The following is a 116,308-nucleotide window of genomic DNA, read 5'->3' on the forward strand; positions in this document are numbered from 1 at the left end:
CTCATGAAAAAAACACTCTCTAGAGCCAGTGTTTGGTTTGTCCCTTCTGGTAATGAAAACACAGCAATACATATTTTCAGGTGATTATACACTAATGGAAATATGATTCTGAATATTATATTTATTTCTGCCAATAGATCCTTCTAAATCCTACACACTGGACCTTTAAGTGTCAATTTTGAACCCACTTCTGAAAACACTGAATGGTCCAGCATTAATATTCCTTTGACTTTAAACTAAAATTAGCAATTAACAGTGAAAGGAGCAACAACTTTTGCAGACAGCAGAACCAGCTGTAAACACGACATTAGCATATCATCGCCCTCTAATTTGAAGTGGCGAACATGTTAGCAAACAGTTGCCTGATTACATATCTAGAGCAGAGTGTTCGTTTTCATTTGGAGTTCTGTTTGGCCACCAAAACACTCAAAAGCAAGGTAAGTCAAATATTTACTCTCATAATAGCTCCGGTTTGGTTTCCACCAACTCCTGAGAGACATATCTGTCTCTTTAGCTGTTTAATGCTCCACTATATTCCCCAGCTGGACACTCACTGGGTCTGTCTGCTGATACTGTACTACCGGCTGTGAAACCCAAACAATGAGCTGAACGATGCCGGATGAGAATTGCAGCGTCATTTTCTGTGGATTTGTGACAACAAGCATTTACATTAGTAATCACACAATGTTTAATGGCACAAGTTGAGTAAGTATGTTAAAGGGAGCCTGATATCAGGACAGCCTGCCAAAACTTGATACTACTAATAATTATTTTTTTCTGAATCATCTTCAAGGAAAATTCAGTTGTTTTAGAACTTGGGTCTTCTTTTCAGCACCAATTCCACCGTTCATTGGTTCCGATTACATTTTAAACTGCAACCTCAATGAAAGTGGAAAAAAAAAAAAAGCAAATTGTAAATAAACTAAATATTCCTTTAATATTCTGTTTCACAGAAAAACACACACAAACACTACAGACAATACAAAGCATGTAGGCAACACGTGTTCAAGGAAAAAGTAATCTAGTAGTCAGCTCAGTGATGTTTCCTCTTACTTGCCCCACGTCTGTCAACCCCTCCTTTTGGACTCTCTACTACTTGATCTTTTGTCTTGTGCAACTCTCAGACCATGTGACCTTAGTGCTTTTTGGGGACAAATGGAAATTGTCAACTTCCATAAGCTCAGCAGTAAACCAGTCACACACATACAGTGCTCTTCAAAGGCAAATTCTGTGGAGTAAAAGTGAAACTAAAAGACTGTGAATATCCTGTGTGACACAGTGATGACGTTCACGACAAAGATGTGGAGAATATTTGGGCCCTGTTTATAATCCAGGGGGGGAATCGCAAAGCTACCTCAAGGCCAACAACAATCTTCCAAAAACACTGACACTCCATGCATGTAGCAACCATTTAACACTGAAACAACAGAAACCACTTCTCACTTCAACATCTAACCTGCCTTAACTGTGACAGGACACACCACAAGGGGACATACTTAAGCTTTGATGACACCAGGTAGTCAGAGATTGTGAGCCTCCTAAGCTTTGTCACAGGAAACACTAACCATTTTAAGCATTAACAGAAAGGTGTTCTTACTTACGCAGCTAAGCCGTTCGGACTCTTTATAACGTAAGAAAAAAGCAGCCTCTTATTGATGAAGCAGGAATGATCCTATATTTTCCATTGTCAACAAATCCAGTGAAAAGACAATGCACATCAAAATTCACGAATGAGCTTGACAGTGCCACTTTTTGATACGACCAGGCCGTTAGTAGAGTGAAGTGATTGCTGGTTTATACCTCTTATTAAAATGTTAATAGGGACAATGGACAATACACTTATTGCACTGGATATATGAAGGCTAGCATGGATCTGTAGCTGTGGCCTTTTCATGGGATTTGTTGACACTTAGAATATAGAATATCGTCAAAGTCCCCTTTACCTTTATTTGCTGGTGACTACATCAAACTTTGGACTTCTGTTATTAACGGTGTACACAAAGCGGTGCTGTAACTGAGTCCCTCTTTTGTATACTATGAACCACCACATTTCAAAATATCTAGTGATAAAACATTGCTGACAACTCTTACTATTTCATATGGCAGTGACACCAATCAACCCACTGCAAACAACAGACACGAACATCTGGATTAAACGCTGAATGATGAGGAAAGCACAACTATCCACATGCTTAGTAGAGCACTTTGAAGTACTTGCAGTTGAAGCAGCCTGCAAGATTCATCTCATCCAGTATCCTCCATCCATGCTCACAGGCTTGTTTCAGGACTGGTGCCCATGTCATCCTTTTCTTGAGGCTCCTTTAAGAACCTTTCCACTTCCTGTGAGTCCACTGTTATACTCTCTGGCCTGACCTCTACTTTCTCTTTGTCCGTCACCTCCTTCAACTCCTTTATCACTGCCTTGAGTGTCGCCTTCTCTTGCTCCTCCCTTGCTCCTTTCTCCTCCTCGTCATTCATCTCTGCAGGTTCGCTGCACACCTCTGTCTTGGCGTCGTCTGTCACTGTGATTTTCTCGAGCTTGTCTGCTGGTGTTGAGGACTTTCTTCTGATAAACAGGAAATTACAAGTAGCCAAAACCACAGCTGAGAGGACCACCTCGCTCCCTGCCAGCAGGAAGACATACATGTAGTTCTTGGTAGCATCAAGAAGCCGGCCTGAGACAGAGGAAGGAGAAACAGGGCCACAGATGAGAGGATAAAATGGGAGAACCACACAGCTGACCGAACTGTACCTAATAATTATTTGAATAACAGGGGAGAGGAACATACAGCTAGTTACATGGATTTTTGTGAAGCGTCAGACTTTTGTTGTAGAGCAATCCAATACTGTAGATAGAGAGACATCTTTTGAAAATGTTAGTTTAGCCCATCTACAGGAAATATAACTGCCTTTGGTTAAAAATGAAAACATGCTTCTCCATCTGCATGTACGTGAATGTAGTTGGGTGTCATTCAGAGGATGTTGGCATGGCTGCTGTCTTTTATACTTGTTTGAATTTGGACTAAAACATAACATGTCAGCTTCAAAACTTCCTCCTGAAATGAAGTCAGATCAACCAGTATGCCAAAATCAGACATTACTAATCATTGTCTTACACAAAAGATGGAGTCCATGAGGCATTCAGCGTGGTGTGGGGCTGTGCTAAAAGTTTTGCATTGAGCTGATGGTCATTCACCATACAGCAATACATGCTAAAGACCATGCACGCAAAAACATTGTCACTGTCACGTGGTTGTCATTGTCCTATTAGTTGGTTGGAATACATCCAGACGGTGGGGCTTAACTTATATAAGCCTATCAGAGTCAGATACAGACTGAGAAGGAGGTAGAAAACACCTATACGATAAAGCTGGAAAACTGCGCAGTAGTGAGAAACTCCTTTTGTCAAGACTGTGATGGACAATGAATGATAACCCTCATCTCTGAACGATTTTGGTTTAGTTTCTGTCTACACTCATATCTTCTAAATGATATGTTGTGGCCTGTTAGTAGCTGGTATAGCCATTAGACTTAGTGTTAATGAAGCCTCTTAGACGTAACAACAAAAAAATTCTCCAGCAGTTTTTGTGACTACTGACCTGCACCAGGTGGCCCCACCAGCACAGCAATGGCCTCCAAGAGCAGGACCAGGCCAATGGCACTGGAGAACCTCTCAGTGCCAACTATTGCCATGAGAACCTCAAACTGCAGCGCACCCACCATGCCGTAGGAGAGGCCAAAGAAGATGCAGAAGACCACCAGCGATGCATAATCCGTGGCCTGAGGGCAAATATGAAATGCATTGTGAAGGATGTTTACGTTTTTACATCAGTGGTCTAAGCTTTTTCTTTCCAGTTCATAATGAGCAAACATTCACCTACCTGTGATCCAATCAGGTCAGTGGTTCCATTGAAGATCAAAGCAAAGCTGAAGAGGTAGACGCAACGAGGGCGCACCCATTTCAGTCCGGCAATCACACCACACGTGGGCCGGGCAAAAATGTCAACGAAGCCCAGGATAGTGAGCAGCAGAGCCGATTTGGTGTCCTCATTCCCAAGCTCCTTAGCATAGCTCACAAAAAAGACCGGAGGCACAAACAGCCCCAACACCATGATGGATGCCGCCAACGTGTAGATGAGAAACCCACAGTCACGGAACACAGAGAAATCCAGCAGTTTGGGTTTGGGCTTCTTCTTCTCTGCCCCCTCTGTTCCTTCCTTGCTGTCCTGTTCCAAGTCTGTAGCCTTGAGCGTCTTGGGGGCGACCAGAGGCTTCATTAGGGCCGCGCACACACAACAGTTGAGTAGCAGACCTGCCAAGATGAGGAAGCCCCCCCTCCATCCATAGTGGTACTGGAGGACCTGGCCCAGTGGAGAGAGGCAGCACAGGGCCACGGGGCTTCCAGCAGCTGATAGCCCATTGGCCAGAGGACGCTTCTCACTGAAGTAGCGGTTGAGCATAATTAGAGATGGTTGGAAGTTCAGGGCCAACCCCAAGCCTGCAGCAAAGGAAAGAAAGAAAACTTTCTAATCATGCATTTAACCATCTGACACCAAATTGAGTGTTTCGGCAGAGTCTGACCTGTAATGACTCCAGTAGAGAGGTAGATGTGGATGATGCTGGTGGAGAAGGAGGCCAGGATCATTCCCAGAGAGGCAAAGAGGCCACCCACCATCATCACTGGACGACAGCCGAAGCAGTTCACCAGCACACTGCACAGAGGACCTGGACAAAGTGTCACACACTCAGTCTGGCTGTGTGTGTGTGAGGGTGGTCGGGTGTTTCTATTAGTGTGAGATGCAGCACATAAATAAGACAGCTTGTGAGGTTTGAGAAGCTGATGATGAAGCTGATATTTATCTTTTTGTCTGGATGCGGGTAAGGCAGCAAACTACAAAATTTCAACTGCTGCTCCTTTAAGTCTGTTGAAATTTCCTTGATAATGCGATGAGAATAAAGGTGACTTAATGTAATGTTATGAAGTTGGTGTAGGAAATTTTTTTACTTCAAAATTATATTATTGTTTTTGATATACTCAATAGGATTTGGCTGTACAGAAACATACAATAGTACAATAATGTTTGTGATATTAAATGTTTCTTAGACAATAAAACCTATGATAACTCCAACTATGAAGCTGATGAAGACAATGAGGTGCAGTTTGAAGCTTTGGGAAAAGCTAATTATTAATGTTATTTTAAAATATATCATTTGGATCAAATGAGTTTAATTTTAGTTTTGTTTTCATATTTTATTACACTTAATTTTAATCATTTTTGATTTATTTTATTGATTCTTTTAGAAATTCATATTATACAAACCATAAATATCAATCAAGTGGAATGATTTCACTAAAGGATTTAGCTGTTTGCAGTCTTTGTGCTAACCCAAGCTAACCGGCTGCACCCATCCTCAGCTGAAAAACAGCCATACCAGTGATCGTTTGGGGATTCATGGACAATCAACCTATTCAGTCGTTTAGGTATGAGGACGTGTTCAGCTCTCTGTAAGACAGTGAAGCAGTATATTTCCAAAAATGTCGAATTATTCCTTTAATATTGACAGGGCTGATTCACTGCAGACCATACATTTCCTGGAGTCCTCTTGTCTGAAACTGTTTTTTGATTTGCTGTTTGGGTCATCCACACACTTGGTAAAATAGTTAAAGCTGACATTAAAATAAGAAACGTGAATCAATACAGTCCGAAGACAGATACAGACCATGCACAAAACAAGCAATGTGCTGTAGTTCATGGTAGTGTTGTGTAGCAGTGCATAACTTTATAAGATGTTCATGTTGTTCACATAAACACATTCTCAGCTTCATGAAGGTAGCGTTTATTGCAGGGTTGCGTGGTACTGTGCTGTATGTGTCGTACAAGCAGCAGCCTACCTGTGCCATAGAGCATGGCCAGCAGTATGGAGGAGATCCAGGCAGTGTCGCTGTATCCCACCCCAAACTCCCTGATCAGCTCTTTATAAAAGACACTGACCGCTTTAGGAAAAGCATAGGAGAAGCCTGTGATGACAAAACAGCCTGCCAGCACCGCCCAGCCCCACCCTCCATCTGGAGCCTTCACCCCTCCTGCACCCGTGTCCACTACCACACCTCCCATGGTGCTCTAGGGCTGTGTTTTAATGGAGGCAGACAGAGAAGCTAGAGGAAAAATGACATTGACAAAAAGCAGTTGGATAGAGTTTCTATGTAAGTACATCTAATTTAGTTCTGCATGATGAATACAGGCAACCAGCAATTAGACTGCTCCCAAGATTTAATATATTCAGCTAAAGTGGATACATGTGGCAATCTATCTAAATAATAAATAATAAATTTTTAAATCGTCTGTGATACAATTATCATTAAGTGGAATTTCCAGAAACTCTTAAAGCTTTAGCTCCAAATGGAAAAGCCCCTTCAGTGTTGATTGGAACATTTCTGACTACGGAAGCCTTAATTTGAAATATCAACAAGCCAAAAACATGACTCAGCACGGATGCATGTTTGTCTGTGTGTCGGGATGCAGAGAAGTGACTGTTAACAGTGGCTCACACAGGTTCTGACGTGGTCCCCTCAGAAATCCTCACAGTCACGCATGATTGGAGTAGCCCTGCCCTCAAATGTTGCTGATTGGCTGAGCAGGAGAGGGAGATTTTCTGGAGCGCTGAGATTGGACCAACAGGCACTAAAACAAAACGAGTAGAAAGCAGCAATCTTAGTCACTTTTTAATTTAAAATGAAATGACCACATTTGATGGTATTTGAGGGTGTTGACAGTCTTGCTTACTCCACATAGTCTTTTAATTTTAGGACAATGCAGTGGGACAATGATACTAAACAGACGTTTTAAGGCTACACAGTAAAACGCTCTTTACTGTCTGACCTCAATGTAACCTATCAAGTGTTTTACTGCTAAAGACCAGGCTGACGGCAGCCCCCCCCCCCACACACACACACACCGCCCTCCCTGATTCAAGTAGGGAGTGGCCTGACTGAACCTTAGCTGCTGTGTATCACAGACTTCAGGCAGTCAGACACTGAAAAGGATAAAAAATATGACAATTTAAGCTCCTTTTCATTTGTCAAATAAACACTGTTCTCCTAAAATTAGCAGACTGTAAACATCCTTAAATCAAACAGTCACTGTTTCTTTACAAATCTAATGAGTTCTGAGCCAAGAAAACCATAAATGTGGACTCATCCTAATACCTGGACTGTACTGTAAACTTTTCAAACACCAATTAAAAAAAACAAACTACTAACAATGAGGCATGAGATCAAAATTTAGGTCAAATTCAGAGATATTATCTAATGCCAGCACTCAGCCCTTAGCAGTTGAAGCAAAATGCTGATTCTAACATTTTCCTTCATCACCTCAAACCAGTCTGTATTCACAAGACAGCAATAACCAGCCAAGTGTGAATTATTAATGAACTGTTCGATTCATAGTTTCACTGGGTCCACCATGACCGCACATTAGCATCTCACCCGAGAACAGACAGATGCAGGTTCAAGTGTATGTGTGTATGTGTGTATGAGTCCAAATCATGCCAAGGATAAAGACCATTATCTACTGCTTGGACAATGAGGAAGTGGACAGTGATTCCATCAGCTAATTTACGTGTCGAAGAGCTCAGTTAACAACTCGTGCGGGTAGAAATGCCGGCTGGGCTCAGGCCAGAGCAGCTAGCCATCCAGTGTCTCCAGGAAACACGATCATTTCAAGCCTGTGTGACGTGACCAGCCTAAAAAAAAACTATGGAAAACCAGAAGCTGTGTATTTCAGTCAGTCCCCAGGGAAATATGCTGCATTATTACACAGTCATACGCAGCTCTGAAAACATATCCCGAAGTCACTGCTGGGAATATTGTTTTGGACTGTAATATCTGCGTTCGTGGAAAACGTCCTCTGAGTCTCCTTCGATGTCAGAGAAAGTCTTGAAGTTACAATCTTTGCCAAAAACCTGATAGATGCTGCTTTGTGCATCAGCAAACATCTCAGGTACACGCTCAGTCCCAGCTCAGTGTTGACAATCTAAAACATTTCATTGGTGAATGGTAAAACATCATCAGTGTGCTGGATATTAGGGGACACTACTGAGTGTTTTGACAGAATCAGAGAAAGTATCTTTAGACCTTGGGGGGGTCATCATGGTCCACTGGAAGATTCAACATACTCATAACGTGTAACATTCAAATGTCTTCAATGTTTAAACTGACAGAAAACCATTATTTTATTCAAGGTAATGTTGCATTTCATTTAGTCCGCTGTCAATGGCTTCATGTCCCCTGTACGCCCCCTCTAGTTGCTATAACTTCCAGGGAAACACGGGAAACACCACATAATCCTGCAGGGAGTGAGGAAGGAAGTGGGCGAACTTGCTAAGTGGCCAATCTATTGTTTACTAATGCTCACTGGCGATGGAGGACGATTATTCATTTTCACACACTGCTTTACACGCTGCATGAAGTCGACTCTGGCCTCCAGATGTTAGTCATTCAAGAGAAAAGCAAAACCAAAAATCAGGGGCAGAATTTCAGAAAGGTAGAAATGTCTTATGTAGCACAGGCATGAATCATTATTAAAGCTGCACTGATCAATATTTTTGTACTAACACTGGTTTAAATGACTGTGTAGTGTGAAAGGGGTCACTCAAAGAGGTGAACCCACACAGCTATCGCTCGAGTTCTCCTCAGCGTTTTGCAGCTTTTTACATTCTTTTCCCTCACTGTTTTAGTATTTTGGCCTGCAACCTGAATTTAAATAGCAACACAAGGAAAAAACAAACAAACAAACAAAAATAAGTTAACACACATTTAACGCGTCTTAGAGAGGAAAATAAGTCACCCAGAGGTCTGCAGCAGTACATCTCATTTCTTTCAAATAGATTTGGACTTATAATCTTTTTTTTTTTCTTTTTTTTGTGTCCGTAAAATTCAAATGTTGACAGAATAGGAGTACATTTTGTAGATCACATTCAGACGCCTCGTCACTCTTCTTCTATACTTCAGTGTTGCCCGCGTGAGGTCTAATGTTGTTTCTGCTGGATGTGTGAATAAGCAGCAGTGCGCTAACACATTTGCTATTAATGACTTTATAAGGCAATAATACGTCAGTTGTTCTGCTGCCCCCATGTGGACAAAAAAACAATGAATCCAGCTTTAAAGGCTTACTGCAAAAACAGCTTCACAAAGCTAACAAGACACCTTTATGGAAAACAATTTAAAGTATTTAGACATAAGTGGGACTCAGGTTAGTTAAAATTGGCCTTAATGATCTTTCAGTATAAAAGCTGTGAAAGTTTAGGGAGATGTTTAAAGCCATGTGAGAGGTCTAGAGTCTATTTTAGCAAGGAAATGAAACATTTGAGCAATTACATCTAACAAAAATATTACTCATTTGAGAAAAGGTCTTTAATAATTACACTGATGTCAAATCCAGTTTCCTTCACAGCACTGGTCAGTGCCATCACTCCCCTCACATGAAGATGTTTTCAACTTTCTTCTACTTTGATTTTTACCGTTAGACTATTGACGAATGTATTTTCAAAATAAAAGCTTTCAAGCCTAAAACAGCCAATTCTGACTTGTTCTGGGGGAAATGAACATAACTCCACATAACACACTTCTTCCATCATGAAGAGCGTGTGCTACCTCACCTGGTCTGTCTGCATGCCGCTGTCCTCCCGATGCCACAACTCATGTCACGACACGGACGGCTGGCATCATGCGACAAAACGTGCATCATAAAACGACATATCACGCCATATGACGGACATTACTGCTCCCAGCAAACACACTGTGGCTATTAATATTAACGTGCCCCTCTGGCTGTGACAGATGCCCTCCTGTTTCACTCACCAGCTCCATCCTTGTATTTGCATTTAACAGGGGAGATTTGATGTTATCAGCGGTGATGTCAGCGGCACATAACACACGCAGAAACAAACTGTTGAGTCTCTTACCGGCAGATGCTGCTCAGAGTCGTCCCTCCTCCAGCCTCCTGCCTCCTGCTTCAGCACCGGAGCCGCGTTTGTCCCCGCACGTCTGCCTGCAGACCATCGACCGGGCAGAGAGGGGCCGCTGGGTCCTAAAGCCTCCGGATCACTGTCCTCACCACACGTACTCCATGGTCCTCCGCTATTTTTAGCCTTTTGTTTTATTAACAGTGATGAGCAGAGCGGGACTGGTTGGCATCCTCTTTATCTTTTGGATTTCTCCAAAGAAGCGTCATCTCTAATCAGACTTGGAATGATCTGCACTGCTTTGCAATGCATAATCACATAAAAAAAGAAATTTAAAACTGTAGTAAATACTATCTTTGTTTGTTTCATCTCAGCCTACTGCAGTAATTTAATTTTGCAGTCCACTTAAACAGAGTGGTCAAAAGTCCGATTTGAAGTCCCTGCCAGTGCCATGGGTCCTAGTCCAAAAACTACATGGATCCTACACTTCCCATAATGCAACTTGACAGTGTCTTTGATTATAGCATCCCTGCCTGGTGAATGCTCATATATTTCAAACTCCTGTGCACTAATAGTCTTGACTCCAAGCTGGGTGACACCATGACATGTCAAAGCTTAACTTGCCACATAGAGCCACAGAGTACATTACAGTAATGCAGTACAGGCTGAATACTACTCCTCAAGGCTCCTAAACTGAGCTTGATGAGGAAAACTGGCAAGTTGTCCCTTTAAAGTCTCTAGAAAGTGTTTCTATAATGAGCCTGGTGATTGATTTCCGAAGGAAAGCGCCACAGACTGTGTATATACAGTATTTCTCAAGTGCAGCCTATGACATTAGCAGTTTTCTCTTAATACTGACAGTAGAACTTTTTATGGCTGTGGGATTTTTAAATTGCATTTAGCATTTTTATATTCTGTACAAACGTACATACGTAGTTCTTTTTCTATTCTGTATCCTGTACACTTTTTTTCATCTTGACCTTTTTGATCCAGGATGCCTGCGTAGCTACTTTTCAACACACATCTACACCTACTATTAAAAAAAATTTAAAAAAAAATGCATATGAGGAGCAGCAGTGGATGCAAGGTTGGCTCCATCCAGCTATCTCAAGTTAATCCTCTCATTATTTCTGAATGACAAAGCAGTTTGGTGTGATAACAGGTTCACTGTTTTGCTCTCTTGCAAGGTAGTTTAAAAACTTCTTTTTTTGAGGGATAATGAAGTCGCTACCATGTGAAAGTGGCACGCAGGTTTCTTATGGTAAGAACGCTGCCCTGCCTTTCAGTTTGTGATCTCGAGATAAAGGCATTAAAAAGTAATGGCTGTAACCAAAGCCGCTGTGGGCTCTCATGTAACTTGTCTGCTGTTGTGCACAGGCAGGCAGTGAACAGCGGCTTTATCAGAGCTTTCCACTGAAAACAGCTGCCTACTGTTAAGTCTGAAAATCAGGTAGATGACAGCAGTGAGACTGAACCATAACTGAGCAACAGTGGATCATAAAACCAAAGCTATGAGCTGAGAGGTGCTCAAGCGCTCTGCACAGCTGAGGGACTCTGTTAGGTTTGGTGATAAATCTTGATGCACCGTTGATGTGTTTGCACTGATCAGAAGCTGCGCTGCACCTGGAGGTGTGTTGCTGTGCTCTAGCTCTTTCCTGTGATGCTCTGACTGACAGCATTAATAATGAGGGAATAAATAAAGTACTGTGCTGTTGCTGTGGGCCAGACTGTGGTTTGCTGACGTCAACACTCCCCCTGCCCCACTTCACCTCTGGACAGGCAGCATGTGTGTTTGTGTGCGTTATGTCCTTTACTCACACGCTCAGCTCACCCCTGGGGAATATCCCCCTGGAATAACACTCCAGATGCCTTGTGTAAAAATAGATGCTCTCGTTTTATTCTATTAGAAACACACCCAGAGATGTTTGCAACATAGAGCACCGTCCACCTGTTTTTCCCACTTTGCTTTGCATCCTGTTGGTGGCTTTTCACTGAGGACGTTGTTCCCATCCTGAGCACAGTTGTCTCTGCACGTCCTGCAGGGAGGAGGCAGTGACCTGTTGTATAACAGTCCCAGCAGCTTGTCCCACAGCGCCACTCAGTGCTTGGACTATGTCATTGCTGTAAGAAGCAGCTTTATTCCACTCACTGGACCCACTAAAACTTTGCATTGTGTGGGATTGGTACTAGATACCAAAGAGCACTGGGGAAGACCTTATGTGAAAACACACACACAAAAGTCAGTAACAGACTAATAGAAAATCATAGAAAATAATTTAGTGCATATCTCAGGGTTGTTTTCCACAGCAGTTGTAAAAAAAGATGGAGTTATGATTTAAGTGTAGTGAGCGTCATGTATATTAATTACTGCCACTCCCTTTTGTACGGAGAAACCAGCCTAATCCACATTCACAAAGTGGTTTACAACTGTCCGTGTTAATAATTAAATAACTAAATAAAGGATGCTGATGCAAGCCAGTCGGTGTTGGAAGTCAAATGTTTTTCATATTTACTGGCGATCATGGCCCTAAATTAACCAGAAGAGCGCTTTAAATTACAAGTAAGCAGGGGATGTGTCTTATTACCACCCTGCCCCTGTAATATTAATCCTATCTGAACAAGGATGTGAGGCTCACAGCAACACTAACATGCTGATGTTTGCCATGTTCAGCATCTCCAGTTCGCACGTAAACAGTTTTTAATTAGCACCAAAACAAAGACAAGCTGGGGCTGATGGAAATGTCAGCAGGTTCAGCTGTCCAGAGCATAAATTGTGCGTGATTATAAAGCACTCCATACATGAACTAAGTGCTTTAACTGTGTTGTTTTCTTGCATATTTATTGTTTTAACTATGGAAGGAGTGGGATTTATATAAAGGTTGAATGGATGAATGCAAAGTATTGAACAACTTTAAATTGGTGCTACATGAAAAGTTAAAGGATAACCAAAGTGATAACAGCTATGCTCCGAATTTACTGCCTCTACTACCACCCTCAGAAGAAACTGAAGATGCAGACCCACCCCCACATTCTCATTTACAATCAGCGTTTCCATTTCAGTCCAATCAATAAACAGCCACACATACAAGTACTTATTAATTTATTTACACAATTTTAAAATACACAAATACAGTGGCATTACAAATGAGGAGCAAAAGTCTTAAGGTGGGAGCGGAAAGAACGATTTCCCATGAATCCACAGTAAGAGATGCATTGTGGGACATGAGCAACCATCTCCGCTGCACAGTTAAAAGCAAAATTGGACAGGAGGTGATGAAATAATCACTGAGAGAAGCAGACATGACAGACTGAAAGAAACAACTCTCCCATGTAAAGTGTACTAGCATTTATCATAGCCATCGTCAGTGAGACAAACAAGATACTCCATCACTTTTTTGTTTGTTTTTCCAAGCCCACAGGTGAAGTATATTAAAAAAAAAAAAAAAAGAACCCGCCTTAGCAGGACCTCTAATGGAGTGAGGCATTCCCAGTCCCTCCATACACTGTCGTCATCGCCCCACGCCGTCGAGCGGCTCGTGAGGACGTGGTAGACAGAGTAGGCGCATCCTATACACGACAACAGAACAAACATGTACAAATTACCACTACAGCCCCGTCCCCCTTTAACTACAGAAAATGGCCTACAATACTTTGCAACCAGTCTACCACAGAGAATTTTCTACTTGACGATCTGCAGGATTCACCGGTCAGCTCGGCTGACCGCTCAGAACAAGCCTCCTCTTGATGGAAGGACACGAGCCAGCGTGGAGAGCCACGTGAGGCTCGTGGCTCCAGTGCTGTCAGGACTCAGCTGTGATCTCCGTTCTTACGACGACACTTAGTCCATAGCTCCCCCAAACCTCCTCGTGTCCATTTAGCCTGATGTTTAAGCACACCGGTCCATTTTCCTGCCTGGACTCTGACATTGCTTGTCTGACCTTCTGGTGGGGATGTCCCAAGGAGCTGATCAAGACATGCTTTAAATGAACTGTGCTGATTACATTCAGCCTGATGATTTTTTTTTTTTTTGAATTATGAACACTAACAATTTAGCACTGTACTTCCATAAATGGCAGAAAGACAGACTAAGAGTCAAAATTGAGGAACCAGAGGCTAACATGCAGTCTGATCCAGCGTATCTGGATGGGGCTCCAAAAACTCTGGATCCTGTATTTCCCATAATGCAAGAGTCTTTGTTTTTTCAAGCTTTTGCAGAGCTACAGTAGATGTTCTTCATCTTTTGACAGGCTGAGCAATGCTCTCCACGATAAACTGATCTTGATGTGGTGGAGAGCGCTTTAACTCCTGTTAATATCGAGCACATCTCATTTAAACTAACTGGCTTTAGTAAAGGTCACACAGTTTAGTTGTACACTGTGCGATCATGTAGTGAAGTACTGTGTAATGGCACGTTCTCATTATGAAATGATTTGGATCGGGGTAAAGCTAGAAGCAATGGATTGGGACCAGCCTCGTTACAGAGCCATCTGTCATGCTTACTGGGGTGCATTTCTCCATTACAATCCCGAAAATATAACCAATACTATGCCTCCATCATAGAGTTTTGATGCAGTCTTGGCCATGGATTTACCGGCTCAGCTTACCAGCTGACTGAAACTGAGAAGAAGTGCAATGTAAATGGTGAAAACTGAACTCCAACAAGTCTGAGTACTCTGGACATGACAGTATTTAAGCGCCTGTGAGGTTGATTTTTGTGTTGGGATAGTACTGGAGAGGCACATCCAGACAGGCACGCTACAACGACCTGACATTTTGGTCAACGTCTGTCGGTCGGCAGATAATGAAGGAGGTCAGGGTAGAAAATGGCTTTGAGGTGTGCTTGAAAACAAGCAAACTGCTATTTGACTCAAAACGGCAGCAGAACATTTAATGGTCTCGAGAGTGAGGTTTAGGAGGCAAAGGAGTTGAAAACTTAAAAAAAAAACAAAAACAAAACATCCCCACCCATTTGAGCTCGTACAAGCCTACAACAGAGCCACATAAACACACATACACACACGCACGCACGCGCACGCACACACACAAAACCACATCACTATGCACCAGGTTAAAAACAACATCTCATCCATTCAGTGTGGACAGATCGACCTCCCGACTGGTTCACTGTTCCATTCACAGCTTTCCCAAGCAGCACACTGCAGTCACAGCCTGAAGACAGAAACAACGTGTGCAGTGTGTTTTTGGATTTACTACAACATCCTGGTTCCAACACACCTGAGAAGGACCAAAAACAAAAAAACAAAAAACAAACCTCATACTATGGGATCATCTTTGAAAATAGAACATTAAAAAGCCTTTCGTCCCATTCTTTAAACAAGGAGGTTATCCTCCTATCTATGTTGCATTGAAACCTAAAACACCTACAAAAAGGGACTTTTCCAGGACACAAAATAGAGTTTAGGCACTGTCCTGTAACACTGCCATGATGGATCGCGTGTCGTCCTGCCTTCACAATTAAAAAAAAGTCCCACACACTATTCTCAACAGCTAACAGACTCATCGTTCTCCATTCTCAAACCCTTGTGAAGTCTGACCAGTGGAGCTGGTGTAAGAGAAGTTTTAATGCTAAAAACCAAAAAATAAGTAAAATCAAAGTAAAAAAAAAAAAAAGATGCCAGAGAAAAGTGAATCCATGGCTTCATCAACAGTAAGGAGGAGGGGAGTGTTTCCACATTTTCCATGTGAGAAGAAGGGAGGCTGCTACTTTGCCAAGGTGGTTAAGACAACCAAACTGTGCTCCACCCGCCCGTCTCCCCCACAACAAACACACACACACTCTTGGTTGTGCACCTCTTCCTCCGTCAAGCGAACAAGAGCGCAGCCAGACTCTTGTGCAATGGTTGGTAGTCCTCTGTGTCAATTAAGAGTCCTGTGTGTATGTATGTGTTTGAGTGTGTGTGTGTGTTTGAGTGTGAGTGTGTGTGTTTGAGTGTGACTGTGTGTGCGTGTGTGTGTGTGCGTGCTGCAAGTGGTGCATGTTGAGGCCTCCATGGTGCACAGGGGGGATGGGAGGGTTTCACCGAGGAGCTGCAGACTGGAGGCCGCTGGGTGTGACCCGGGACAGAGCCTGCAGGAGACAGGTGAGAAACATCATGTCGTTTCTATGGCGACCTCATCAACAACAGCCATGCCAAGGACATTATGAGGGGTGGAGGTGATGACAAAGGCCCGTGAATTGAAAAAAAGGGGGGTTAAAGCGGATGTGAAATGAAAGATGGAGTGATAAACTGTCATGTGATTTGACGACTTCAAAGCCCATTGGATTAAAACAGTCGTGATGTGATGAAATGTAAGTGAGCAGAACAAATAAAGTAATAAATTGCCACTTGATTTGAAAAACCTGATTGACATTTCATCTTTCTTCAATTATTTTTTTGTTACGCCCACCGCTCATTGTACACCATCAACCAACCGGAGGTGTGAAGTCGAGTCAGATGAGCTGGACTCGAGACTTGGGGTCAGAGTGTGTGTGGAAAAACACGTGAAGTCACGTTATGTAACTGCGGGGGTGAGTCTGGGTTTGAGTGTGCTTTCCAAATATGTGAAGGGCGTGTTCGAGCGAGTCTATCTCACTATTCCATCAAACAGCAAACAAAGGAAAACATAAAATGAAATGAAGACACAACCACTTATCCTCAGGAACCAGGACGACGCTTTTGAGCACCCCAATGCTGCCAACACCACAAACTAATCTGATATATTTTAGCTTTGCTTTAACGCACTGTAAACTGAGCCTGGAACACAAAATGAACGCACTGCTTTAAAGGACAAGCGGGGCCCTCAGAAACAAACTGGCAAGTTGTTTCATATGCAGATTCAAGAAACTGTTAGACATGCATATTAATACATGCAAATGATTTCAATTATTCAAGAGGATTTAGGTTTTTAATGAGCTACTCTTTAACCACGAGAGTACAGCAGCAGTGATCATACGGACAAAACAAGGTTCACTGTGGACTCAGGACAGTCATTGACTAGCTGGATTACTATCACAGACAATTCCTCCAAGATTTTGGATTTTTCCATCATCAGCACAGCTGATTTTGCAGATTTTGCAAATGGAAAATGGGAAAATTGTTTCAATGTACTTCTGCTTAAAAACACACAGAAACATAAGGTATTGGAATGTGTGTGTATTGTCCTATTAGGACGACCCCTTCAATCACATCTTAGGATAAGCAGACACACACCACAAATACTACTCATCTTTAAAAGGAATAAAAGGGGTTTGGATTCCAACTCCAGAGCAGCACAGAGAAATGACATCTGTCTATCTGAACAGGTTTCATATTTAGCAATCACCTAAAAAGCCTGTTCAGGTTAGAGCATGAAATTATTCAGGATGACTGAAAACACGTTTGAGACAAATTTGGTGAACTTCTTCCAGCTAAAGTGCTTAATAGAACCCATTTTTCGACTTTGTCTGGCAGTTACACTCTTGGACCTCCAGGGGGAGCACCAGGTCCACAGGACAGAAAAGAACAAAGGACCTAATGAAGCCTTTAAACAGCGGGGGTGCTCTGCTCAGATCCACACCGCCAGCAGGAAGGTAGGAGACGCTCGAAAACTACATCCAAAAGAAGACAACGCTTATTTCCCCTCATATCTCGACTGCTCTCATCAGTCTGCGTCATTAAATTATTCTGCCAAACGCAATTCTGCTGCTGCTGCTCGGCTTCATGTCATGTGATTCATTTTCAATGTAACATGCAAAAAAGGGGAACAAACTAGCATATAGGTACACATGCAAAGGGAAGTGCTTTGTCCTTTAGCACTGCCTGAACAGATGTGTACATGCTGATCTGTACAGTGTGTTAGCTTGTGATGGTTCTGCTTTTTTAGATGTGTCAGTATTTGTTGAGCAATTGAGCACCAATGATTTCATCTGATAATATTTACAGCCATGCAATGTTAAGTCCCAGCTGAGGATTTAAGCACAGTTTGTGTCTTTGCGTGTGTTACCTGTGAGGTGGACATGCGGGAAGTGTCCTGGCGTCCCGTCAGGTCTGAGGAGGAGATGTTGACAGGTGCTCCACGGTGAAGACGCATGCTCACCTTCCTCTCTTTCTCCAATCCTGAAAGACAGAAAAGGTACAGAAGTCAAATCACTGCGATCAGCGGAGGGAAAAGGCAGCAGAGCTGTGGGTGCACAGCCACAGAGAGCTCTGCATGTATAAATTAAACCAAGCACACTGAAATGAGCAGAAAAAACAGATCAATAAAAATGATCAGTTATTTTAAAAGAAAGTCTTGTCTGGTGGCAAACAGAATCATTCATAATGACATCTTACTGCTGAGTCTTTACTTTTTGTCTTCACCATCCAACAAACTACACATCAAACTACAGGAAATGAAATCAACACCTGCACTGGATCAAAAAACTAATGACTTTTCAACTGGTTGACTCCAGCTTTCATTTTTCCTGTTCTGTGTGTGCTGACCTGTGTGTGAGGCGGGGTTAAGTGGGGAGGGGGCTGCGACATCCTGAGCTGCCCTGGCTCGTCCTGAGGCCGAGGCCATGCCCCTGGCCCCGGGGTTCCTGCTGTGCCTCAGCCTCTCCTCCCGCTCTCGACGCTCCCTCTCGGCGTCCTCAGCGGCCCTGTTGGCACCCTAACATGTACACACACACACACACACACACACACATAAACAAATGAACTGCTGCCTTAAAAGAAGGGGAACATGCAGTTTGGAATAAAGCTAGTTGCTGGTTGGATTAGTCAGACTGAAGGTAAAGTTAAGGTTTGCTATCCTTGAATAAAAAGGGCGTGTGCACGTTTGGCTCCTTCTATGTTCAGACCTTGTGACACTTCCAATGAAAATGACATGAAAAAGAAGAGGCAGTGAGGTACATGATATAGACTCGTAATCATAGATTAAATATGCGTTTCAGTGAGCAGTATTGGATCTGTTTACCACATCTCATGTGGTTGAAAGCTCATAAAAAGCTAGTCACTGGACCTTTGAGTTGAGATTATTTTGTCACTCAAGTTCACAGTTATGTTGACGTCAACAAGAATGCTGCTCTTCCAGTTGCAGAGTAAAAGTTTGCGTCCTCAAGCTCGGTGAAATCACGCGGAACGCGAGTTGAATGCGTCCAATCAATTTGTAATCAACCGTGGAAGCTGAAATCATGCACTGACTGGCTGAGATGACAAAGACTGAAGTGAATCTGTCGGCGTGACAAAACAACTTACAAATTTGAGCATGTTCCAGTCGAAGACATAGTCGTAGGAGAAGCCCTGTCGGTGGAAAAGGTTCCTGAAGAGCTGGCGGAGGTACGAGTAGTCGGGCTTGTCGTCGAATCGCAGAGAACGGCAGAAGTTCAGGTAGGTGGCAAACTCCGCTGTGGGGGAAGGAAAAGGTCATGAACACATACTCTACACCGCAGCTTTGTGACAATCACTTCAACAAAGACAGTCAAAGGAGCAAGGAGGGTGGTCCAACACTTGACTCTTTTCAGCGAACCAATCAGAGGGAGGGAGCGGTGAAACGTACATGGGTAGCCTTTGCAGAGGACCTCGATGGGAGTGGACATTTTCTTTTCACTGATGCGTTCGTACTTCTGCCTTTTGGTGGCAGCTTTGAGGCCCTGCCAGGGCAGAGAACCCAGGTTGAAGTACATGAGGACGTAGCCCAGCGACTCCAAGTCGTCCCGTCTGGACTGTTCTGTAGACGCAGAGAGGACAGAGTCAGACCAGCAGCCAGGAGAGGTCCATCCATTCATGATCTTAATCGCCTTCACCGATCAGTTGTTACATAAGGCAGGATTTTGGGGATGCTACAAGGTCGCGTCTTACCGATGCCCAGATGTGTGTTAATGGAGGCGTAGCGGGCGGTGCCGGTCAGGTTCTTGTTCTCGCGGTAGGGGATGTGCTGGTGCGTGCGGGCGTCACGGTATTTCTTGGCCAGGCCGAAGTCGATGATGTAGACCAAGTTGCCCTTCTTGCCCAGCCCCATCAGGAAGTTGTCTGGCTTCACGTCTCTGTGGATGAAGTTCTTGGAGTGGATGTATTCAATGCGGCTGATCTGGAGGGCAGACGGTGAGAAGACCTGATGTCAGCGTTAACCGGCACACGGATAAGAAAGGCAAGGAGATAGATACAGGTGCCAGAGAGAACTGGGATCAGACACATTCAATCAGTGCATTTAAAATGTAGTTAGGCCCCAGTGACTGTGGACTGAAGTTAGATCAGACTTTGGGATTTAGCTTAGCTTAGCATAAAGACTGGAAACAGTGGGAAACTGCTAGCCTGGCTTTGTGTGAACAAACAGAATTTGCCTTCCTGCATTTCTAAGGTTGGAGGAACAAACACAGAAGTGGCTTACAGAAAGCTTGAGGGTCATTTTTGGTTCTCAGCAGAACTTGACGATCCTGTTTTTTTTAATTACGACACATTGCCCAACAGCCTCTCTTCTTATCTAACAGCTCGTGGGACCATGTCCGAAAACCATAAAAACGTCATGCAGAGATTAACAGGAACAAAACTACACAGACGCTGTGGCTAGTGCACAGCCACCCTTTCCCCTTCCCCGTCGTGTCCCCTCCTCTCTGGCTCTCACCATCTGGTCCGCCAGCAGCAGGACTGTCTTGAGGCTGAACTTGCGAGAGCAGAAGTTGAACAGATCCTCCAGACTGGGCCCCAGCAGCTCCATCACCATCACATTGTAGTCGCCCTCGGCTCCGCACCATTTTATCGTCGGAATACCCACTGCAGGAGAGGAGGGGGCAAAAAGACGAGCAAAGGTTTCATTTAGTGCTTATTCCATTGTACCTTTATTGTTATCCATGTGAATCCTTGGTCATGAAACAAATAGAAAACCTATGCAAAGGGGCACTGAAGCTGTTCTGGAGGCTTGTGGTGGTCCAGGTGTGGTAAGGACTACAGCCAAATCTACCCACAATGCCCTCCCTCAAGCACTAAACCAGCTAACAGCAGGCCTCAAGAGCTGCATCGCATCAATGATCACAAATTCACACACTACAGCTGCAGTGACTGGCAGATTAACTGGATAGTCTATTGAAAGAACATTAATAGGCAACTGTTTTCATGACCGCTTGAATGTTTCAGTCATTTTTCCAGCACACATGCCAAAAAAATTGGCTGGTTTCAGCTTCTCCAATGTGGGAATTTGCCAATTTTCTCTGCTTTGTTTTCCAATAGAGCCAAATGTTTTTTGGTTTTGGACTGCGGCTCGGACAAAACAAGATGTCACGTTTGACTCCAGCATTAATCGAGAAAATAATGGACAGATTACTTCATAATGAAATAACCCTCAGTTGCAACCCTAATGCACACGGTGTCTTTTTTTTTAGTTTCTGCATTTTGTCATTTTTATATTTAGTTGTTCACTGTCATTCTAACTCACTGGAACTTCCTGTATTTTACAGCTCAGCTAATACATATTGCTGTTCTTATGACTGATATGAATGTGTTTAATGTGAGCATTATTTCTGCTGCTTACAAGCGAATGAGTGCATTCAAAGCCTGCTTCAGTTCTTTTACTTCTATTTTACTACACTAGCAGATTGTTTAAAAGCTGTGTGGTGCAGGCCAGTCGAATGCTACCACAGAGAACAGAAATGGCTAAAATTTGAAACGCCTGAAGAGGCACACAGTGTCTATGCACTGACACACAGGAGGAGTGTTAAAGCAGAGGGCCAGCTGGTTTAGTAGTAGCTGGTAATTGGCTGACGTTGCCAAGGCGAAGAGGCCATCTGGCATTTCCTTCTACAGGCAGACCGCAACAAAATGCTGCTACTCAGCACCTCAGCGCGCACACACACACACATAGGCTCTGCATCAGCTATTTATATACATACAAACGCAAATACATCCCACAGTCTGGGTCAGCTACCGTGCCCCAATAAATCCCACCACGCTGGAACAAAAATACAAATGCATGTGTGTGCAGAGTTCGAGACAAACTGACTCCTGTACGCGCTCCGTCCACTTGACTGTTTGCTATGAAGACAGAACAAAGCTTGCGAGGACAGAATAAACTATGCAGCTAGTGAAGGAAAACTAGTTTGAGAACTAAGTTGAAGCACGCCACAGTGGTTTCACCAGCCACCACCGCACAGGCTTCAGGCTGCCAACATGAAAAGCTCCGGTGATGAGTGTGATAAGAGAATGCAGCTGTTGGTTTTTTCTACAACATGTTGCGCAGACTACTGAGCTGGCAGAACATTTAAAGCTACACTCCCTGCTTTTTTTTTTTTTTTTTGTGCCAAACAGCACAGAAACATTCCCGTTCACACACACACACACACTCAGTGACAGGTTCTTTCTTGCTTCTCCCCTGCCTCAAGTTTGTGTGTATATTTAGAGTTGAGCACAAAATTCACACTCTCAGCTCTGATTGGGAAGTTCATGTTGTACAGACATTCATGGGCCCCAGAGGACGAAGGCTGCTAACTTTGCTGATGTTCTGACTTTTCCTTCCTCTACCATGAGGGTGACGTTTGTGGTTTTGAGTGAAATATCTCAATTCGATGGAAAGCCGTGAAATTTGCCGCACACTCGTGGAACGAACTGTATCAACTTCAGTGAATCCTTACTTCTGTTATCACTTCAGTTTTTCTCTGGTACCATCATCATGTCAAAACATTATGTTGTACAATACTTTGCTTTAGGGCACCGTTTAGCGCTAATTAGCACGTGTTAGCACACCAGCATGCTCAGCTAAGATGGTGAACATGGCAATTATTATACCTGCTTAGCTTTACCATTGTCACTGAAAGGATTTTAGCACACTGACAACCACCTGTTCCTCTATTTTGAGCATTTCTGTATTAAGTGAAACGGCAAAGAGCTGTGCTTCTGTCATTCACTGCCTCCAGGTTGTTGCTCCATGCAGAGGACATTTGCACAAAGCAGAACCGTTCTCAGCTTCTCCACACCGCGCTGCTCGGGACCTTCGAAGTCGTAAGTCATGGAGGGCGACACCAGCATGTTCTAGAGGTCCAGTTAACAATGAATGGCATTCTGCCGTATCTTCAGTGTATGTGTGAAGAAAGGGGCCAAGCCAGTTCTGCCAGCTCACCATTCACAGCTGACATTAACATACACAGTGGGAAAAATCACATGCTGAATATATGAAACCCTCATGGTGTGTTTGAGTATACGGTACCTCCTCCCTGCATCATCTTGTAGATTTTGCTCTCTATGTGGAGCTGTGGGTGTTTGGTCTTCACACATTCCAACTTGATGGCCACCTCCTCTCCAACTGAGATATCGGTGCCTAGACAGATGGACAGAGACAGAGAGGTCAGCGGCATGGAAACACATTATATCATTCTGCTTTAAGAATGTAGCATAGTATCCAGATGCTTCACAGAGTAAATCTCACATGGCATTGATTAATCAACAGTATCCAATCTGCAGCATGGACTACGGAAAAGTCAAGTATCAGGTCAAAGTCCAAAGCATATCACGTTTATATAAAACCATCAATTCTATTAAGTAGACAATAAATAATTTGCCCTGTCAACAAGTTGTATTGTGAACACATTAACTGCTGGTGACAGAAAAACACATAAATCAGTGGTTGGTGATTAAAGTGCAGAGGGCCTGCTTGGGTACACAAGGACATATCAGTGGTTGTTAACACAGGAAAGCCGGCCAAAAGGGAAGCGAAACCAACAGTGTGCACTGTATGTACCCTGGCCTTCATGTATCTTCCTGCATGTGTAGTCCAAATTCCACATAGCTATCATTACATTTCCATGGAACTCTTTTACCAGACAAGAGGATTTAGTGAACTCTCTATCAGAGAGCACTCTCTGCCACTCTCTGCTCTGACAAACCAGTGCTACAGCTGCTTTCTTCCTAAATATGGTTATGGTGTCCAGCTCCCTCCAGATAAACACAGCAACTGGACACCGGGTTACGTAATCCCATTTCACACACACACACACAGGCATACACACACACGATCTCATATGGGCAGCAGTTAAATCGTGTAGGCTAACAGCAGCACCAATGGAGTATCATTGATTCCTTTGGATGATGTCATCTGGGCGGGCTGAGCAGCACCCACCGGGGTGAGGCGCACAATTAGGGCCATGACTCAGTTTAAAGCAGATATGTTGTATAATTTATACACAGGAGCTGTTCAAATAATGCTGAGGGAAAGCCTGTGTGTGTGTGTGGCTGTGCAGCGTCGCAGGCATGACGAGCTGTCAAGTTTTGCGATGATGCAGAAAAACAACAAGGCAGTTGTGCTGCGGATCATCTGCGCAGCGAAACTTAATGGCATTGATCTGCCTCTGACTGGCCGCCCAAATCCATACCCACATCAGTCTAGTGAGTGACTTTAAAGGGTCAGTTCACCCAAACCACAAACACAAAAATTCCATTCAATGTGTTCGTATCTGGGAGGACATGTTTCTCCACAGAAGTGAACTTTTTACCAACACATGGAGCATACACGATGTCCCACTGCTGATTAGTGGATTACTCAGATCGCCATTAAAGGGTGTTAAATAGGAGTCACTGATTACTGTGTTAAATGGAAAAAACTGGGCTCATATCTGAGCCCCATTGTCAGTACTAATATTTTTTTTTTTTTTCCATTTTCTTCCACTCCATATATTTATTTATTCATTTTACAATTAAGACTACATATTACTTTAAGAAGAAAACATAAACAAATAATGCAAATAACTGTTAAAACCCTAAAATTAAAGTGAGAGCTTTGTAAATTATATTTAAAGTATGCTGTTCGGACAGAGATTCAGACTCTAACACTTTGAAACATGCACAAAGACATTCAACTCACAACGATTTGTTGTTCTAGTTTGCGTTTGGCCAATCAATCAATCAATCAATGAGCAACAACAGTGAAAATGGCTGCAAAGGCTCTTCACAGTCTCAACAGCGCATTTCATTGAGCTGTATCCTTTCTTGCATAAGAATGTGCCTGGGCATATTTTTCTGGGAATGCAGCCCCCTGCTGATCTTCTCAAAGAGGGGAGGTTGTGAGTGTGTATATGTGTGTGTTATGTCATGAGAAAGTGTGTGTACAAGTGTGGTATGTTTGTTTTTTTCCTGAGCGGTGCTGTAGGAAAAACGTGTTCAGACACATCCCTTTGCACTGGTTCACAAACGGCATCAGAGGTAAACAACTAAGAGTCACTTCCAACATTCTGGGCAGGCCAAACCTGACTGAAACCTGACGGAGGGGGTCAGTGGTCCAAACGCTTCAAAGGTGTAAATCCACCCATCCTTCTAAGCTGCATACATAATCCTAACTATGTTAAGGACAGCTGAAATGACAATGAAACTAGCTGCTGTTCTCCGTCTCAACTAAGCAACCAGGAAAAACATTAAGTTCTGAAAATAAGATCAAATACAAGGATCGCTGAGCTGTGGTCGTGTTTGTCTGACCTCTGATCAGTTCCAACCACTCAATGGTCAATGTGGGTGAAGGAGCGTCACAAGTTCAAGCCGTGAAGACACCAACTGTCATCTCTGATAGTTCAAAAATACAATTTACACTAGCTTATTGATAGTTGTTAGCAAATGCAAGCTACACTGTTATAGTGCTATAGTGCAGCTGCTATAAGTTTTTCTTGCATATTTGGCAGTAACCAAAAAGCTTCGGGTACACTGCCACCTCCTTCTGGACTGGAGAATGGCCAACCCACATCTGTATGGAGCCCAGAAAACCAAGACGGATCAAAATCACATTCGTGATCTGGCTAACATCTGGGTATGACACGCTTGCATTAGCAGGTGTACATTAGGCCTTAGTGGCAAATCTTAAATATGCTAATATTTGACATTTATGTGACATTTACCAAGATACAAAAGCACCTCATGTAGCATTACGTAATGAATAAAGAGCGAAAATGTTTTCCTGCTTATAATCAAATACTATTTGAGGGCACTGAGGCATTCCAGCATTTGCATATTAACCATCACAGTAGAAACTTGCAGACGGAAGCTGAGATCTAATTTAACTCATTCTGAAGAGTCACTTCACAGCACAGACACGCGAAACACAGTCAAATGATATGATTCCAGACGAGTAAGACCAGCCACAGAATGCTAACAACCCCCCTTCCTAAAAACCGGAGCGGCATACTGTGGGAGGTGTGAGCAAACAGATGAGACACGCTGCACAGAGGACGCCAAAGTTTGCAGTGTAAGCTCATCCTCTTGTGGGGGGCTGTGGCTCAAACCCAGCCTGTTACCATATGATGTGATAATGCAGCATTCCTAGGATCTAACTAACTTAGATATGTATACTTGCTTGCTACTGCATTTAAACTGTATTGAAAGGGACCTTTGTTTTGCAACTGCTAAAAAACAAGAACAGAAAAAAAAAAAAAAAAAAAAACCTCAGACAAGATTTCCAAACTTCGAAGCTTCAGAGAAGCCGTCTGACGTGATGTTATTATAACCGGTGCGGTGGCCACAACTTTTCACACAATCAAACCACAAAGCAGAAAGGCAGCAGCCAAACGCGTCATCAGTCTCAAGACTGAGTCAACATCGGCATTCGGTCCAAGCATGTCTTTGGTTCTCTGTTACTGAAGCAGCTCTAAGACAACCTCACTGTTAGCTTTGCTTACATAAGCGGGCCCATCCCTTTTTAGTGTACACTGCTGGAACCGTTTCAGTTTACCAAGATATCACAAGCTAAGTATCTGTTACCTAAGTCTCCGTCAAACAGGTAATAGACGAATGAAGCAGCGCTGTATCAGGTCACTTGCACAACAGTTTTTAAGACAGTGAGGTGAGATTTTACCCTACACTCATCAATTTTATCCTCCGTCTCGACAAAAAACAAAATTAATTAATGTCAAAAAGTAATCAGTAATCTAGCGACAGTGTGCCCTTGGCTTGCACACTCTCGACTGACCAGTATGGTGTGTGGTTGGATGATGTTGCATTAGGCTGACAGGTTCAGCTATTTTTCAGTTATTTTTGCCAGAGCCGTGTACATTGGCGCCCTAGCCGGGCCAACGCAGGAGTCTCATTAATCTGAATGGAGGGCAGGGCGCAGTAAATGGTCTTGCACATAACCCGTAAAACCACAACCTGACATTTTACAGATTAAACAAACAGGACATAATGTGTTAGCTGGTGATCTTTAGAGGAGTATTTTGTAACCTCAGTCTACTGCATGTATGAGTGTGGTGTCCTCTCATGACACGCCCATTAAGAAAGTGAACAGGTGTATTTTCCCAAAATTGCTTCAATGATTAAGTTAGCTTACACGGTGTCAAAACACAAGAAGATGTACAAGAAAGCTGTCTTTTTTTTAAGTCAATTCAAGGATTATCTGATCAAAGAATTAACAAACAAGATCAGAAATCAAACCAGACATTTGGTTCCAGTTTTCTGTGCGAAACAGTTTTTCATAAATTGATGCTACAGACACATTTTGGTCAGTAAACAAGTACTGAGGGTAGCCCTAATGAGGGGGCTGCGGTTTTTTTCAAGCAGTGCCATTGTATGTCTGAACACAGCCCTAGTCACCATCCGAATTCAGAGAATATACATACTGAGCCAAAACCAAGTGAATGCCTCTAAAGAGAAACTCAGCCGTGTGTGTTTGTTGTACACAAGTGCTGAGAAAAAGCCAGTTCAGGGAGTTTATTCGATGACAAACGCAGAGACCGGATTTCTGCAGCTTGTTTCAACATGAACCAAATATGCACATCACCAAGTATGTTACACAACAGGGGACTCAACAGGAAACCTTTGTGGAACTACAACTTGACTCAGCCACTAGACTGTCTTACGCACGCTTTTACGAGTGACATTTTGTTACGCCAGTCAAAGATTACACTTAAAGCAGCTCGGAATATTCGACGGTCCAGCGCATTGAATACACGGCCTCATACCAAGAGATGACCTCATCTCCTCCTGCTGCCAATAACAAACAGCCTCTCACACTCATACAAGCAGAAACCACCACCCAGACATCCCCGGCACACCAGGCTGCTCGCACATTGTCAGCGTTATTGAAGCGTTCACACACTGTGTGGGAGCATTAATGTGGGACTTACTGTGAAACAGACTTACAACTAATATCAGATATGTCAAACTTTGGTATGTGTTCTTTTTTGGTAGGTTAAAAGAAAAAAAAGAAATATGATCTACTATGAGCACAAAGCGCCATTACACTTAAAAAAAACTCGAACCCCTGAAGGGTAGGTCAGGCACTTTGATTCAAAAGAACCACGCTCTGTTCTGGCTGATTAACAATGTTACGTCACATTAGTCAGCAGCCACTGTGAGGGGAGGGTGAGGAGCGAATATGTAAGCAGCTGGCAGCTCTCTCCAATCAACAGCTCATGGAAAACAGACTGGATCTGACTAACGCATTAATGCATGAAACACCGCGTTTAAAAGAATAATCAGAGGATCGGCCGCATGCCATCTTACTCAGAGAACAATATGCGTTTCACCTCTGCGGCCAGCGCGGGGTATTTATCCACGCTAACCTCAGCCTGTACAGTAGACTTAGTCTGATTTCTCCATACAGATTTATATGGCAATACAGCTGAATATGAACCTTGTGGTTCAGCTCAGCCAAGTAGACCATCTACTATTGTATTACTCTTCAAAACTCAAGGTTCACCAGGTCTTAAACTGAATATTTTTAGAAATACTATTTTGTATTTCTCTCAGTGTCAATGTGTTTCCTTAAGAGACCTCACAAAAAACATCCACCTACAAAACTGCGTACAGAACAATCTGTGGGCAACGGCTTGTCTCCACCAAAAAACAGGAAGCAAAACCATTCCTAACACTTCTTTTAATATTATACGGGAAACTATATAAGATTCAGGTCTATTATACATTTTCATAACACACAAGAATTGATGGAAACCGATGAATGCCTGCAATGGTACAGAAAATGCATTGATCATTATTCTACAGTACAGCAGTGCTGTGATGTTTTCTGCACTACAGACACTATCCAGCTGTATTTTCATCTTGCTTTCATATTGGTTAACAGCCAAATACAGCTATACTGAATATCAATAACATTACGTTTAATTGCACTTAAACCATATTGTGAGAGAGTAACAGCCAACAGCTAGACTCTGGCATTCTTCTCTCAGTGTTGATTAGATATCAGTGATGAAGCGATCAGTCCACAGCCAGTAAAAAACACGCCATGAATTAACAATGTCTCCTCTCTATTGTTGTTCAGATGACTAAGTCTTAAGCTTAGAAATGTGATCAGCTGTTCTCAACCCCTGTTGCCAAGAGCAGTGGACCTCCAATATGGCCACCACAGGATGTGTTTCAATAAAAGGTGGCAGAACCCAGTGTCAGAAAGTCACCATTTAAAACATGCTGTGTATATTCAAATGAGATCGCTCAGAAATTTTTGCATAGCCATGTTTTATATTGTCTATGGTTTGCCTACATTTATACCTTAAATGCACAGGTCACTAAAGATGCACTTCCCACTTGCACTGTGAACTCACCAGGTCCAACCATTAATGATTACAGCATCACTGCTACTGGCCAATCTAAAGCCCCTATGCTTTTATAATGAATAACCTTTAAGCGGCACATCTAATGTATATCTCTTCAACCCTTTACTTTCAAAAGAGGTAACACATCCAATCAACCATTGGAGAAACTCCCCAATCAATAGGCCTCAGCCCTTGGCCCTTTGTAAATGAAACCCAGTAATATATGAATATGTCCCCTTAGGCACTAAACAAGCAGCAGGATTTATGAACCATTTTCATGGCAAAGACACTTAAGCTGATACTCACTAGGCCACAGAGCCTCATTTGATCAATTTAAAAAACTCAAGGACCCTAATTAAATACAACAGACATTCTCCTACAATTAACATCCAGACGACTTTCACAGGGAATTCAAATTATTGCGAAATTAAGCTCTGGAAACATCTCAAGGTGGTATTTCTTTTCAATAAGCACTGATGTAGCTAGCGTTAGCTTCCTGGTTAATCTCTTCAGAGGAGCAGAGGAGGAAACTGAACGGGCCTGTTGGGTTTAGAGGTGGATGTTCAGCACCAGTGAGTTAAATGTCATTTACCAGTTCAGGGACTTAACAGTAAAGTCGGCTATTAATGTCCCCGAATTACTGCTGATTCCAGGTGAGTAAAGCCAGAGAGTGAACTCAAATATTAGCTTGGTTAGCTATTTTTTTGATGAAGGGGTTAGCTACACTGCAGTCATCAATTTCCATTCTTGCGGTCCATTATTTTACACGATAACAGACGTCTCACGGCTAGCTGCTGTGCTAAACAGACTGCTAGCTTAGCAGCCAATTTCGCTAACACTCAACACTGAACAGCTGATCGACTAACAGCTCGCAATGGAAACCCCGGAAAGCCAACGAGCTGACAAACTCTTCCAGCTTCATGTACCAGGTAGAGGTAAACGGAAACAAATGGGGGGGAAAAAAGACAGCAACTTTCTTTGACTATCACTTACCCAGATAGATGTCTCCAAATGATCCACTTCCAATTTTCCTGCCCAGTCTATATCGGTTTCCCACTCTCAACTCCATGATAAGCAATCTGTGGTCGGCTAGCAAGCACGCTCGCTAGCTCCAAAATATTCAAAAAATGCTCAGGTGTTAAGGCCAAGTCTGTCTAAAAGCAGAACAGACAAAAAATCCAACACAGTAATATCTGTTCGAGCGACGAATTGTGTCTTGGGTATGTCGTCTCCGGATGAAGTCGGCTCTCACAATCTTTCACCGCTTGTTTTAAAATACCACTAACCTCATATTGCGATAATACGCTGCTTGATGGAAAGCTTTAAACGCGTACTTTATGCTCTCGTTGTTTTTGATAAGAATCCGTTTGAAATCTCCACGGATGAAGATGGATTTTTGAGGAGGTTACGTTTGGTATTAAGCTCGGATCCTCTTCCTCTCGCTGTGTCCGCTCTGTTCAGATCCTGTTCAGCGATCTGCTGATCGTGTCTGACATCACTTCCCTGCTGGGTGACGAGGAGGACACTGACAGAGAGCGTTTCAGCGAAGAGCTGCCAACAGATAGCACTATCGGTAACAGCCACGGTACGAGTTTCCTACCATATAAGTGACATCACTGCAATATTATTATTGATGCATCAATATGTATACAGCATTTAATGTTTGATGCCTTGTTGGCTAGTGTAACCTCTAAAAATCCAGCATATTTTATTTGGTTATCCTGTATTTTATATGTTAATCTCAACCTGAAAAACAGAACTGTGTTTCCGGTAATTAGCAACAACAAAAACAGACTTGTGTATATATATTTAAATTGTTATATTCTTATGCTCTTACTTTGATAGATGTGTCATGCACCAATTTCACCAGAAAAAATTCCTAGTATGTGTAAAAGCGTACATGGCAATAAAGCTTTTTCTGATTTCTGATTCTGATTCTGACCTGCAAAGTAACCAAAGTAACTAAATCAGTCAATCCTCCACACACCACAACTCCTTTCAGTGCTGATGCTTCAAGTGACACTTCAAACCTTGACAGTGGTTCAACAACTTTCTTTTTACATCTCACAAATAAAATGTTCAATTTTAAGATGATTTCGACCATTTTATATTGTTTCATTTGAAATGTTTGAGAAAATTTTATCTAAATCTATCTAAATCTAAAATGTAAATCTATTTCTTCATAGTTCAGCTTTGTACCTTACCATATGTTTTATGTGTATGATATTATTCTAGTTGCAACATTTACATGTAAACCTCACTTGGCTGGATGGGGGCCTGACTATATAATTGAAACTTCTACGGTGTCTGGTAATTTGTAAACCTCAAGAAAGCCTGTGTTCAGTTTGTTTGTTTTGTTCAGACTGTACATATCACAAATCCAGCGCTGCTGCCTACGCATAGACGTGCTATTCGCAGCCGCCATCTTTGCCTTCCTGCCTTGGTGTTGTTGTTCCTGTGTTTACTGCTCGGAACTCATCTCTTCCGAGTAAAAGCATCTGGTCCTGCACAATAACAAGAGACGGGTTCCTTTGTCCATCTGGCCTCAGTCCACCTTCTCATTGACACTTAACTACGTGGATTGCGGTAAAATAAACAATGAAAATAAACAATGTAGAGAATTGCATTTAAAATTTTCTTCATTTATCTCTATAATGTTTCACCTCTGAAATGTAACGTGGTAAAACTCAACTTCCATCCATAGCAGCATCTTTAAAAAAGGAGCATAATTCGTTACAAATGTAAGCTGTAATTATTGTAATACGACATTTTGCGTAAAGTAACAACGTATCTGACATGCAAACTAAAAACTTGAGCTACTTTAGTTTTTTTTTTTTTTTTTTTTGTCCTTTTAATTTCTGGAAATGGTGCTTTTATTCTGAAGGACTGGCGTCGGAAGTGTTTTTCTGTCGTTTCTGGTAGAGCAAACATTTCTGTTTCCTCATTCTTCATAGTTTGTTTCTTGAGTGGTTTTTCACTTAATTTCAATGAAATGGCGTTGACTGTGGATGGAAACAAACCTCCCCTGCGAAGGAGACGAGAGGACGGAGAGAACAGTGATAATGTCGCCGTGAAGAGGGACAAACCTGAAGCCAGTCGGTACTTGAACTCCAGTTTACAGTAACACGGTGGCAACTACACTTATTTAAAGATTTGAAAATGTTGACCTAGCCCAGGTCCTTGTAAGGGGTCGGTAGTTAGTGAATCAACTTGCTGTTAACTGTGACTGGCTAAAGGTTAAAAACGAATAGGCGACCAGCTTCGTGTTGTTTAAAGCTTAATGATTACTCTCCAAGGTGAACTGAAGGGATCTGTCACAAGCAAGTAACCTGAGAGTTTGAAGTAACTCACCTGTAGAGCAATAATAAAGAATTTGTTAAAGTCAAATGGTACACACCATATTATTTTATGATTAATACCATAATTCCTGTATGAATGGGACATATGTATTTCTTATTAATTTATGACACATTAAAACAAGAGTCAAAACGTTTCCCCATTGTTGGCAGAGTCCCAAAAAACTCTGCATTTCCCATAAAGCATCTGGATCGTATCTGCCTGATAAGGACCCACATTTGACATCATCAATGTCATCTCACACTTGACAAGCTTCCACCTTGTACTTTCACCAGGCTGGAGTCTTGTTTGGATCAGCCAATGGATTCAGGCAGTGTCCATGAAGTCATCAAGTACACGCCCTCTCCGCTGTCAGGTAGTTTTTTTTTTAGCAGTAGCTCACCTGAAGTAACCTGAGCTGCAGTTGATGTTGAGGAATCGCAGCACAAGAACCTTCTCTTGCTCCTTTAAACATCATGTTTCACGTTCTCTCCCTCTCAGCCAAACATTACGATGCCGACACCACTGAACCAATCAGCTGTGGCCTTCAAACTCTGGAGGAGCTATTGTCGTGGAAACGAAGCGAGGCAAACCCCTTTAATGTAGCAGTGGTCCCCCTGGCAGCTCGGGAGCCCCCCCTGGCCAACTGTCTCCGTCGGACATTGGTGTCTCATGACATGATGGGCGGCTATCTAGATGACAGGTGTGGATGCAGATTTAGGGCTAAATTCTCTTGGAGATAACAGTTTTCTTGTCGTTGTGTTTATCTTGTACCTGCCCTCACATCCATGTACCATAATAACATGTCCTGCTTTCTTCTGTCGACAAGGTTCGCCCAGGGGACAAATGCAGAGGCCCCATATGCCTTCTACCACTGGCAGTACATCGACATTTTTAACTACTTCACACACAAACTGGTGACTATTCCTCCTGCTGTGTGGACCAATGCTGCACATAAACATGGAGTCATTGTTCTCGGTGAGAGAAAACGCTAAATATAACAGAATTTCAAATTTTAGTGCGCAGCAGGTGCTCAGTTCTGTCTTAATCAGGCTTCCCGCCTTAAGGTCTACCCTCAAGCATACATCCTCCTGCTGTGTTTGGCCTGCTTTCCAGGGACTTTCATCACAGAGTGGACGGATGGAGCCACCATGTGCGAGGCCTTCCTGAAAGATGAGGAGTCGTACCGGGCAGTGGCTGATAAACTAGTCCAGATCAGCCACTGTTATGGCTTCGATGGCTGGCTCATTAACATAGAGAATGTCCTCAGTGTGAGTAATACTTTCATACTGGCCGTCACCACGACACTCATTGCTTACCGTGCCGTCATCAGGTCGAAATTATAGTTTGTCAAATACTTGACCTAATGCTTGCAAATCCCTTTGTTTATTTTACTGATGACCATCAAATGTTAGAACGCTAACATGCTAAACTGAGATGGTGAACACGGTAAACCTTACACCTGTTTAACACAAGCATGTTAGCTCTGTCACTCCCAGCACACAGTGCGTGCGGGCTCACAGAGCTGCTCGCGTGGCTGTAGACTCATATTTCCTGCTATGTTTGATTATTCCAATCAGTTTTAATCTGTCGGTTAATAGGTCGCCATGTCACAGTTTAGTAGTCAACATTTTGACCTTTATGAGGATGACAATGGTGTTTGTGTAACATCCTGTTATATAACCAGATTGTGTGTGCTGTCCTCTGCCTGCAGGAGGTTGCGGTGAAGAACACACCTTTATTCCTGCGCTACCTGACGGACCAGATGCACGAGCGAGTGTCCGGCAGCCTGGTGCTGTGGTATGACAGCGTGATCGACAGCGGACAGCTGCAGTGGCAAAATGAACTCAACCAGTCCAACAGGTTTGACAACTTCAAAGGCAGTAACAGAGCTCAGTGTGAGGAAGTTGATCAGCCATTGGAATGTGTCCATTTAGACAACCAAGTTGATTAGAACCACTCACCCATTTGACACTTAATCCTTGTCTCTCCGTAACAGGATGTTTTTCGATGCTTGCGATGGTTTATTCACCAACTACAACTGGACTGAGCAGAGCCTGGAGTGGATGAACGACTACAGCGGAGTCCAAGGCCGCCAGGCTGACATCTACATCGGCGTGGATGTGTTTGCCCGGGGCAAGGTGGTGGGAGGAATGTTTGAAACAAATAAGGTACACACACTGTGGAGCGTGCGTGTGTGCGTATGGGTAAGTGGTAATCATCACCTGAGCGGTGACAGTAAGCAGCTTCTTCTTTTTCTTGTCTACAGGCGCTGGAAATCATTCGGAGGCACAACTTCTCGACCGCCATCTTCGCTCCGGGCTGGGTGTACGAGACCCACCATGACAAGACGGAATTCCGCAAGAATCAGGACAAGTGAGATCAACACAGTGTTAACACTGATGTAAATACACATGTTCACCATTAACTCAGAGAGCAGAAGAAAGGATCAGTGCATGTTAGTCAGTGGAGGTAGAAGATGGTTTCAAACAGAGCCCGTCCTGTCTGCAGGTTCTGGGCTCTTCTGTCAGACTTCCTGTACGTCCACCGGTCAGCCTTGTCCCTCCCCTTCATCTCCTCCTTCTGCCAGGGCTTTGGGAAGACTTTCTACTCCAAAGGACAGGTACTGAAGTCGTCTGTATGATAATAGATTCATAATATGATCCCAATCCTACTACATCTCATGTTGCACATGGTCACATCCTACTGTAATTTATGACACTTCAGTGTTTTCACTGCAATGCATTTGTGGACTAAAACATGAAACGCCACTTTTGAAAACAAAAGGAAAGTGTGGATTCATTCGACATGTCCTCCGTAAGCATCAGAATACCTGCCTATAACAGACCAGTCTGATGTGTGTGTGGTTATACTGCAGCAGTGAGGGGTCATTTGCATGTGAGCTCATGAATGTCAACACAGATGATTGTCGTGCACTGCTGCCTTCAGATGTCTGCAGGGGTGCAGTGAGGCGAAGGACAAGCTTTTCCGACAGTATAAACACCTGATACTGTGATAATCACTTGTATTCATGTTTAGATCAGTGCAGGCTGATTTGTAAATGTCCCTGCTTGAATCAAATACAACTTTCATCCATGGGTCCAAGAGTGCTTGATTATTTGGATTTCAAGCATTAATCTGGGTTGCTGCACACTTACTCTTGTTGATAAAATCATCAGATTTGTGACAGATTGAGAGAAACAGACTGTTCTGAGACATCTATTCTCAGCTCCGTGTGTTCCACCAAAACGCCAACCAGCTGAATGAGCCTCCCACCTGTTTGTTCCTGTGCGCCGTGTGCTCTGAGCACCAAAAATACTAGAGAGGATTTCAAGGTCAGGAAAACACCAAGCTGTCAAACTGTGATGGTTGTTGCACCGCCATGAAAATAGGACCGAGGGGGTCTTCATTTACCCAGAATACACAGTAAATGAGTCCTACGTAAAACAAAGTTGCTGGATGTGTCATGACTTAAGTGAAGTACATAAATGAAGTAGTTGTTGGTTTTTGCTGGATGACTGCAGTCTTATTGTGTGTGTATCTGTGTATGTGTGTGTGTGTTCAGCGTGAGACGAGCAGGGGCTGGTTCAACCTGACCGCCCAGGAGATCCAGCCTTTGTACTACCATATGGAGCTGGAGGGCCAGGGTTGGCTGAGGAGCCGCGGCTGCCCAGAGGACGCCTGGAACGGAGGCTGCTCACTGCTGCTGGATGGACTCATCCCTGCCACACACACGTCCCCCATTTGTGCCAAGTGTGTGTGTTCGCTCTTCAGCCTTGCTTTATTATCAAGTGGGAGAAACCCACTCCTCACAGCTCATGCACAGCGTGCCTGTTGTTTCTCTGTGTTCTTGTCTCTCAGGATCTTCTCCCTCAATGTACCTCTGGCATCCAAGACTCTGGTGACCCTCATCTACAAGCCAAGTGCTGGGATCTCAGTGTCCCTGGATCTGAAGACTGCAGACGCCAATCTTTGCACACACATCAACGTCCAGGATGTCAAACGTGAGTTTCTTTTTTTTCTACCTTTGATTTTTACAAGCAGGTCAGGATTGATTGGGGTTGTTTTTGCAAGTGATTTAAGAGAACTTGTCACATTCTCAGTGTTTTTCTCATGGTTACAGTAGGTGCAAATGAAATTCGTGAGTGGTCTGGGGCCCGGTTTCCACCAAGAGTGCTCCTACGAGCGCTCTTTATTTTTAACACACGTTTCCTAAAGCGGCACCTAAGAGCCAGTGCACACCCACAGTGTTCCAAGCTTCTTAACACGTGCTTTCTGTGGTACTGAAGAGAATGCCTTTTATGATTCATGTGACTGGGCGGGGTCAGTGTGAGAGAGTAAACTCTGACCACGTTAGCTGCTGCTTGAATCACACGTTTACTGAAGTTAACTTGAAATCAAGCTTCATGAATATGCACAACATCAGCTGTGAATCTCACTCTGCAGCCAGTGCTGATTGGTTGTAAATGTGTTTTTTATGTTGATGTCCAGGGTTCGATGTTAACTGAGCATGAGCTGTATGTGTTCCTGCAGTTACCAGTGTGTCTCCTGTCGTACTGGATGAGGGGGACCAGCTGGTGAGCCGGTTCTCTGAGCTGTGTGGCGACATGAATCCAGATGGTTGGACTGTCAGGTGAGACACTCTCATGGCTACGTTATTGGATTTCTCTAGAAAGTCGTCTAAGTCCCCGTTTTTCTTTCTCTTTCCACGCCTTCATGTCACTGTGTGCAGATGCTCGCAGTTGGAGCTTCATGGCTGTGCTCTCAGAGAAGTTTGTTTCCGCATCCAGCGGGATGGAGAGCCTCAGGACACACCGTTCAGCTGCAGGGTGGGAGAAATAATGGTGAGACAGCGGCTGCCAGTGGTGTTCAGTGTGGTGTCTGTACTGTTCATTGTGAGATACCCAGATAAAAGCATGATCACAGCTGTTCAACCTCAACAACTTCCTGTGTTCATACACATGCATTTTAACTCCTTTCAGCACTTCATTTCACACTTCATTTCAGCTGATTCTCCAGCGTCACTCCTCACTTACATTTAAAGGGACGCCTCTGCTTCATTCAGAGTGTGCACTTAAGTGGACTCCGAGCTTTCTTCAGCAATCCCATGTTAACGGCAGTTTCAACTGCTTTCAGTATTTTTATGTCATCGTTTGAACTATTTTGACAGTTCTAACTGCAAATTTTCAGCTACAAGTTAAACACAAGTGCATGAGAATACCTCTCTTTTTGCCTCTCCCTCCTAAAGCTCCTGGATGTAGCCAGTCTGCAGGTTCCCCCTGAGAAGGTTCAGGGCTTGTGCATTTATGACGTGGTGTGGCTGCGTGGTGCTGGTGCCTCTCCGGAGTCCACCTCCACCGGCCTGCTCCTCAACGCCACTCTGCGCTGGGACTACCCGACCGAGCTCGTCCGCTACTTCAGGGTGTACTGGCGACGGCTGAGAGGACCCGATCCCCGAATCCCCCCAGGTCAGCTGGTCGTGGTGGGCCGAGCGTATTCTAATCTTTTTAGAGTAACGGAGCTGACGGTGCAGGAACCACCGGGCCTGCTGGAGCTGGTTGTGGAGCCAGTGATCAGGAAGGGCTTCCCTGTCCCAGAGAGCCACTGGGGAAGAAGAAGCCTCAGCTACACAGAGGACGTCACACGATGACCTCACTTGATGACCTCATCAGGCTGCTTCTCCTCGACTCTTTAATAAATGCTGCTGCAATCATGACTCTGATTTACAGTTCAACATTTCCAGTTTGGAGCACTGCAACTTGTTTTAGGCTCAGAAGGCGTAAAGAGTCTAAGAAAGCGAAGTGTTGACCAAACAGCGTGATGAACATGATGCTAAATTATCCTGATTTATTTTGTCTTGCTTTGTTTCGCCTACTTTAACCAATTGAACCAATTACTTGCTTTTTCTTGAGCATTCACTCATTTCATATGTTTACGAGACAATAGATACATCTAGTTAATGCTTATATACAGCATTTCATTGTACTGTATAAGGTGGGTCTCCTGCTGCGTGCAGGGCTTCAATTGTTGTGCTCTTGTTTTAATGTTATTTTATGTGCTGCACTATATTTGGGGCTATTTGCATTCTACTTGAACAAATATTATATGTCTCTGTTTGGGATGTTTTCATGTCTGAGGACAAGGACAGACCTCTTTGGTCACTCCATGTTTGGTAACGTTACATTACGAAAATGATCCAACTCTGAAGTATCAGATAGATTAATGTTTGACTAGCACTTAAGCTGTCAGATGAAGTGTATCCAGGGCTACCATGTGTTCGTACTGAGCATGAGATTTGCACAGTGGACTCAGATCAGATGCACTCATATTACAGCTCAACTTTCTCAATCATGCAATGGAGCCTCCCATGTATCGTCCATCTTTGCGCTGAGGTAGCAGTCTGCTGTGTCATCTGTCGCTGAATGCACTTTCCCTTTGCTTGTATTTATGCATGGTTCATCCGTGCACGAGAGAGGCTGAAACATCAGTCATGTATCAGGAGGCAGAGGAATACAATCCTGATGGCTGATCATGTGTTTAAGCAGAGCAGATTTCTATTGATGTAGCAGTGACTTATGTATCAAAATGTGATGAAACTGTACCTAATATGCATACTTTCTTGTATTCTAATTCAAATCAGCGTATGTGGATTTGGTTTATCTGTCACGTACTATTAACCTTTAAGAATCGCAAATATGCTTTATTTACTGTATGTTAAGCAATATGTATTCAACGCAAATGAGATGACGTCACATTTTCCACAATCCTCATGTTTATTACCACAGTACATTTTGGTCTTTGTTGATTGAAGGAGAAAGAAAACGGTGCAACTGAAGGATAATAGTTCTCAAAGTGATTTGGAGTTTGAGATGTGATGAGCTCAGCTACCACTTCATCAGAATACAATAAACTAACTGAACACTTACTACATGTTTATATTTGTATTTGGATCAATTTTGTCTGCATTTGTTTTACTGTTTCTATGAAATGAATCAACCCAAAAGGTGCAATGGTGAATGCAATAAGACTGTCAGTGTTGCTCCGATGACATGAACTTCATTCTATGTGGATGACCTCTCCAGAGACAGTTCAGTGCCCGATATGACTCCAGCTACATCTGACGCATTGCTTGAGGGATGATGATGTCAGTTGGACCTCCATTTTGGTCCTGGCTGAAAAAACAACCCATAGATTGTCTGCCAAAGAGGACTTCCAGTCTCATCATGAGGTTCACAGTTAGTTTTAAGTACAATGTTTCATAGTACTGGTATTTAAAGTCCCCTCAGGATGAATCCTGTGGACTTTGGTGATCTGCTGACTTCATCTAGCATCACTAATTCACTGTAATGTCCTGATATCTACCAAGTGGACAAGCACAACATTTGGTACATAAACTCAACTTCATCACAGGATGAGTTGTATCTAGACTACAAGTCAGCTGCCTCTCTAGCAGCTCTGCAAAGCTCACAATGCCTCTGACTCAGAGTTTCTAGTGCAGCTGTAGACTCTTAGTCTAGTGTCAAGCTCAACTCCAGCATGCCATAAAGGTAATTCATTTAGTGATATAACAAGTCATCAAATGAATTACCTTTGTACCACGTCATAAATGCAACATTCACCCACACGGTACTAAAGATTTGGCTTCTAGACAACTTTCATTTAAGAGCTTATTTGGAAGTGGAGAAAGCTCACTCACAGTTCATGCAGCACATATTATGTATGAAGAACAACAACAAGCATCTCTGAAGTGTTTGATAGTGAACCAGAGAAGAAGCCAGGACAGCATTTACAAAAAAGAAAAAAAGTCTTTATTGTTGTTCTGGCTGAAATTGAGTCAAGTCATTGCTGTAATAGAAGAGAACCAAGATTCTTGATTTGGTTTAGCAGGAATATAAAAAGGTCATGTGATCACTGTGATTGTCGGAGCCATTCCAGCTGCTATCAGAGCGGGTGCGTCAGTCCTGCTGGGTGATCATCTTCAGCATCTGCAAGGCCATAGGTCCCTGGTCTGAGGGAATCTGACAACAGACAGAAAGACATTGTTATGCTGAAATTCAACTTTGTTTTGTGATTTCATTTCATGCTTTCAGTGGAGTGCCAGCTGTTCAGTGCCAGGAACAAACTTTGCTCTGAGACGCACTGCTTTCAGTGGGCCAGCAAAGCTGACTAAGTTAGCTTAAGGTGGTGATGTAACACCTCCCAAAAGGGTTTTGTTTTCTGATTTAAATTGTGCTTGTTAGCCATAATGGTCTAAATCATGGTCACTCATGGCTAATTAGCATTTGGAGACAATATTTTTTCCCCAATCATCAGTATGAAATTAACCTTTAACAGGTCCAGTGTGTAGGATTTAATGGCACCTAGTGGTGGGGTTGCAGACTGCAACCAGCTGAACAGCCCTCGCCTCACCCTCCCTTTCCAAACATGTAAGAGAACCTCCAGTGGCCTTGAAACTTGCATAAAATGCAGAAGGGCCTCTCAGCCAGTGTTTGGTTTGTCTCCTCTGGGCTACTGTAGGAACATGGCCTTGCAGTATGGCAGGCTCATGGAAGAGGACCTGCTCCCTCTGTAGATATAAAGAGCTCCTTCTAAGGTAAAGAAAACATGCTTATTTTCAGGTGAGTATACACAGATGAAAACACACTCAGAATCTGTATTGTATTCCATTTCTGCCAGTAGATCCCCCTGAATCCTACACACTGGACCTTAAAAAACAAAGTGACTCATTGTGAAGAGAGCGGGAGGATGAACAGTCCTCTCTCTTCAAATATTCAAGGTGTTGTATCTGTTACCACTCTGGAGTGTGTGTGCAGGTTTCTTAAACACGAGTAAACCCACTAAAAATAGGCAACTGTCTTCTTTCCCATTGCCAGTAGACGAGTTTGTCTTTCTGTATTTTTCTGGGGTGCCATGTTCAATGTCACGACTGCGCCGGAAAACAGGGCGCAGTAGAAAGCAGCATGTAGGCCAGAGACAGTGGTACAGTGTTTACTTTGGATCTGTTACTTCAGTCTATTCAAATTTAACGGAGGCTGAATGATTCCCCTCCAATCAGGAGAGCCTCTCTCACCTCGCTGCCTTGCCAGTTTTGCATTTTGCACGATATGAAGGACAAATTTGCTGTTGCACGCTGTTCCCATAGACTGCAAAATCAATAAATAACCTTCCTGGCTATTCATGTGCCACTATCCAGAGGTTCAACACGAGCACATTGGTCTGAAAAGGGCAAAATGAGCATGTCCATCTGAGTATGTTTCCATCACTTCCAGTTAGAGCTGGACTCAATACATCCCCATGACTATTGCTGAGTCATCTGACCCAGGAATGAATGCTGATTGTCCCCAAAAGCTAAGGCTCATAGTCCAGCCTTAAAGAGGTATGTGATTCTACATTGCAGCATTTTTACAAACTCCATCAGTCAATGTCTTACCATGTGACCGGCTTTGAGGATCCAATAGAAGGCAAAGTTCTTATAAGTCTTGCAGAAAGCGCCAGTGACTCCCGGGGAGGTGGGGTCATCCAGTGCGGTCCACCTGAGCTTGTTAAATCCAGATAGTCCCTCCCACTTCAGCCGCTTCACCCACAGCTCCTGACCTGAGACAGGAAGTAGAGATGAGTATGGCACGGCTCTTTTCCATGGGATTCACCCTGTGACCATGCTGCTACGGCTGAACACACGGTTATACACTGAGCACGTTACCCATGGTGTCCACTATGAGGTCCAGCTGGCCGTTGTACACAGTGACATTGACTCCAGCGGTCAGCAGCTGGTCGACTATATCCACCACCGGCCTCATGAAGTCCCCGGCCATGGAGATGAACACTTCCTCTGCCTGGCCTGGACAGACAGGAGGGGAAAACAGACATGAAGGAGGAGAAAAAAGAATGGGACATTTGCACAAAAGATAGGAAATACAGTCAAACTAAAATCAAAACAAACGGACACAGAGTCCACTATCGATGCGGTACCTCCCCAGGTGACATTCTGAGGGATGATGCCCAGTTTCTTTCTGATAGGTCCATTCATCAGCTCGCTCAGTGATTGGCTGTGGAGGGGACGAATGTGGCGACGTGTCTGCAGAGCTGGTGGGAAAGAAAAAACGAGAGCAGACCTTTTGAAATGATTTGGGCTCTTTTTAAAAAAGGCAGAGAGCGTGTGATCACAGAGTCTTACAGATGAAGTCCTCTCCTGCCGACAGGCGGAGTTTCTCATCCGGGTCCTGGGTGAGGATGTTGTAGAAGTTGACTCCATTGGTGTTCTGACATGTAAACCAAAACAAGACTGCATCAAACCGCATGATCCCTGCATGCAAATGAGGTTGTAATGATGGAAATCAAAAAAAGTAAAATGAGAAAAAGGGATCGTTTTTGCCAAGTATTAGCTGAGAAGACTGTTACCACTATCATGGCTGTGAATACGCAGCTGGAGCCAACTATTCCCTGATATGGTCTATAAATGGCTCCCTTTATATAAAAAGTGGAGCCTCAAACAGTGAAGTGCAGAGATTCGTCCCCCCGTGGTGCACCAACCTGCTCCACCACGGTCTCGGCCACAGACCACAGCTCTGTGGCTTTCTGGAACTGCTGCTGCTCAACAGCTTTCTTCACCGCCTCCGCTGCACTGCTGACGTCTGCCAGGCCGTAATCATCCAGCAGCGACTGCACGGCGAAGGAGCCTCAGTCAGGTGGAAATTCAACAGAGGAGGTGGAGTACAGAATCTGATTTTCATCTGCTGTTTATTACTTACGGTCGTGTAGAGGTACGGTCCCCAGGTCATGACGGAGTCTGCGGATGAAGCAGAAGTCTTACAGTGAGCAGTTGGTTGAAAGATAAACCCCGCTGTGTCTGTTATAGAGGTACGTAACCATGTCCCTGTTGATCTGTGATTGGCTGTTCGAGGTATTAACTTAAATGCACTCCTGTTGAGAAATTCACTGAGCTGCCTTCAAAAATGTGGCGCTTTAATTTTCTTTTGCTCACAGCAAATACCGCTCGCCTTACTGAGCGTGGTTGATAACGTTCATTATAGTTAGAATTGTCCCGGAAATTCGGCATGAATATGATCCATCAAGCTCACAGCATTTCAGAAAACATGCAGCTTTAACATGGAATTCCTCATGTTTGGACTGCAGCAAACAGCAGCAAGTATTTACCTTCCTGAGGTAAATGTCTCTCTCACGCAGACTTCTTGTCTTAATTTGACTGTCACAACATGTTTTTCAGACTCCTTTAAAATGAGAAGTGTGACGCAAGTACGCAGAGCTTACTTCCCATTCCTCGTGCACAAGCAGCAGTTATTTTCCTACATGGACAAATCCACTGAATAAGTAAGTGGTTTAGTAGGAGGGGACGGAGATCTACAGTAACTTTAACTTGTGCTGATGCTTTGAAGACATTTAATTGCTAAAAATCCATCTTTGAAGGAGTTCCATCATGCAGACGTGCAGCGTTTCAGTGGGGTTGCACAAACGTTGTGGTCTAGATGGAAAAAGTGATTGATACTGACCCAGTGGGGAAATCCAGGAGTCCCCAAGTGCCACACCAGCAAAGTTGCATTTCACTGTCCCTTGGGCTATGGCCTGGACAGACAAGTGACACAAATCACCAAAGAAACACGTCATTAAATTAAAAAAAAAAAAAGCCAGCATTAGAGGTCTTTGTTCTATTTAATTTCTTCTGAAATATTTCAGTTGGAACAATGAACACCCACTCCACATTAAAACAGAGCCCCTGGTGTAGTGACTGTCATTGACTGGCTATAATAAATGGCTGGCTTCTGCAGCTTTACCATGCATGCACACTGTAGATCAAGCTCAGATCAGCCTCTGTTGACCGTAACTACACGAGTAAGTACATCCCTCCTTCTGTTAAGATGCAACTGAAAATGATTATCTCTATAACCCACAACAAAAGTTTATTACTTCTGCTTCTTGAGAAAAACCCGCTGACTTGCAAGCAAACCATTAAACTGTCATGTCTATTTGCCTACTCATCCATCATATGACACTTCTTTGGCATGGGGACTTTCTCATATCAGAGAGCTCACGTGGACATGAAGGGACGTAACATTCAGCCATCAGACTCCAGAAGCAGTCCACTCACCTTGGTGAGTTCCAAAGAAATGGCAGCTGCCATCTTCCCTCCATACGACTCAGAGAAGATGTAGAAGGGGATGCTCTGCAGAGAATAAAGCAACCATCACTTCATATTGATACAAACACTGTACAATAAAGAATTCACTTTTTAAAAATACATCTGTTATTAGTCCTCACATAAGAAGACTACATCTGTCTAACTTACTGCTGTTATTGTTCTCAGTTTGTCCTGTCCTGTTTATACTGTGAGCTGCTGGAAAATATTTTTAAACAGGCTCCTAATGCTTTCCATTGCTCAGGTATTTCAGTGTGACAAATAATTAAATAAAACGAAAAAAAAAAATGTAAATCTAGTTAGCAACAGTCAGGCAGCCTCTCCAGGATGCTGTTTGCCTGAGCCAATCTTCTGGACTCCTGTTTCTTTGTACAGTAAGATAATATCAAGCTTCAGTGAAGCGAACTGGACCGCTGTGATACCTGGAACTCAGCCTTCTCTGTAAAGAAGTGCTGGAGCAGCACCAGCATGTCTGAGGCCACCGTGGCCACGTTGGTAGCATATCCGTCTGGCCTGTCAGTGTAGCTGAAGCCAGTGCCCACAGGGTTGTCGACAAATAACACACTGGCTGCCTGGACCTGAAAGAGCCAACACACACACACACACACACACACACACACACACACACACACACACACACACACACACACACACACACACACCAGCATGTTACAAAACACACAGCGCACCGATTTCAAGACTCAACGCAGGAAATGACTCAACCACAGTGAATCAGAGTCTTTTTCTGATCACTAAACAGCTTGTTGAACAAACGGTCAATCACTTTAAAAACCTTGAACTTACCCAGCTCGTATTTCTGGGCTGTAGGTCTGTTTTCAAAGGTCCAATCTCCTCAAAGTTTCCAAAGCCACTTCCTGATCCACCTGGTCCCCCCTGAGGACACGTGGACAAACATCCTCATCGTGTTCCAGCATTAAGAGCAGAAAGCCACGTATGTATTTAATCAGATATTTCTACAGAGATGACGTGTCTGCTATCCAGTTTATAAAGACAAACTGCATGTTGTGGAGAACTAATGTAAGATTATAGTCAGTAATATAGCTGTTCTTTTCCTGAGATGGCTGGTTCTATTTTAAACTCTTGCAGGTTTTGTTCCATCAGTTAACAAACAGTCAGTTCCTCCTCTACAGTTGAAAATAGAAGCAGCACCGCTGTTACTAATTCAGTCACGCCACCAAATGCCTTTCTTTAGTTATCTGGGGTTTGAACCAGCCACCTTCCAACTGTCCACAGCTTATTTAAAGAGACCGTGTCAATGTTTGAGAGTGTTTTAGCTTCAATTTACTGCAACCACTGTGTGACTCACCGCTTATGCCACAATGTTTCTCACTTTTCCAACCTTTGTGGCAGACATTGATTTTGGTATTTCTTTCATATTTGTATGATATGAAAATCGGGTTACAGAGAGTGAACACCTGCTTCAGTTAGCAGTTGGGGGATTTTGTGACAGATTAAAAAGAGGAATAATGACAATGCAGACAGCAGAAAGTGAGATATGAGAGATCATTTTACAAGCACCAGAAAAACAAAATTCATGCCCCAGATCAGTAACAAAGGCTTTGTTATAAGCGCCCTAAACCCAAGCTGAGATACCCCTGATGGTGTCACTAAGGTTATTCTCAACCACACTATAGTGTTTTCAGTGGCTGCCAGTGTACCGTGACTATTATTAACTGACATTATTAACTGATCTTCATGGGTGAAAATCAGGGCAGTGTCCTCTTTAAGATGCATTGCCACACAGCAACAATGCAGCGTTAACACTACAGACAGTGATGGGGTTCAGTGCTGAGAATGACCTGTAATACGTCACAGGGGTCAGTCTCTGTAAATTGATATGTCTAATGCATGGAAACCTGGGTTGTGCTGGAAATCAGGCAAAAACATTCAGAAACAGACAAAGAGATACTAAAGGATGCTTTGGGAAATTAGCCCACGTATGCATGAGCTGCTCAACCATGCAGGAACTCTGGTGTGGACCTCTGAGCTTTGAGGGGTCAGTAGAGGCCAGTGGATCTGTCCTACCTGCAGCCACATGACAAGAGGCAGGTCCTTGTACTCTGCAGACGGGCTGTCAGCGTAGTACAGCCACCAGAACATGTGGGCTCCATCTCTCACTTCCACATAGTTCCAGGCTTCTTTAGCTGCCAGAGGACTGGGGAGCCCTGCACAGGGTTCAAGTCACATCCGTTGTTTTCATTCAGTTCACGTCATACACACAAACCACTTCTATTAAACACAATGTTAAACCACTTCTGGTGCATGAAGCTGGTGAACAGTGAATCACCGCTACTTTCGCTTTGCAGTCAGCAGACAGGAAACCAGTATTTGTTTGCTCGTTATGTCTGAGTGGTTGGCTAGAGAATACATTCAAGCGATGGTAAAAGCGCTACATAAAAACCACGAATCATACCTTTATTCACGATGATGGCGAGGATAAACAACAAACTGCTGGCTGCTGCTGTCCGGCCCATTGTTGAGGCGTGAGTACATGGACGGCGCGGCTCTGTATGGCTTTAACGCTGCAAGATCACATGACCACACTCGGGGTCAGCTGACCGACCCAGTGGTTTGGTTTTTTTTTTTTTTTTTTTTTTTGAAGTTTAGCTTCAGATTTTACTTTGTAGTGTGATATGTAAGCTTAAAAAATCTAGCGAATACATAGATAATAAAAGATTAATTTTACAATTGCGATTTTACAAGCTTCCGGATTTGCTGTGTGGTAATCTGTGCAATTAATTTAGGACAGGGGCTTCATTCCCATTCAGATTGGGGGACACACATGTCCCTTGACCTCTGGAGTCAATGTAAGTGTCGTAATTCAAGTTTTCAGAAACAACATTTTTTAAGGGAGAGACGGAAAAGTCTGCTCAGCAAATCAGTTAGCGCACCAGTTTTTAGTGTTGCCAGATGATATCTGACATTTTTTCCTCAAGATAGCAACCGAAAATAGATTTTAACGATTGAAGTCAGGTGTGACACTCATCATGTTGTTGTTTTACTCTTTGCTCCTTCGTTACTTGGGTCGGCCTGAGAAACGGACCCTGCTGTGAGGAGCGATTCAGTATTAGCTTGTAATAACCGCCTCCACGCCAACAGAGGTCAGTGTTGTGAGGGAGTTGGCCCCAATCACACGTCAAACTTCCTGTTAAACATCGGCCCTTCAAACTAATGGCCCGAAAGAACAAAATACAGACTACATTTTTTTTTTGAGTTATCAGAAACATTGACCGCAAATTAATAACGTCCTCTAAGACCCTTCAGTCATACTTCACGACATGGTATTTCAAGAACTGGAATCTTAATATGGGGCATTCCAGTGAATTAATATGTTTTTATATACGTATAATGAACAATCCTGATGGATTCTCTGTTATCATAAGTTGTAACTATGCTTTACGATTGTTGATAAATGGTTTTCGAAAAGTACGTCATCATAAATAAAATCCCTTTAGCTGATATTCATCCTCTCTATTTGTAAAAATGCAGTTTAAAATGTTACTTATGTTCTTACTTTCTCATAAGCCATCAAGTTGTGTCAGTAATGTCAAGAAGACCTTAATAAACCGCTTTTGTTTGATATTCTCCACAGCCCTTTTGATGATCTCTGATGAATGGCGGATGGATTTTGACACTCTTATCTTGAAATCTCCGACCGGAAACATTATTCATGTTGCCGGCGGAACGCGAGCTTCGTGTTTTGGCGCAGCTGTCATGGCTGCTCACAGTAACAACTTCATCCGCGTGCGCTTGTACTTTGACTACCCGCCGCCAGCTGTCATTGACTGCCGCATGTGCTGGCTGCTCGTGGACCTGAACACGTGCCGCGTGGTGGCGGATTTGGAGAGTATCATCCGAGAGAAGTTTGAATTCAGCCGCCGAAGCATCCTCAACCTCTTCATAGAGGACTGCTACCTGCCGCACACAGAGAGCATCTACGTGGTGCGCGACAACGATAGCGTCAGGTGCGCGTGCTCTTATTTCTCGTCGTGCTGTACCTCGCGAGCTTTCCCGGCTACACTTTGATGAGTTCATGGGTGTATGTGGAGCTGTAGATTTAGGGCCCTCATTCAAAGACAATCATGCAGTTTTGTGACTCTCTGTCCTGTGGATATTGTGACAAAATAATTCTAAACTTAAGATTCACTTACTACCCTTTCCCAGGGCTTTCAGTTACTTTTTGTGGTCTTCCTCAGCACATGGAGTTTGCTCAGTTTTCAAGGATTTAGCTCAGTTAGTCAGTGACTTGAAGCTGCCTCTGGACAAGAAGACAAAAAATGTGTATTCCTGAAAATGTGACTCTTCTTTTAAAGATGTGTTTGCAAATGCTCCAAAGTTGTTCATGTTCATTCTTGATTTGCCAGGGTGAAGGTGGACTGTCTGGCTCAGGTGAATGGAAACAGCAGCTGTCCAGACATACCTGCAGCAAGTGAGAAGAGCAGAAAGAGACAGAGACCCACAGAAGACGATGAGCCAGGAGAAAATGGAGTGAGTGTGGAGTGGAAGAAGAAAAAGAGGAAAAAAGGGAGCGAGAAGAGCATCGAGAGGGATGCCAAGCAGGCTTCAGGTGATGAAAGGAATAAGAAGTCCCACGAGAAGCACAAAGAGAAGAAGAAGAACAGAAAGAAGGCAAAGGAGAATGGCCCTGCTGTCACCCCCAGACCCCCTGCCTCGAGCAAAAAAACCCCAGCCAAGGTCGACCAGCCAGTTCAAAGCATCAAGAAGCCCCCAGTGGCACAAGCTAAAACAAAGGATGCCTCCTCCTCCTCCTCTTCCTCAGATTCCAGCAGCAGCAGTAGTGAGGAAGACGCAGCACCCAAAAGAACACCTGCTCAAAATCCTGCACCCAAAACACCCTCCTCCACACCTGCTGCTTCCAAGGCACCTCCAGCCACCAAACTGAGCCAGGGGAAACCACACCCTCCTTCATCATCCTCTTCAGAAAGCGCCTCCTCTTCAGATGAGGCCATCAGTGTGAAAATCCCACCAAAAAACAAACCTGTAACACCCAAAACCCCTAACGCGCTAGTAAGTGATCACTCAAAACCTCAGCAGCCTCCTCCTGCCCTGCAGCCCACAAACTGTGCACAGAAGCAGGCTGCGAGCGCAGCCGTGCCTCCTCAGGACACAGTGGCGGAGCCTGGTACCTCAAGCAGCGAGGAGGAGATCGAGCTGGTTATCCGACGGCCAGCGCAGCATCTGGGCCGCGCTGTGGGCGGTCAGGCGACTTGGAGAGGCCGCGGCCGAGGAAGGCCCAGGCGCGGTGGCCCTGGAGAGAGGGGAAGGGGTGAAGGTAGAGGGGGCATCAGAGGGCACAATGGCAGCTTTGAGTTCAGCTATAATGGAGCAGAGGAGCCGTCCTACCAGACTGACTCACTGACCAACCTGTCAGTCGTCCTCCAGGTCTGTCCACATGTGTCTGCACCTGTGTGTCATCACTAGAAATGAGTGTAGTTACAGCAGGATACTATAATTTAGATTTCAGAAGCAATTCTTAGTTCAGTGTTTAAAGTTGCATCTGTTGTGTAAATGTAAACATGGTATTAAATACTACCCGCCTGTCCTGAAATACTGTGCATGGAGAGACATTCATTCTTGTCTACATCTCTGTATGTAGAGCCGAGCAGAAAGTGCTCCTAAACAGGACTACAGCTCTATGCCCCTGCTGGCGGCCCCTCCACAGGTGGGCCAGAGGATCGCCTTCAAGGTGAGCCTCGTCTGGTGTCATTAGCTACTGTGTGTCTGCTCTGCATGCCCACTTGATAACATATTTAGCTTTGAAGCCCCGATCGTTCTAACTCCAGTCCTGTTTGTGTGTGTTCACAGTTGCTGGAGCTGACTGAGAACTATACACCAGAGGTATCAGAATACAAGGTAAGTGCAGCTTTGATTATTGATCTCATGATACTGGCTGGACCCCTCATGAAGTCGTAACTGCTCATTCATACTGGGGTCACCACACCACTCATCACCCATGTTGCTGTGCATTTTAGGAGGGAAGGATTGTGAGCTTTGACCACACCACTCAGCAGATTGAGCTGGAACTACATAATGTTTCTCGGGGTAAGGATCGTATCACCACAGAGGCAGACTGTATGAATCACATTTTAAAATGCCTAGTTCAGAGTTGAGCTTTTAAGACTGTTTTTCCTTCCAAAACTGGGCTGGAAATTATCTTTGGAGAGTCAATGAGCTCACCACCTAGCCAAATAACAACATGGGAGTGATGGAATCACTGATACTGATAAATAAAACATCACTTTTGTGCAGCATTGTCCTTATTATAGTTAAAGGAGAAAAACCTTTCTCTCTACTTGAGTTTTAAATGTGACGTACTTAAGCAGATTATACAATATTTTCCAATGTTTTCCACACGTCCCTGCCTCTTCCTCAGCTCCTGTAGAGCCTGGCAAGTTTGACCTGGTCTATCAGAACCCGGATGGCTCGGAGAGAGTGGAGTACGCGGTGTCCAGAGGCTCTCGGGTAAGCCTTTGCTTATTATCATTTTATGAATAATTTCCTAAACAGCACTGCTTAAAGGCTGTGCGCTGTCCACAGTTTTATAATACGCCTCCTAGTGGAAGTTATGTATTGGATCCACAGTTTGGTCGATTTTGGTATTGCATGGGCACAATAGCATCGCTTGGCAACCTCACTATGACGACCAGACTACAAGAAGCTGTGCACAGGTGCAGTGCTGCTGTTTGCTAAAAAATGGCTGTAAAACTGACTTTCAGTGGAATGATAATATGATCATATAATGCAGATGGTTTTGTACATTTATCCTCTCCAAATTAATGATTTAGTTGAAATTCTAACTAAAAACAAATTCGTTTTCTGTGTTACAGTTAAAAACCATCCGCTAACAAATGAGCAAACTTCATCAAACGTTTGTTTGAGTTTTTGTTGTTGTTGTTCCCACATAAAATCCCTGGGATTAAGTCTTATTAAAAGTCCCAGGGCTCTCCAAAAAATGATGATTCCAGGGACCACATGGTAACTGAGCGCACTCTTCATTATGGGGGCCAGAAATGATGGCATGTGCAGAAAGTGGCAGTTGTTGCCATTTGAGTGGTGTCTGTGGTATTGTTTCCTGTAATATCCATACTGACCTTGTTTTAATCTTGGTGTAGTCACGGTTAAAGTAACATCTTCGCCTACCTCCCACAGGTGACAGAACGCTGGGACTCCCTGCTGGAGCCAAGGCTGATCATTTAAATCTGCAAACACAGTGAATTTGAACAAGCCCTCAGTTTGGCAAGATGGATTTCCCTTTTCTTGCTGTGCTTCATGACAAGTCATCATTTTGCACACAACAGCGAGTGCATAACAAAGGACAGGTGTCAGTATGAAATGAAATGCTAGTTTTTTTATATGTCAGTGTTTTTAGTGATTGTTTCCAGGACCGGAACATAATGGTTTTATGTTTTGTACAGTGATGTGACTGTGGATATCAGTCTTGTATAAACTGTTTTTCTAATAAAAACTACATCTCCTGCTCTGATGTCAGCTGTATTATTCCAATGTGGGAATGTTCTGTTTTATGGAGGCACATGTCTGCCAGGAACAGAAAAAGTGTTAATGTTTCAATGCAAGAAATATAAAATTGTGACAGTAGGTCAGAATTATGAGATGAAGTGTTTCAATTCCCTTTGTCAAAGTTATGAGACGTTGATTCACATTTTTATCCTTTTTAGTCAAAATTCTGACACTAAGTTTGAGATTATTGAATCAGAATTATGAGAACTCAAAATGTAGAATTGTGCATCAAAATTATGCAAGATTAAAAGTCACTTGCTGTGTCCAAAATCTATATCTACATGGTAACTGTATTGTTTTTAGTGTTAGTTTACAAGAAATAAACATACTTGATATGTACCATGCAGGTTAGAATATGTAAGAATTAACACAAAAGCTAAATGGTTATTCAGAATTTCTTTTTTGTTTCTTATTTTTAAGATCTTTCTCAAACTGTTTGACCACCATAATCTTTTTTTTTTTTTTTTTTTTTTTTTGCATATGGGAGAAAGATGTACACTCAGAAATCAAGTGTTAGTATGCCTGCTACCATTTTGAGTAAACTTAAATATGATCATTTTCACACTGTAAATACTCAAACCCGTTTACAATTATTATGTATAGAATCGAGACACAGCTACTATCTATTATAATTTAGTTCTAGTAAGACAAAATTTAAGTAAGTTTGCAAACTGACTGTCAGTTTGAGGGAAATATCTATTTCAACAATGCCAACATTAGCTAACTTTAACTCACTGGTCACACCAGACCAAGCGAGGCTGAAGTGACAAAACCCCTCTGTGCTTTAAAGTGAGTCAAAGTGTGTTTTATTGCTGATGAATGCAGCCTTTCATTTATATGACAAAGAATATATCTTCTCAGAAGTTGTATTCCTTTGCTTTAAGTCATCATTTTGATTTACCATCTCATAACCTTCCTCATAAGTCTTTTTATTGTTGTCATTTCTAGCATGTCATCCATGGGCTTCCACCCTGTTATACACGTTTCTGACGCTGCATGGCCTTCAGTGGAGCTGGAGAGGAGAGACAGCTTTAACAGAACCACCGAGAGGGTATTTCAGGTCAATATTCCCTTTTACTGTGGCAGGAGGCGGGCGGCAACACACCTGGATTATTAATCAGCAGCTGCCTTGTGACGCATTGCCTCGTGCCCATGTCGTAAATCATCGGCTTTTTCCGTTACTCGCGCCTCTTCAACAAGCGATGCTATGTCACAGCAGCAGCGCCAGTCGGTCCGGCGGAGCTGACGACGGGAACGATGATGGCGACCGTCAAGCCGAATCTTTAACAGCCCGTTTGTCCGGGAGAAAGAAACCTTCCGCCGACGAAACCGGCTCTGCGATGGAAGGACATGCGTTTCCCGACCAAGAGCAGCTCTTGCAGTTTCTGAGGAGGCTCAAGGAGGTCTTCGACGTGTGTGACGAGGATGCTGACGGCTTCATCCGGGTGGAGCACTTGGTGGACCTCGGTCTTCAGTTCGGTCAAGGAGACGAGGTGAGCGGCTGAGGAGGACCGAGTAGCTGTGGATAGAGTGTGTAACAAGCTGTGGTCGCTCGACCGGCATTTTGATAGGGATATTTAGTAACAAGTGGTGAGTGGTCGACCTCAGCAGCGCCTGACAACAGCAGACAGACAACCTGTCCTACGCGTTAAATGTCACAGGTGTGCTAGAGGTGTTAGCATGTAGCGACTCATTACCTGGACGTGAGCTAGCAGCGTCTTTGCTGGGCTGGTGGACTTCTGTGTGACAGACACGACAGACGACTGCAACCGAGCTGTCGTCTTAATTCTGTCTGTCTCCATGATAGGAGTCAGGTGTTCTCCAGGTTATGCTGTTTAACACTAGAAAACCATGCATGGAGTTTAACAGATGGCCATCAAGCTGACAGCTATAGGAAATGTTTTTTGAGTGAACTTTGGACTAATAACACTGGTATTCATTTCCCATATTCATCTTCTAAAAGCCTAACTCTGGCCTTGCAGTGTTTAAAGGTTAAGTCTGTACTAACACACTTTTACTTAAAAGTGCTTTTGGGCTTTTGCCAGTCTGCACCCATCCGGTGTATTTTTCTTTATCTGTCACAGACCAAATGTGTTTTGATATCAAACTGTGTTTCTAGTACTTCTACAGTACAGTTTAAGAGCAGAAAATGTCACAGTGACCTGAAACAGCAGTGGTAAATATGAGGTTTTTGGTGTTGAATCATCATAACCTACAATGAAGAGACTCTCTTTGGTGCTGCTGATTCTGCCACTAATGTTCAACAACCATACAAGGGTACAGTCAGTAAACAAGACTGCTTTATGGCAGTATTTGGTTTTGCATGTATAATTTGAAGAGGTATTCTTAATTCGTCAGGTGTTTAATTAACTGGAAAGAAACATTCCAATAAACAGTTCCTTTATTGATTTTCCTGAAACAGACAATGAAGCGTTGCGGCAAGAGTGATGTGGAGGCCATCAACTGAGATCTCATTGGCTTGTTGTAGTTGGATCAGATCACATGCAATGAGGTGAAGAGACTTCAGAGGTCTGTCTGGATGAACTCTGTTAGTTAGTTAGCAGTGCTGAAAAAGTGTGTAGCCCTCGTACTTATTCATTTAGGGCAGTGGTTCTCAACATTGTTTTACATTATTTGTGTGAACACCTAACATGAAGCAACTTCCCCTTGTTGCAAAGAGTGATTTTCTTGTCGCGGATTAGTTCATTTGGATCATTTTAGAGGTCTGATGAGGGAAAACGTACAATCTTCTAATCTATTCAGTGTTTCACCAAAGACGAAACCTCAATTTGGTTTTATATGTCCTATCTGGGTCATATTCTTGTGGGGTTGCCAGATAAATCTAAGGGTGTTTTAGATTTATCTGGCACTCCCATGTGGGGTTTGGGACCCCTGATGATTTTGGTATTATTGATTTGAAGTGTATGTCACAAGATGTGCATTTCTGCCCACACCATGTGACTCTGTGCCCATGCTGGTGCAGCCAGCCAAGCTACTTATATTTCCATGTCGCTATGTTCACTTTTTTTTAGCTTCAGCACCAGCAGCACAAATGCCACGTTACTAAACCAGGGGCACAGGATCATTTTAGATTCTTAATCCTAAACACACAGTTGATAAAGTCAAATGTGCACAAGGTTTATGTTGTGTGCAGGTGCAGTGAGGTGGGAGTGCTTCAGAAGCTGCAGAGATTAGCTCCAAAGGGACTCCAGTTATGTAAATGTTGTATCTAGTTTTGCCTCTTGCGGTCTGACAGTCCTGGCAGGGGTGTGGCAGCCAGTGGCAGCCTTAGGTTCAGCACCATGGAGAGCGCTCTGCCAGTCCCAGGTTTAGCAGTGTGAGGGCTGTCCCTATGGCACTGAACCTGGAGCTAGCAGGGTTGCCACTAACTCTTGATTAATCATTTGCCTACCCCATGATTCTGCAGCGTACTATTCTATTACATTATCATATCTTAAGATCCGGAGTGAAATACAGTGTCTGTCCTCATTAGTTTAAAGGTTTTGGCTGGCTAGTGAGTTTGGAGCGATGGTTGGAGAGAGCTGCTTCCAAACAGTGCTGCACACTGTCTCTGCCCAGTTTATCAGTCTGTTAAAGCCCGTGGATTGTTTACAGAGTGAAAGTCTCTTTGTAATGGAATGTAGATACATATGTAGGATTAAACTGTGAGTGGTGAGTGTGTTTGCCAAAACTGTGTCCAGATTTCATTAATTTCAATATGCTATGAAACTCATTCTGCAGTGATGTGGTTAGAAGAAGTAATTCCGTACAGTAACAATACAATGCAATTATATGAGTTTGAGAAAATTCTTTCTGCCACTCATTTTTTTTTATCCTCCATGTCACTGACATCTGACAGTAGGGATATGTAACCTTAATCCCTGACTATTCTTAACTCATGAATTGCTTTTTAAATGGTATAGTTATTAATATAAGAAAAACATACATGCCATGGTGGCAGGTGACCTGAGATGTTTATCTGCCACAGCCAACATTTACGTTGTTTTGGAAGATGGTGAGCATGAATGTAAAGACTATGTTGTAGCACCACTTCTCCTCTTGGCTATAACATGCAATTCCCTGAAAGACATGTTTTCAGGTGAAGGATGGACTGGCCTCCTTCACGGTCAAGAAGACTACCACTCAGTTCCTCGGGTATTCGGTATACCTGCGTTTAGAATAACTCCTGTTTAGTCACACCAGGGTATTTGGAGACTGCCGTGTAAAACACGATCTAGGAAGAGAAAGAAAGTGAACCCAGTGGAGGAATGGGGATCAGAAGCAGAGGATGCGGATTAAATCCTGGATGAACTAAGTATCACAGACAAATGATATCTTACAGTGAGAGTAGATTTTTCTTTAAGCTGTCATGGCGGCTGAGCGCCCTGAACACATGACTAAAAATAACTCAGTCGTACTCAGAGGAAGCTACTTCTTCATCTTCCTCCTCCCCTCTCATGGCTCCTCTTATCTCTGTGTTCTTTGTCACCATGGTGACGAGAGCTCCACGAGGAGCGGATTGGTCGGTTGTTGAGTAATGAAGCGATCCGCCTAGCAGCAGAAAACAGCCTGTGAGATGGTGCTCACCGCAGCAGGCGTGTATTTACATTTGTTTTATTTGGAAAAGAACGTCCTCTTCTCCGACACATCCAGAAACATCTGTTTCTGTATTGTTCAGTTCACTGCAGTGAGCATCAGATCACCACATACAGCATGAAATAGCATCTTTATTCCTCATGTTTTAACCACACTGCTGCTGCTGGACTGCACTCAGGCACACATACAATATTTATCAGAGCACACAGAATGGATTCGATGCAAGTCTTTGTTATTCCTGTATTTGTTCAGTATTATTTGTACCAGGAAACATTGTTTTCTTGTGCCCTAAAACATCATTTGAGTCTTGCTTTCCTCAAATGGCCAAACCATGTTATGCTCATTTTATCCCTGCAAGTAGTCTTTTCTGATACTTAACGATTACTCTTACACATTTATTCCCTCACAACATTTTCCAAAGAATACAACATTGTTGCAGAGTTTCATGTGTTTCTTTTAACTTTCAGGCAGTCATTGCTTTCCATTCATTTCAGTATGACAAAAAATCTGTTTGCAGATGTTTGAAATTTCCTTGAGATAAGCACTCCACCACAGTGAATATTATTGCTTTCCTTTTGCCAGAATGACCTTATCATCATGTAGTGATGCAGTTCAAGTTGTACTTACAGTTAAAGTCTACTGCTGATGTGTACTGTTTTCATTATGTTAACAACAGAGTTCTTCAGAGTCTGAGATATGAGTTTGCAGCCAAACAGAACTGCATTGAGAGCTTTGCAGTGGGAAGATCAAATACAGCTCAATTACTGGCCATAGTCACCACCAGCCACCCCACTGGCCACCAGTGTTATTAGTCATCGCTATTATTTCCTATTACAGGTGTATTTTGATATAATTTACCCAAGTTTTGGCTGCAAGCAAATCCTCCATAACCTTCACTGAATTCTCTAAAACACAGGCTGCTGCCATCCTATATACCAATACAGACAAAATGTAAAACAAATCATACGTGATTCCTAACGATGTTCCTGTAGCTTTGGGTCTCACATAGCGGTCACTGTTGCCTGAGTGAGTCAATGAAAGTACGTGACCTGAAATATTGACTGTTAAGCTTACAAAAAAAAACAAAAAAAACAAACAAACAAACAAACAAGATATTTCTGCACCACACCAAAATGATTTCTGGTCTGAGCCTGGTCTGGTCTGATTTTATAGAGCGAACAATGAATTGATTAATTGAGAAAATGATAGGCAGATTAATTGATAATGAAAATAATCATTAGCTGCAGCCGTATACAAAGCATGTGGGGTATTGCTCACACTCAGTGGGATTTTCAAACGTCTCTGAAGTGCTGCGGTTGGCTGAAAACTGTATTTGAACTTGACTATTTGATTGTTGGGGCATTTGAAGAGAGGCTGTCCCAATCCAGTCTGAACGTCCTGTGACCACAGAACCACAGTGACACTCCGCTCTTCACTGACATTAAACAAAATATTAGAACAAATAAGAAATATTCAAGGAATGCTGTAATGTGGGATGCACATCTGTAGATGCAGAAGCATCTAAAACAGACTTTTTATTTTATTACATGTATGCATTAGGCATATGTACCTTAATTAGAACCTGTGGTAGTAGAACAATGTTTTTGTCTAGTTTTATATAAGAATTACTGATAAAAAGTGGTGCCCTCTGTGTCAGAGCTTCAGCTGTATAATAATGTAATTAGAGATTAGCTGACACTGGTTACTGCCTGTCTGGCTTTAAAGAGTCTGTAGGACTTTGATGTTAAATGGATGACACAGAACAGCATTAGATTTCGGCACAGCATGTTGACATCTGCATTTAAGCCTGTGTGATGATGTGACACTGAGCTCTGGGATGTGTGGCTGTGTGTGTAAGAGATAATAGTTGTCAGACAGTATGTGTATTCCAGTGTATTTCTACAGTATGCACTGTGCTCTCAGTGGGTCATATTGATGTATTCATCCAGACTCACAAACCCTCTCCCATCAAAGCTAACTTCAACATCAAAGCCTGTATCCAATTGGTATTCAGAATACCTGCTGAGTGTAACTGTAAAGTTATTTCAACCAAAGGAAATGTTTCATCCACTGCGTGTTTGAAGAGTAGCTGATGAAGGGGCAGAAATAAGCTGAGTCGAGGGGAGGCTGAACGGGCCGTCAGCAGTGCTCAGTGCCCTGACGCCATGTCGGCAAACACATCAAACTTTATGACACAACTGGATGTTAACAAGTAAAACAAAATACCTGACAGTTGACCTTGTCTTGGTTGAAAAGCTCAGGACTAAGCTCGTAAATGGAGTTACAGCTGCTGTAATCAATATGAGCATTGGTACAAATGATGAGCTCTGTGGTATATTCTACTGTATATGACCTTATGAAGTCAATGATGTGTTTACAGCTTGTTCTGCGGGCCCCAAGTGACCAAAACAATCAAATACTGATTTAAGAGTATTATCAAACAGTGTTTCCCACAGGAGTTTGTGAGGCTATCATGAGTGGACCTCAGACCTTCGAGGGGGGTCCAGGGTCATGTGTTCCAGAGGGAAATTCTGTTAATTTTAAGGTTAAATGCATCATCAGTGCTCATGTCACAACTGAATATGGTGTATATAGTACCCCATCACATAAAGTGTCACGTTATAGTTAAGTCATGATAAGTCTTAAATCAAACAATATTGAATTTTGCTGTTCATACTTATCAGATAATTAGAGTGCGTGTTAAACCTGTTGACTGACACGCACTGCTCACAGGCTTCTTTCCACTCTCCTCCTCTGGATCTTTCATTTTTTCACACCTCCATCATGCTTCTCTCTATCTTTATCGCCATCTGTCATGTTTATTTTTTGCTTCTCTCTGGTCCTCCTCTTCTTTCACACTTTAAAACCTGTTAGATTTAATCAAACACATTTCCCTGATACATAGACGCTTCGTGAAACAGCATTGAAGACAGTCTTTGACCTTCATCACATCTTTACCCATCCTGTAGAAGGGAATCCCGACATGGTGTTTTCAGGCCCCCTTCATTTACTCTCTAAATGAGGAGAACTCACAGTTGAAAGAGAAAATCTCTGTGGAAAGAGTTTCTGTGATGACATTCACATATCACTGCAGACATGCAGGATGGATACATGTTTGGATTTAAGTGTCCTCTGTGACTATAGCACAGAAGCAGACCTACAAGAAATTCTATTTTGAGCAGAAGCTCTGGCTGTGATGATTTGCGTTTAGCTACAAAAAAAAACTGGAATCCTCATGAATTATAATTTTAGTTATATAACAGATGCATCTTAAATAGAGGCATCTTGAACGGGCTCCTGCTCTTTGCTGCAGGACCAGCACCCTCACCAACATGGACACTGACCACCTTCCTGACAAAGTACTAGGTTTCCATTTTCTTATTAGATATTTGTATGTCATTTAAAAGCATATCACTGAATGAAGAAATGTGAAATTTCCCTGCTGAAATGCAGCATTTCTTTCACTCTCCAAGGTCCTGTGATAAGATCGTCACATCAAGTGACATCAACAGCAACAAGGTTATGCATCATCGTAGCTAATGAGGTCTCTCAGCAGCTGGTACTCTTTGATAAAGTCCATAAAAATGACATTAAGTTGGCACTGCAGACCCAGTAAGCAGTAAAAGCAGTCTTTATTATTAGCGGTCTTTATTGTCCCACAGTGCATATGTGGCTTGAATTAGTCCATCAATGTGCACAGTTGCTGTGAAGTGGATGCACCATTGCACACAATAACCTGTGTGACAGTGCCAGTAGTAGCCTGTAACAGTAGTTGTCACCTGCATGAAAACAGCTTGCCACAGCCTTGGTCTCTATGATGTTGTGATTTAAGACTTGATTTTTCTGAACAGTCTAGGGCTACAGAGCATGTGAAAGTAAGTCTGTGAGGTGTCTTCTCTGTCCTCTCCTACCTTAATCAACATGCCATTAAGGGCACAGACGATACCAGAGGAGCTCTTCTGAAATGTGGGGCTCACATCACCAAGATACACTCAGACTGGATCACTGTTTACTTCTAGTTTTGTAGAAGTAAATTTGAATTCTGATGTAGTTGCTCTTCGTGATGCACTTTATGTAAAGAGCCTTTAACCAAAAATATACATACAAAAGGAGGCAATGTCTGCAAGCCAGCAGAAAATACAGGGTAAAACACTGCTGTCATAGAGAGGAGCAGGATGCTATGAATTGTTTAAATATGTTGATAACAGTGGACTCCTTGGGAAAGTATTTCCTGGAAGACATTCGTACTGTTGAATGTGTTCAAACCCTGCTTACTTTCTGACCTCTGCAGTGGCCAATCATGCGTGCAGTGGTGTGAATGTCTGGTTTGTCATTTTTCAAAGTTCCAGGAATTGTTGGATGTATCTTCCCCCAAATTCAACTTTGGAAAGCTGTGGAGGGTCTTAGGATAGAGGGAGCAATATTGTGTCCATATTGTAAAGATCATTGAGGCAAATTTGACTGACTTCTGTCTCCCGCAGGTGAAGAAGTTAACCAGGTACCTGGATCCTAACGCCCATGGCAAGATCAACTTCAAAGACTTTTGTCACGGAGTGTTTGCCATCAAAGGTAGGAAATGTGCCGTAGATGTCAATGATGTATGAAAGAGGTAAAGCAGAGAGTTAACTAAATACTGCAGCTGAATATTGTTGGCTTTGGACAGAGCCATGCTAACTCTTTCCACATTTCCATTCTTTATGCTGAGCTAAGCTAACTGGTTGCTGGTTATTGCGTCATATTTACATTGTTGACCCGACTGACATTGAGTGGTGTCAATATTCTTATTCTCTGCAAAAAAGCAAAAATGTCTTTCTTTTTTTCTTTCTTTCTTTCTTTCTTTCTTTCTTTCTTTCTTTCTTTCTTTCTTTCTTTTTCCTGCCTTCCTGCCTGCCTGTCTTCCTGCTCTCCTCCTGCCAGGTTGTGAGGAGATATTGAAGATGGCTGTGGGTCCTCGCAGTGTTACCTCCAACCAGCCGTCTGTTACTGACAACGGTTATGTTTACCAGGTACAGACTTTTCACACTTTGATGGTGAAGCTTTGAGTCTGTTTTCTGGCTTTAAAGTGGATACATACTCAATAAGAACATACGTGTTTCACAAATTGTGTCCTCCATTTTAAAAAAGCTAAGTTGCAGTGCATTTTTAAGGGAGTTGAGACCGATCCGATCCAGCATCAGGACTGCGTGCCAATACTGATGTAATTCACTCACCAGTCTACTTGCTAGTAGTAGTTGTGCACTGTGTGCTTGGGTAACATGGAGCTGAAGAGCTGGAGAGTCAAAAGTTTGACTTTCTCTTTATTTGTCTTGTTTCAGATTTTGGCCATATCTTCAGTATTTGTTCATTTTTGTCATTCCTACCATTACATCATACCAGCATATTTATTTTTCAGTGAGTTATGCTATATATCATAAACTGCTGTGAGTACTGTGTGTTGGAGTGCATAATAGATTATGTTACCACCAGAGATCAGTCCAGCTGAACAGTTGCCTAGCAACAGGAGAGAGAGAGAGAGAGAGAGAGAGAGAGAGAGAGAGAGAGAGAGAGAGAGAGAGAGAGAGAAATGGAGGTGTGGCTTTGTCTCGGCTAAAGCATCAGTTTGTTTTCAAATGAGAATGACTGAGCTGCAGTGATACATGTGTGTAAGGGATGCCTGTGTTCAAGCTTTGAACACGCTGAGCCTTCAAGATTCAGGAATACACTGGACCTCCATGATAAAGGATAATATATGTTTCACATTTGGATGACACACTCACACATACACACACACAGTGGTGTGACTGGTGGATGGGGACTGGAGAGGAGACACGTGGCATGCACACTTGATTGGTAAGGTGTGTGTGGGTGTGCATGTGTGTGTCAGATTGAGAGGATTTTTTCACAGAGATCATTTGTTCTTGCTTTTAGATTGGTATAGTCCAGGAAGTAAAATGGTTATGAATTTTGAAGAATTTTAGTGATTGAACTGCTGAAGTCTGTGTCTGCTCCTGGTTCACATGCACAGGTGTTTTCATTTAGTTTGGCTAATTAGACCTCTTCTCAGGACTTTGAGTGTACCAACTGAACTTGAGTGACATTTCCTCACTCTGTAGTCAGTTATGTTGCACCTGTTGGGGCGGGACAGCTTCCACCTCTGTTGTTCTTATTGGTACATGCAGTTTGGTGTAGGGTGTTGTAGATTCACACAGGTGTTTTCAGTAATTGTCCTAATTAAAAGACCTCTGCCGAGGGGGATGTTGTGAGGGAAGCTATGCTGAGAAATGTTTGGTCACAAACTTACCTCCTAACAAAGCTTTGTTTAAGGACAAAAGCTACAATTCACAGCATTGTGATGTTACAATGCAATGGCAAGAAAAAAATCCTGGAAGTATACAAACACATGTTCCTAACCAGCACAAAGTCTACTTATGTGTCTTTCAATGGGGCTTTCCAAATATGTTGTTTTAATCACAGCTCAGGGTGAACATTGGAACTCAGCCATAAAGGTGGAAGTTGTTGTGCCTGTCAATGCTGGAGGTGCACAGCAAAATGCTGTTATTTTCCCATAAATGTCACCCACTTCAGATATGTTTCATTGTGAGGTCAGCATTAGAGCACACATCCCTGGAGGAAGATCTTACCTTCAAGTCATTTTGAATACCTCATTTAGTCTCCTCTTTGTCCTAGATCAAAATATTTTCTAATTCATGTTAGACAAAAACATGTGTATAATTGATGAATGAAAGCTACACAGCGTTCCCTCAGAGACAATACCATGTCTGCTTGACAGTGTGGAAGTATATGTGTGTGTGTGTGTGTGCATGCATGTGTCTACACCAAAGGAAAACAAAGCAAAGTCTTTAGAATAAAGGTATGAAATCACCTGTTTTGTCATTGCAGATGAAAATGTGTGTGTCTGTATGTGAGAGAAAGAGACAGGGTGTGTACCTTGCCCTGCACCTCAGTTGGTAGGAGCCAGACAGGCATGTGCATAATTAATAACACACAGATCTGGTGCATGCTATATCCCACTTTTCTGGCAAACCAACCCAGGAGGCCGTCTCCAGGTCAAGTGCTAGACGTGTCCTGTCCTATCACAAGGTGTCTGCAAGTTGAACTTAACTCTATTCAAGACACATTTCACTCCAGGCCAACTAATGAACTGCACTGGGGTTTAAGTGTGAAGCAAAATCAGAGGCAACTATCGGAAATGAGTTGTTACAAACATAACATAAACTTGCTCTGTATTTAACTTAGCAGGGCTTCAAGTTTTAAGTGTTGAAAAGAACAAAATCAGATGGTCTCTTAAACCGCACCGCTGTGTCTCCAGGAGCTGTGGTTTGAACTGCACCCATGCTTTAAGCAGTTTCTGTGTCCTGTAGAAATGTCATGATCTTATTTGAGGTGTAAGTTAGAGCTGCTTCACAGCTGTTTTAATGTAGGTTTAAGGTTGGAGAGTTCTCTGTAAGGGCAGATTTCTTAATGCTTTGTACTAACATTTAAAAGGTGTCTCAGGCTTCAGAAATAGGCTTAATGACAAACTGAAGAGATGCTTGAACTGTTGGCTCAACTGGGACCACAGTATGAGTCTCAGAAAATACAGATATAATCTAAGAAGTCGGTGAGGAAAAACATTAGCGTGATGTGTAGCAAAATGTGCCAGTACATCTTGGATTTCCCTGCCAGTTGCCCTGTGATTGTGCAGTCATTACAGAGGCCTCAGAATGTGCTGTCTTTGTCCTAAATGGTGCACACAGTACCCTGTACACAGAACAGCACAGTGGGTAGACTGCAGATTTATTTAATGTTGCTACCTGCTTTTGAGCATACTTTAATTTAACATTTGTTGACATGCTGCTTACCTTTTGTATGTGTAGAACGGCGAGGCCAAGTTGGGCCCTCCCATTATCATGTGTACGCGGTCCTACCCAGAATGCAGTGTGTATGGTGAGAGCTGTGGGGCTGATGGGGAGTGTGAGATGGACAGCAGCGCTGAAAACGCCAGCAGCTCTGACTCTTTGGATCCAACACGACAAGACAGGTCAGTCACAGCAACATCTGAGAACTAGTGACTGTGAGTCAGTGTCAGGAGCTGTATGATGAAAAATGTGAATCACTGTCATCTTGTTGTCCAAAAAGAAATGAAAATGACAAGTGGAAGAAAAGAAGTGACTTTAAATGCATTCGTCTGATTATTGATTTTCATTAGTATTCAGGGGATTGTTGTTGTTGTTGTTCTTTTTTTTGTTGGATTAACCACTCTTCCTGTACTCCCTGCTATTCAACTCTAGCCGCCTGATTGGCTCTGCGTCTGCGTCCGTCATCTCTGGGGAGGAGCAGTTTGAGGACTATGGTGAGGGAGAGGATGTGGACTTTACTCCCAGCAGTCCTTGCCCTGAAGATGACACCCGGACAAATGGCTTCTCAGACCTGGGATCCTCCCTTCCCTCCAGGTTGGTGGTTGGATTAGAAGCACACGCCCTCAGTCACATTCTCTCATGTCTTAAGCATATCTTTCAAGAAGTGTCAGGAGGAGTCACTCTGTGTTGGCCTTTGTCATGGAAGACATTACAAACAGCGCTGGTATAAATTCTAAAATGAGCGATGGCTTGAATTCAGTTTCAGGATCCTGACATTATACATGTTGACTCACTGTCACACTGTCGTGACTTACGGGGACACTTGAACCGCCCTCGTTCATCTTATGATCTTATGAGTAACACCTGAGCTTCCTCTACCATGACAAGTCACAATAGGCTTGTATGAGATGAACTGGGCCTGGGCAGAATTAATCACCAGCAGCAATGGTGGATTTTGATACTTAGACCTTTTTTTTTATGTTCGAAGTGACAAATTAAAATGTCTGAAGTGAAAAGAGCCAATGGATGCCTCGGTCCAAGCATCACTGCAGTGCAAGCTCTTTATAGTGTGTTGTACTTTGGCCAGACAATTAAAAAAAGGAACAAAAAGATCTTCCTGAACCAGCATAGCTCTTGTCATTCCTTGGTCACACATTTGATAATCAACTTTATTTAATATCCTATCAATCAATATTTTTAGCATGGTTATACATTTCACTTCAACATATTGATGTTTGTAATTGCAGTGCTGGGCAGACTCCGCAGAAGATGAGGCAGCTGTATAACAGCGAGCTGCTGGACGTCTACTGTTCTCAGTGCTGCAAGAAAGTGAATCTACTAAATGACCTGGAGGCTCGGCTTCGAAACCTCAAAGCCAACAGGTACAGCACAATCACACACGCACACGAAAACACACAACACATGAAGACAGCAGAATGAACACAAACGCTTAGTGGGACCAAACAGTGGTGGATGGGAGGTGACAAGGAGAGGGGAGAGAAGCTGCTGCCTCAGCATCACCCTGATTTAACAATGCTCATACGCAGAAGCCTTCCACCCAAATCCCACCCTCTTATGCATTCTTGGCACCAGACGCTGCACCCACATCAAAGGGTGAGCCTGAGCTGTTGCTATAGCAACCGTATCCCAGTCTGGTTGGGCGGTTGGCTGCAAGTTTTTGTGTCTCTGTGTGTGAGACGCAGTGCAACTGAACAACAAAGAACAGTTTGGCAAAAAAAAAAAAGCACATGGCACATCAGTGAGTACCAGTTGTAGTAGACTCAGAGGCAAACGGCTTGATGTTCTTTGTTTGATGTATCTATTATTATTTATGTTTCTCCTCATTCAATATTTGATGCTTGAATTGTGACCAGAGCTTGCAGAAGCAGCAGTGTAGTAGCAGTAGCTAGTTTTAATAATTGTTATAGCAGTAAGCAGTGGTTAGAGCAGTCTTAAAAACTGTGTTACTGTCTGTGTGTCTCTTTTTTCAGCCCTAATAGAAAGATTTCCAGCACAGCATTTGGACGGTAAGTGACCTGACCTTCCTACTAATGACCCTTTAAACGAAAATGCTGCAGTGAATCTGCGGGGGGGGGGGGGCAGCCAGTCACTTGTAACGGATCACAGTGAGCGGTTCAGCAGTTAGCTATTGGGTGATAAACAGAGTCGTATAAAGGCAGAGCAGGTTCAGGAGCTGGCACGTTCAGTGTATGATCATCATCATGTATAATGGGTAATAATGTCCTCTGTCCGTGCTGCTGGTTTCCAATGTGTCCTCTTCTCCCTGCAGTCAGCTGTTTCAGGCCAACCACAGTGTGTTTGGGTCCAGTCAGGGCAGCAGCACTGAGGATCTGTTCACAGACAGCATCGACTCCTGCGACCTCGACATCACAGAGAAAGTACTAACGCACACAAAAATGCAGGCGGTTATTGTACTTTTTTTTCGATGAAAGTCAGTGAAAACTATTAGCCCCGTTATAATGACCTGTTTGTCTCAAATCCAAACCTACTTTATGAGGTTCACCTGCCAAGAAGAAGCAGTGGTAGTAGTGGACAGGGGACTCAATAATCACATAGGCCAATACTTCATTTCATCATAGCTCCTTCACATATGTGAGTTTTAATATTACGTGTTCCTCAGTGGTTTTTATTGATCTTAAAATGATTTTAACTATAATAATGCAAACTAAAACAAAAAGCATTCAATTCATGTAGATTATTTTAGCAACCAAGGACTACAAAAACAAATAAGGGAATTACACCGTTCTACAGGGTGTGTGTTGTGTTGCAGGCTCTTTTTAATGTGGCTTTGCAGAGACAGATAAAAAGTGATGACCTTGTCTCCTCAGCCTCTGAGGGGAAACGCTGACATGCTGCACAGTACACATGTGTGCTGTCATGTTTAAGCCCATGGAATAAAAGCAGGAGACTAGCTGACAGCTAAGTGAACCTCTTGACCTTGTGTGCATTGAGTTGGAGCTCCATGACTTCCAGTTAGGAGGAGCTGACAGTTTGAGTACAGATGTATCTAACGAAAGACATTAGAAATATCTATGATTCAAAGTATGCAAAACACCAGGTGCTCATTTTCACCACAGGCGTCATACATGTGTGGTAGGTTAAAAGCCTGGTTGTCTGCCTCAGGTCAGTTATCTGGAGAAGAAGGTGACAGAGTTGGAAAGCGACAGCCTGGCCAACGGTGACCTCAAGTCTAAACTCAAACAGGAGAACACACATCTTGTACACAGGTAGGAGAACACACACACTGAATCCTTGATTTATTCTTTTTTTATGTTGGCCTTAAATTAGTCCTGTTTACTCTTACAAAAATAACACATGCCATTCATGTTTTCACACACATTTCAAGTGAGAAATGTTTGAAAACCACATTCTGCTTATATTTGAATACATCACAGTGAAATGCTGCAGCATGAACCACGTGTGCCTGTATGTGAATTCATCACATAGATACAGTTTCACTTGTGATTTTTCTTAGGAATTTGACGTTTTTCACAGGTGATGTGAACATTCAGTGTGTCTTTATGATGTGAGTTTGTCGTCTAACGTGAAATCTGTTCCTCACATAGTAAATTCACATACAGATACATTAACATGTCTAATAGTTTGATCTGTTGGTGATACAACCTCATCTGGAAATCCTTCAGTTTCATCTAACCCAACCTGATGCCAGTGTTTTGCCACTGTGTCAAACACTGCATGTTTTCACTGCAAGTTATGTTGTTTTTTTCCTCACACTGTCTTTGTTTGCACCCCAGGGTCCATGAGCTGGAGGAGCAGGTGAAGGATGCAGAGGCCAAGGCAGATCAGAGTCTGGAGGAGGAGATGAAGAGGCACCGGGAGGTTTACAGCAAAATGGAGCGGGACAGAAACCTGGAGATAGACCTGCTCTGTAACAGGTAAACTCCTGAACGATACGCCATGAAGTGAAATTTCCACCATAAAACCAAACCTCACAGATGCTGCTGCTGGCTTTGTTTCTGACTGTGGGTCTTAAACTTACTTATTGCTTATGTAAATAAGGCTGTAAGTAACGTTACTCTCAAAAGTTAAACTGTCCAAACTGTACAATGCTGCCACAGACCACCACAGACTGATGAGGCACACAATGCTGGGTCTTGCTTCTAAAACTCTTGGGAAATAGCTTTGTTCCTCACCCTTACAATTTTTGTTATTTGTCATGTTGTTTTGTTTTTCATTTCAGAAATGACCACAAGTCGCTTATTTCATAGAGACCAACAAATTATGTTAAAGATTCAAGTTTGTTTAAAATTCCAGAATCTATGAATTATTTTTCACTTCCAAAGTTTAACTGCTCACACAAGATTTCTCCTACTTCGCTGAAATATCCATTCTCAATGTTTGCACACTGGAGGCTTCAAGTTTCCACATCACACTTGTGTAAGTTGAATATTGGACCAGAACTGGTTTCCAAACTAGTTGTGATGTGACAAATCATGCTCTTATGAGCTTGGCAGATACAAATAAGGCCATACTGGGGCCACGGCAACGTTGGCAACCTTTGTTGTATGTCATGCTCCACTTTCTTTCTGCCATATCATGTCAGCCTCTGCTGTACAGTGAAAGCAAAAAATAAATAAATGTTAGCTAAATGGGTTTCTTTGTTGACTGTCTGAAAAAGGAAAGTAGTTCCCCTGGAAAAGCTTCAGCTATGTTCAGCTACTGTTAAAGCATCTTTTGGTGGGATTTTGAGCATTAACAGAGCATCTGTGTGTGTGTGTGTGTGTGTGTGTGTGTGTGTGTGTGTGTGTGTGTGTGTGTGTGTGTGTCTCTACAGGGTGCAACAACTAGAAGATGAGAATGGAGAGATGAAGTTAAATGTTTGCAGACTCAAGTCACAGACTGAGAAGCTAGACCAGGTGAGTGTGATTTACTAAAAGGATTATGCAGTTTATTGGAACTTGGGTGTCATTTTTTTGTAGTTTTGGCCATCATTCCTGTAACTAATGTTAACATTGAACACCAAGTTCATTTACTGAGATCTGGGAATGCAGCAATACCGACATAGACTGACTTATTGTCACTGTGTGCTCGGAATTCAGCAATGACAATGGCGACAGTTTTATTGCAACTAATAGAATTGTTGTGCAAAACTAAAAAGAAATTGATCCCAAACTGGAATAAAGCAGAATTATCCTTTAACTCTTTGATTTTGGTTGTGTCCCTCTTTCCTCTCCAGGAGAAGCAGAGGATGACAGACAAGCTGGAGGACACTAGTCTGAGACTGAAAGATGAGATGGACCTCTACAGGAAGATAATGGACAAGCTGTGGCATAACCGCCATGAGTTTCAGAAGGAAAAAGAGGCCATGCAGGAGGTGAGGCGCTCGAGAGAGCAGGAACAGAACATGGGGAATGTTCAGGAGTTCCATCTAATCGGAGCTTTTCTCTGCAGTTGATAGATGATCTCCGTCGGGAGCTGGAGTATCTGCAGTGTTTTAAGTTGGAGCTGGAGCATCCAGGACAGGGTAAAGGGCTGTCTGAGTACAACGCCAGGACCATCGAAATGGAGCATGAAGTCAAGAGGCTGAAACAGGTTTACACACACAGCACGCACTCGTTCTTCTATCCTGATGGCACTTGTTCTGTTTTCTACACGTATTCCCTAACATAGAAACTTGAACCTGTTAGATTCTGGCCAGTAGATTGACAAGGATGTTATTGGCCAGTACTGTCTTATCATAGATACACCATTTCGAAAACACACCGCAACTGCAGAAAATATAACCAAATACAGAAGCTGCAAATATACAAAATGACAATTGAAGCGTTTCCAGGGGACAGTAAAAAGTGGTGAACACAGCTTGGGTGTGCTTGTTGTTGCCACGGATTGTATATCATCCATTTACGTTTATGTTTTTTTGTGGGTTTCTGACTTCCGCTACTGCTCGACTGCTTCGACGACCACGGCCACAGGATGCCGCTGTGCAACCTGAGCATGTCAAATCAAAGAGCTTTATAGTCTCCTCTCATATTTTCAGTCCAAACTCCCACGCTGAAAGACAACATCTTCTTTGTAGACAGTAATATCCTCCCATCCCCCCAGCAATCCCCTCCCAACAAAATAATGATAAATACATTAATAATCCATAATGATAATTAGAATTAAATAAACGAAGTGGATACAAATAGCAAAGTAATTGTATCTATGTACTCACAGTTATAGTATATGCCCCCCTCCACCTTTTCTCTGGAGCAATCCATAATCTTGACATCCAATCATACTTGCAGCACTCTAGTCCATTGGGATAGATTGCATTGTTTGGAAGTGAGAGACAAGAGGCTGCCGGTGTTTGTAAAATTTCTCACACAGACAGCAAATTTGATCTTTTCCAATTTCAGAAATGGCAGGACGTATTTGAGGGGGCTGAACGATTTTTCCATAAGAGCAGAATTCGACGACATGCAGTTAAAGAGGCAGAGGAAATTACATTAGTTTGTTTAGCAGACATTCTAACACCCTCGGCAGGGACACCAAAGACAGCAAAGCAACCTGAGGCGATGGGTCCAGAGTCAATTCCAGTATCTCTGTTATGAGATCAAAGACAGACTGTGGATAGATCTTTGATAATCTAGTTTTGCTAAGATGGATCCTATGAAGTACTTTGAACTGAATGAGGTTAAAGCCTCGCACGGGAGGGTGGGTTTATTGCATCTAATGCAACGATGCACCATTCATTGGACAAAGCGATACCCAGTTCGGTCTCCCTATCTGTCTCAATCTTATGCAGAGCAGGGGGGGTCAGTGCTGACCGATGATCGTATGTAAGAGAAATAACAGTAACAAGAAGATGGTCAATGCACGAGTCCACCAGAGGCTGCAGAAATGCTCGGATGTTGCATTTAGAAATGTTGCAAATCTGGAGACATCTCAACAAATTAGTGCTGAAGGTTAGTTAAAAGTGTTTTTAGGTCATGTGAGGGACCAAACTGGCAGGCATGAGGAATCGCAGGTCAATTAATAACAAAACAACACAGGTTTTATTTACTCAAAAATGAAATGAACAGTCTTCAAAACATACAGTAAAGTTCTGGGCCCAAAAAAGAAGTCAACTAACGCAGGCTATGCTAACTGCGCTCAACTGAAAAGAATTGAACAGACTAAACTGACGAAACAAAGACGAAACAGACCTCAAAGGGGAGCACATGTAACGGACGATCAGACCATTTCTGAAACAAAGGCAAGAAAGCAAATAAGCATAGTTCTGAAAATGTCCCCTCTGAAGGTAACCGTTATCTCTTTTCTTCCTTAGGAGAACCATAAGCTGCGGGATCAGAACGACGACCTGAACGCTCAGATTCTCAGTCTGAGTTTGTACGAGGCGAAGAACCTGTTTGCCTGTCAGACCAAGGCTCAGTGCCTGGCAGCTGAGATTGACAACGCATCCAGGGACGAGGTTAGTCTGCTGTTGGTGGATGGTTGGAATGCTGGTGTTTTGATTTGACCGCTCCTCTGATGCAATCCTCGCTCTCTGTCTCTCTCAGCTGGTCGACGCTCTGAAGGAGCAGGAGGAGATCAACCTGCGTCTGAGGCAGTACATGGACAAAATCATTCTGGCCATTCTCGACCATAACCCCTCCATCCTGGAGATCAAGAGTTAAACGCCAAACACACACACATCCTTGTAATACTGTAGTTGTGGAGATCTTCCATTACCTGGCTATTAGCTTGTTCCTTAAAGTATAATCCTTAAGATTTCAGCCCTGGTTGAGACACATGGGTACAGAGGAAACAGCAGTTTAGATGCAGTTTACCATTGAGAAGGTCCCAGAATTCTGGGCCAGCAGGCACTCTTTGAGAGCTGTGCAATATGGTCAGAAATACAACAGGAGCGCTAACAGGAGCGGTGACATCTTCACAGCAACATTAGGAAACGTTGGGTTAGCATTAGCAGTAAGTTAACACAGCTGTGATATGGCATAAGAGTCAGCAGTAAACACTGAGGCTGATAGCAGTGATAGTTGTTTCCTTTGAATCCCTCATGTGTGAAGGCAGTTTGAATCCAGCACTTGAATGGCGGACTCGCCACCAACAGCAACAACAACTGTATAGAAAGCTCATTACATAATGTAAATACATGAAACAACTAATGCAGAAAATATTTGACCATAAATAGAATAAAAACCAGTTTGATTTCATGCAGATCTTAAGGATTATAACTTTAAATTTGAGCCTAAATTATGAATGTCCTAAATGTTGTCACTCCTTATGACTGAAACTGTTGCTCACAAATGTAGTTACTCGGGTGCGCACACACACACACACACACACACACACACACACACACACACACACACACACACACACACACACACGAATGTATATCTAATGATTTTCGTATATCACTAGAACCAAACATTTATTGAGGCAATCTGTGAATCACTGTAGAACTACTGTGCCATGTTTAATCTGTCCACCAGTGTTTTATAATTGTACATTTGAAACTACTGAAACGCAGTACAGACACGGACACAGTACACAGTACTAATAGTTCAATACAGAACTCTAGAATTATTGATCATACCTGGGCTGTCACTCATTGGGGGTCCAGACTAAATCAGAGGCTAGATTTAAGGAGTGGGAGTAGGACATAAAGGACTGTGTCAGTGTTTTTGCATGTTTCCTACAAACCATTTTCCAAAGCAGTCCATAATGTTTAACGTTTTGAAAGTGTTTTTAACCATCTTCCAGGCAGCTGTTTCCTTTGTAAAACTTGTAGAGACTTGACATCTGCTTGAGTTCAGTACTCATGTGAACATCGTGTTTATTTAATCACTGAAAGTCATATTATGTGGTGGTGCTGAGCGGATTTTTCAAACCAGTCTGCCATTATATACAAGCATTTTCACACTGTATGGGAATAAATGGAAACCAGTGGAAGCATCAGAGGAGAAGAAACGCTCAAAAGAATAGTACAAAATTTTGGAAGTAATGCTTAGAGATTAGATGAGAAAATAAGCATCAGTCTCATGGCTTTGTGTTCGTACAGACCTGGAGTCAGGACATGGTTAGCTTAGCGTAGCATAAAGACTGAAAGCAGGGGGAAGAGCTAGCCTAGCTCTGAAATACTTCTCTAAAGCACACTAATTCACTATGTGTATCTCTATTTCTGAACGCATAACAGTCCTTCTGCCCGGCTCCTCTGAGCAGCATCTTTGACTGTCGTGCAGAGGATGTTGAAATACGTCTTTTAAAAATGCTGAAAGAAAATATGTGTAAAATGGTCAAAAGTAACGTGAAGTATTTTTGCATATTTAGGAAATGGTTACAACATGCATAAACACTGATATGGACCTTTAGGTGACACAAGTTCTCCACTTTTAGCTTCTAACCCTTTAATTAGGCTGTCAACACAGCTGAACGTCTCTATGATTAATATAGAGTGTATGCTACGCCAAATCAATCTTTAGTAGTTGTCAAAATGTCACTAACTTGTCCAATGAGCCTTTGAGGAACAATTCAGTGCAGTGTTACAGTCCTTTAACCAGGATGGGTGTCTGAAGGCCTCTCATGTTAAAGGTATTTAAAGGTGCCAAAAGCCAACGTTATGTGCCAAATCTTAACATTTCACTGTTTTCATGCACAGAAACAAATGACAAGCGTTCATCATACAGAGTTATTGGCCAGTTTTCCTCCCCAGATGATTGAGTTTACTGTCAGTAGAGTTTCTGCAGGGTCTCGGCTCTTTAGAAACTTTTGACCACTATTAGTGCTACGGAGCAATGTTTTGTTTGTGTTGTGGGTGTTCACAAGCACACAGCTCATGTGGTTTCACACTACTACTCTGATGTTTGACAGTTTGTGGCTGTAATGTGCCATCAAGTGTAAGGGACAAAGGCAGTGAAGACGACTGCAGGCTAGTAAACATGGACGTAAACTATACAAGAATTAAAATGTGGAAAAATTGGCTTTGCAAATGCTTTCTGGGGAAGAAAACTCAATAAATTTTGTTCAGCCTGAAGGATGTTTTTGACGAGTAACACTAAGCAGAACTTTGTAACCAAGAAAACTCCACTGGCCATCTTTAAATTAGGATTATTTACTATATTTATATTACTATATTTAACTTTGCAGCATTCTGCAGAAAAAAAGCACCTAGATAAGCAAACTACTGATTTCAAACAGGGATACTGAAAGCTGATCTCTAAGCTGCCTTCAGTGTCTTCAGGAACCACTTTATTCTACCTATGTTGTAAATTAGTCTCACTTCAAATAATTTAACCAAAATATTAAACTTAAATGTTTGTTCACACACACAGGATGACCTAGATAAGGTAGCCAAACACACCCACACAGTATTCCACGGGTGTGTCACAGTGAGGAGAGCAGCCCTGAGCTGTACAGTGAGCACTCTATGAAGTTCCAAAAGTTTTGCTTCATTGCACAAATTGTTCACCCAGTGATTTTTTTTCACAGTTTAGTTGCTTGTTCTTTTCCATGTTTTGTGCATTTGCATACGAGGTACGAACAAATGTCATTTAAGCAGTCCAGCTCTGATTGGTCCATTGTTGTAAGTGAACTTTTTTTATATTGGCATTTTTACTTTATGACACAGTATTTGTTATGTCATACACTGTAAATGTTGTACAGAATCTAGTTAACCATTTATGTGCAAGTCATTCTGCTTATTAAAAGTCTTTTTGACACAAAATAAGAAAATACATGTTGTAGATTATAATATGAACTGAATAATATATAGCACACTTAAAAATGTCATAGCCAAAGTATTTACCTGGAATAATAATATCAAATATAATGACAAAACATTACAGTTTGTCACAACTCACATGTGCTCATGTGCTTTCTTTTACTTGTCTCTTGCACATGGAATTCTGGTTGACCATGTTATACAAACTAGATGTGTAAATAAAATCCATTTGCTTTGGCATGACAAAGTCTGGTTGTTTGTTCTCTCTCCAGCAGGGTTCAAAGCTCTCTGGGCTGTTGGACCCTTATTGACCTGTCTCCTGCTCTTTGTGCTTGGTATACATACATCACCCCTAACCCCCAGTTTCCGCTGGGCGCGTAACACCTGCGTAACATGCCCGGTCACGTAAATTCCCATCAAGCATGATGCAGACAGGGACCCGAAAACCATCCAGTACTGCACAGCTGGAATGAAACTCCTAGCTCCCGGCTTTTCTCTGTGTATTTCAGGGCACACATATTGCAACAACGGTGAAAGTATTAAAAGTGGAATTTGACGGGGAACCTCTGCAAAACAAAACCACGTGTCTAGGCAGACATTTTGACATGTGACAGTCAGGAAATCACAGGTGTTCCTGCAATAACAATGCTTCTGTTCAAGTGTTCCAGTGAGCCAACAAGAACAATGCCAGGGCCCTGAAAGTGAAGCAGCTAAATGGAATTCAGCCATCATGTACTTTATTATTTACACGTGTACTTTTCCTACTGTCACATGTCAAAAACATGTCTTCAATGGAAAAAAAAAAAAAAAACCACTTGCTTTAGTTGATCTTATTTATTATTCAAATCCCAAAACCAACAGACCATCTGAGGTTGAATGGACCTGAGCTTTTTGAGACCCCTGTGGTTGCCCACTGCCCAGTTGGTATTCTGGCTAATCCAAAGAGAAGTACAGTTACTCCCAAAAGGATTGAGGATTTTTGCTGTTTCAAGCATATATGCTTCATCCATACAAATGCCTACACTGTTTTCACCGCAGACGTTTTTATTCGTACTGGGAGAAAACTATGTGCAAGTGTAACTGATAACATTAATGATTGTTCAGTTCCAGCACTTTCTAACTGAGCATCAGCTGGTATACCTGGTATTTTTATGCTGTTGTTTCCTGACACCTCTACTCCTGATGATGGTTTTAAAAGCCAAACTGAAAGCTTGAATTTGTAATGCTGCCTTCAAACAAAGTCCCTTGTAGCACCCAGATACTCAAAAGTACCTGTTTTTACAGAAATGATTCGAGTGTCAAGAGGCAAGCAATGAGAGTTCAATCTTTTATTTAAAAAAGTAACATCTGTACGTGTATTTACAATGATCTTAGAAAAGTGTTGGAGTCAGGAAGTCAAAAGACTTAAGGAAAAGTATTTTAAATATCAAAGAGGCATTTAATGGATAAAAGGAAATGTACTTTTCTCACAGTTTCAGAGCTGAAGTGGGCGACCAACATTCGACCATTTGGTTTATGCTTTACAGTTATGGTGTCATAGCCTTATTTTCCACAGATGTAATATACCAGCTGCTATGTTCCACACAGGAATCAGCTATAATTTGCAGCTTTGATTAAATGGAACAATCTCTAACATAAAGACAAGAGGAAAAACACAGTTTCAGTGTTTCGTTCGTTACCTGAGTTTAGAGCTACCCTCTAGAAGACCAGTGTTAATAAAAAAATGGAAAATTTTCATTTCCCATTATAGCTTATCACTGTAAAACCACCAATATCTATCAATGTAATTTCATTGTACATGTAGCTGCTATTATCACAGGGGACAGACCCTGCTGCTTCCACAGACTGCTTACTGACATGGTTAATGTTGGGAGGAGTAAAGCTTAAATAAGTGTCTTGGAGAGACGGATGCATTTACATCCTTTTAACATCTGGCTAAATGTCCCAAAGTCTCAGATTTCAACTGGATATCAACCAGAATCAAATGCCTCTTGGGTGCATTTCCATGTAGCTTTTTTGACATCCAATATCTATCCGATCTGCCCGAGATGCACGAAGTGACAAAGTGTAAATGGGGTCTTACAGCTGTAATAAGGGAGTGGGGGTACGAGTATGCTCAAAAAGAACTCCTTTGCCTGACCTTAGTGCACTTGGCCAATCACTGTGTGAACTGTGTGAAGAGAGCATGCTTGTTGGAGTGTAACTGTTGGACACAAACCCCCAATTCTAAGACAAAGAGGTGCAGGACAAGTGGGTTTCTGGCACTGTTCTCTACCATGTTCAGCTAGCTTCGCCCTACAGTCATTAGTTTTCTCAACTGAATGGTGTGTTTACTGGATGTCATTCACTGAACTCTGTGTTTCTTCACACAAGAGGTGACTCGACCTCACGCTATATCTGACACAGAGAAACTGACGATTCACACTTTAACTCAATCCCAAAGGCAGGATAGAGAGGTTCAGTGAATGTGCAGCGGAAGGTGTGGAGGTGAATCAGTGTGTCAGAGGAGACTCTGTAGAAGGACAGAGTGCCCGCAGGCCAGTCCAGATACACAGCCACTCGGCCAGTGTCAAAGGAGAAGTGGGTGGGTATGATTACTCTCCTGTTTTTGTGACAGGCAGAGAACTTACTATCACAGCGTAACAAACTCCAGGACTTGTCATTCTGACCAATCCAGCAGTCGTCATCCTGCCCTTTCCTTTTGATTCCTTTGTATGCCACTCCAATATTAACCCATCCTTTCCACTCCACCTCCCAGTAACAGCGCCCTGTCAAACCTTCTCTACACAGAACCTGCTTCCAGTGGTGAAATCGCTCTGGGTGGTCAGGGTACGGCAGCTTCTCTAACACCTCTGTCACTTTTCTGTTGTCCTTGGACAAAGAGAGTTGGCAGTTTACTGTGTTTGGGTCCAGTGTGAGTTCGCAGGCATCTGATGGGGAGAATAAGACAAAACATCATTCTAAACCAATTAGATTCCCATTCCATTAGATTCATGCATTAACTCTTTGACAAACACCTCTACATTACATTATATCAGCCAGCATCTTTACAAACAAAGCAAAAACTGGCATGATGCTTTGTTATTATGAATCAAAGTAGATAAACACACACTTACACTTCCTCTGACCTGACATCATCCGCTTTTCTCCATCATTCTCCACACTGGGGATGAGAAATACAAGACAAATGAGCATGTTCTCAATTATGAATGATGCTAATATTTTTCCTGCATCACATAAATGAGACCCGGGTGGTAATGAGCATTGTCCTGTGTATGGTTGGTTTGAAAAGATCAGTCAGATGCAGAACAGAACACATTCCTGGAGTTAGGCTTTGAGGATGCTTATTTAGCTGGATTTGCACTTGTCGCAGATAACTTTGTTGTTTTTTGAGTGTCAAACTGCTGCCAGGAAGTAAGCAAGGATATCAAATCCAACACCAACCCCTAGTAACCAGCTTTGGGTAGTGATCAAAAGAATGAGGTTGCAGATATAAGCAACCTTGATAAAGTTCCCCTGCATGGTGTCACTGCTCCTTGGCATTAAAATAAGCCAATTTTGGGATGACTCTTTCTATGTAGAACTGACTGGAGGGAGACCTTAGAGTAGACTTAGAATGTTTTGGAGGATTCACATCCTGGCCTGGGAGGCTTTTGGATTCCCTCAAAGAAACCCGAGAAAGTCACAGAGGAAAGTGTTGATTACAACAGTTCTTTTGACCAGATAAGACAACTCAAGACAAGTCTCTCCATACCTCAGAGTAGTCATTTGTGAACGTGGATCCTCCAGGGCGGCTGACAGTAGCTTCTTGCCTTGGTCACCTGGATGATTGTAGCTCAGGTCCAGCTCTCTCAGATGGAAAGGGTTACATCTCAGTGCTGAGGCCAGGGCAGCACAGCCTTCTTCTCCGATCAGACAGCCTGACAGCCTACCAAAACAAGGGAAAAGCAAGCAAATAGCTAGGTGGTATTGCAATCTGTTTTTTAGAGTTAAGGATACTGACCTCAGAGTTTCCAGTCTACAGTGTGGACTCCCTAGTCCAGCAGAGAGCAACTTCACTCCTGAATCCCTCAGATCATTATTACTCAGGTCCAGCTCTCTTAGAATACAGGTTTTGGAGCTTAGAACTGATGCCAGTGCTTCACAGCTTCTCTCTGACAAGTTACAGCCATTCAGCCTGGAAAAGTAGGCACAGACACAGACAATTTATCTCATAATCCTCTGCAGAATTAATGTATGGTTTAATATACTATATCTACTTTGCTTATTGGGCAGTGCTCCTACTGTGCTATTTTGGAGATGTTGACCACTGGTAGCAGTCTGAGAAGACCTTCCGCTGAAGCAGAGTATTTCCTCAGGTCAAATAGATCTAGGTCTTTTTCTGATGACAGTAAGATGAAGACCAGAGCTGACCACTGAGCACGAGAGAGTTTGTCTGTGGACAGACTTCCCGAACTCAGGCACTGTTGGATCGCCTCCACCAGAGAATGATCATGCAGCTCATTCAGGCAGTGGAACAGGTTGATGCATCTCTCTGGAGTCGGATTCTCCCGGATCTTGTCCTTGATGTGCTCCACTGTCTTTTGATTGGCATATGAGCTATACTGTGTCTGTTTCAACAGGCCTAGTAGAAGAGTCTGATTGGTCTCCAGTGATAAACCCAAAAGGAAGCGGAGGAACAAGTCCAGGTGTCCATTTTTACTCTGTAAGGCCCAGTCCACAGCAGTCTGGAAGATTGTTTTTTCATTTGACCAGAACATTAATATCTTAGGCCACCAGCTGGATCTTGATCGTGGTTCTGACAGCAGGTTGACACCAGTGTTGATGAATGTCACAAACACATACAGAGCAGCCAGAAACTCCTGAATACTCAGATGGACAAAACAGAACACCCTGTCCTGGTACAGCCCACACTCCTCTTTAAAGATCTGTGTGAACACCCCTGAGTACACTGAGGCTGCCCTGATATCAATGCCACACTCTATCAGGTCTGATTCATAGAAGATCAAGTTGCCTTTCTGTAAATGCTCAAAAGCCAGTCTTCCCAGAGACATGATCATGGTGCAGGTCTGGGTGTTCCACCGTGTATCTGTATCAGCTCCTTCATGATACTTGACATTTGCTAGTTTGGACTGAACCACCAGGAAGTGGATGTACATCTCAGTCAGGGTCTTAGGTAACTCCCCATTTTCATCTTCTCTCAACACGTTGTCCAGAACTGAAGCAGTGATCCAGCAGAACACTGGGATGTGGCACATGATGTGGAGGCTTCTTGAGGTCTTGATGTGGGAAATGATTTTGCTGGCCTGCTCCTCTTCTCTGAACCTCTTCTCGAAGTACTCTTTCTTTTGGGTGTCAGTGAACCCTCTGACCTCTGTAACCATGTCAACACATTCCGGAGGGATCTGATTGGCTGCTGCAGGTCGTGTGGTTATCCAGAGGTGAGCAGAGGGGAGCAGTTTCCCCTTGATGAGGTTTGTCACCAGCACATCAACTGTGGTTGGCTTTGTAACATCTGTCAGGATTTCATTGTTGTGGAAGTCCAGGGGAAGTCGACACTCATCCAGACCATCAAAGATGAACACGACCTTGAGTTTGTCAAAGCTGCAAATTTCTGCTTCTTTGGTCTCAGGAAAGAAGTGATTAAGAAGTTCAACCAAGCTGTACTTCTTTGTACTCAGCAGGTTTAGCTCTCTGAAAGTGAACGGAAATGTGAACTGAATGTTGTGGTTGGCTTTGTCTTCGGCCCAGTCCAGACTGAACTTATGTGTTAAGACTGTTTTCCCTATGCCAGCCACTCCCTTTGTCAGCACTGATCTGATTGGTTGATGATCTCTGCCAGGTAAGGGTTGGAAGATGTCTTCACATTTGATCATAGTTTCTGGTCTTGGTGGTTTCCTGGATGTTGTTTCGATTTGTCTGATCTCGTGTTCATCGTTGACCTCTCCACTCCCCCCCTCTGTGATGTAAAGCTCTGTGTAAATGTCATTCAGAAGTGTGGGGTTTCCTGCTTTAGCAATTCCCTCGAAAAAACACTGGAACTTCCCTTTCAGGTGAGATTTGAGTTGCTGTTGATATATAGGGCCAAAGGTTTCTAAAAGAACAAACAGAAGAAGTAAAATCAAAGTAAATGTGAAGGTAAAGCAGATAAACATCCACATTTGTAAGTAATAAATGACAAATGTTTATATTTTCTCTCTTAATGTCTTATATCCTACAGTCACACTCATCAACTATCATCATTAATATGGTAGTTTCATTGTATTAATTGGTCAAGTGCAGTAAGATGTATGCACTGCTCTGCTTTCAAGGTGTTTTGAGTGAATTTTGGGGTAAGAAATGTTGAACCACTGAGAGTATTACTGGATCTGCATGACAAATTGACTAAAATGACTAATGGCTAGAACTGGACAGTTAATGAACTCTCCCTAAAGCCAGTGCACTGACTGTTCATCAACTGCCCGCCATTAACAAGTTAGCAATATTAGCCCTGTATTAGCCACCTAGTCTGCCCATCTGAAAACATGTATTTCTCCCAGTGAAGCAAGTTGCTTTTCAGTGACTGAGAGAACTATTGTTGGTGGATCACAAATTGTTTTCATTTTACAGGTTTCACTTGCTGCTGTATACAATGTAGCCATATCCTCTTCACATCATATGAAGGCTCTTACTGCTCTGCAGAGAATCAGCCAGCTCCTCCTGCTTCATTCTCCTGAGGAAGTGCAGTATGATCTTGAGAAGGGCCCCTCTGCTGCTCCTCCTCTGCTCCTCCTCCTCCTCTCTATCCAACGTGTCTTCTTTCTTCTTCTGACCCTCTGAATCTTCACTGTAATCTGGACTAAGAAGCCGTTGAAAGATCTTCAGCTCGCTCCTCACAAACGTGGCAATAGTCTCTTCAAGCAGCTGCAACATAATAACATGGAGGATAAACTTGTGAAACACAACATCACAACCACCTGGCATGAATTTCCTCTCAGAAACTTTAGCACGTGTTATTGTATTGCATGTTATTTCTCATTGTAGTAACATTTACTAACCCGAAATGTGGTCTCCAGATCTGTTTGATGTTTCTGGGCAGGCTCACAACGGGTAGCCTCTGATCCCTCCTGGTGGACTCTGACAACATGATGTACAAAGACAGGTAATGACACACACAGAAAACATTTTTTGAGACACAAAATTACATGAAACACAAGTTTGCACTGAATACAAAATGTTGTGCTGTTTCCTACTGCAACACAAAGGCTCATGCAGTTGAATTTGTACCTGTGTACGGCCTGAGTGTCATGGAAGTACATTTTATGCAAAGATTTTGACATTATACCATGATCCTCTTCTGGACTGTCTATTGCAGATGAATACAGTGATATTTCAGTGCTTAAAATACTTACATGTCTTCAAATGCATGGCGTTGATCTTTAAAATCAACCAGGCCTCCCTTTGAATGGCCACTGATGGACACACAGCTGGGTGGGTCTGGGCTCTCCTCCTGGGTGCTGATTGACAGAGGGAGGAGCACCACGATAAAATGTAAATGTTAAAGAACTGCATTAATGTAGTGCTTTTCTGTTCTTCAAACATGGAAAATAAATAAGTAACTATCTCTTTTCCCCACATAACTAAATTCCATTAAAGAAATAAATCTGAGCCCCAAATTGCTCCACACACATGAAGAGCACTCCACTGATTCTACATGTGAAGCTGAAGTGCTCACTCTGTGAAAACACTTTTATACAGTCTTCTGCGGCTGTTACTGGAGATTTCTAAAATCAAGTCAGTTTTATATACTGTATGTAGATCAAACTCACCAAACTGTCTGCCTTTACACCCTGGAGTCTAATCTGAGAGGGTAACGCTGATGAAACGTCAGGATATCTCTGCCTCTGCTATTTTGACTATTCCATTTGTAAAATTTGTGTCTTGCAAGTCCTTTAGTAAATAAGTACCTTTCTGCCCTCTTTCCAAAACTTTCCAAAACAACAGTTTCATTCTACACGAAGTCTGTACCCCAAATTGTTCCACATGAATTCTGAATGACTAACACAATGCATGTGAAGAGCAGCAATATTGAAGCATGTGCACGTTTATTCATTGGTTTGGATTGCTCATAAAACGTACCTGTTTTTTAAACAATCACATCTGCCTTTAAAATCAACCAGGCCTCCCTTTGAATGGCCACTGATGGACACATAGCTGGGTGGGTCTGGGCTCTCCTCCTGTGTGCTGATTGACAGAGGGAGGAGCGCCACGATAAAATGTAGATGTTAAAGACCTGCATTAATACAGTGCTTTTCCATTCTTCAAGCACACTTCAACATGCAGACTGGAGGACCAGGAATCAAACATCAAGATTTTGATTAATGAACAACCCATCAAACCTCCTGAGCCACAGCCTCCAGACATGAAATTGACAATCAGAGCAATTCTGTTTCTCAAGTCTGATAACAACAAACCCTTTGGTACTTTATTATTTTATTGTCAGTCATACATTTTTACTTTTATCCCCCTGCATGAAAGTAATAAATGAAAAGAAATAAATCTGAGCCGCACATTGCTCCATACATATGAAGAGCACTCCACTGATTCTACATGTGAAGCTGAAGTGCTCACTCTGTGAAAACACTTTTATACAGTCTTCTGCGGCTGTTACTGGAGATTTCTAAAATCAAGTCAGTTTTATATACTGTATGTACCTCAAACTCACCAAACTGTCTGCCTTTACACCCTGGAGTCTAATCTGAGAGGGTAACGCTGATGAAACGTCAGGATATCTCTGGCTCTGTTATTTTGACTATTCCATTTGTAAAATCTGTGTCTTGCAAGTCCTTTAGTAAATAAGTACCTTTCTGCCCTCTTTCCAAAACTTTCCAAAACAACAGTTTCATTCTACACGAAATCTGTACCCCAAATTGTTCCACATGAATTCTGAATGACTAACACAATGCATGTGAAGAGCAGCAATATTGAAGCATGTGCACGTTTATTCATTGGTTTGGATTGCTCATAAAACGTACCTGTGTTTTAAAGAATCACGTCTGCCTTTAAAATCAACCAGGCCTCCCATTGAATGGCCACTGATGGACATACAGCTGGGTGGGTCAGGGCTCTCCTCCTGGGTGCTGATTGACAGAGGGAGGACCACCACAGTGAATCAGAAATGGCAAAAGAAGCACATTAATATAGTAATCTTCTTCTCTGCCGACCACTCAAAGCACTTTACAACACATTCACACGTTCACATGCACACACTGACGGCACAGCCAACAGGAGCAATTTGGAGTTCAGCGTCTTGCCCAAGGACACTTCAACATGGAGGAGTCGGATTGAACCACCAACATTTTAATTACCTCCTGAGCCACAGCCTCCAGATGTGAAACTGACAACCGGAGCAGTTTTATTTCATATATGACAACAGCAAACTCTTCAGTGTTTTATTATTATATTGTCTGTCACACAAGAAACCTGTACCCCAAACTGTTCCATGTGAATTCTGACACAATGCATCTGAAGGGCAGCAACAATGAAAAACTGGCATGTTTTCATTGGTTTGGATTGCTCATAAATCTTACCTGTTTTTCAAAGGATCACCTCTGCCTTTAAAATCAACCAGGCCTCCCATTGAATGGCCACTGGTGGACACACAGCTGGGTGTAGAGTCTGGTCTCTCCTGCTGGTTCCTGATCAACAGATGCAGAATAACTATTACAGTTGGGGAAAAAACATTGGAAGCTTGAGAGACTTGACATGACAAATCTCATTCAAACCTACCAAATAAAGAAGTGAATGAGTTCTCCTGTAAACCTGGTTGCTCTTTGAAAGACAACTCGCCCTATCGCTCACTCTCAGCTGTGACTGTGCTGCGTCTCAGACAACAGAAGCTTTGTTAGGCAGCGAGCCCCTGTGAGGCCCACTGAATAGTACACCATGCGCTTTCTTCCACGCTGAATGTTAAATCCTCTCTCATCAGATCAGTTCTATTTTCTGCACATTTCATTTTCGGTCAGAATACTGTCTCTAAGCCCGCACCTGGAAAACAACTCTGGTGGAGAACTACTGTACGCTTCATTTGATGTCCTGAAAATCAGCCTTTAAAATACCCAGAGCGTGTAAGGTTTTTAAATATTTGTCGAATGTAATCTCCTCTGAGGTTGCTAAACCACACAAATTGCCTCCAAAAAAACACAGGATGACTTCAGTGTCCTCGGCGGTGGCTGAAGCACGGACAGATAGGCTTGACGTGGTACCTGGAAAGCAGTTTTAATGCTTTGCACGGCGATTAGAAGAAACAGCGGCGCTCTTTTGGTTAAAGCAGGCTCAGCACCATGGACAGCATCGCCTTTGATCACAGACTAATGCAAGTCAAAAGAGTTCGCTACCTGACCCCAGGCTAACTGAACTAAGAGCCGTGTTTCCATGGTAACAATCTTTCACACCTGCTGACCACAGGCATAAAATGGTTTGTTAGAGAGCGAGCTCTCTGGTTGAACATGTAACAGCAGTGTGGAGATGATCCTGATCCTGACCGATGAGTTAGCAGAGAGTACTGAGGTGTGCTTCATTAAGGACACACACAGGAGAGCTTAAAGTGCCCGAGCTTTGCTGTGCTGTTACAGTCTTTACTGAATTCACACAGTAAAATCTCCTTGTGGCTGTTGAATTTTTCAGAAAAAAAAGGCCTCTGAAAGGAACGGAGCTGAGCGCTATGATGCTGCTCGGTCAGCCATGATCTTTACTTTAAAGAAAGTCTTCACTTACCCAGAAGTCAAAGCAAATTAGCCCCATTTAAAATTGTCAAGAGCGAGACAGCTACAGTATCCAACCTTATGGGTCACTGATAAACCAGGGGACACATTTATCAACAAGCTGCAACCAATCAGAGCAGAGCCTAAGCACGCTGTGCCTGGACAAAACCTCTTGACTTTAAATCTGCCACATCTCACATGTAGTCAAGTGACTCAGTTATTATTCAGACGCTCGGTGGTGTTGAATGCACAGTGGTGGTAAGAGCCTCCTGTCCTCAGCTGGTATGTAGAGCAAGCTGCCAAATGTTTACTTCACTGTAGTTCATCCAAGAATGTGTGTATGTTTCTGTCTTCAACCACAGAATGGGTACAATGAAATATCATTGTCGAATCTATCTGTCAAGAATATGTAACTACTATATAACAATAAACTCTAACAGTTAATTAGCCTCAGTATCAAAGTCCAAAGTCCACCCCTGAAACCATATCAGAGTCCAGCGATCACACATCAGGTTGATCTATGAAGTTGTAACTGAATCTTCTAAAGAGCAGCCTTTCTGTTTGATCAAATCAGCTTTGAAACCTTTTCAGCAAAGAAATATTTCATGATTTGAAAGTGAGCAGTGCTAATGTATAACCAAACACAAGTGTTTTTATTGATTGGAACCTGTAACATGACTTTCAATCCATTCCTTCACCCCTTTGCTTCTACTGTTAACAGGAATTACTTTGTTAAAGAAAAAGGAAAAGTGTTATTAATGAAATAAAATGTTGACTCCAGTACCTTTCCATATTGAAATGACCTCGCTGTGGAGACAAGAAGTGAAAGTAAACTGCAGAGAAGGAGAAATGAAGAGAGATTAATCTTTGCAAAACAATCTCATAAGTTTGCATGATGTCTAATTCCCAGAAAGAGCAGAATTACACTCACTTAAGTTGATCCCATTTGAGGCAGCAGCAGGTCGTGTTTCCAATGAACGTCTTGTGCTAGTCGAAGCTGAAATGAGTGCACTGTAATGTCACAAGCTCATATTGAATATAAAGAGGGCACTGAGAGGCCAAAGATCAGGTGCTGCAGGTTTATTACGGTGGAATTTAACCAACATAACAACAATAAAGAGCCGCCTTGGCAAAGAACTGCTCAGAAGGAAAACAACAACACAAGATGTTTTTTATTCTAAGAGCAAAAGGAGAAGGTCCTAAAACTATTCAGACCAAATTATTACTACAGTGTTTTACATCATTTTACATTAAATTCAACTGATGAATGAGTCATCACAGCCAATAAAATCAAACTCAATTTCAGTGTGTTTTTTCATTTAAATCTGGTGGAGCATGAGCTTTGACACAAGTGTCTATGTGGCCTCTGAAAGTATCATTCTAGTTTGTACTTAAGGAGGCTCAAAAGGTTTTTAAATCCTTTGTATTTCTGGAATGATGAACCAGAACCCAGAGGATTGTGTGTTTCTAATGAATGAAGGCACGCAGGCTGTCAGGTGTTAGATACATTTATAGGAATTAACCTATGGATTCAATACCATCAACTATTTGTGTTTAGCAGCTTTAAGCCATTGTAGAAACAAATTCTCAAATGAATTGTTATGGATAAAACAAAATAATAATAATGATAGTTGAATTCCAAAAAAACTATTTTTTTTTATTGCTGAATAATAAATTACTGAATGCAAAAAAAAAAAAAAAAATATGAAGGATGCATGATCACTGAAACAAGAAAACATGATTACTCAAGACATATTTCACATACAGTACGTACAAGCTGAATTAAAGTATTCAGATGCTTTGCTTCAGTAAAAGTAGCTGCATCACAGTGTAAAAATTACATTTTATTATAAGCAAATTAGCTGCAAAGAAAGTATTACACATAAATATATGTAATAAATGTAAAAGCATGTAATATTATTTATAATACTGTATGAAAAAGTAAAAGAACTAAATACAGAAATTAGTGCCTTTACATATCACACTACACAATATATTAATGGATTATTATCACTGATTCATGCATGTGTACGTAGCAATTTAATGTTTATAGTTGGTCAAATTGGAGCTAATTTTACCATAGAACTTCTGTATACCCTATCATATGTTAGGCGACACACACACACACACACACACACACACACACACACACACACACACACACACACACACACACACTTTTTAGTAACTAGTCAGCTTTAACTCCCAAAACATTTGGAAGAAAACAGAGAAATGTCCATAAACTGTAGAACCTGTGTGATCAGTGTTCTCACACTCCAGTCCAGGAGGGGGCGGTAATGCCCCGCGTGCTTCGATATGTCCGCCGCCAAAACGCTCATTTCACAGAAGGAATATTTTTCTTTTCGGAAGAAGATCCCCACAAAGCGGCCCTATTTCTTTTCAGCCAGAAAAAGTCGAAGAATCCGAATACCGACGATGTACGCCAGGACAAATACCGGCAGCACACATGGAGACTTTCAAGACAGAAACGGAGTGAATTATGTGACATCGACAGAGTCTTTCGGCCACTGCTCTCAATTGTTCTGGAAAAAGGATCCGAACGACTCCGGAGTAAGAAAGCCAGCTGCCACCACCGTTAGCTCACGAGCCCAGCCAACAAATACCTATATCAAACGGCTAATGGAGCAACATTTTACTAACAAAGCAAGAATCAAAGTATTTTTACACAGTGTTTTTCGCTGAGTGTTTGACTGAATACAGTTTAGCAATACTGGGTGATATGAAACTGCAAGTTATGTTACAGAACAGCTTCGTTAGCTTCATGCTATCGTACCAATCGTCATGCTGAGCGGATCATGGCCTAGTCGGACTGTTAGCTGACGAGCTAAGTGGCTAGTAATTAAAAGCTGCAGCATACTGTATGTATTTCAGCAAATGTGTTGGGTTTAGTTAAATTGGACGTGTATCCGAAGCACTATGGCATTGTTGTGTTGTCCAAAGACGCCAAAGGGCTCGTAAAATACATGTAAATTTAGCCGAGCATCACCGAGCTAATGCTACCAGCAGACAACACTGGCTGCCTCAGCCAAGCGGAGTACGGTTAGCTAAAAGAGCCCGTGCAAAACAAGGCAGCGCGGAAGGGCAGCGGGTTTTGTTTTGGGTCGAGCCGTGTGTTGTAAGAACTGCGCATTGAAAGGTCTGCCACAATGTGGTGACCATACGGGAATAATTAAAGCAGTCAATGCGTGACTATATGCAGGAGGCCTGCAATATTATTAGCGAACAGCGCAAAGTAAACACGACCGGGCTGTCCCACAGGAAACGGGAGCGGAAGACGCCCCGCGGAGGACTTTGAAAGACTTCTTTGTGATGCCAGACTGTACGGTTCATTCATGGTCGCCCTTAGCCGACAGATTATCTGCACAGCGTACACAGACACCCATACATTAATTTATTTATTGAATCATTTTTCTGCATTTGAGCGTGGGCGACATTTACTGACTGCTTTTATGTCAGCTGTCTTTCGCTGTCACACACGTGCAAGTTAATGGAACATTTAAGTAAACTGCGAGTGCGCCGATCTTAGACTGAATTGTTGAATTTTCCCAAATTTCCCTTTATTTATTCATCAAGGGGACTTGGCAGCACTTACCAGGTGTCACTCACCTGATGTTTCTCCTGTCAGTCTCTGCTGTCAGCATGTATTCACTCACCGCATCTTCACTTTGATGATGGAACATCATTGTTGTTCTGTTTTTGTCTGACTGTATTAGACACAGAGTAGCACCTGAGCTGTTGTATGTACATTGTCTCTCATCTCCTTCATAGGTGATGTGTGAAAAGGCACCCTTTATGTACACTGGCAGAATGATGGTTTAGAGGCCCAACATTAGCAGATTGTATCTAGAGGGTTCCTCCTGCTTTTAAAAAACAAGCTATCAGTAAGGTTCTTCGAAGGTGTAGTACCATGCATTCATGCATACATTTATTTAAATAGATTTTTGCTGTTTCAGTGCTCTGATCTCTGAGTGACGGTGACTAAGAGAGCTCAATGCATTGCAGCTTGTGGAAACAAAACCTGACTACACATCCAAGTCATAACGAAGCAGCAGGCTTCAAATGCAGAACACCGGCAAATGCAGAAGTCAGGCACAATAGTACAGGTTTCTGGGGACGTTAAAAGCATGTTCGCTCGCGTTTCTATATGCATGTATGCTCAGTGGCCACTTTATTAGATACACGTGTAAAGTTAATGCAAGCCAGTGCAACAGGTTTTGATACGCACAGTCAGAGAGGTGTTAATTCAACTATGTTTATTATTGAGGTTGTCATTAGATTATATCGGTGCACCTGATAAAGTGGTGATAGAGTCTATGTGCTGTCACAGTAATGAAGATGAATTAGTTTTCTTGTGTTGTTCACTTGCATTTGTTTTCTTACATTGTTACATTACACAGGTTACATTTGGCGCTCAGTCAGCAGAGCAAAGAAGCTTCTTCAGAGAAACTGTATTCGCAAAAGATGTGGTGGAATAGTGCTGTCCCATCAAGAGACGATATTCACCTGCAGACATATCAGCAGAGCAGGGAGAAGCTTGTGTTCGCACTCTGGTTGATACGGGCTAGAGTTCTGCTTTTGGCCACTTTGTTGTGTGAAGCTTTAGGCTCAGGTTGCCTTTAGTGATTTTCAAATGTAATTTATGAGTTTCTCTCTGTATGACAGGGCCAGTCAGCTGGGTCCATGCCTGTAATGTGTTGTAAGTATATGTGCTCGTGGAAAGGAGCAAAAGAGACTGAGTGTAGTCAGTACGTTCCATTGCTAGTCTGGTTAGCTAACGGTCATTACTGGATAAATGGCCCAGGTCGGTTTAGTTTTTGTCCCGTACAGATCTCTAATGTGGCCACAGTTGCTGTCCATGGTGCTGAGCTGCCTTTCCTCAAAGCTTTGTTTTCTGCATTGTTTTCACCTGACATGTCTTTTAACTGACAGTGCTTTCTTTATCACAAGGTGCAGGGCTTCTGTGGCTTGCCAGTGTAAAGCCATATTTTATAGTAACCCAGTGTCTTCTCTGTTAGGAGCATCCTTTGACCACATTATGCTGAAAAGTGTTTCAAATATTTTCTTCTCCGTTGTGATATAGGAAAAAATGTTGTACCACTTCTAAAATCAAATTGTCATTGACCAGGAAAATGATGGTATAATAAGTCATGAAAGTGTTCAGTTGTTACCTCAGTGACTTGACGCGTCCTGTGTTGCTCTCCTCTGTGACAGCCGAGTTCAACCATCAGCTGGTGCGATCAGCTCCCTTCGTCCTCAGCAGCCCTCTCCAGCTCCAGTCTCTCCTCAGCGTCACTCTCCAGCTCCAGTCTCTCCATGGAGTCCCGAGCGCCGGCACCACCAGCAGCGACGACGGCGTCAGACGACATGGAGTCAGACGAGAGGCCATACGTCTGCGACCTGTGCAGCTGCGCCTACAAGCATGCCAGCTCCCTGCTCAACCACAAGCTCACCCACAAGACTGGAGACTTCAGGTCGGCCCTCGAGACCCTTTTTACATAGACGATAAAGATTTTCATGCATTCCTGATGTTAACCCTTTTCAGTTAGTGCGAAAAAAAGGTGTTGAATAAGACCGAGCTCCTGTGTTCCTGTTTGTTTCTAACCTTCACACCACTTCTGTCTCCAAATCTCAGGTGCGACTTTTGTAGCAAGCCCTACACCAACTACATGTCCCTGCGCAACCATATGCGAATTCACGGTCAGAAGCGTTACATGTGCGACCTGTGCGGGAAGGCTTTCCGCTTAGCCCGGTACCTCCGCAACCACCAGAGGATCCACGATGACGGACCCAACCGCTTCGACTGTCCCTCCTGCTGCAAGAGCTACAGGACTATGCTGGAGCTCGCCCAGCACCGCTGCACCGCCGCTGCTTCCAACCAGGTGGGTCTGTGTGACATGGTGCTGTGTGAAGAGTGGATGACGGCTGGGGTGGTCTTTCTTGGCCTGCGTTACTATTTGCTAATATATCAATTCTGTGAGGGTCATTTTGCAGCAAAAGCCGTGAGAGATTTTATTTTGGATTATGTGAATAAGTTAGGATATTTTGTTTTGCTACACAACTGAATGTGATTGACACCATGGTCAAGTTTATGAATCACAGTTTGTAGCCAAGGAGCAAAGTCTTGGCTCGTAGCACAGCGCTCCGATCAGAAGTTCTTCTGTAAGGACTCCTCTCTCCCCTTACTCATGTTCTATTTATAAACAGCTGCTGTCTGTCTTCTTCATTGACTGTATCTGTGATGTGAAATTACAGTTAAACCAATTAACAGTTCTCAGATAGTTAGCATAACTGTATGTGCACTGTATTTGGCACAAGATTGCATGCCCCTAATGATGATAAAAATCTCTGAAAACAGCTCACAAATATAAAGTTTTGTGAAAAAAGGCTCAGTAGTTTCCTAAAACAGCTGGTCAGTGTAGTTTTTATCAAATGGTACCCAAACATGTGGAAACGGTGCATGTGTTTTGGACTTTTTAAATACACACACATAAAAATAATAGAAATAAAGACTAGTTAAATTGACCATTTTGATTGGCGCTGTCAAACGTCCCTTTCAGCTGTTCAGGTTTTAGCTTTAGTATCCCAACAGCACTGAATAACTTTTTCCCAGTGATGCTAATACTTTATTTTACCCCTCTGTTGATTATGTATCTGACATATTGAAGTAAAAGCTGTGACTCACACATGACTTTTCATGAGCTTCTTGATCCAAATCTTGGAAGTCCTGATTTCAAACTGCTGGTGCGTCTTTTCACCTGCCAGCAAAGAGCTTCAGCAGAGGTCTTAATACCAGTCACACCAGTTCACCTCCGTCCATGCAGGCACCCTGACACACCAGGAGGAGCCGCTGGTGTGACGAACCGGGGCCCTTAAGGCTCTGAGATTTTTAATACAGAGCTATTGATGGTGTGAACGTTCAATAAAAGTTGTTATCTGCTCAACCCTCATGTTGGATGCAACTCCACTGGAGTTATTGCATCCACAAAAAATGTCCTGCTTTAAATACTTAAATTATTTTAATCACCGCTTTCCCTCAGTCATTTATTGAATACGGTCATCAATCAGCAGTCACTCTGCTAGAGGGCTCTACTTTCTCACCGTGCAGCACGCCACGTCTCCTGGTCTGACATGCTGTTGCTTTAATAGAGGAGGTGGGGGGGCGCTGCATTTTAGCCTGCGGGAGGCCGAGAACTTGTGCTGTGCAGCCACTTTTTCAGTGGCAGTAAAAGAGGCTACAGTGGCAGCGTTTTAAACTTTAATGTTCAGGTTAATATTAGACTGCTCTCCTCCTGCAGCAGTCTGCTCACCTGGTCTGCTTTGTCTGCTCGGCTCCGGCCGTCATGTGATATCAGACCCTGTAGAGTCTTACCAACCAGAGACCAATCACAGACAGAATTGAAAGGGACAGCAAGTAGGCTTCTTTGCTACCAAGATCAAGATCAAGTATATTGCCATGTTTGTAAAAACAGTCCAATGTCTGATGTATAGAGCAGCTTAAAGTATTATTTCATGTTTGTTCTGGTGTGTAAGCTCTTCTGTTGATTATTTGTAGTAGAATTTATAGTCATCTCTGCTGAGAAATGTGTGTAGCAATATCTGCAAACCACACACTTTGACATTGATTCCCAAGCCCGATTGAAGGAGCCAACTCATTTACTGAACTCTGGCCTCTCATGTCAGCAGCTCATTACGTACCACGAATCTGTAAACGAACTTCAAGTAAAACGTGCATTTAGAATTCTACATACTGAAAGGCCACCATGAACAGTGAAATGGACCAATTCGTTGTGTGGGCCTGTGTGTGTGATGTGTGCAGTGTTGTGAACTAACACCTTGACTCAGCTCCAGTCTGATGAGTGTCTGCTGTGGCGGGGGTTGATGCTCTGTTCTGACTCTTTGTTGAGAGGGTGTGCCCAGTGTGTCGTCTGTGGCAGGGAGGGATTTCTACACTACATAAACTCTTTAACTGCTTGGAATCAAAATCAAGATGTTCGTATAACTGCAACCATGTAAAACTGCATAAGAAACGCAAGAACCTGTGCACTAAACATTTAAACCCACCTGAACAAGCATTCAAGAGCTGCTGTGTACAGATGCATGGTCTTACCTGTAAACCTGCCTGTATGAATCCAGGCTGTGGGTAAGCTGCCTTTATTGAACTTATTGGATGGCCTGGGGAGTGTATTGTCTATTACACACCACAGACCCTATGAAAGAGAAACACTGCTGTGTGTGTGTGTGCATGCGTGTGAATGCGTGTGTGTGGCAAGGCATATTTTGTATTTTGATGAAGTGTGTGCATGGAACATACTCTAGCACGGTTTTCTTGACCCTCTGTCCTCTCTCCAGCTACAGTCTTCCAGGCATCCTGCTTGGGAGAACATTTGCAAGCCCTCCTGTAGTGAAAGCAGGCTGTGCAGTTAGGGTTAGACCAGGGTTAGGCTAAGTTTAGGGAAAGGGTCAGGGTTTAGACGTTAGGGAATGAATACAATTCAGTGAATTTCCCTCACAAGTATAGTAATCCAAATTTATGTGTGTGTGTGTGTCTGTGTGTGTGTGTGTGGGGTTGGTTCATAAGAACCGGTTCAACTGCCCGTCCTGCTTTAAGAGCTACCGAACCATGCTGGACCTGGCCCAGCACCGCTGCAGCGCCGCGGCCAAAAACCAGGTTGGTGTGAGCGTGAGTGAGCATGTGGGTGTTGTGCGTGAGGCAGTGTCAGCAGGTTGAAGCGTAGCTGTGAGGAAGGGCCAACTCGTACAGGAGCTTTAGATGTGATGGTCCTCTTCTGATTGGCTCTGATGGAAAGGCTTCAGACTGCTTCAATGTGGCTTTCTAACAGAGAGTCATCATGGCAAGTTTTCCCATGATGCTCTCCTCTGTCTCAGTGTTGCTGCACTGGGCGACAAGCAAAGACAAACTATTGCTGGTTATCACAGCAGGTGTCTGACCATTACATCTAAAGCTCGTGCACAAAAACAACTTTTCAAATAATGCCCAGCTCATCAGAACAAGGAAAAGTCTATTTCCCTGCAACTTTGGTCTTATTTTATATTTTTGACCACCAAAATTAAAGCTGGAATACCAACTGGGTTAAGTGGGCAACTTCCCCAAAGCCCCACACCCCCAACAACTACATACGTAATCTTCAGGCCCCATTTTGAAGAGTTAAAATCTTGTGTTTTCTGCCCCTTTGTTATTTCATCATATTATACTATGGTTACCTGGTGCTCTTTTTTTCAAACAAAGCCGACAAAAACGAAATACAAACAACATGAAATGGGAGAAGTGGGGGCAGTTGAGAGGGGCCCACAGCTCCAAGGCCTCCTTGTGAGTGATTCCAACCCTGACCAGCAGACACCGGTCATCACTGGGTTCTCAACACGTCCAGTTTATCCAAACTGTGGAAACAAAAAAACAAAAAAACTAAAAACTGAACCTGTCCATCAGTGTGCGCTTTAATCTTCAAGTCAGTCTTAGCACAGTACTGATATGCTCATATGAACTTTGCAGTAATTGTGTCTCCTGTCCACATCAGCGGTGAACAGAGCCCATCCAATCACAACTCCAGGATAACTGCGGGGGACAAAGTCCACAGTAAAGACATTTTCCATTGGGCTCCGTTAGCCTGACTTTGACAAATTATGTGGTTAGTTCAGTTTGTTAGTTTTAGCACCGAATTTCACAACTAACCTGTCCTTTAAATGTTACCCAAAGTGTCGTTTTAATACTGGTACAGCATACTGGTTACAGATGGTGGTCAGAAATCATAAAGATAAGACCTACGTTGCGAAAGAAGAACCAGACTTGTCCAACCAGGCTTCAAGTTAGAGGAAAGATGAGGCCAAATTAAAGCGTAGAGGTCTACCGGAGCTTTAAATGTTCAGGGAGAAGGTTCAGTTTGACGTCATATTAGCTCTGCAGTCGTCAGGGTTCGAGGACAGGATGACAGGGCGAGCAACGTCTGCAGCTGTCGCGGTTAGAGAAGATGGACGTAGATTCATGTTGATGTTGGAGTTCTAGGTTTGGTCGAGTTAATTCATGTTTGTGTGAGTGTCTGTGTTTGTGTGTACAAGTTGACCACTCCATCTCCTCACATTAATAGAAGAAAGACAGGGTAGTGAAGGGTCCTGAGTCTCTGAGGCAGAACTCGGAATACATCAGCTTTAAGCATGTAGACCGAACGGCACGAGAAGCCTGAAGAATGTGATTCAGTGTGGAAAACCAAACAGCTCATCACATTCATCCGTCACCTCTCCTCCGCTCTGTATCTTATCTCACACTTGTCACGAACTCTGTGCATTGCTGGCATGCGTGTGGCACAAACAGAAATGATTTACAAAAATCCCTCCTCCCCCTGTCTTCCTCTGTCCACCTCCTGCTCTCCTCCCTCCTCCCATCCAGTCTGGCAGTCGTCGTTCCAATTTCTCCACTACTCCTCGCCGTCAGCAGCAACAACAACAGCAACAGCAGAACAGCGCTAACTCCATGATGCAACCGCAGCACGGAGGACACGGCCAGCAGGAACCTTTGCCCTCCCACTGCGTCTCCCCCATGTCCCAGGGAGGGCAGGGCGGCGGTGTGAGCAGCCAGCCTGTGCCTGACCCCCACCAGGTAGGCAGCGGAGCAAACACCGGGGAACCGTCGTATGTTAGCAGCAGCTTTGTTGTTGTTGTGAGGGAGTGTGTTGAGCTTCTGTCTGTTCCAGCAGGGCCGTCCCAGCTCAGTGTCCTCCCAGAGCAGCCAGCAGAGCATGAGGAGCTCGTCCTCCAACAAACACGTCTCCTCCAGCGCCACCCCGTCCTCCTCCTACTCCCTGCTCCAGCCCCTGGTGCCTGAGGTAAAGGAGATGAGCTCGGGATACACTAGGCTGAGCGCCAACCCCATGGTAGGAGAGATAACCGCCACACACCCGCCGTCTGCTGTCTGCTGGCTAGCTGCCTAGCTGCCTTCTCCCTGTCTGGCTACTAACATCAGCAGAGAGGGACTAATATTTCATTACTTTACGTGTCCGCCGGGAGCCTCTGCTCACAGCTCCTGTCTTTGCTCCTCTTGGCTGTGGACAGCACAGATAACTGTTTTTAGTAGTGAGTTAAGATAAAGATAGGTGCACTTTAAATGTCCGAAGAGCCACAGCAGGTCTGAGTGCTGCTGCCCAGGGACGCCCGGTGGACACAGACTTAGCTGTCCTCTTAAATCTTCTGGCTTTTAGTCTGCTGTAACTCCAACCCCGATTCCAAAAAACTGGTGTGCTGTAAAACGTAAATTAAAAACAGAAAGCAATCATTTGCAAACCCTTTATGACCTGTTTTCAGTTGAATACAGTACAAAGACAAGATATTTAATAAACCTTTTTGCCTTTTGTGAATACACACTCATTCTAAATTTGATGACTTTGACATGTTTAGCACTGTGCTACAGCCCTTAACGACAGGAAGCATTTAGGAACTGACACTAATTGTTGATGTTTTCGAAGTGGAATTCTTTCCCATCCTTGCTTAACATACAAATTTAGTCATTTACCTGTGGAATGTTCCAAACAGGTGTTTTTAGAGCATTCCACAACATTCCCAGTCTTAAGTTCCTCCTGTCCCAACGTGTTTGAAACGTGTTGCTGCGTCAAATTCAGAATAAACAGATATTTACGAAACTCAATGAAGCTGATGAGGCCCAACATTCAGTATATTGTCCTCATGCTGCTTTCAATTAAGTCTGTGTCAAATAAGATTAGCAAACGATCCCATTCTGTTTTATTTATGTTTTTACACACCAGCCCAAATTTTTTGGAATCGGGGGTTGTAGACAAGCCGTCATGTACTGTCCAACTAGTACGAGTATATAGTAAACAATATCTGGACTCCTTCATTAGGCCCACGCTCTGTAGACACTCTTATTCAAGCCTGTGGAGTCTGAAACTGTAAGAGTAGATAACGTCACCATGTTCTGCTTAAACATGTCTGAGAAAAATCATCCTGAAATGCTTTTGACTGTCTCATTAACGTACATGCAGCCTCAGTAAACATGAGGTCTGCTTTACTTCCAGGTGAAATAGAATACTGTAGAAATACTTGCAGAGCTAAACCCTGGTCAAACAACGGAGTGTTCGTTCTTGATCAAGAGAAGTGTGCAGTGAAGTGCTAATGGGCCCGTTTGACCCGCAGTCCTGGCTCAGACACCGGGACTGGAAATAATACAGCCCTTATTAGTATTCAAAGCGATATCAGCCTCCTGATGGTGGCACCCAGTGCAGTCAATAGGAATGATTAGTAGTACTGCTAATTAGCTTTTAGTGTAGTTTGAGGTTGAAGCTGTCCACCAGCACTGCTCACAGAGCCCAGCAAATCAAAGCGAAGCAGCAGACTAAAGTCCAGCTGATGGGGTCAGTCTTTAACTGCTCTGAGCGGTGGATCCTCTCTGGCGGTAGGACAGGACTAACTTGGGGGTGTGCTGCTAATGGAGCCCTGCCTTTCTGACTTTGACACTAATCATTCACTCAACTCTTTGTTACACATGTCCATGTCGTAGTTGGTGCTGCACATGAATCATATTTCATCCTATCATATATGGCCTCTCCCTCCTCAAAGGTCCTATGTGCTGATCAGTGGAACTCAACGTTAGGTGCTTGATCCAGATCATTTGTCATTTTATATTAGCGATCTGCTGATCCCAAGTGACCTAACATGTTCGATGTGGGAAACACACCACCAAAAATCTATGCTAAAAATTTCATGTCGTCTTCTCTGACAATAAAATGGGTTTGCATGAAGAAAACTTCTCGTCTATTCATGGCATTTAGTTTTTTAAGCAAGATAAATACTATAAATGTGTCAATATCATAACTACTTCCTAAAAGGAGCTTAAGACAAAGACACCAGTGGAAGAATTAAACATCAGAGTTTTTCAAATGTATTTGTCAGCTGCATACATGGATGTCTAATCATGACGAAGTTGGCTGTTGAGATTTCCTGCTTTACTTTAGGAAAGGATAAGGTGACGTGTCCCAGCTGTCAGCTAACCAACAAAATGCTCCCAAAAATTTGCATCAAAATAGAATATGAAAATCTCAGTTCTTAAGCCTTGTTCTTAGTTTGCTCATTGCGACCATCGTTCCTATCTGCTGTAATACCGTTGGACTTGCCGAGTTTCTTCTCACTGCTCGTGTTTTTATGCCCTTTATGTCGTGGTGATCTGTCAGAAACAGTGACCTGACATGGAAATACCATGTTGTATTAAACCGTAATTATGTGAACACAACCGTCTCAGTGAGGTCAACATGATTTGACTTTACAGAGTGAGCTTTTGAACCCCTCAGTTAATTGATCTTATCGTATCAGTAATGACTGTGTGTTGAATCGTCATCAGGACGGTATAAAAGCCTCAGTGGCTCAGATGTGTGCAGCCCCGCTCTTCATGTTCTCTGTCTGTTGAGCTGGACGCAGCACACCTTCACTCCTCATTCGCTCATCCATCTGAACTTCACCTGTATGTCAGATGCTGTTATGTTATGTGACCTTTGACTCTGCTGACGCTGATGTTTGACTCTCTCCATCCTTTCTTTCCCTTCCCAACCTTCCCTGTCTTTTCTCTACTTTTTCACACCAATTCTCTCTCTCTTTGGCTCCTGCCCCTTCTCTCCCTCTCCTCCCCCTACAGCCGAAGCACCAGGACACTTTCTCTCTGGCCCCCCAGCGGCCCCTCACCACCATCAACCCCATCGGCCACTCCCTCCATCCGAACGGAGCGCCCACGCTCAAGCCTTCCCCCGTGCCACGCACCATCCAGGCCATGCCCTGGGAGCAGCGCTCCCTCTACAATCAATGAGACCCCCGGGAACCAGTCGCCCCCCTTCACGTCGCGTCCACCACCATCCCCCCACACCCTCCTCCTCCTCCTCCTCCTCCTCCTCCTCTCCACCTCTTTTGGACCCAGCATCGAGGAGGGAGGAGTTGGGACGGCCCTCCACTGCCTCACCCCTCCTTTGGAACGTTGTGCTCGGGAACGGGGAAGGGCACATTGAGAACTAGTTGAGATTGATTACTGAGTAGTTAGGTTTAAAAAATGTGTTGCCTTGACCCTCATGTATGATCTATGCCATGATATAAGTTAAAACGTCTGTCCCCTAATCTGTCCTGTCACTAAGAATTTATCTCCCCATCCTCCTCTCCCACTCTAGTTATGAAATATCTATCCTCTCCATTATGAATAGTGTCTCGCCCCACCCCACCCCCCCTTTTCGATATGTTAAATGAAACGAAAGGCTATTTTTATCAAGAGTGTGTTCCAAACCCTGAAAGCCGAGGGATTCCAGGGCGCCAAGTAGATGTGACAAAGTTCTCCCTTCAGTCTGATATGTTTTTGAACATAGAACCCAACTTTTTTGTCAAATGAGGCTTTTGGAAAGGAGAAGGGGAAACTTCTACTTCCTCTTCTTTTTTTTTTTTTTTAAACATACCCCTTCAACATGCTCCAGAATGGCGATAGAGTGTTGGTGTCATGACTATTTCAGAAAGCCGTTTCCGTTCTCTGTGACGTTACAGCGCCCACACCTCTCGCCTCCGAGCGTCAGCAGCAAGGACCACGACTCAGCTGTTGTTCCGCAAAACATTTTGACATGTTCTCGCCAGTTTGGCTTCTCTGCGTTGTGAAGACTGAAGCCCTGCTGTTGGAAAGGACCTCAGTGTTCCCTAGCCACCGACAAGGACAGTTTGGCACGGTTACCCTCTTTTAACACACAACTGAAAGCTCACTTTTTTCTAAACTTGCATCTGACCGGTGGCTTGTTGTTACTGTAGTTTTAATAATCTGTTGGCTGGGAATCACATCTAGAAGATAACAGAACAAGTCTCCATCCGTTTTTGTTCCAAACTGACTGTTGACATGTTTGTTCCTTTCACTTTAAGGCACTTTAAGACAAGTGCTGTGTAATTCTTACTGTCTGTCCCACCCTCTGTCTAGAGCTGTGTCGGCTGTAAAGATGTAACATTGCCTTACATCAACCCCTCATCCCGACTCACTCACACGATCACCAGTGACTTAGCGGCAGTACTGGGCCGGCTTTGAGCCCATAACACGGCTGCATCTGGAAGCTACAGTGGCCAAAACACAGTATGTCTGCAGCTCTGGAACCCCCACCCTCACCTCCAGTGTTGCTTTTCCTGTAGAAAATGTCATGCCTACGTCTCACTGCTCCCAGGATGGATTTAGATAACACCTACCTGCAGGGTGTTTCAATAAGCTGCCAGCCACAGTTGGCCGGATAACTCCAAATAAACCAGTAAAAGATGAAGTGAATTTTGTAAACGGTCAATTTGCTAAATAACAGTTCAGTCATGGATCCAGTATGTAGTTATGTTACGTTATCTTGCTAACATGGTGTTCATTGAAATACCCACAATTCTACTGACATTGTATTATCTCTTTTTAAAGTTGTTTCTATTTTTATTCATGACGTTTTCATTGTTGCTTTCTCTCTCCTTGTAAAGTGTCTTTGAGTATTTAGAAAAGTGCTATACAAATAAAATGTTTTATTATTATCACCATCAGTGCTGCTTTTCTCACGTAGAATGGACTTTATGTTGAGCTTAACTCCCCCGCTGTTGACTCCAAGCTGAAGAATGAGCTGCTGAGCTCAGTTTTTAAGGCCTAAAAGTGCCCGGAAAAATGGAAAGTTTCAGTTCTCACACTTGTGCAAATTCCATCTACTGATGAACACTGTGTTAGGAGAAAGCTCCAGAACAAGTGAGTAAGTGGATTTTAAGTGACAACCCAAACTGTCCTGGTGTCAGCTCCTTTCCCATCTGCAGCATGAGTTTATGTCCATCTGCCCGCGGTGAAGAGCTTGAAAGTAGCCAGCAGAGGGCCACATGTGCATGCTTCTCATCTCAAATAGAGTCAAAAAAAATTAGCTAAAGTCAGAAAAAGCATTCAGACTTCGATCGATGATTCTTCAGGAAATGGAACGTTTTACTGTTGATGCAACCAAACGACGAGTATGTCAGCCTTTCAATTTTACAACATGTGGCCTTTCAAAGTGCAGGTAATCATCAGGAGACACGTGCATCAACGCTGTGCAGGGGCTGGATCACTCACACACACCGTCACAGTGCCACTTATTTTATGATACATGGATGTGACAACATTTCCACCACAAATGGTCCTCAGATGAAGGTGAGTGTGAAGGTGAGCACACCTGTGTGTTTCTGTTTGTTCTATCATAATGACCCTCTGATGGCGCCGTGAAAACAAGTGATCTGCAGTGGATGGACCTTTGGCTGCGGTCCTTCTTTACACACCTGCTGAAGCTCAGTCAGGTTAACAAGCAGAAAGTTTGAGCCGGGTTCCGATCCAAACCCGCCGTTAAGCCTGAAGGCCACAAAGCTTCATTCTGGTCTCATCAGCAGCTACTTCCGGCTATTTGCAGGGTCTCCCGCGTGCTCTCTGACAAACTCCAGCTGAGATGTCACGTGAAGTCTTTTTAATGGTGGGTCAACTTTCTCTTCACCATAAACTGACACAAGGAGGACGCCTCCACATTCAAGTGACAGTCATATGACGAGCTGTTGACAGCAGATCCGAATTCGCATGAGTTGCTCGAGGCTGATGACGTAGTTTCCATTTAAAAAGTGTGTTTCCTCCAGCCGTCCAACGGCGTCAAATGATAAAAGTCTTTTTTGAAAACCAAGACTGAGGTAATAGTGTTCGGATGCTAGTGTGCAAACCATACCATGTTTCATCCAGATATAAGTTCCCATCCTTCCCACACATCCGCTGCAGCTCTGTCGGCTTGAAGCTTTCCGTGTCTGAATCTTCCTGCACTGCTCAGTAACATCCTGTCGTGTGGGAGGTTTTCTAAGACTGATATCTAAACCTCTCACCTCACATCAAGTTAACCAGAAACCGTATTAATCTAATGAATTACTTTAAATTATATATTGTAAAATAACATAGCGGAGCTCTTCCCCTGCTTTGGCATCTTGTCCTCTGGGTGATTTCATGTGAAGCCCACCTGAGGAGGACAAACACAGTTTTTTAGTTATTTTATTCATTTATTTTAAAAAGTTTCAGATCTTGAGCAAAGTGTTTCGATTCGAGACTGGACTGGTTTAAATCAAAGCATTCAATGCTATTGATTATTATTATTATTATTTTTATTATGAACTTAAATTATTTTCGAATACGTGACGCCGTGTCATCAGGTGTCCGTTTAAGCCCACACTATCAGTACTGTCCGTCAAACTGCGTGCACGTGGCGTGAACGCGCATTATAATTCAACTCTTAAAGAAATGAATGAGCCGACTCGCGCGCCTTTATCGAGCCGTTTCCAGCCTTTGAAGTATTCCGGCGCGCGGGACTCGGGTGCGGATTACAGTGAATTAATATCCACTTGTGGGTGGACGCGGCGTTTGTTCCGTATCGACGCTGGTTATCGATAAAAAATCGTTCATCTTTTCGATGGCCGGGCTCAGTTCGGGCGTTCCAGGGCCTCCGCTCTGCGGATCCCGTGCCGGTGATCCAAAACCATCGGTTTGCTCGCGCACACACTGCCGGAGCCGCGTGCTATTAATGATTTGTGACGGTTAATAATCCAGCACGCACAGGGAGCGCGTTAATTAGTAACAGCTGTGACAGTGGTTGCGACCAGCCGGAAACGTTATTTTTTTTCCTCAAAACAAGGATTCACTTTGCTTTCCAGAAGAAAACACGAGTTAAATCATACATTTCCGTTGAAGGAAATTATTTTGGGGCGAAAATTAATGTTTCGTCCATATTTATTTTGATAACACATGAACCTGAAAGCCGCTAACGTGTGAGCCGAGCCCGATCGTTTCAAGATTAAATTCCGACCAAAGCAGATGTAATAAGCTTCTACATGAATGACAATTATTTTAGGAAATTTTCTTCAACTAAAAGTTTAGATTTCGTTAAGACCGAACAGTTCTTGCCTCCTCAGCGGGCCTCCCAGCTGAAGGCCCCGGCCTCCCCTCCTGTGGCGGACCGCGGGCCCGGCTGTAGTGGCCGGTGTCGGCCGCTTGGTGGCGGTAGTGGCCCGGACAGGAGCAGAGCCCCAGTCTGACCGCAGCCAGAGAAAACAGCTGCAGTCATTTTAAGCATCATTAACAGAAGTGAAAGGCAGTTTAAAGTGAGATTCAATCGATAAACCAACTAAAAAAAAAAAAAAAAAAGCATCGAAAGGTATTAATGAATATAAAACGTTACTAAATAAGATTTTCATCCAATTAACTTGTCGGAAGTATCTAATCGTATCGGCAAGAAGTTTCTTTTTAGTTCTTCAGGATTTGTTTGTTCCTCCATCTTTATTCCTCCTTCTTCTTCCTCCTCCTCACAAAACGCTTTACTTTTTCTACTCCCATCTTTCTCAACATTGTTGCTCATCTTCCTTTGAAACCTGAACATTTTAAAACTAATTCTACAAGAAAAACTTGCGCTTTACAGCCCAATAAACCGTTTTTTAATTTTTATTTTTTTGTCGCTTTTTTTTTTCTTAAATTATTCTCAGTCAGTCGTCGTTATCTGGGGCTGATTGCCTCGCTTTAAAGGACAGGAGTGGACATTTTCTCCTGTCATCGTGGGCTTTGTTTTTGCTTTCTCCGCTCAGAGGAAACCCCCCCGCCTTCCTCCTCCTCCTCCTCCTCCTCCTCCTTTCTCTCCATTTTGTGTGCTTTGTAGCAGCAGCAGTCCTGTCGCTGTTCGCCACATGAGGGATATTGGACTATTATTTGGATGGAGTCGTAGTCGGTGAGTCCGAGTCACAAATGGTTAAACTCCCAGAAATAATAATTCCTTTTTTTTTCTTTTTCTTTTTCTTTTTTTTTCTTTTGTTGAATTCGTCCGTGCAGCGCGTGATGAAAACAGTTTGACTGGGATCCAGTGCACGAGGGAATCCAGATCCCCCTTTAATTTACTGGATTGAAAATGTGGAAAGAACAGTTTGAAATAGGAAAGAAAAAAGAAAAGAAAAGAAAAGAAAGAAAAAGCAGGGATTTTATGCGCAGGTTTGCTCACTCAGTGACACCTGATGCAAACAGTCCATTCAATCGACAGCTGACAGCTTATTCATGGTTCCTCTGTCGGATCGTAGCCTCATTCACAAAGCCCAGAGTGTGTTTTGTACAAATACACCGCTTGAATAATTATAATCTTGTGTTTTTGTGCTGGATCTCTTTCCCTTGAATAAAAACACCGTCACCAAAATAAATCAGATGCACTCCTGGGTTACTTTCACTTGTGATGATGGGCAGATTGTGGCTCTTTTGCTGTATTCTTCTTTTTTTTTCCTTGGTTAAAAAATTGTGCCTCTTTCGTAGACCTCAGTGCCTCCACATGTGTGACCTTAACCTCCTCATGACAGCTCCTCTCAGCAGCCAGACCTCCTCTGGCCTGCAGTGGAAGAAGCCATGAATGATCTAAAGGTGAAATGTGTCACATAGAACCATTAAACGTCTGCTAACAAGTCAACCATGAGGACTATTGAAAATGAAGGCAGTGGCGAAAAGTAACCTAGTACATTTACTCCAGTATTTCAGTGCAGTTTTGTGGTACTTGAACTGTACTTTATGGCATTTTATACTTCTACTCCACTGCAGGTTGTAGGGAAATATTAGAATTACTATTTATCTGACCAACAGAGTTTAGTAGTTACTTTCCAAATTAAGATTTGATACAGGAAATATATGAAAATCTTCTAAAATTGTATTAATTAAAATGCTATACAAACATATGAAATAATCCTGAATAATAATTCAATAATAAAACACTCACAAGGGCCAATTCTGCACTGAGTAATTTTACCTTAAGAACATTTTTTTGACATGTACTTTAACTTCAGTTATGTTTTTAACGCAGGATTGGTGTATTTGTACCCTGTAGTATTTTTTACTTAATTAACAAATGAGACTAGTTTCCTCACTGTTTGTTTCAGGAAACACATTTATGCACATTTCTCTCCCTCATGCCGGCCTTTCACAAACACATTTTATAAATGTGTTAATGAAGCTCAGAGTAAATCCATCAGACTGTACAGAGGGGTTTCAGTCTTCTGCAGGACCACACGACCATTCACTGCAACACCAGTGACTTCATCTGTCATGTGAGGCTGCTTCACTCTCTGTCGCCGTGAGCACATCCTGTTTCTGGCACTACAGGAAGTGGAGCCTCCGTGCAAAAAGGTATTCATTCTGTATCTGATGAGTGTTGTTAGCAGTCGGATTCCGTGATTGACTTAAAATGATTTGATACTTGCACCATCAAGCAGTTTGAGAACTACCTGAGCTCAAATGTCCCCAGTATTCAGCCTAAATTAAGGCAGAATTTAAAAAAAAATGTGTTTATTCCACATTGTGCTATTTCTCTCGAGAAATATTCCACATGACCATTGTCTTCACATTCCTCTTAGCTCAGCCTGACAGATTTGTATCTCTGTGAACTTCAGTTTTGAATTTCAACTGAATGAGATCAGTTTAGGCCTCAGATTCTGCATTTGTAGCAACACAGGATCTCCCACATGAAGCAGAACGTGGATACAAAGATCAACAGAAAACTCCACTCGCTCTTTTCTGAAACAGTCAAGATGCCTTTATAGTCATGGCACGGTCATGTTAGACCTGAAAACAAACACGTTTCGGCATGAAGCCTCTGTCAGAGTCAAGCAGGTGAACCCTGAGGAACCTTCTGGGCTGGTTTTTGAGGCTACAGTCATGATTGAAAGCCGCAGATGAAAGCTATATTTGGTATTAAGTGTACATATTTAGTACTGTCTAACCACACAAACCATATTCGAAATGTGAAGGCCTCATTTTATTAACATGAACAAGAACTGGCTTTTTTTTGTTTGTTTGTTTGTTTTTTAAGCATGAATGTTCAGTCTTAACCTTGAAATTATATTGACAAAAACTACCCCAACTCAGGCTCCACTTTCACACTTTTTCCCAGCCTTTAATGATTTTACTCCGGTTTTTAAAAGCAAACAGCAGTTAAAGCCACACTGGTCTCTCTTTTTTGTTGCTAAAATGCTTAAAACAGTTGGGAATGATTCACTAAAGGCACTTGTCCCGTCTGAATGACTGCAACAGAAGAAAAATAAAGCTTATTCATTTTGGGAAATCACAGTGGAACAGGAATAAACAGCTCTCCCCTCCTTCAGCCACAGGTACCCAGATACCTCAGTCTGAAGGATGAGGCCTCGTCGCTCAGCTTACTGCGCTGAAGAAAGGTCAGTGGTCCTCTCTTCAGTGATTTCTACATTAAAATATGAATTCTCTCTCCACTCTGATGTGTTTTCTTCTTCCTTCACTCTGCAGAATGGTGGATGCGCAGTTTGTTTTCACACTGACCTGCTGAAGGAGGAAGTTTCTCTGCGCTCACCTGAAATCTCTGATTCACACCTGAACAGGCATTTATGACATCACAACATTCTGAAGCCAATCGCGGTCCAGAGTGCAATTTATACAAGCGTGCTGAAACCTGAAACCTCCAGGTCACGCACACTAAGGATGGACTTTTCAGTTTTGTCCAGCAATTAAATTTAGGAAATAAACAATATTTGCAAAAACCTACAGTCTGGATTTTTCTAGAAAGGAAAAAGAGCAGATGGGATTCGAACCGTTTTTAATCTGGTGATTGAATGTATATTTTCATGTTTTACGCCATGTCTGGAGCGAAGGTGAATTCAGTGAACGATGCTGTATTCTCATATCAGAGCGTGACCCTTCTCACAGTAAAGACTGGATGACAAACGGACAAATTCCTGTTCTTTATTTCTAAATAATCAGCGTGAAAAGGTTTGCGCTCGTAAATCCAGGCTCGTCATCGAGCATCAGGTGTGTGCAGCAAACGTAAAGAGTCCTATAATATAGAAAAAAACGGCTTTAAGTACAGAAACTAATCTATTTACGACATATCCAAAAGTGACAAAGTGTTGAAAAGGCAGCACCTCGACAGACCGTGTCAGTCGAGGCTCCTCTTACGGCTCAAACATTCACTTTCCTCTCAGGTTTTCTCACTTTGCCACCTTTTGGATAATAAATGGATCCTGTTTTGGATCTGGAGCTCCTCCATGTTTTTGTTAAATCAGCTTTGTTTTGGTAGCACAGGTTAACCGAACACACCTCATGAACTTAATGACTGACTTTCCAGTTTTATTCCCAGTGAAACAAACTGTGGAGGAGACAGCGAGGCCGTAATAAACACATAAATACAACAGCAATACTAAACCAACATGAATGATAAACTTCATTCCTGCAGTCATTTAATGCCTTTTCCACCATTTTAATCATTCAGCTGTAAGCACAAAGCAGTTAATTAGGGCTTATTTTAACATGTTACCATAACTTCAGGCATACTGAAACAGTTTTCTCTACAACATCATTGTTTAAGTGGATGTTTTAGTAAACATCAGGTCACTTTTATGTATATAACCAAAAGTCTCAAATTTGATTCATGGCATCTCAAAGGGCATCAAAAAAAGAGGCAGAGAGGTTTGTATTTTAGTTTTTATATTCCACATTCTTATCTTTCCTTCTCCACGCAGAGGCTGGTCAGTCCCCTTCAGTTTGACCTTAAAGAATCTGAACTCAAGGTGCACTAGATTTTGAACTTTTTTTGCATCGTCTCCACCTGCTGATGAAGATCTGATGGAAAGCTTCAGAACAGATCTGCAGATCTGAGGAATGATTGCTAAAGTATGTGGGAATAAGGTGAAGAGACATTCTACAGTTCATGAGTCGTAGTCTGAAGCCTTTTTAATGAACAAGGTTAATCAGAAACATTTTTCTGAGCGCTGAAGAAGACGAGGACAACCTTGCATTCATTACAACTAGAATTTCTTGCTGTTAGCAGGTGGCGAGAGCACATGTGGCAATGAAAGTCTCATTTTCGCCCTCCATTGATTTCTGTTCACATCTGGCCAGCTTTCACTTCAAGGAAGTCATCTGTCACAACTGTTTTTCTGTTTTTCTAATAAGCAAGTGCACCAGACACTTACACCCCCATTACGCACACACACTCGCAAATAATCGATGTAGTAAATATTATTGTACACTGACATTTCTGACTGACCAGTACGTCAAACAGCTTCATTTTCTGGGCCGTAAACATTAAACCAACAACAGTGAGTATGCAGAGGAACGTAGGGGGAAGACAGAGCGGGGAAAAAAGGTAAAAGGAATAACATGCAGGCTCTAACAATGTGTGCCTGCACACTGATGACGGATCTCATTAGTCCAGCTGCAGACATCCTGTTTCTATGCAGAGAGAAATGCATGGAAAGCATCTGAATACATGCAATCAACACATTTGAGCAGCAGACAGGAAGAGCGTTCGCAGGTGACCGACATGCAGATCGTTGTCTTTTAGCATCAGACACAGCATGACAGGAGGACCTGAGGAGAAACGGGGGGGGGGGGGGTTCATTCAGGGGGAGGTGCTGAGTCTGAAGGTATAAATGAAACAGATACCTGTACTCAGCTTGATTCCATTAAAGCTACGCAGGTGTGGAGCATACGGTTTATATTTTGAAATCATATGATATTTTGGGAAGCTAGCTTTTTATACTAAAAACAAAGATGCTTGTGTATCAGCAGGCTTGTGCAGTTTGCTGAACTGGGCCTTTTTTATGGTCTGTATCATGTATGGAGAATGGAAATCTGTTGCTAAATGTTGCCGTTCAGTTATGGAGAAACGATACCTGGATCTCATTATTTGGTTTTGAACGAGGGCTTTTCTTTCTGACTGTAAGTGACTTTTTCCTGCCTCAGCAGCCTCATCATTATGGTAGAGGCCGTCTAATGAGGACTGCGCCTCTCCGTCTTGTTTGTTTGTGCAGGACGGCATTGAAGCTGCGTGAGATGTTGTCTACCTGCAGGCTCTGGAGGAGGAATGCTGGACCGAGGAATGCAACAGAGGGGAAACGTGAATTGAGATTTGTCATGTTGTTAAAGCATTAAGGTACTCTTCAGATATAAAGGTCCTTCGAGCCTCTCAAAACAGCCATTGCACAGCTCCTAAATGACGGTCCAGGCTCTTCTTGGTGCTTTCATTGTGAGAGATAAATCGTTCTTCAATCATGCCTTACTTTTCTCCCTGAAAGAGCTGCTGACAGGCAGTGACATTTCATTCTGAACTTCAGTCTGGCTTCAGGCGACACTCTGACCTGTGAATCCTTCAGTGAGAACCAGTTGGTCTCAGCTCTAGGAACAATATTTATTTGGAAAGAATGACAGAAATTCTTACTTTTTGCATTTCCTTCTCCCGCCCCTAACACTTCAGACGCCATCTTGGATCTGGTTGGTGTTACTCTATAGTTTTTTTTGTTTTTTTTTTGTCAACCAATGTCGCAAAGACCAAACCAGCAGTTTGTTGGTGTGTCTCTCACTGCGTCCTTACCCTGTCTGTCCTCTGAGCTCCACGCTAAGAGCCACAGACAGGCTTATTCAGAGGTGAAGTGTTAAAAGCTTGGTTCCTACTGATCATGCAAATATTTAAATATGGCTCACGAATACATCGTTTCATTTTTAAAAAACGGTTCACTCCTTTCCTAAAACAGCTGGAACATTTATATATATTATTAAAAGTTACTCAAACTGCAGCATTTGTTGGGGACTATTTTCAGTGGTGGATTAATACCCATTTATTTCTCTACTAAGTATTTCTGTCAGCTGGATGCCGTGTGTGGGATTAAGTCAAAATAAACTACAGTGTGTGTGTTCACTGTCATGAAGGAACACGTCACCCAGTGCAAGTGAGGCTCAATAGTGTGTATTCAATCGTTTTTGGCCCAGAGGAATAAGATATATCAGATTTTGGATCCACACATAATACTTGTCAGTCGGGCCTTTCAACGGATTTGATGACAATCAGGAAATCGTAGAACATCAGCAGGCTCACAGTTAAAAGCTGTATGTAAATCTGAAGTCTTCAGAGACAGGTATATGCTCTCTGAGTGGCCTGACTCTCCTTATCTTTCAGTGAAAAGTGTCACATAGCTGGAATGCTTTGAATGGCTTCTGAGCTTACTCTACACGTCCCTGATGGCTCTGCTCTGTGAGACATGAACATGTGATTCCATTACGTCCATTGCGTTGCTTAACTGGCAGTCAAGACAATGAAGTGAGGAGGGGAAGCGAGCAGCAGCAAACATACAAATATGCAGAATATTTCCAGGTGTGTTTTACTGGCCTCTGTTGAGTGTCATTCCATGTTAAATGTCTAGCTGGGCGGCATGGTCAGTTTCTTTACTGTTTATTGTCTTTCACAAACAGCTGTGCACTGAGGAGGCACCAGAAGGCAAAGGGCTGTGCATGATCTCTGCTTTCAGATAGAGAAAACACAAGTAGCAGCATCATGGAGAACTCAAAGGAGACGTAAACATTAGAGTGAAGGTAACACAGTCAGAGAAATGCATTATTACCTCATCAGACAACACTTAAAAGACACATTCTCAGTAATATATTTCATGGAATGCAGTGATCTGAGAAGCACAGAAGAAGAGATGAGCATTAACATATTTGCACTTCCTGGGGCAGTATTTCTCCTCCTTCTGCATTCCCGCCCAATTCACCCTGTTTTTCCACAGCCTTTGACCTATCCACCCCTCCCCCAAAACACACACGCACACACAGAGTCACCGTCACACACAAGAGAAGGCTATTGACAGCGTCTTATGATGCCATTGATGGCCGTGTTTCGGAAGTGCACGAGTACAAAAAAAAAACAAGTAATTTCCTCATTTATCTTCAGTGCAGAGGAAGATTTTTTGTGCAGTGGTCAAGTACTATGCTGGAGTACAATTTTGACGTACTTGTACTTTATGAGAGTATTTCCATTTTATGCTAGTTTACACCTCTGCTGCACTGCAGAGGGAAATACTGACCTTTTCACTCCTGGGACTTAAGTTAAGGGCTACTTTGGAGATTAAAATGATGCACTGTTGTAGATTAAAGTGGCACAGTACAACAGCACATAAAAGAGGTAACATTAGAGCTGCACTGATTAGTCAGTTCATCAACTAATCAACAGAAAATTCAGCTATTTTTCAAGCCAAACTGTCAAACATTTGATGGCTCCAGCTTCTTAAACATGAGGATTTGTCATTGTCTTCACATTCTATTGCGATAATTTGACTATCTTTAGGTTTTTCATTGGACAAAACAAGATATTTTGAGACATGACCCTTTTGGCTCCAGGAAATTGTCATGGCCATTTTTAAAAAAAAATTATTTATTCATTTTTTATTTTATTTTTTTGCAGTTTTCTGACATGTTACAGAATAAAACTATGAAGAAAAGAGTCAGCAGATTATTCTACTATGACAATACTGTTTATAGGCAGTCGACCTCAACCAGCTACGATGTTAAAATGCTTTTTACACAAATATTCTTCAGTAATAATAATCCATTAATATAGCAGCACAATACTCACATTGTACTGCTTTCTGAGTAATTTACTTTTATTTGCTAAAAACATGAAATATTTTTGTAACATTTTCAGTGTACATCTTTTATTTGTAATGGAGTATTTTTAGATTGCACCAGTGAAAGTTCTGAATACTTCCCCCACTGTTAGATTCCACTGCTGGGCTGTTTGTTATATGGTTACATACACATGCAAATGAAGCCATGGAGCCGATTTGACTTTAAAAAATGAAGCATTCCCATTCCAGCCAGTAAGAGAAGGTAAAACCACAACGCTCTTACTGCCCCTAAAGTTTATATACATCAGGGAAAGGAGGGAGCAGGAAAAGACAACAGACTGGTTTTCCAGGAGAGGAGCTCTTGGTGGGGGTTGAAGGAAAGATAAGGTCAGAGGAATTTGCAGGTGCCAACAAAGGAGGGGGATGAGAAGAGAGGCGGGAGGGAAACTATGACCATTTTGAGGAGGAAGAGATTCCTCTGGGATCACACATTATGGACGGTTACTGAGCGGCCATTTAAAAACTGAGACACACCTTTCATTCTCCGTTTGCCTCCGTGGGAAACCTATTTTTCCTCATATCAGGTTGAAAGAACAACAGTGCCTCAAGCTTCAACTCTGACTTTTAGTGAGGCTTGCTGGTTTTGATCAATAACGTTCACTGGTCCTAAAGCTGAATCTGCTCCTCAGTGCCTGAATTCAGGAAAACCTCTTTGAGATCTGGTGCAAGGCAGTGACTGATTTCTTTCAGGTGTTGGAATATTTACTGCATTTTGGATAAGGGAAAATACCACCGCTCTACTATTACTAATATTATCAATCAGTGGAAAACACATGGGATCGATTTAATGATCAACAGAGACCTGTGAGCACCATGACACTCACAGAGGACATGTAGAAACCTTTGGTAAGAAGACAGAGTCCAACAGAAAACACATTTAGTAAAGATAAATTAAAAAAAGAAGCATAACATTCTGAAAATCAAACCAATCTTTACAAAATAAGTAGAAATAGATTTATTATTCTCATGTTTCAATCATGCTCCCAGCACAAGTTTAATCAAACAGGTGTAATCTGTTTTTGTTGTTGTTGTTGTTGTTTTTTGTTTTTTTGAGAGAGGTCAATCACACTCCTTTTGTTCCAAAAGCCTCAAACTATGTTGCATCTTCTGTGCTTCTTTGACCCTTGGAAACTCTAGCCTGTGACCTCACCAGCTCCCCTGTGACCAGTGAGTGAGTGAGTGAGTGTGTGTGTGTGTGTGTGTGTGTGTGTGTGTGTGTGTGTTCAGAGAAGGGGGTGGTTGAGCCATGTCAGGACAAGGTTAAAAAAAGGGGGAAACTTCTGTAGTATGATGTCAAAGAGCAGAGGTAGAAGAGGGGAAATAATGACAGAGTAAACTTCACCTGCAGCAGCGTCAGAGCAATCAACAATCACAAGCAGTGCTCTGAAATGGAGATTCTAGTTGACCGTACAGCAAGGATGAGTCGTCTTCACCATTAAAAGATGATCAACTATACTGAACCGTCCTGAAGCTGTGATTACTGCATAATTACAGTATTCCTACATATTGTTCCTATTCTTCCTCTTCAAACTGCACCTCAGGCTGTTTAATCTGATAAATACATTGGTGTGACTAAGCTGTGAGAAAATGGTTTTAATGGTGGATATGATAATGAACTGAATTCAAGATTAACATATGGTATGTTAAAGTCTTTACTCTATTTGATGATTTTATTCTGTGAGCTAAACGTATACATGTACTTCCAGGACTAATATATGAGTTATTGCAGATATACTTAATCATACCACGAAATTCTTGTATATAAAAAAACTTGAACCAAGGGGTATTTTATGTGAAGCAAACCAACAAATAGTCCAAAAATAAATTGAGACTATGAGTGATTTTGAGTTATTTCATCTAATGTGCTCACAACCAAATCCAGACACAGCAGATTTCTTCCCATGAGCTGATAAAAAAAAAAAAAAATAGCTCTGATTTTTTGATAAAATTCCCTTGCTTAAAAATGTCAGCCATGACGAAGGCAGAGGTTAATGTTTGAGGGTTTGGATCCATTTTGTGCACAGGAGCCATTTTCTAACAACGCGAGCGCAGAAGATTGCTACGTTGCGGCCGCCCAGGCGTGTTCAGTACAGAGGAAATGTGGAGTTACGACGAGGAAAGAAGCTTTAAACCCAAATACCAGCATGTCGAAATTTAGACCAAAACAGGGCCGAGGGAGATAGGCACGCACAGAGCGCCAACGTGAACCACAGCCAGGCTCGGTGTGTGTGGGGAGAGAGGCAGGCCTGTGCATCAGTCACTGGCTCCATTTTGAAAAGCCTGCATCCACGCTGAGGGGCGCGCGCTGTGTGTGGTGCTGTAGCCAAGCGACTGCGCCATTTCCTCTGCGCCCCGCTCACATGAGATAGAAGCTAACATGTCTGCCTAAGTGGGGCGGACACTGCTGAAGTTGTATTTTAACGCCAGGCGGGAGCCGCTACCTCACCGGAACAACAACAGCCACTGCAATTTAACGAAGTGTGTTAAAAGCAGAGGGGCGATGCAGTTTTACGCCAAAAAATGAGCCACGGAGATCCCCACCTAGCTACAGCAGCCTGAACCTTACTGTTGTTCCACTGTACCGCCGCCATATTTCATACATTGTTTCAGTTGATGGGGCTGTGGGTGTAGGCAACAATGTATCAAAGTGAGTGGAGGGTTTCCGCATGTTCCAGAAGCTGTAGCCTACCCTCGCGGCCCCTGTGGCAAAATGGGGCCCTGGACCTTTTGTTCCCCTGCTCCACACAGCCTGAGGTTCACCATAGGTCATTTATGTAACATCATGACGACTAACTTCTTTACCACGCATCATAGTCATGCAGAGGGTGGGAACAGCGGAGAGGTGGGGGTGGTAGGCTATAGAATTAGCAGGCGGTGCCTTGTTATTTAAATGTGAATCTTTTTTTCACCTTGGCCCTCAGCTACTCAAGACGGGGTGTGTGCCGAAGTGAGTTATGACAATAAATGCAGCTCGACACCCAACGACAGCCCGGTCTTAGCTTTAACCTGACGTTATATTCAGGAAGCCCTGTCTCTCAATATAGCTTAATCTTTGGCCGCACGAGCAGGAGCGCATGTGTGGCCACGTCGCGTTGCATAAAAGCCCCAGCCCAGCACGCAAACTACACCGCGCACAGTACAGTACGGCGCGAGCACAGTACGGAATTGGCGAGGGGGGGCTCGGCTTGTGTGCCCATGCGCGCGCACATGTACGCACGCGCTCATCTGGTGAATACCCTAGGATGAGAGGGGGATGCCCCCTCCCCTTCCTCCTCTCTCTAACCTACTCCAAATAGACCACGTGGTTTCCTCTTTGCAAACAAAAAAAAAAAAAAAAAACGTGAATTGGAGGCGGCGGAGGGGCGGCGTCACCCCTCTGCTGGCAGCAGGCGGATCGCTGAAAGAGGGAAGGGTAGAAAACTAGAGAGAGAGAGAGAGAGAGAGAGAGAGAGAGAGAGA

At 42.9% G+C, this 116,308-nt stretch overlaps 8 protein-coding genes across 17 annotated transcripts; 4 read left to right on the forward strand and 4 right to left on the reverse strand.

The window, feature by feature from the left end:
- Window positions 1–918: 918 nt before the first annotated feature.
- Window positions 919–10,040, reverse strand: slc16a3a (solute carrier family 16 member 3a). Of its 3 annotated transcripts, none has more exons than XM_076753096.1 (7): window positions 9,964–10,040; window positions 6,551–6,683; window positions 5,894–6,157; window positions 4,582–4,725; window positions 3,882–4,498; window positions 3,600–3,780; window positions 919–2,675 (listed from the first exon to the last, which is right to left on the reverse strand). In XM_076753096.1, the coding sequence occupies exons 3-7, from the start codon at window positions 6,114–6,116 to the stop codon at window positions 2,269–2,271; spliced, it is 1,572 nt and encodes a 523-aa protein (XP_076609211.1). In that variant the 5' UTR covers window positions 6,117–6,157; window positions 6,551–6,683; window positions 9,964–10,040; the 3' UTR covers window positions 919–2,268. The 3 variants fall into 3 exon arrangements, with proteins under 3 accessions (XP_076609211.1, XP_076609212.1, XP_076609214.1); XM_076753097.1 differs by lacking the exon at window positions 9,964–10,040 and adding an exon at window positions 9,658–9,949; XM_076753099.1 differs by lacking the exon at window positions 9,964–10,040 and adding an exon at window positions 9,860–9,944.
- A 3,006-nt stretch (window positions 10,041–13,046) lies between these two features.
- Window positions 13,047–30,928, reverse strand: csnk1da (casein kinase 1, delta a). Its single transcript, XM_076753164.1, has 9 exons — window positions 30,428–30,928; window positions 23,119–23,229; window positions 20,548–20,696; window positions 19,785–20,013; window positions 19,483–19,653; window positions 19,182–19,330; window positions 18,426–18,594; window positions 17,947–18,059; window positions 13,047–16,051 (listed from the first exon to the last, which is right to left on the reverse strand). The coding sequence occupies exons 1-9, from the start codon at window positions 30,501–30,503 to the stop codon at window positions 16,001–16,003; spliced, it is 1,218 nt and encodes a 405-aa protein (XP_076609279.1). The 5' UTR covers window positions 30,504–30,928; the 3' UTR covers window positions 13,047–16,000.
- Window positions 30,852–39,762, forward strand: engase (endo-beta-N-acetylglucosaminidase). The gene is made up of 15 exons (XM_076753161.1): window positions 30,852–31,019; window positions 32,389–32,533; window positions 33,067–33,146; window positions 33,272–33,473; window positions 33,600–33,748; window positions 33,887–34,041; window positions 34,485–34,633; window positions 34,770–34,941; window positions 35,040–35,146; window positions 35,282–35,393; window positions 36,336–36,523; window positions 36,632–36,774; window positions 37,304–37,403; window positions 37,503–37,614; window positions 38,019–39,762. The coding sequence occupies exons 2-15, from the start codon at window positions 32,427–32,429 to the stop codon at window positions 38,418–38,420; spliced, it is 2,178 nt and encodes a 725-aa protein (XP_076609276.1). The 5' UTR covers window positions 30,852–31,019; window positions 32,389–32,426; the 3' UTR covers window positions 38,421–39,762.
- Window positions 39,763–40,555: 793 nt separating this feature from the next.
- Window positions 40,556–47,482, reverse strand: scpep1 (serine carboxypeptidase 1). The gene is made up of 13 exons (XM_076753163.1): window positions 47,356–47,482; window positions 46,968–47,107; window positions 45,726–45,815; window positions 45,344–45,499; window positions 44,874–44,948; window positions 44,278–44,350; window positions 43,519–43,556; window positions 43,301–43,429; window positions 42,945–43,029; window positions 42,740–42,853; window positions 42,471–42,608; window positions 42,201–42,364; window positions 40,556–40,788 (listed from the first exon to the last, which is right to left on the reverse strand). Exons 1-13 carry the CDS (start codon window positions 47,414–47,416, stop codon window positions 40,726–40,728), a joined length of 1,326 nt encoding a protein of 441 aa, XP_076609278.1. The 5' UTR covers window positions 47,417–47,482; the 3' UTR covers window positions 40,556–40,725.
- Window positions 47,483–48,643: 1,161 nt separating this feature from the next.
- coil (coilin p80) lies at window positions 48,644–52,443 on the forward strand. The gene is made up of 7 exons (XM_076753162.1): window positions 48,644–48,907; window positions 49,307–50,345; window positions 50,560–50,649; window positions 50,769–50,816; window positions 50,936–51,005; window positions 51,337–51,425; window positions 52,113–52,443. The coding sequence occupies exons 1-7, from the start codon at window positions 48,657–48,659 to the stop codon at window positions 52,158–52,160; spliced, it is 1,635 nt and encodes a 544-aa protein (XP_076609277.1). The 5' UTR covers window positions 48,644–48,656; the 3' UTR covers window positions 52,161–52,443.
- Window positions 52,444–53,688: 1,245 nt separating this feature from the next.
- Window positions 53,689–75,849, forward strand: rab11fip4a (RAB11 family interacting protein 4 (class II) a). 2 transcript variants are annotated; one of them, XM_076752080.1, is made up of 15 exons: window positions 53,689–53,974; window positions 61,559–61,646; window positions 61,995–62,083; window positions 64,934–65,097; window positions 65,348–65,509; window positions 66,163–66,297; window positions 66,907–66,942; window positions 67,206–67,314; window positions 68,060–68,163; window positions 68,692–68,832; window positions 69,732–69,813; window positions 70,134–70,271; window positions 70,349–70,489; window positions 72,207–72,350; window positions 72,439–75,849. In XM_076752080.1, the coding sequence occupies exons 1-15, from the start codon at window positions 53,822–53,824 to the stop codon at window positions 72,553–72,555; spliced, it is 1,803 nt and encodes a 600-aa protein (XP_076608195.1). In that variant the 5' UTR covers window positions 53,689–53,821; the 3' UTR covers window positions 72,556–75,849. The 2 variants fall into 2 exon arrangements, with proteins under 2 accessions (XP_076608195.1, XP_076608194.1); XM_076752079.1 differs by lacking the exons at window positions 53,689–53,974; window positions 61,559–61,646; window positions 61,995–62,083 and adding an exon at window positions 62,685–62,906.
- Window positions 75,850–76,916: 1,067 nt separating this feature from the next.
- LOC143334057 (protein NLRC3-like) lies at window positions 76,917–82,310 on the reverse strand. Its single transcript, XM_076752569.1, has 6 exons — window positions 82,274–82,310; window positions 79,887–81,696; window positions 79,606–79,779; window positions 79,357–79,530; window positions 78,719–78,765; window positions 76,917–78,532 (listed from the first exon to the last, which is right to left on the reverse strand). The coding sequence occupies exons 1-6, from the start codon at window positions 82,308–82,310 to the stop codon at window positions 77,994–77,996; spliced, it is 2,781 nt and encodes a 926-aa protein (XP_076608684.1). The 3' UTR covers window positions 76,917–77,993.
- A 6,372-nt stretch (window positions 82,311–88,682) lies between these two features.
- LOC143334420 (uncharacterized) lies at window positions 88,683–102,000 on the forward strand. Of its 7 annotated transcripts, none has more exons than XM_076753211.1 (7): window positions 88,683–88,915; window positions 91,577–91,836; window positions 91,998–92,244; window positions 94,944–95,033; window positions 96,768–96,977; window positions 97,072–97,251; window positions 100,017–102,000. In XM_076753211.1, exons 1-7 carry the CDS (start codon window positions 88,781–88,783, stop codon window positions 100,182–100,184), a joined length of 1,290 nt encoding a protein of 429 aa, XP_076609326.1. In that variant the 5' UTR covers window positions 88,683–88,780; the 3' UTR covers window positions 100,185–102,000. The 7 variants fall into 7 exon arrangements, with proteins under 7 accessions (XP_076609326.1, XP_076609328.1, XP_076609327.1 ...); XM_076753213.1 differs by having other exon boundaries at window positions 97,072–97,203; window positions 100,017–101,999; XM_076753212.1 differs by having other exon boundaries at window positions 88,684–88,915; window positions 97,075–97,251; window positions 100,017–101,998.
- The last annotated feature ends 14,308 nt before the right edge of the window (window positions 102,001–116,308 follow it).

This window comes from Chaetodon auriga, chromosome 16, assembly GCF_051107435.1.
Source record: "Chaetodon auriga isolate fChaAug3 chromosome 16, fChaAug3.hap1, whole genome shotgun sequence".
NCBI classification, from domain to species: domain Eukaryota; kingdom Metazoa; phylum Chordata; class Actinopteri; order Chaetodontiformes; family Chaetodontidae; genus Chaetodon; species Chaetodon auriga.

What these genes read in the sequence shown, in the direction of transcription:
- LOC143334057 (XM_076752569.1), bottom strand. Translation starts at nt 82,310, where the DNA reads ATGAAGCAGGAGGAGCTGGCTGATTCTCTGCAGAGCA. An exon ending in AACATCTCCAAAATAGCACA is followed by an intron (nt 79,780 to 79,886) that starts GTAGGAGCACTG and finishes CTACTTTTCCAG; the next exon opens with GCTGAATGGCTGTAACTTGT. An exon ending in TCACAAATGACTACTCTGAG is followed by an intron (nt 78,766 to 79,356) that starts GTATGGAGAGAC and finishes TCTCATCCCCAG; the next exon opens with TGTGGAGAATGATGGAGAAA.
- engase (XM_076753161.1), top strand. Translation starts at nt 32,427, where the DNA reads ATGGCGTTGACTGTGGATGGAAACAAACCTCCCCTGCGAAGGAGACGA. An exon ending in GAACTCAACCAGTCCAACAG is followed by an intron (nt 34,634 to 34,769) that starts GTTTGACAACTT and finishes TCTCCGTAACAG; the next exon opens with GATGTTTTTCGATGCTTGCG. An exon ending in TTCCGCAAGAATCAGGACAA is followed by an intron (nt 35,147 to 35,281) that starts GTGAGATCAACA and finishes TCCTGTCTGCAG; the next exon opens with GTTCTGGGCTCTTCTGTCAG.
- rab11fip4a (XM_076752080.1), top strand. Translation starts at nt 53,822, where the DNA reads ATGGAAGGACATGCGTTTCCCGACCAAGAGCAGCTCTTGCAGTTTCTG. An exon ending in CGGAGTGTTTGCCATCAAAG is followed by an intron (nt 61,647 to 61,994) that starts GTAGGAAATGTG and finishes TCCTCCTGCCAG; the next exon opens with GTTGTGAGGAGATATTGAAG. An exon ending in ATAGACCTGCTCTGTAACAG is followed by an intron (nt 68,833 to 69,731) that starts GTAAACTCCTGA and finishes GTGTCTCTACAG; the next exon opens with GGTGCAACAACTAGAAGATG.
- slc16a3a (XM_076753096.1), bottom strand. Translation starts at nt 6,116, where the DNA reads ATGGGAGGTGTGGTAGTGGACACGGGTGCAGGAGGGGTGAAGGCTCCA. An exon ending in CTCTACTGGAGTCATTACAG is followed by an intron (nt 4,499 to 4,581) that starts GTCAGACTCTGC and finishes CCTTTGCTGCAG; the next exon opens with GCTTGGGGTTGGCCCTGAAC. An exon ending in CTGACCTGATTGGATCACAG is followed by an intron (nt 3,781 to 3,881) that starts GTAGGTGAATGT and finishes ATTTGCCCTCAG; the next exon opens with GCCACGGATTATGCATCGCT.
- coil (XM_076753162.1), top strand. Translation starts at nt 48,657, where the DNA reads ATGGCTGCTCACAGTAACAACTTCATCCGCGTGCGCTTGTACTTTGAC. An exon ending in CGCGACAACGATAGCGTCAG is followed by an intron (nt 48,908 to 49,306) that starts GTGCGCGTGCTC and finishes TTGATTTGCCAG; the next exon opens with GGTGAAGGTGGACTGTCTGG. An exon ending in GCCAGAGGATCGCCTTCAAG is followed by an intron (nt 50,650 to 50,768) that starts GTGAGCCTCGTC and finishes GTGTGTTCACAG; the next exon opens with TTGCTGGAGCTGACTGAGAA.
- csnk1da (XM_076753164.1), bottom strand. Translation starts at nt 30,503, where the DNA reads ATGGAGTTGAGAGTGGGAAACCGATATAGACTGGGCAGGAAAATTGGA. An exon ending in CAAGATGATGCAGGGAGGAG is followed by an intron (nt 20,697 to 23,118) that starts GTACCGTATACT and finishes CCTCTCCTGCAG; the next exon opens with TGGGTATTCCGACGATAAAA. An exon ending in TGCTGCTGGCGGACCAGATG is followed by an intron (nt 20,014 to 20,547) that starts GTGAGAGCCAGA and finishes TCTGCCCTCCAG; the next exon opens with ATCAGCCGCATTGAATACAT.
- scpep1 (XM_076753163.1), bottom strand. Translation starts at nt 47,416, where the DNA reads ATGGGCCGGACAGCAGCAGCCAGCAGTTTGTTGTTTATCCTCGCCATC. An exon ending in TTTCTTTGGAACTCACCAAG is followed by an intron (nt 44,351 to 44,873) that starts GTGAGTGGACTG and finishes TTGTCTGTCCAG; the next exon opens with GCCATAGCCCAAGGGACAGT. An exon ending in GGCAGGAGAGGACTTCATCT is followed by an intron (nt 42,854 to 42,944) that starts GTAAGACTCTGT and finishes CTTTCCCACCAG; the next exon opens with CTCTGCAGACACGTCGCCAC.
- LOC143334420 (XM_076753211.1), top strand. Translation starts at nt 88,781, where the DNA reads ATGTACGCCAGGACAAATACCGGCAGCACACATGGAGACTTTCAAGAC. An exon ending in CACAAGACTGGAGACTTCAG is followed by an intron (nt 91,837 to 91,997) that starts GTCGGCCCTCGA and finishes TCCAAATCTCAG; the next exon opens with GTGCGACTTTTGTAGCAAGC. An exon ending in CTGTGCCTGACCCCCACCAG is followed by an intron (nt 96,978 to 97,071) that starts GTAGGCAGCGGA and finishes TGTCTGTTCCAG; the next exon opens with CAGGGCCGTCCCAGCTCAGT.